This window comes from Toxorhynchites rutilus, chromosome 3, assembly GCF_029784135.1.
Source record: "Toxorhynchites rutilus septentrionalis strain SRP chromosome 3, ASM2978413v1, whole genome shotgun sequence".
Classification (NCBI taxonomy): Eukaryota; Metazoa; Arthropoda; class Insecta; order Diptera; family Culicidae; genus Toxorhynchites; species Toxorhynchites rutilus.
Window position 1 is genome coordinate 130,861,138 of NC_073746.1, and position 113,251 is coordinate 130,974,388.

A 113,251-nucleotide genomic window follows, 5' to 3' on the forward strand; every position below is an offset into this window, starting at 1 on the left:
CTGCGGGGACTGTTAAGGTAATATTATATTATCAGGCACGTAGCGTAACCGGCACGGCACGTTTCATGCAAGACAAATATTATTGCGTGTGTTTCAAATGTGTATGCGTATATATAGCGGAACGGCTCCGGGCATACACAGCACGCTTCAGACAAATGCATGAAGGAATTCTCGAAAAGAATATTTTGCCGGTGCCGGGCACGAACTACATGGGCGAGTAGCACCATACATACAAACCCAACGTCGAAGTTCGTGGTGTGGGTGCGTTCGTCGCTCTTCGGTACGACATCGATTCAATCACCAGTAGCATTTCTCCGCTCCGTCTACGCTGCCGGTCCGTACAGAGAAGTTGCTATGCCTGATGATATTTTTTTTTTTTTTTATATCTGTATTATAGTGATTTTCAACTCATTTGGCTGGTTCGTTACTTTTACTTCCATTTTTGGAAGAATGTCGGGAGTGAGAATTGAACTCGTGACCTTCAGCGTGAGAGGCATGGATGTTACCACTACGCCAGATCGCCTCCTGCCTGATGATATGAATACATCCTGTATTTGTCTGCCGGTGTCGGTACGTGCCGTTTACGCTACGTGCCTGATAATATAAAACGGCCTTTATTCCAATAATTTATTCAGCATAGAATGACAGCAAACTACTGAAAAAATATAAGATGTATCCGGAAGTGCTATAGGTCCTCGTACATAGGATAGACGCACAAGACATGCTCGACGTAGATGTGGATGCTGCAGTGGTCGCAGAGTTGATGGTAAGGTCCCCTGTTGAATCCGTGTGAAATAGAGCAGTATCCAGTGCTTAGTCTGGATAGTACTCGCTGCTCTCTCATTGTCTTGACATCTTCGAACCTGGTGATGAAACCTTTTACTTTCCGCAGAAATTGACTTTATGAAATAAAGTTAACGTTAATAACTATTTTTGCTGCGAAACGATTTAAACGATTTGCATACCAATTAAATCGGAAATTTTCCAAGATTTGTTTGATATGCTATACATTACAATCTCAAAGTCTGTATATGGTTTAAATTGATGAAAATTAGAAGCATTCTCATTTTCCCACACATTTGTTCTGTTCATTTGTGTGCTTTCCCGAACAGAGCTGTCAATAACGGGCAACTTATGCAGCCGCTAGAATAGAAACAACGAAAGGGGATAACGAAAAGAGAATATTTGCGAAGAAAACTCCATCCTTGCATTGTACGTAAGCTGTCGCTAGCGTATAAGTATTGCATCTCCTCTGAGGAAAATTCTCAGGATCTTTCTATTTCCGAAACAACAATGGTCGCTTAAGGTGGCCGTACACTGTTTGCCCGGAGGTCAAATATTTGATATATTTTGACAGATAAAGTTTGATTTGATATTTGTACAAACACTATTTTGTTTGCCACTCTTAAATATTCAACAGTGTTAAACAATGTCAAACACTGAACATGGATAAAATCGACTGAAATGTTCAAGGTAACCTAACCATGTACCGACAGGTTCGAAGAACAGACTAAAAAAGTATTCGAGGCATCCAAAAATTGAATATTTGCTTGTTGTGTTTTGTGTAGCATATATTTGATCAGTACACGTCGACCAAATTTTATCTGTCAAAAAGAGTCAAATATTTGGCTTCGGTCAAACAGTGTATGAGCACCATTATTCTGTTCGGTTTTGTTTTTCATGTTTCCCCACGAGCTGTGAACGCTAGCAAATATTTCACTTGAAGCGCATCTGGCATTGCAATTAACACAACCATCCGAGACAAGGCAAAGCAGGCGAAAAAAGAGAAGAGTGCAAATGATTATAGGTCGCCTCTAGCCAGTCTTCGAAATGCAACCCGGTTCTGATGTGTAATAAGATTTTTGTACCCAGTTGAGCTCCCGCTCCGAAACACAGATGAAATGTTTGGTTGTCAGCGCCGTTTTTGCGCCCAGTTTTACGCTGAATTTCTGGATTGCTCTCTCTGTTGAGATATTTTTCTTAACACAAGCGTAAACGGTTCGTATGGAGACGCGCTGTTGTTTTTATGCTTTGCTTATAACGAGTGAAGACAAAGCAGTCGCTATCATTCAGCTCGCGCAGTCCGAAGACATCGGTCGCAAATTTGTTCGCGTCTATTATAGAGTGGAGATTATACCGTTATCAGTTCGTGGCTGGTGAAGTTATTTCGCCCTAACGGGGTTCTCTTTATTGTGCGAGTGAGGAGAGCAGCAATCACTACCATCGTGAGGAAGAAGTCCTCCACGGCGGACGCGGTGCGTGTGCCGTATCATCGCTGTGTGTGCTTTAGCATCGTCATCGATTCCATCAACGTGTTGTGGTGCGATATACCGTTGCATCTGTGCCGAGCGATTGCCACGCGGTTCGATTGGGACACCGTTTCATTTCATTCGCATTGGTGTGCGATTTAGGTATAATATATATTAGGTTTAGAAATACAAAAAAAAATTAAAATTATATTATTTTATATCTGCCGTAATGGCAGAAGGTCATGTTGACATGGAGATTGAAACTACTGTTTCCTCCTCACTAGCTACAACGGGGGCTGGGAAGTCGCTTAAATGCGTTCCCCCCTCAGAAGATGTCTCTTCAGAGAAAGAGATAAAATCTACCTTAACAAGCCCCCCTCAAGAAAATTGGCAAACTTTTCCTCTTCGCCCCCTCAATCTCCCGCTCCCGCTTCCGCTCTACTACCGAACTTGCCTCCCAGCCCTACTGATCCCGCTCCCGTTCAACAATCGACCTCGTCCTCCCCCTCAGTTGTTTCCTCTCCTCGTGTCAAGGTCTATCCAGACGATGCACTTGGAGCTGGTCCATGGGTTGTTTTTTTCCGGCCTAAACCAAAAGGAAAGTCAATTAATGTCATTCAGGTTTCGAAAGATCTGGCAAGATTATATTCCTCCGTGGTCGAAATCTCTAAGGTTAGACCGAACAAACTGCGTGTTGTCGTGAGTGATCGGAAACACGCGAATGCAATTGTGAACGACGAGAGATTCTCCCTAGAGTATCGCGTCTACATGCCCTCCCATGACGTAGAAATCTCGGGGGTGGTAACTGAAACTGGTCTGACGTGCGAAATGATAAAAGAAGGAGTTGGTAAATTTAAAAGACTCCCGTTGGTGGGTGTTAAAATTTTGGACAGCCGCCAACTAGGAAAAGTATCCCAAGAAGAGGGAAAAACTAAATTCACGCCGTCAGACTCGTTTCGAGTAACTTTTGCTGGTTCCGCTCTCCCTGACTACGTCATGGTGGGCAAATTAAGACTGCCTGTGCGACTCTTCGTGCCAAAGCCCATGACTTGCCAAAAATGCAAGTCAGTTGGTCACACTTCAGATTATTGTGCCAACAAGGAGCGCTGTGCCACTTGCGGAGAGCAACATGAGGGGAAATCCTGCAGTGCGACTGTGCATAAATGTCCATATTGCGGGGGATCCCCACACGAGCTCTCAGTTTGTGAAAATTACAAGAGTCGCTGGGAGAAACAGAAGCGCTCTTTGAAGGAACGCTCGAAACGCACTTTTGCGGATATTTTAAAGGGCGCTTCTCCACTGGCCCAACAACAACAATCAATCAACACACAAAATGTCTTCGCCACGTTGCCCGTTGACGAAATAGAAGCGGACACAGCTAACGGGGGCACACCGTTCATTTTCAAAGGGAATCCCCGGCGCAAAAATGTGACCACTCCCAAAGTTCAAGGACAAGCCCCTCCGGTGATACCCCCTGTTAGCATGCCTAAAAAATCGAGTGCAGCGGACAAGCAAAATCAGGTTCCTCCTGGTTTCCGTGGGAATAATTCACCTTCGAATGGCCCAGCACTCGAGGGGACATCAAAAACCCCAACTGTCCCTGTTTTTCCGTCCAGTTCAACTTCCCAATCGGGATTTATAAAGTTGTTTGACCTTTTGGACCAAATCTTCAAGTGTTTTAATGTTTCCGACTCCATCAGAACCATTGTCATTTCAATGCTTCCAGTATTAACAATTTTGCAACAATTGATGCAAACATGGCCCCTCCTTGCAATGATTATCTCTCTTGATGTCTAATTTAAATAGAGAGGTCGGACATATCACTGTTTTACAGTGGAATTGTCGTAGTCTTATCCCTAAATTGGATACATTCAAATTTTTAATTCATAAGTTCAATTGTGATGTTTTTGCTCTGTCCGAAACTTGGCTTTCTTCGCGAGATGATCTCTCTTTCCACGATTTTAATATCATACGCTTGGACCGTGATGACAGATACGGAGGGTTGCTATTGGGTATCAATAAGTGCCACTCATTTTTTCGAATTGACCTTCCACCTATTGGAGGGATCGAAGCTGTTGCTTGTCATGCAAACATCAGAGGCAAAGACCTCTGTATTGTCAGCTTGTATTGGCCTCCGAGAGCTGCGGTTAGCCGCAAACAACTTGATTACATGTGCTCACTCCTTCCTGAGCCACGATTGATCTTGGGAGACTTCAACTCTCACGGAACTGCCTGGGGGAACAGTACGACGACAATCGTTCATTGTTGATATATGACCTTTGTAACAGCTTCAATATGACCGTTTTGAACACTGGGGAAACAACACGTGTACCTAAACCTCCTGCTAACCCAAGTGCTCATGACCTCTCGCTTTGCTCGAATTCTCTATCGTTAGATTGCAAGTGGAATGTAATCCTGGACCCCAACGGCAGTGACCACTTGCCAATCAAAATTTCCATCACCAGTTCGAATTCTTCTGAATCTATAAACATGGCATATGACCTCACAAGACACATTGACTGGAAAAAATATGCGGACGCAATTGCTCTAGCCATCAATTCCAGAGATGGTTTGCCTCCATTGGAGGAGTATAACTTCCTTTCTCGTTTCATATATGACAGCGCGGTTCGCGCTCAAACGAAACCCATCCCAGGTTCCACTTTTCGTCAAAGGCCTCCCAATCCATGGTGGGATAGCCAATGTTCCAAGCTTTATCAGGATAAATCGAACGCGTTTAAAGCTTTTCGGAAACGTGGAACCATTGAGAATTTTCAAACGTATTTGGACCTTGAAAATCAATTTAAAAACTTGATCAAAGGGAAAAAAACGTGCTTATTGGCGAAATTTCGTGGGAGGTTTGTCACGAGAAACGTCAATGAAAAAATTATGGAAAGTGGCTCGAAACATGATAAATCGCTCTTCATCGAATGAAAGCGAAGAATATTCACATCGATGGATTTTTAATTTTGCACGGAAGGTTTGTCCCGATTCCGCTCCTGTGCAAAAAATTGTTCGAGATATACCACAAGATAGGTGCGATCTTGATTCCGAGTTTTCGATGGTAGAATTCTCTCTTGCTCTCCTTTCTTGTAACAATTCGGCTCCAGGAACGGATAGAATTAAGTTCAACTTGTTAAAAAACCTCCCTGATGTGGCGAAACATCGCTTGTTGAATTTTTTCAATCGGTTTCTGGAGCATAATATTGTTCCAGATGATTGGAGACAAGTGCGAATTATAGCTATTCAAAAACCCGGAAAACCCGCGTCCGACTTCAATTCGTACCGCCCAATAGCAATGCTGTCTTGTATACGGAAATTGTTGGAGAAAATGATCTTGTTTCGCCTTGATCGTTGGGTTGAAACGAATGGCTTACTCTCAGATACACAATATGGGTTCCGCAGGGGCAAGGGGACGAATGATTGTCTTGCGTTGCTTTCTTCAGAAATTCAAATGGCTTACGCCGAAAAAAAACAAATGGCTTCAGTATTCTTGGACATAAAGGGGGCCTTTGATTCTATTTCAATAGAGGTTTTGTCAGACAAATTACACTCTCGGGGTCTGCCGCCTCTTTTGAATAATATGTTATATAACTTGCTTTGTGAGAAACAGTTGAATTTTTCTCACGGGGATTCGACAGTAAATCGGGTCTCCTACATGGGCCTCCCTCAGGGCTCATGTTTAAGCCCCCTTTTGTACAACTTCTATGTAAGCGACATCGACAATTGTCTTACACAAAATTGCAGCCTAAGACAACTTGCAGATGACGGAGTGGTGTCTGTCGTAGGATCAAACGAATCCGACCTGCAAGGACCCTTACAAGATACTTTGAACAATTTTTCAACCTGGGCCATTGGGCTAGGGATCGAATTCTCCACGGAGAAAACAGAGATGGTGGTTTTTTCTAGGAAGCATAGACCAGCAAAACCAAAGCTTCAACTTTTGGGTAAACCGATCACTCATGCTATGTCATTCAAGTATCTTGGGGTCTGGTTCGACTCCAAATGTACTTGGGGGGCCAATATTAGGTATCTGAGTAAAAAATGCCAACAAAGAATAAACTTTCTCCGTACAATTACCGGCACCTGGTGGGGAGCCCATCCCGAAGATCTTATAATGTTTTATCGAACAACTATTCTCTCAGTGATGGAGTATGGCAGTTTCTGTTTTCAATCAGCTGCCAAAACACATCTCATTTTTTTATCCCTTTTGTTCATTTTAGGCTCATAAGCATTTTAGCTGTAACAGAGCCGAATTTTAATCGTGTACATGTCACATATTTATCATATCTATAATTAGCACATTACACAGTTGCCATTTTTCGGCTTTAGAGTATTCCCTTCTATACCATTGCAAATGGTACACATTTACACAGTAGCCATTTAGGCGTAAGAGTTTTCTATCTGTTCTTCCATTATCCAGTTAAGACTGGACAGCGGAGACAGTCGTTGATCCATTGTTGAATTATTTATAGAACAGCAGCCCGATGTTTCTTGCAGAGTTGTATGGATGAATCGATCTTATTTCGACCATGGATCGATCTCCATCGCTGATGATTGTTGCGTGGACGTAGTTATTCTGTAACAACACAAAGATGGTCAATGGGGGCCCTGAGTTTTGAACTCACGATCGATCGCTTACTAAACGAACGCGCAACCAATGTGGCTACAGAGACCCCCAAAACACATCTCATTAAACTCGAGCGAATTCAGTATCTTTGTCTCCGTATTGCGTTGGGATGTATGCCCTCAACGCATACCATGAGTCTCGAGGTTTTGGCAGGCGTACTCCCACTAAAAGATCGCTTCAATTTATTATCTCTTCGGTTCCTCATCCGGTGTAAGGTTATGAACCCATTGGTGATCGGAAATTTTGAGCAGCTTATCGAGCTAAATTTTCATTCAGGATTCATGAGCTCATATCATGAATTCATCTCCATGCAGGTTGATCCTTCTTCGTATACTCCCAACCGTGTTTGTTTTCCTGACTACATCAATTCCTCTGTACATTTTGATCTGTTCATGAAGGAGAAAATCCATGGAATTCCAGATTATCATCGATCGGGGATCGTTCCTACGATCTTCAATGCAAAGTATGGGCGTGTCAATTGTGATAATATGTACTTTACTGATGGGTCCTCTATGAATGAGTCCACAGGATTTGGAGTGTTCAACGAAATTTTTAGCACCTCCCACAGTCTTCAGAATCCTTGCTCTGTGTATATTGCTGAATTGGCAGCAATACATTGGGCGCTGGACAGCGTCGCCTCACGACCTGTTGACCACTATTACATTGTAACGGATAGTCTTAGCTCTGTCGAAGCTATCCGTTCAGTGAGGCCGGAAAAGCACTCGCCGTACTTCCTTGAGAGAATACGAGAAATTTTGAGTGCTTTAACCAGACGCTGTTATGTCATTACCTTTGTCTGGGTCCCTTCACATTGCTCAATTCCGGGTAACGAGAGAGCTGACTCATTGGCAAAGGTAGGTGCAATTGAAGGCGATATTTATCAGCGTCAAATCGCTTTCAATGAATTTTATTCTTCAGTCCGTAAAAATACCATCGCTAACTGGCAACGTAAGTGGAACGAAGATGAATTGGGTCGGTGGCTTCACTCGATTATCCCTAAGGTTAGCCTCAAACCATGGTTCAAAAGTCTGGACTTAAGTCGGGACTTTATTCGCACCTTCTCTCGACTCATGTCCAATCACTGTTCGTTAGACGCGCTACTCTTTCGTTTTAATCTTGCCGATGGCAATATCTGTGCTTGTGGCCAAGGTTACCACGACATCAAACACGTTGTTTGGTCGTGCGAGGAGTATCTTGTTGCCAGATCGAATTTAGAAAACTCTCTTCGGGCTAGAGGAAGGCAGCCCAATGTGCCGGTGAGAGATGTGTTGGCTCGGTTAGACCTTGATTACATGTCCCAAATATATGTCTTCCTAAAAGCTATCAGTCTTCGTGTGTGATTGTCCTTATATCCTTATATTCTCCTTTTCCTTTTCCTTCGCGAGAAATCAAATCCCTTCTTACTAACAATAGAATAAGGTGAAATGTAAATATATGCTAGATATAAGATAGGCTTAAGAATTGAGTATGATGAATGTGAGTGCGAATGTGAGTGTGAACATTGTCAACATATCCTTATATCCCATCCTTTTCCTGAAACAAAATGTCACCCTTCTAAACTCGAGCAAGCCGCGAGTAATCGGTTCTCTACTTCATTAACATTAGAATTAATAAAAAATGTTTATATATACTTATAACTATACAGATAGGAGTTTGGCTCCTTTAAACTTATGTAACTGAGCCTGTAAAAATAAACGATTTAAAAAAAAAAGCAGTCGCTAGAACTTGATGTGTATGTGTGTGTGTATAAAATGGGGCGCGCATCACATAAGTGAGAAGAGAAGTTTAGTATCTGAATTCTGCGCCGGGTACATTTTGCGCTGTCGTGTTTGTAAAGAGAGAGAATACGTGTTTGTTTTGAACTCGCGCTGATGAAAATTAAACTCAAGCGCAGAGCTGCGTATGTTTTCTGAAGACTGCTTCTAGCCATCAGTGTTTGGCTTGGTGTGTGTTGCTTGCTTCCGTTGCACGAAACTTAGAGCTTGTTCATTTCCTGTACATGTGAATAGCACACCTTCGATACTTTCAGTTACCATTCGTATTTGCTCTCGTGCGCATCGGCTTGGTTCTGATGCAACAAGCTCCTAGCTTTGTTGACGGTTTTGACCGAGAGTCGAGAAACGATTTTTCATAAACGGTCATTCTCGCGATGTTTCATTTTTATCGCTGCTGTGTTTGATGCTTGTTGAATGGCAATGCTCGGAAGATGCCTCTCGTAAAATACTCAGTACAATGCGTGCATTGATATAAAGAAGCACATTGCGACATATGGCCAATTAGTATATTGTTCTGGCAAAGGCAAGAAAGGATTGTTGCTTCTCGAAATGATTCTACAAAACCACGCAAGCCATTAAACATTTTCAGGGTCCCCGGAATTTTTTACTAAAGAGTTATTTATGAAATTTAGACTTAGTCCTACGTCCTAAGCGGTCGTGTCTCGGATACAACCCCTCGAATTTTTTGCGTTTTTTTAAAGTTGAGTCTTACTTACACTTACACTTTTTTATCATGAACTTTGTGTGAAATTTTTGGTCAAAACATAATTTTACTAAAACACATCTGTCTATCGAGTCGAAATACCGTTGCAGGGAAAGGCTTTTACCAATACAGATAATAAAAAATCTACCAATGTAAAGCTATTAAATCGAATGACTTGAGAGCGCGCCCAATGGTGATGAATTTTGCGAATACCATTAACAATAAGGCGGAAAAGGCCATCATATCCTTGGGGAGATTGGAATACCATGATTGCTCAAAGCACCCTTGAATTCGATATTCGAATTTTATCTTTTGTTTATTTGAACTAAAAACATTCAACTGAGGCATCTTGATCATAATACGCAAGTCATGAATACACTAGTTAGTATCAGAACTCGGAATCTCCGAAAATGAAAAATGAAAATCTACTCTCCTCTTAATAGCTTTGCTTCGATTAGGACTACTCCGGCATTCGCCGTCAACATAATCCGAATTGACTAGAAAATGAATTGACGAGCGTTGAGAGCGAGGATGACTGATGAACTATTCTAGTCAATGGTTATTCTAATTGACGTGACAAGCCGGGTGTTTTGATTGGTGCTAAGATCGTTAGGAAAATCTCAAGCAGAGCAGTCAGTGGAGAACCCGATTCAGGACAAAAAAAAGGAAAAAATTCAGAGGGGAACTCCATATGTTGACTTCTGTCAGTTCAATAGGGGTTCTATTAGGACGTCACCAACGTGGACGTGACTAATGAATACAAACCTACCTCTTCATTCAACCTGACTTCAATCCACACTTTACTCTCCCTGACATGAATCTTCTTTCCCGCGTACACAATCTTATTTTTATGTCCATGTAAAGTGATACGAAAACTTGATTTCTGATGCAAAAACAGGAAGTGTGTTATATCTATGGTATAACCGCAAGGGTGACGTAGGACTATCGTTGATTTAGAGATCATTTGTTTGAAGTTGAATCTAAATCCATTCTGAATGAATGAATAAATGAATATTTGGGAGACTTCGAAAACGAGAGCGTTACGTTGGAGGCACAAGGTTTTATGCATCCAATATAGGATACGAAAAACCTTGTTCTGAAGAATAATCTTCAGAAGCTAACCTGCTAACTGTACTTGATTGACAAATCACAAACCCAAATGTATTATATGGATATTTTATGGATAGAAAACATTAAAATAAACTCTTTCACGTGAATGTAAATTTAAATTCCCAGAGTAACTGGCAGATTATTTTCACTAACGATTAGATATTTCCACATTTTCCTCGATACTGGAAGCCCACCAGTGGTTAATACTAACTCGATAACCACCTGTTAATAGTACTTGATTGAAAAATATTTGGTCACAGTGTTACATGAATAGAAAACATTCAAATAAACTCTTTCACATGAATGTATTTTTAAATTCCCAGAGGAACTGGCTGATTATTTCCCAGCAATGATTAGATCTTTCCGGAACTTTCTCGATGCTGAATGGCATCCAAACGGAAAGAATTCTGCGCGTGTATGTGTCGATCCTTCGCCGTCCACCTCCTCTAGCACGTTAGGCAACGATGTTGTCTTGTCGATGTCCTCACGGAAAATGAATGTGTCTCACCACCAGAATATCGCTTAAGTATGCTTTTTGTGTGTGGTTGAATCGAGAGAAGGTGTGGTTTACGATGGCAATTTGGAAGGCAAACTAGAGGGGAATGAACTCTCTGAGCTCGGAACTTTCGGCGACTGAGCAATAATCGATTGCGGGCGCATACAATATTGGATACGGAAATATCCTACTGATGGGGAAGAATAATCTTCTGAAGCTATCCTGTTAATTGCGATTGATTGAAAAACCACAAAACCAAATGTATTTGATCACAGTGTTACATGGAAAGAAAACATTCAAATAAACTCTTTAACATGAATATATTTTGAAAATTCCCAAAGGAACTGGCAGATTATTTTCAGTAACGATTAGATATTTCCACATTTTCCTCGATACTGGAAGCCCACCAGTGGTTAATGCCAACTCGATAACCACCTGTTAATAGCCGCGCGTGTATGTGTGTAGCGATGTCTTCCCAGGGAACCGTTTGTGGCATCACTCTCCTCCTGATAGATTCCCTTCTGGCCTAGGGTGCACAAACAGGCTCTTGGTGACACCGTTCATTCGCGCTTTCATGATAAATAAAGAGCTTCACCGCAACAGCGACAACATGCTCCAATCGCTGTTCAATTAGAACTGAGTGGATTTCCGAGCGCCGCTCGCTTATATACCGATTGGTGATTTCAATAGCCTGTTTTGAAAGCAATTTTAAGACTATTGAAACAAGTTTTTGGAACAAAAAGTAACAAGTATATAACGCGTAGACATTTTATCTTTCGAATGAAGTGTTTATCATACCATTTCGTTCAGTTGTTTAGGAGCTATTAACGCTCAAAATCTCGGTCTCCGGCGTAACGCTTTCGTTTTCGAAACTTTGATTTTACACCCCGGTATAGAAATGAAAGACGTAGTCCTACGTCAAAAAGTAGTTACACCATTGATGGACAGTTATTGGAACTTAGTTCCAATCAGTTATCAGTTATCAGATATGCTATAAAGGTCCTCGCGTTAGTATCAATAAACAGCGTGCGTGCAGGGAGGTATTCTAAACAAAATTTTAGTTCACTTTGTATCCGAGTTCAATTTTGTGAAAAAAAAACATACAGAAAAACGAGTTTATATCAACAAAATTCTCAAATTTGTTAGTGTTCCTGAACACAACACTGCACGCTATTTTATATGTGTGAGTAATGTTCATGTACGATACAAAAAAAAATATAGTTCACCTGTGGTATATGTCAAACCACGTTGAAGCTCATTTCCAAATCGATACGAAGGCTGACTGATGACTGATGATGAATTAAAGAGGTTTCAAACTTTTCAGTTCATTCGCCTCTGAATACGAAGGCGAATTTCTTCATATTCCACTGACTATCCTCAGGTCAATATGCCTTTGTTAGCATGAACCACCGGAAATTAGTGCTAGAAAAACATTGTAATCGTTATTGCTTTGTTATTTCATTTAATGTTGTTACAATTTAAAAATGGAGGGCATTTTCGGATTCAAAATATCGGTGTATCCCGAGTACCTCTAGTTAGAATGGATGTATTTTATTTTGTCGTAAAAAGTTACATATTCTATATGCGCATAAAAGTAAATATGAAATTGTTGCACTGAAATAAATGCCTAGATATGTGAAAGTCATGGAACCGAAATTTCATGCTGCCATAAAGTTTGCGCGCTCATTTCGTTCCTCACAAAAAAAGTTTGAAAATGAAGTAATACTACAATGAATCGAATAATCTTGACAGTATTTTGCTTCCGCAATACATCATTTGATAATCTTGGCCATATATTGATTTTGTAATTAGAAAAATATAGCATATATGGGCTTGGAACCCGCGGGCTGACGGAATATTTAAATAACATGTAATCTGTAACCATTTTCCTAATGCTAATGAAACTTATGTTTAATTGCTTAACATGTTTGTCTTCCGAGAAATATCGGTAAAATTTCAAATATTCCAATGTTCGTTCTCATCGCTTCTTCCTTTTTATATAGGGATTCATCACCTTCATTTTGTAATCTTTTCACGATTCACCATTAAGACGCTAATAATTCATTTGTTACTTTTTGTATTCATCTTTTTAATGCATTTGTTTTTAAGATATAACATTCAATGTGTCCTGAAAACTCATTGTTAATTTTATCGCATGTTGATTTAGACATTTTATGTATCATCTGATAAAAAGGGGGAAGATTCGCTAAGGAAGTATCGACGGGGAAAATGGGATATAAGTATTACTCCTCTTTGTTTCATATACTTGTTTCTCAGTAAATTCATGTTTCTTCAAATGCTGAACTTTTTCGCTACGAATACAAATCCAATGATATTAGATAAGCGAATATGATACATTCAACTAGTATTCTTTTGTTATTGACAATCCTAGCAATGCTAACAGTAAAGTTGGAACCTACGACATTAATTTGGTGGTTATTATTAGCGATTGTTTTGTATATAGTGCTTAAAACTGTGCTGTAAAGTCGGTGGCGCTTCTCTTGGTGGTACCGGTTATACTGAGAGACTTCTACACCAAGTTGTCGTTTGTAGAAGAGAAACAGATCTAGCGAGAAAGCTTTCCACCTAGTGTTGTTGTGAATTATTCTTCTTTTTCCACCAATAATAAAATCCTCTTCAAAATTCGCCGCATTGCTGCAAAACACCTCGCAGCGTGTATTGTAGAACGTAAAAGATGATGGTAAAATTTTTGTGCACACATCGCATACTATCACTGCAAATACTATAATGACAACCACTAGTACTTGACCAATGATTTGCCGATACATATCGAAGCAAATACTACCACAGTAGCGATGGAGGATATCGTCACTAGAAGCTTCGCCCCGCAATGGGGCGGAGCGGGAATGCTTGTTGTTGATCGGTAATGTGTTATTATCAAAATAATAACTGGGACAATGTGAATCAAAAGAGGCATCAGAACAAAAGCGAACAAATAAACCGATCGCTCGTCGTTCGTTTGCCACGTGGTAGTCAATTTCAGGAGATTTTGTTGCGCCACCAGGAAAACAGAACTAGCGGTGAGCACTCTTCAATATTCAGCACCAGCACAAAGGAAATCATCTGCAGCAGAATGATGGCGAACAACACAGCCGGAAGATCGAACAACTGCTTTAATTGGCCGCCGAAATTGTCGTTATTTTTGCTCTCACCAACTTGTTGAAAATAGCCCTTGATTCCGGATTTATCGGGATCTATAGTCATCTTACCAATGTCGTTTTTGTTTTTGTTGTTGTTGTTATTGTTGCATTCATTATCATCGACTTCGCAGTATAAGAAGCTCTTGGCAAAATTGAACGAGATTAACAGCGGAAAAATGTTGAGAAACAAACGGAACAAAGCGATTGGTGAAATTACAAAAGAGAATGGGGAAGGACGTACGATAAAAACGGGAGATTTAGCGGAGGAGGAGGAATTGAAGGACTGGGAAGGAATTTGGGAAGCGAAAAAAGCCCTTTCGAGGACTAGGCACGGTAAACCTCAGCTTGGGTATTTGCAGTATTGAGCGTAAGTCAAATCGTAGGTGGCGAAACGCGAGAACTGAATATCATGACGCTTCCATTGATCGATCGTTGCCAGGTGCTCGAGCTCGCGAGATGCATTCGCTGCTGAAGATGTCTGCAATGAGAAAAAAAAATGAGGTTGGTTTAAAAATATTGAGCGAATGTTTTTGCAAAACAATTCAATTTGTCTTGAACAATCTATAAACTTACCTTATTTGCAAAAATAGTAACAATAAATTTTCCAGGCTGGAAGGTTTGAATCACACGTTCGATCAAATCGCCATAGCTGGAAGAGGCGACGTTGCTTTCGAAGCTGACATATGAAAAATCTGGTTCAGGAGTAATGTGGATCGTCATGTAGCATCCCTGTAGGTGAAAGTATTTTTAATGTAGGAGTGTATTTAAAATCAATCTAGGGATACATGCATGTCAGTCAACGAGTAATATTTCTAACAAAAAAGGAACAACTTCACACTTCGAACTTTTCCTAAATTTTTAATGTCTAGTGAACTTGTTGATTTTGTAATTTATTTTATAAACAATTTTTTTCGTTTCCGTTTTTTTTTGAAATTTATTATCCGGTCAATGTAAAGGGAGCAAGCAAACCATTTATCATGACAATGTCATGCGAAAATGCGAAAACAGAATAGAATCTGAGAGAGGTTGGCGTCGACATCATGCCTCATACCGTATGAGTCATACGGTATGAGGCATGATGTCGACGCCAACCTCTCTCAGATTCTATTCTGTTTTCGCATTTTCGCATGACATTGTCATGATAAATGGTTTGCTTGAAAGGGAGCCAAGTATCCATGTAACGAGGATAGGGTATCGAGGCGGCCCACCAAGATAACGCGATTGGAGTCGACCGATCCGCCGATCCGCCGTCAGAAGTGTCCGGTTAGTTTGAAACACGGTATCACAGAGCGTCTTATACCTATGATGTTTTTCCACATCAGAATATTTCTAGCTCACTTGTGATCTAACAATTTTCGGAGCGATTGTTTCTGTAGCAGTTGTTTTCTGGAGCGATTTTTTCCGGGAACCGAATTGTACGGTACTCAGTATAAACAAAAGTTGTCATCCATGCTTGAGGAAAGGCTTAATGTAAAGTTCCATGTATTCCGGGAGACACTAGTTCCAAGTTACAATTCGAAACCGGGAGACACTGCATATGTGCATAAAGCGAATAAAGGATTACGTTTTAGGAACAAATAAATACATCTTTACATAAAAATAACTACCTATGAATAAATTTTCCGTTTCGAATGGATGTCGTTTAATAGAGTTTAATAGAGTACCATGTTTCAGGAATTTTCAACAGATCCTTTTCTGATAAGAATTGAACAACTACTTAGGAAAAGACCCAAATTACCTAATTGCAACCTTTTTAGACATGAGCTTCAAATCACTATTAAGACTATTAAGGAGTTCCTGAAACGAAAACAGCCGAAACGAAATACACTAAACTCACGACACCTTTTGGGACTGTTTCAACGAAATGGCAATTAAAAATAATAGTTAGAGTCGCGTTCAGAAAAAAATACCATTTCTAAGAAAATCGACCGCTATGTGAAAACATTCCGAATCGATCGCAATCACGATCCTTACATTTGGTGCTCATTAAAATCTGAGCAGTCAATTGGGGACAAGGATTGCTAGAGTTTAAATTTCAGCTCCTCGCAGTGGTATTACAGCGAAGAATATTCTCTGAAGTTGGCCTTGTGTACGAAGCAAAGCGTAATCGGTTGTCATCATCAACTTCGGAAAATTTGTTATTTATTCATCATAATTTACCGCTGGTTAATTTTGAGTACTATTCATAAATTAATGTCATGAATAATATTAATTTCATTTTGAAAAGAAAACTGGCATTTCAGTAATAAAACCTTATTTTTAATTATGTATAAATGATTTTACTGATATACTAGCTAACTAATGAGCTATTTTGTTATGATCTATGTTGTGTTTATGAGAAATTAATGATTTTTCTAATATCCGGTATTCAGCCGGATAGTAGATCACAACCCGGTATCCGGCTGGATAGTAAATATTGGCCCGATACCGGATAGGTACCGGATATCCTATCCGTTTCTCTCTAGTAAATACTTATCTAAAGTTTACACAAAAAAATCTTGTTCATCTTTCATAGTCTCGTATCATTATCATTAAAATTATTTCTTTATAATAATTATCATTAAAAATTATTCCTATTCCTATGTCACTCGACAATGCTATATGTAATAATTTGATTAACGCAATTTTTCATGTTTTCTGTTGGGACTCAACCTAGGTTCCATCGAAGATGATGATGATGATGGTCCCGCCACCTTCCTCTACAGAGGTTTGAGCTTTGAAATCAGTTTACACTGAAATATTTTTACGCGACTGTTGCGTGCACGCTAACAGTAAATAAATAAAAATCGCTTTAAAAAATCGCGTAATTTCGAGCAAAACGCTTAAATAAAAATCGCATAATTTCGAGAGAATCATGTATAAAAAGATTCCCCCCATCACAAGCGCGCGTTCGTCACAACCACACTCGCAAACGCTATCGCGCAAAATAAAATCACGAAAAAAAATCGTTTAAAAAAAGAATCCAGAGTAACCAAAAAATTAGAAGTGGGTTATACCTGTGATATAACCGCAAGGTGGACGTAGGACTAACATTGGTTTAGCAATCAATAAGTAACAAGCATATAACTCTTAGACATTTCCCCTTTCGAATAAAGTGATTATCATACCACTTCGTTTAGCCAGGAAATAATTACGAACGCTCAAAGGAGGAATCAATTCCTCCTCTGAAAGCATTCAATAATAGAACTGCTGCGTTCGTCAAATAATGCGACTCCGTTCAGTCCGACTGCAGAATTTTTGAATTGAGAGAGAAGAACATAATGCATAGGCGCGTGAGCGTGACCATGCTTATCTCACATCGCCACTAAATGGATTTCTGGTTCGATTCGATTCTATGTTTTTAAGAGGCTTTATTGGATTTTCGAGCGGGTGCCAGCTTAAATACGGATTTGTGTATTGTTTTCAAAGTCAAAATTTGTTCAAAGTCTGTTTTCAAAGCTTAAAAGCTTAAAAATCTATTGAAACAATTTTTAACTCTTAGACATTTAGTCTTGGACATTTTGTCTTTTGTATGGAATGATTATCATACTATTTCGTTGCTCCAGAGCAGAATTATTATGCGCTTGAAGAAGAAATGGATTCCTTCTCAGAATAACAGAGCAAAAATAATATCCTTTTTCCGACAACGACAACGACGCTGCTTCCATCGATGTAATTTCTTCGATATGGTGAAATATTCACTACATCATCTTAAACATTTCGTATTCTTCACTATCAAATATATAGTCAATGGCACTCATCAGTATTGAATTATCATCGATACCTCGATTTTCGCTATATGTTCGGCTGCAGAAACGAAACGGAATTGGGAGAGAAAAGCATAATGCATAGGCATGTGGGCGTGACCTTCTCCGGCTCACATCGTAATTACAATTAAATGAATTTCCGAGCGGCGCTAGCTTATATACGGATATGTGTGATTTCAATAACCTGTTTTCAATGCTATTTTTAAGCTAGTGAAACAAGGTTTTGGATCAATAATTAACAATCATATAACTCTTGAACATTTTTTTTTTCGAATGAAGTGGTTACGTACCACACCGTTCAACCGGCAAAGAGTTATGACGCTCAAAACCTTACACTCAAAGCGCCACTCTCTCGTTTTCGAAACATTGAACTTACACCCCGGTACAGAAATGAAAGACGTAGTCCTACTTCAAAAAACGAATTGATTACAGATATAAATTCACAAAATTGTAATTTTATTTCATTATCAAAAGACAAGCCAATATTCAGTCATGTCCGCCACAGAGCCAATACAGTGCCTCTTAAATTCTGTAAGTTTCGTTGCGCATTTAATATGTCTTGGAATCGAGTTGAAAACATTTATTCGTTTGAAGTACAATGAATTTTGTGAAGCACATGACAAGAAATTAGGTGTTCTTGTTTCATTCGCGTTTAAACTCGATCACGTAAATGTAGAGGTAGCAAACTGTGAACTACTTTGAAAATAAACACCATGGTTAAATAAACAATTATTTACTTCATGGATAACTATTTTAGAGTGTCTAGCATCGAAGATGACAGTGTTTGCCAAATGATCCATTCACTGAAAAAATCGCTTTCGTTCGTTCAAATATGATCATACACAAATCATTTCCCCCAGCGGCATCCTATTGTTGTTACGTGCTGCAAATCACGACACAAAAGAGAATGAGACAACTCCGCATCGATTCGCACTTTAGGATACACCGACACGCAAGCAGAACCATCATATACGCTTTCGGTGCAGAAAGTTTATTTTCTTCTTTGCCTCTAACATATGCATATCGACCTCTCCATGCATCATGAAACAGCAGGATCGTACGGACTACGCAAAGCGAATGATTCATATTCAGCTAATATAGCAAATCCTGATTGTTAAGTCTCAGAGAGTGCAAACTATATGATTATTTAGCTCGATAGAGGCTAAGGGAAAGGTAGACAGATCATATTTTCCATTTTTAACGCCGCTATCCCTTGAAATATGTATATTCATATAGACCGCATGGTTTTACTAGCAACACCGCTCTCTTTTCCCATTCCTTGTTCTCCGCAAATGGTGACCGAAAGATGACGTAATTTTACTTGTATCATTTATTGCTTTGCACTTGCCTGTGCAGTGGGTTTCGCTATAGTAGAGCGGGACGATAAATTCGGTTCAAACTTGTATGCAGGCTTCGAAAATGGTTAGCGATGTTCGATACAGCTCGAATATGCAAACAACAGTCTTCGTTCCTCTCTTGGTTTAATCATGTAACACAAGTGATTACTGTCATTCATACAAGTATCTGAATGATCCTCTCATATTTGGTTATATGTTCGTGAGAGGTTACTTGCATGACGCATTGTGTATCATTCGATTTTAATCGAAATCCTGGAAACACTGGAAGATGGAGAAGTAAACCTATTAAATATTAGAACTTATTTGTGTGAAAACTTCCAAATCTACAACTACTATTAGCAGGATGTTTTATTTCGTCCAATTCAATGGATTGATTAATCAGTGAAACACTGTTGACGAAATAAACGTTATACTTGGAAACTATAGCAAGTTCAGACTATTCAGGTGTGTTCTAGTTATGGACCGCGGTTTGCTATCACTAGGTTTCAGTAAAGATTTCAAAATTTTCCATAACTTTTTGCTGTTGTTTTGATGCTGATCAATCTTCCTCTGAATTTTCTTAATCAATTGTGAATATCTATTGCGTGTACATGTTCCAATGATTACCACTATTTGTTCTACAAAAGCTTTTGTACCATTTGTCCCTCTCACGTTTGAGGCCCAAAAGATCCAAATTGTACCAACTGTTCGAGTTTTTCAGAGATACGTAACTAGCTGATTTATACACATTTTCAAGACATTAATTAGAACAGCGGCTGGTTCATCTAAGGCTATAACATCATATTTAATAATAGTTCAATCAGAGAACATTTTTTGAATTTGCTTTTTCCCACCAGAAGATTATTTGTTTTTCCAATTCATGAATTGAATTGGAAAAATGCATTGGATTGAAAACTTTCAGCTTTGCCGAAAACCAAACATATTCATGCCATGTTCCTAAGTTTCTGATAATTAGAATCTGTCACCCTCGATACACCACTTACATTGTACTATCAAGAATCAAACTTGATTGGCAACTGGCAACTTTTTTCTATTAGATTTTAAGAGGCGTAGCACTTAAGGCTTTTGCCTCAGCAATACCTGGCTACTATTTTGTGAATGGTTGCAAAATCAGTTTGTGTCGGAAGTTCGTCAGTTTCTAGCCAAAAATAAAATCTCAACCTGAATCCGCTGTATTGACTGGAATGCGCATCGGTAATTGGTGCTATTTATAAACATAACAATTGAAGCCTCATATCAACAGTCCCGCTGTGTCCAACTGTGAACATTCGAACAATAGGAATATTCTGACGCCGAAAAATGGGACATGTGTTGAATTGCTAGATGAGCCTTATAATAAAAATAAATAGATGGGATAAAAAAAATCATAATGTTATCGAACATTTGGATTTCATGTAATTATTTTTTTGTAAAAAAGGTCAATGTCTCCTTGATGCGCGCCAAATGGAAAGCGCAGCAAGAACAATGTGAGGCTCAACGTGTTAAAATTGGTCATCTGAAAACTGTCACTTTATGCACAAAGTTTCAAAAAAATCGAAGTAGGTCGGGACTTTTGTTGTGTTGTTTAACGTGTCCATGTAATAAATATAGTGATAAATGTTCTTGTATAACCGTTGCAAGTTGCACTAAAAATAGTGTTGAAATTGTAGTGTACCATAAAAATATTTATGGTCGGTAAAATGCGGGTTCACCCTTTCTTTATACGGACTATCGATGAAAAAGACTTTTGAAATTGAAACGAATAAACGGAACATATATTTCAAATATATCACATTTTCATTATATCACCCGAAAGTAATAAATAATCGAGACATTACGTTTTGCCTAATATGAAATTGAAATTGAGACCTTAATTTTTCGTTACATTTTTTCGTAGAGGGATCCCCCTATAAGACGTAGTCCTACGTCAAAACAACATAACAAAATTTCTCCACGAGCATTCCGTGCTCTTCGGAGTGGAAAGTTCCTTCTGAATGAAATAAAAATGCTATACACTCCACGGCCCACAGGAAACTATGGAGAACGAAAGTGCTTTACCGCTAGCGCTCAAAGGAATCATAAAAGAAACAAAAACATGGCTTTTATGGCAACATGCAACATCAAAACGGACAAACACGTTGAAGTTCAGCAGGGAAAAAGCACACTTCAGTGCATACCAATTGGATAAGACAGAACAAAGGACACTCGTAGAGAAAAGAACCCAATCATAGAAGAAGGAATAAAGGCTGGTTAAATTAGACGGAAAACAGCAAAAAAAACATCGAAACACACACACACACAGTTATCTAAATGGAACCAGAAAAACTCAACCCAGCCGCTGTTAATAGCATTTGCTCTCACACTTGATTGTTTTCATATGATAGTGGAACATTAGCCTACCTCCTTGTGCTTTTTTCCGCACTATATGATTTCCCCAGGATGATGTGACGGGTGCATTGGAGGGAACAACGGATTGGGTAAAAAGAACCGACAGAGAGTAAAATAAGAAGATAATTAGCAAAGTTTCATCCAACTGGCGCTCTAGTTTTCATGGGTATTTTAGGGGGACTTTTGAGCGTAATGTTTCGAATTCAAATGATACTTACACACTTGGCAACTCCGTTCATGGAATAACCGCACGGATCGAAAAGATAATCATCGATAACCATTCCTGGAATGAGCTTATGAATACCCGATTTCTGGAAAAGGAAGCAATCATTCAGCTTTATACTGTGACCAGTGAAAATACAGAAATTGACAAATTACCTGAGTTGCATCCATAGCCGTGTCACAGACATCTTTGGTAAAGAGTGCCATAACTTTAGGGTCGAGATCAGTCATAAGAATTTCAATGGTCTGATCCGGATCAGGTAACTGTTGAGATTCGAACAGACTATCCGAGCCAATGTTTGTTGTTTGATTACCGCTGTTGTTGTTGTTATTGTTATTAAACATTCTTATTTTATCGGAGCCCCCTCCCCCGCGGCTCAGCGTGTAGAGATGCCAGCAATCACGATTAAGCGCGCCCAGGCTATAGGCACGTCCATCCTCAAAAAATGAATCCAGGAAGGCAACTTCTTCCTCGAAGCCACGGTGGGGAGAAATCTGCAGTTCCGGCCGTTTGTAGTTCTTGCGCGAGTAGAACAAATCTTCTATCTCGCTGTAACCGGCGATTTCCGATGCAAGACGGAGCAACGGTTCGAAGCACTGTAGCGGTGTCGTTGTACCGCACGTCTTCAAAATCCAGCGACGTTTCGACACGAACATGCTGCTTTCGCTATATGGGTTGCGATGAAATTTTGCCAACGACGCGAAAGGAACATGAAAATAAAGAGAAATAAAAATAGACGAAAATTAATGATTGTCGGAGTGTCGAATATTTGGCTCGCTTAAATTGGAAGACTACCATAAACAGTACCCCGGAAATTTGCCAATAATCAAATAAGCACACAAAACTTCAATCGGCGTGTTTTCCAACATGAGTTATATTTGTATCTGCTTGCCGATGACCTCCAGCAAAAAAAAGAAACGCGTGAAGATTTTTTTTAATCCCTGGCTCGTTACCCTTTGAAATCCTTTAAGTGAATTTATAATAAACACGCCAATTGTGCCCATTCATTCACTACACGTGCAATGCGGTATACAACAAACATGATTTGTCACATTTCACGAAAACTTAACCGCAAACAATTCTTATTACGCTGGTTCTAAGAGAGTCTATCTGTATCGAAAAGCCTGACAGCAATCTTATTCAAAGATGAGTGTTAATATTACAACATATAGGAAATGTGGTCAAATCACCATCACTATAAATTTCAGATTTGAAACACGTTCACCTAGGAAATAATTCATCATTTATCTACTGGTGAGCTCGAAGATCGTGTTGTTTGATGGTGTGTCAAAACGTGTTTGTACTAACATTCCAATTTCTTCTTATCAGCTGTGACTCTCGAGCTGATTATAATTTCCGCATGCTAATTCAATTAGAGCAACATTATTTCGAAGTGAATGGAATCACAAATAATAAAGTAATATGTTGCCTAAATCGATCAAAAATAATCTCTACAGAATTCTGATTTGTTATACGGTTTTGGAAATTTCATTAATTTTTTAACCCATGTATTGCAATAACAACAGCGCATATCAGAAGGCAAAGTGTTGCTTGCGCTAAATCACAGACAAATGAGACAACAGAAATAAACGACCAACATACAAAGCGCGACAGCTTTTTTACAAAGAAAAATAATATAAACTGTAATAAAAAACGACGCACGTGTTTTTGCGCATGGGTTGCATTCCTAGAGCGTGTTCATTTGAAATGAGAGTTCAGCGTTTTCCTAAAAGTCGAAACAACATGTTATAGCTGTCGTGGATAAGCATGGTAACCTCGACAAACGTATAACAATAAGGGGTAGGTGTCTAGCTGTGAGAAATTCACATGATTATGTTGATTTTTAATTATCACACGACCGTTCACACTTTTACGTAGCCGACTGGTTGGCATCACATATTATAATGCCGGGGGTTCAGGTTCAATTCTCGTTCTGGTCAAGAAATTATCTTCCGATTTGCACTATGTTCACGTGTATTCTAGAGCTTGTCACACAAAATATCAGTTTTTTTGCTTTGTATGTTTGTTCTTGTTATTGGTCTTAAGCATTCGTATTTATTATTTCTGTGTTTCTCGTCAGAATTGTACTACAAGCAGATTTGTCTAGATAAGAGTTCAGAGGGGTATGCTAGTCCAGAAATTAAAAAAAAAATCGAAATTCTTCTTATTTCTGAATTTTAGACATTCAAGAATATACCATAGAAAGGATTTTTCGAAAATCCCATTATTTACCGAATTATAGTCTTTTTGATGATGCGGTATCTAATCTAGAACGACCTTGACACAAAACTTAAAACGCGTTTTTCTCGAATCTCCTTCTTCATAAATGGCTCTCGGTCACAGGAGCACTTTTTCTCGAATCTATTTTTTTTTTTTCAAACTGGCGTATATGATATCTCAAGTTTTGCTGAACAGATTTACTCCAAATTCAATGTGAATAAATCTTTATACATCTCTCTATCGCATGATCCAATAAAAATAATAATTTTTCAGTTCTACTATTTAAAAAATTGAAAAAAAACGTCAAAAACGTGCAAAAAAGTAATTTCTTTTTTAAAAAGATTTTTATAAGCAGGGAACAACGCGGCGATTTTTATTCGATCAGTTGTTTTGAATGTCCCCTACTAATTCATAAAATTTATCAGGTGTAATACATATTTCAGATTAATGTGGGTTAATTGTATATGCGATAAAATATGTCAAGTTTTGTAAATGCCTGTGGCACAGTAGTTTGTTTTCGAAGAATAGAAACATTAAAGGAAATTAGAAACCCGTCAGCAGGTAACTTTCAACGACAAAAAAATAAAGACTACACGGCTAACGTAAAGAAGAAAACATCGAATAAAAAAGTCTGGTGCATGCGACTATACACAGAAGTGACATGAATTGATAGCAAGAATTTTTCTGTTATCCGGATAGTCAACATGAATCAGTTTTCGCGTTGAGTATAGCGTTTCATCAACCGATGGAAAATGAATACGATACAGTAATCTTCCAAATATATCTATTTCAGTCTTTGCGGAATGTTCCTATTTTAAAATACAGTTATCCAAGAAAAGAAATGAGGTTCTAATGTAAATCCGAAGAAACATTTGTCACAATGAAAAAACGTTACGTTCCAGCATTGTATCCACTACTTTTCCCTCATAGTACACGAGAATTGCTGGACAGAGTCGTTGGCTTAGTTTTACAGTTTAGCTTTGTCTTGATTTGCGAACTTCATCAGATCAAACATCAAAGATGATGAGATATTCCTAAAAGTCGTCCAACATCAATTTCGTGTTTTGGGGGAAGAAATATCAATAACTTTGAGTACGGTTTTGATATAGACAAGTTCTACATCGCAAAATGTTTGTCTTAGTAAGTAAGCTCTGAAAGTCTTCTGAAGATAGTTTGCATGTAGAATTTGAAATATAAAAGGTAGAACAGAAAAACCGTTTTTTCATGGTGACCGTAACGCACCTTAGAAAAAAAGCGCTATATCGGTTATTTCAAGGGATAGAAAAAAAAACTTGTTCTAATAAGTTGATTAAGATAACTGGGACTACAACATTGTCGAACTATGTTTACCTCTATCTATAAAGATAACAAAGTTGGATTTTTTAATTTCATCGATAATTTTGGTCACCCTATTCTTGACAACATGAAAATGAGCGCTCTATCATATGTAACAACTTTGTCGAAGACAATTTTTGTCTAGAGAATAACTGTCGAGCTCCGTCAAGTGCTAATGCGCTCCCTGGATCATTATGCAATGGCGGAAAATTTTAAGGTAAGAAGTGTTTTGCGTTATTTTCATCTAATTTATACAATTTTTCAGAATAACGAATATGATATTTGAAATAAACAGAAAATCCGAAACTACTGGGTCAAGAATTTCTTCATTCCGTAGTAGTTTCTAAGGCTTATTCGTTTCTGAGAAAAACTTAGAGAAAGAGTTTTTTGTAGAAATCGGATTTGTTGAAGAACTGCTTGGGGGCGAATGTTCGTAGTGTTTTGCCAATAAAGGAATCTAGAATGTAAATATTTTCAACTAAAATGTGTTCATACAGGACTTACAAGAGGAAATACATCTGGAAGAAATGCACTCCAGAAATGTTCGGAATGGCCCGAAAGACGCTTCGGGAGGGAGATTGAAAGCGTCGGATTGTGGCAAACCTCAGTATTTCTGAAGCAGCTCTGAGGAAGAGGTTCATGTTAGTAAGTAATTCTACACCCAAACTAGCGTTGGCAGAAAACATGTCATCTTTGGCAGAAAAGATGCCATTTCCTGTGCATGAGAGTCAAATGCGCAAATAATGAGCTATTTTATAAGCTTAAAAATGGTTTGTATGTATGCGAGCAGACATCTCTTTCTGTTTTCTTTTCTCTTTTCATTTGGGATTGTGCAAAAAAAAAGTCCATAGACGTCAATGGGGATCTAGAACCAAGGCCGGCTGGAATGCGAAGTTACTTTACACGACCATGCTATCCATATAGCTGCCAGCGCTATTATAAAGGAGCGTGATAATATTACACCTCATCATAAAATGAAGTTGGGAGGTGTTTTCTAAGCCGATAAAGAAGAACATGAACGAGAATATATCTTTCTCTGTCTGGGCCGAGTATTTGGCAAACTATACGAAAAGCTTTCATATGCTTTCATTTAAATGTGTCTCCTGTATCGCTCCCTCATATTGGCTCTCGCATATATATTATACAAATAATATACATGTTTTGAGGAGTAGAACATTTTATGTTATCTTTCAGCTCATTTTATGTAATAAATCGGGATGCCACAACATGTGCTAAAAATTAACTTTGGGTGTATGATTTAAATCTTTCTTTTACGGACATTCCAACTTCTGTAATGATATGTCAACGAGCACATTGGCCGGTTCGGACCAGTAGTAGAGAGTGAGCAGTCTGAGAAACTGATCATCCATTGCATACCATTGGACAAAACGATTTCTGATATAGCCTTAAAAGATTTGGGGTTTTTGCGAAAGCCATCAATGTATTACAACAAATATTATCCGCGGATAATCGAGGTTCCACTGTATTTGGTAGGCAAACTGAACCCTTTTTTTCACAACTGTTAGGTGCGACCTGCGAGCTTCACCCCTTTTTTAGCCTACTAGATGAGGTACAATGAAGTAACGGTACGGTACATTCGAACATCCGAAACGACCCTGAATCCGTTAGCTAGACTCTATAGATAGATTAACAATAGAATCAGGATCAGTAGGCAAAACTTCCGCTGATAATACGTTTTCGAATTACAGGAATGTCGTTGTTTTCTGTTGGTATCATCAAGTTGACGTGGACAAATTCGTCGACATCTCGCACTGTTTATTACAGTACTGAAACCAAAAGGGATTCCGTTACATTCAATACTTTTTTACTCTTTGCCAAAATCTTTTAGCGCCAGTTTGAACGTCGAACAGGGAATCCATCGATTGTCGAAGTTCCGCAAACTGCCACGCACGCCTTCATCATCTCGGGCCAATATTGCAAAAACATGTCAATACGGAAACAAAATGATTCTCCCAATCCAGTTTTTGATGAGCCTTAGTAACGACGAAAGTATGCGCTGTTACATATAGCTTGGAGATAATACTGTGTGCTGCGTCGTGATTCATTCTTTAATTGAGAGTGAAATTTCTACAGCCATGACATTCCCGATAACCTCAGCGTATGCAAAACACGTGCGTTGTAAAAATGTCTGTACGAACTACGGGACAGCCGGGACAGCACACTTTCTGATTAAGTTCACTGTTCCGGCTAATTAGCAAGAAAAAAAGCTGTGCCATGTGCTGCTGCACAGCACATGATGTGTGTGTTTAATGATAACCGCAACTGACCCCACCTTTCTGGCGAGAACTGGGGAAGGAATTTCTAGAACGAAATCCGAAATTTCTGACTATCTGATTTAAGTTTTTTTTATTTCAAACAAAGTATGCATTGATCAAAAAGCTCCCGGAAATAGTTACTTGAACTTTCACAATTTCGGAAAGATTTTGATCACGCTGATTTTGGTCATAAATGGGAAATTTTACACGTTCATACAATTATACGGAATGGGTGATTGCAAGATTATCATGATACTCTCGGTTCGATCCATGCCGACACCGAACGTTTGTGAAGCTGTTTGACCCAACTCATGGTTGGTGCTCTGATAATAAAGAATCCAGTTGGAATCATCTTCCTGGCTTCAGACCTCTTCAGACCATCAACAAAATGATGGATAACGAGCTACCCGAAAAATAAACAAGACTAATTTCTGCATTTTTTTTTCAAAAACAAACACAACTCAGTGTCATATTAACTCAAAATTCCGCGAATTGAGTGGCTTCTGTCCATACTGCGGAAAAAGTGCTTTATGTATTATTTATGTATTATTTATGTTATAATGGAATTTATAGTGATCCACGAGCGAGCCGATATTTCAAACGACCCTACAACAACAATAATGATGGTAAAGTCGATTTTGTTGATACTGCGTTCATCACTCGAAACCCCATGCCGAGAACTACGCGTCGGAAAATATTCCACTGAGAACATTCCTGTCTATAAACATGTGAACGCTGTCGGAGCCACATAATTATATATTTACATCGTCGCCCCAACCATGGAAATCCTTGCGATGCTGTTTGTTTGGCGAAACGAGAAAATTTGTAGCTGCACCACGCGCCTTCAAACCGTCTGCCCAAAACCGCACATTGAGAAATTCTGCTCCAAATCACAGCATCAAGAAAGTGCTGAGGCGCATTATATCGCTAAAGCCTTGCCCGGAGGTGGCTTAGTGAAAAAATGTAAACGGGGAAAAACTTATCCTTGTAAGTATTTGATTGATGGTGTTTACAATAGGTTCCATCCCAAATGTCGAGGATCAAGGGCAGTGTTATTTCCTTTTATTATGGTTGATTACACGCAAACTTGGATAGAATGTTTGCTCTGTGTTGATTCAATATATAGCAAATCTGGATGGGAACTTTCCGATGTTAACAGCTTCGAAGAAAGATGTTTGTGCGAATTGATTCATTTCACTCGACACCTGCCGTGCATCCATTATGCAATAATGTATTTTCAAGGTAAGAAAAATTATCGGAGGTTGTGTCCAAGATACGACCCCATTGTTGACGTAGAACTACGCTGTTATTTTATATAAGTCGCTTGTTCATACCTTCGGATATTATTCTATAATGCTGTGAAATTTTAGAAACAACTGCTTAGTAGAATAATCTCTGAAATGTTTTTTTCATTGTAGAATCAGTTGACGATAATTGATTGATGATTCATTCTTGCCCTCGCAAAACAATACACTTGCTGATTGTTGTCGCAATTTATTTCATGTCAATGCATTGAAAATTTACCTCGAACGCTATTCCGGTGGCCTTTTTCGTAATTGACATAGACTCGGCTACAGTCGATTATATACATGTTGCACCAGCACCATTATTCCACATCTCATAACTACATCAATATATCTTTGGCACCCCATGGAAACAACAACAATGACAACACTTGCAAATAACAAATATCATGCTACATGTTATCTAGTATTGCCTCAAAGGAATCGCACTTCTAGGCATTGTTCGTACAACGTAAACCAAGCGCCAAACAAGTGTTCGCCATAGCATGCATACAGAGCCATACATTGGTGGCTTGAAACTACTAGGAATATAAACATTTCTCATCATTTTGCGCTATTCTCAAAAGAAACGCTCCTCTAATATTACTGGCCTCGAAAAAAGTTGCATTACTCTCTCATGCTCGAGAGAAGCGCAGCTGTAACCCTTAGTGGAGGAAGTTTTGCTACTGGCAAGCGGAACCTAATCACATACAAAACTCCAGAACGAAATTTGCTTCCTTGGTGACTAAACAAGCGAAATAAACTCTTTTTGTTAATAACAACCTCGAAAACAGTAGCAATACTTCATTATGATCAATATTAGTGCATGGACTAAGCATGGTATGCCCTAGACTATGTGAGGTACAGAAATGATGGCCCAGCGCATTAGTTTTCTCTGCGGGGGTAATAAGGAGATCAGGACCAGGAGAACTGGGAATTAAGGGTGGGATTGGTTTGGGTTTGGTCTTGAGTGTTTTGGATAATTTCCAGAAGGGACGGGAATAGGATGGGAGTTGACTCAATTTTTGTGAAAAATTTTGATTTTTGAGGTCCAAGATTCTGGCCTGGATCACTCTGAAAAGCCGATTCGCCATCAACTTCTTTTCCCGGAGGCAAGTTCGCTGGAACCGCCTCCGGAAAATATTCCTTAGTCTAATAAGATATTTAGTAATATCGTCAATTTCGAGAAGACTACTTACTCTCGGAACAAGTGGGATGTGCTGCTCTCGTGCTTTGCGTAATCCCTCTACCACAATACCCAGCGAATTATCTATGTCTTCTGGGCACTGCAAAGGATGGTTGAATTGCACTTCAGTGTCGACCGTTCACTGAAAGCCTGACCAGTTGGCACGATGGTAGTTCCTACGCTGCAGACTCCTAGGAATCACCTGTTCACCTAGAATAAGCACCACCGGATAATGGTCGCTGCTCAGGTCGTGCACCACCATCGGCTGCTGAATATTCATCATGTTGGTGACGAAGATGTCAAGGATGGATGGAGCTCCGGCGGGGGAAACGTACGTTGCTTCCTCGGGGCTCAGGATGTTGTAGTGCCCACAAGGAAGATCGTTGAATATGATTCTACCGTTTATATTTCGCCGGAGGTTCCCCCAGGCTTCATGTTTGGCGTTCAAATCACCAGCCAAGACGAATTTTCCTCTGTTCCGGGTAAGCGCGATGAAATCTCTTCTAAACTGCAGGCTAGAACCATCTCTTTCATTCACTTGGCGGGGACAGTACGCTGAAATGATGTTAATTGGCCCAGTTGTTGTTGTTATTTCGATGCCGATGGCCTCAATAATTTTGAGGTTGAAACTCTTCATTGTGAGGAACCTTAAGCCTCGCCTCACTGCTATAGCGACACCGCCCTCACGTGAACTAGTGCGATCCAGCCGAATAACGGAATAATTAGAAAGGTTGAAGTTTTTATTCGGCGATATCAATTTTATTGTTTCGAAGAAACTCTGCAAGCTCCAACTGTTTTGCTGCAAGGGAGCAGGCATTCCAGGTGATGATCCTAAGGTGATGGCTGTCCATATTTGTAAGCAAAGTCCATCATCATTGTGACTTGGTCCTGTTTTGTTTTACAGGCACGTAACAGTCGTGTGAACTCGTCGAGGAGGGCACTCATTTGTTCCGGGGTGTACAGATCATCGGACTCTGTCTTTGTTGTTTGGTTTTTGCCTGCTACTACTTGGGCAAAGCTTAGCACTCCAGGGGGGCTTTCAATCGTTCGCGATGTTGACTGTTGAACACCTTTAAATTACACTCAACTAAGCCGTCCTACACTTCTTTTATTTCCATGTCCGGTAATCCCCTTAGCACAATTTTAAACGGCTTGTTTGCCGCAATATCGTGAGTGAAATACACTTTTTTCCTCTTGAGGTATTCCTGAACGGCATTGTAATATTTCACTCCCGGTACCATAATTTTATAACCGTCGGTGCACAAACTATACTTTGACCCTTGGAAATGAGCAGCTTCATTTCTTCTCGGAATTCATCCGGGAAGCCTTTAGTGTAAAATGAAGACATTTTCTCCTTTTTCGTAGTACTCCCGCTATCTTCCACTGGAAGCGCTGCAAACTTGTTGTTTGAAAGCAATTTTTGCACTCCTTCAGCCGGCTCATCGCCCAATTCCGCTTGAAAACGGACCCGCTTCGCAGCATTTGGTTGCTCTTTACTAGAGCGTGGTTTCCCCATATCGTGGGTAAATGCACTTGCCGGAAGCAACGTGCGAAAAAGAACACGACGAAGTACGAACTAACGGTAATAAGTTTGTAAAAATCACGAGCTCTCCCAAATGCAACCGATCAGCACGAGAGAAGATCAACGAATGAAATGAATGAAAGTTTGCCTCAGCGAGATCCACTGTTTATACTCTAGGCAAGTATTCTCCTTCATTCTTCTACTATTCCTTTGTTCACGGAGACGATTTCCCCTCCGTTGGTCGTCGATAAGTTGCTCGTTATTGACAGCTCTGTTCGGGAAAGCACACAAATGTATAGAAAAATGGAAACGCTTGAAGTTTTCATTAATTTTAACCATTTACAAACCAGGGGATTCTAATGTATAGCATATTAAACAAATCTTACGGAATTTCTGATTTGTTTAGTATGTAAATCGCCAAAATCCGTTCGCGGCTAAAATAGTTATTGACGTTAACTTTATTTCATAAAAACGTGACCTGTTTTCTGATTTGGCACCCTTAATGAAAGACGTAGTTCTACGTCAAAAATATAATAAAGCTACTTGAATTTCGTCATGCAGTGTCATGCGTGTGTAATTTCGGTGCATTTCCGTGGCAATAAAATTTAGCGATTTCCATTATAGCATGAGTTTTAAAACGATAAATGGATAACGTTCACTAGAGCTATAGGATGTTTTCCTCGCACACGGTATAATAATGGAAAACGGGGGAAGTACAAAATATTTGGAATCGATAGTGAGCTTAATCCAACAATTGATTAATCATACGATCTTCGTCTTATCGCTGGACCATGCCTCTTGAGTTCCCAACACGGAAAGCAAACCTCGGAAAAATCTCTACTGCAATGAGACGAAATGCAGAGGTCAACGAAATATTATCTCATAGCAAACAGGACAGATTGTGCTGCGGAAAGCGAATCGTGGTTTGTTTTTACACAGCCGCCGCTGAAATGTGTTTATTTTTGGACACTAATAAAAACCATGATCGCCAACCAACTAGGTCCCCATTGTATTCTTTCCCCATGTTTCCATTCCGATGCGCTCTGTTTATGTTTAGAGACAAATAATGCTAAGTTATTTATTTTTAACCAAAAACGCTTCCCTCTAGCTCGGTTTGCCATTCCCCGAACAGCTGATTGTTTAGGCTTGCTTTTCTGACAATCGAGGATCTGCTACTACTCCCGAGACATTAAGTGTAAATATTCATATCATCATCGTGGGCTCTGCGTGTTGGTTCTTGATAATTCCGAAATACATGTTGAATTTTTCAGATAGCAATCGTTCGAGTACACTTTGGGCTGATATTGGATGAATTCATTTCCTTGGAATATGTTTTTAAACTCGTGAATGAACGCAAATTTTGATAGCGCCGGTGCATATTCGGATGCCGAACAAAGTAAAACAACTGAGAAGAAGTCCGAATAACCTGGAGACAAAGCAATAATCTTTTCTATTTGTCGTTCTTATAATATTAACGGTGCCCGAAACTATTTGCAAATTTAAATGTGATTTCCAGCTTTGAATATCTTTGAGTATCATTGTCCCAGCAATTGCATGTGAGGTCAAGCTTGTATAAATTTGTATTCCTGGTATGAAGTACAGGTCGGACTCGATTATATATAGTCGACCATTTTTTTCAACAATTATTTTCAAATCCTATACATAATCGAATCTCAAGAAAACAATTTTTTCATTAATGTATGAATGTCAAAGAATAATAGAACAAAGCTTTTTTGTGATTCTATTATGTATTGGATTCGAAAATTAACGTTGAAAGTGAAATTGCGATTATATATCATCGAGTCCGACCTGTATTAAACAATACCTTCGTCCCATGTCTGAAATTGCTTTGGAGAAACATCTAATTTCCATCAGGGAATCAATTCTCTGTAGTCATGTTTTCGTTAGATATACATTTGCAGTCTCTGAATAATTAACCCATAAAAAATTCAAACCACCATTATATCCACTAGCTGTTATCGGTATTACGTGCTATTGTTACGGTTGTCAGAATGTTGCTGTCGACAAGTTTTGTTCCAGATTTTATCCAAATTTTAGATGACGGGGAAAATGTCATGCGATTTTGGCAAAACGATAGCTCAGTTGTATAGGAGCCGACACATTCCTAAACGTAAATTATGTTGAATAATTCGATTGTCACATCGTGATATTTCGATGCAATGACTAGTGTGGCGTGCGTCAATGCCACAAGCTACATGTTGTCTAAAAGTTAACTCAGTATAATTCCAGCTTATGATTTTTCCCATCGACCGATCAGCCAGTTAAGCCATTTCATGTATCGCAAGCAACGCTTATCATTTTTCGAAACTGATTATTTTACTTGTTCCCTTCACTTGAGCCAAAGACATTTCATTGATTGATTCATATTTTAGTCTGTCAGGAGCAGGGCTTGGCAAAGTCATATTCAACTGAAGATAGCTAGAGGACTATGGAGAAATTCGCCTTCATTTTCAATTGGAAATGAGTTTTGGCTTCTTCCATAAGTTGCTATCTCACTCTACGGCTCGACTATCACATTTCACTTTTCCCCGTCAAATGGACTTCATATTGAAGTGACTTCCCCCAAATGAATTCGTTTTCTTTCTCATGCATGCATGTATGTATGTATGCATGGATCGATGTTTGAGTTCAACGTGGTTTGACATATACTACAGATGAGCTAGATTTTTTTTTGTATCGTTCACGAAAATTACTCACACATATAATAAAAATAGCGTGCAGTGTTGTGTCCAGTGTTCCTAATCTCGCCGTTTTCACTCGTTTCAGTGAGTAAGTTTCGAAACGAAATCTTCATTTGAATATTAGCTGCTAGAATAAATAAACGTTTCGATTCGCTCTGAAACTAGAAATTTCGCTTCAGTGTGAAGACTGCAATGAATGAACGTGAAGCGGAAGGAACATGCACGAAGGAGAAGGATATTTTATCTATTGAGCGTGCAAATAGAGCAGCAATAAATTGAACTAGTGTGAATAGGTGTGAATAAGCTGCATCTTGAAAAGCAGTATTCATTTTTGAGTGACGGTTTGAGATTGAATTTGGGAGGCCCTAATCGCAAGTGATTGAAATCAACCTTGAATGTCAGCTTGGAATTGTATAAAAAAAAACCCAAATGATGCCAAGCAGGTATTGGACCAATTATAAAATGAAATTGGTTCTTATTAGTATACACGGTTTGGTGCACCCGTGGCCGAGTGGTTAGCGTCTCACATTGTCAAGGCGTGTTAATTGGCATAAGAAATCTCAACTAAGCATTAATAAATGACGCTACTTAATGCATACGTTGAGACGGCAAAAGTTCCACAGGGAACGTTAACGCCATTCAAGAGAAGGGAACTCCAATGAATTGTTTGATTCGCGTTGATCATGAAATTGGATAAACGAAAGGATTCCAATGGAAGTTTTGCATTGAGTGCGACAACAGGTATGAAATATAATTTTTCTGTAACTTAATCAATGTTTCAAATTACATTCGAATACCCCTCACAGCAAATCTTCCAATTGAATATAGCGTCGATTGTTTACGAAATTCTGCTTTTTAACTGGTCCAAGGATGGTCCAAAGTTCGCTCAGTTAGAATCAGACCAGTTTAACCAGGACCAATTTGTCAAGTTATATATATTCTGCTGTAATAACGCATGTAAAAAATGTGTTTACCTAAAATTTATGTATTTTTTTTCCTAATGGAAACACACCCTGAAACTGCTCAGCGTATACAAAAAACACACAGTAAACTCACCTCAACACGTAAGCATCAATTTGTTCGTTTTTAGTGACGCTGATGATTTCACATCGAACTGTTTTCAGCAGTGCATCCCACATGGGTCTGGAAAAAAAATGAATGGTAGTATTAGCAGGATTGAAAATTTCTAGATATCTAGAATTACGACAGTTATTCATCTGTGATTGAACTGAAGATCGTTAGTAAGCAGAAGGATATGTAACCATTTGTCCGCTTGTTTGAATCAATGAATATATCGATGAAGCGTAGGAGCTGAAATCAGAGAACCATTGTAGCACTTCCGACTACGAATCATATTTCCAATATTTCTCTCAAGCTTGAAAGCATGAAGCGATTTTCTGGAAAACTTTTTCTAGTTTATTTTCTCTCACATGCTTCGAGAACCTTTCCAGCAGCTTCAACATGTGCGCATATGCAAGTTATACGCCATCAAAAGCGGTAGTACACATTGGAAGCAGTAGTAGGTTTGTTGATCCCAAGCCAAAACTCATAGAAATTGGCAAACGGCGTCAAAACACAACTTTGTTCCAAAATCGTCTCGCCGGAAAGATGAATCCTATTTTTGCTATTGATCGATATTCATCTACAAGCTGCAAACAAAACTGTACTGAAGCACGTCAGCAAAGTGTGTAGCGGCGAATTTGAAACGTAAATAAATCTGATCTGAGTTTCGATATATTTTTGATTGACGTTCTGTCAGAATTCATAAACACGAGTAGAAGTCTAGCTGTGGCTTCGTAAGTGATAGTGGGTTTGTCGGCACAAGCCAATATTAAAGAACAAATTAAGTTGGTATCTTGACATCTTGGTAACATGATACAACTTTCACCGAAAGACTTTGTTCCATAACAGTTAACAAGAGATATGCCCAGACTTCGAAATTCAGTCCATCAAAGCTAGTTATCTATATATATAAAAATGGGGTGATGTCTGTATGTCTGTCTGATTCTTATAGACTCGGAAACTACTGAACCGATCGACATGAAAATTGGTATGTAGGGGTTTTTGGGGCCGGGGAAGGTTTTCGTGATATTTTGAGACCCCTCCCCCCTCTCTAATCAGTTCATTGCACATGTGAACCTGTTATTTTTTTTTCTTCTATATTATAGTGACTTTCAACACATTTCGGCTGGTGAACCTGTAAAAAATTAGTTCATTCATCAATTAACACTGGCTCCCTTGCATAAATTAACGTGGGCTCTCAAGCTGGGTATCGAATTCTCTACGGAGAAAACCGAAATGGTCGTATTTTCTAAAAAGCACGAACACGCCCAATTCCAGCTTCATCTATCCGGCAAAACGATCAGGCACTCTATGTTTTTCAAATACCTGGGTGTATACTTCGATTCTAAATGTACCTGGGGAAGACACATTGCGTGTCTGAAACAGAAATGCCAGCAAAGAATCAATTTTCTCCAAACAATAACCGGAACATGGTGGGGTGCCCATACAGGAGACCTCATTAAGTTGTACAAAACAACGATATTATCAGTGTTAGAATATGGCAGTTTTTGCTCCCGATCATCTGCCAGGATTCATATTCTCAAGCTGGGGAGGATACAATATCGTGCTTGCGTATGGCCATGGGGTGTTTGCATTCAACACATACGATGAATCTCGAAGTCTTGGCAGTCTTGGAAGTATTAGCAGGAGTATCCCCGCTTACTCTTCGATTCACAGAATTATCTTACAGATTTCCCTTACTCATTTCTCGTTGCAAGATCATGAATCCATTGGTGATTGATATCTTCGAAAATCTATTCCAACTGACTCCTCAGTCAAGTTTTATGTCTTTATACCATGAGTACCTTACCCACGACGTGCACCCTTCACCCGGCATCTTCAACCATGTTTGCTTCCCATACTTTTGAAATTCCTCTGTCATTTTTGATCTGTCCATGCGACAAAAAATCCGTGGAATCCAAGATCATCTACGATCCAATGTTATTCCATCGATATTTTCGGAAAAATATGGGAAAGTTAGATCTGATAAAATGTTCTTTACCGGCGGTTCATTCATAAACGGGTCCACTGGCTTCGACATTTTCAATGAATTTCAGTGCCTCTTCCAAACTCAAAGATCCTTGTTCCGTGTATCTCGCTGAAATGGGTGCGCTATACTATGCTCTAGGGATCATTGAAACACTGCCCATTTTATTTTTCAAACAGTCTCAGCTCAATAGAGGAAATCCGCTCAATCAAAGTTGATGAACGCCCATCTTATTTGCTAACAAGAATAACACAACTATGAGTGTTTTGGTAGAAAAATTATTCAAGATAACCTTAGCATGGGTTCCCTCTCATTGCTCGATTCCGGGGACTGAGAAAGCGGACTTGCTAGCTAACGTGGGCGCTTCAGAAGGCACGCTTTTTGAAAGGCAAATTGCTTATAACAATTTTTTTCACATTCCTCGTCAGCACACGCTCGTAAGTTGGCAGCGCATGTGGAGTGAAGATGAGTTCGGTCGTTGGTTACACACGATTATCCCTAAGGTTTCGACGAAAGCTTGGTTTAAGGGATTGAATGTAGGTCGTGATTTCATTCGCGTGATATCTCGGCTTATGTCCAATCACTACAACCTAAACGCGCATCTCTATCGCTTTGGGCTCGCAGCAAACAATCTATGTGATTGTGGCGATGGCTACCATGGCTATAAGGCAAACATTGTCGAAATATTGACAACATTGACGTCAGGTTGACGCCATATGAGCCTTAATAAAAATATATATTTTGGATAAAAAAATCTCGAACGGAGAGGTTGGGGTTGCGCTTGAAAGCGCTAGCCACTCTTCTGTTCGACACTGCGGCTCCCGGCTTTCGATTTCCCCCAGATCCAGGCTTTCTAGTTGTCGACAAACGTTCCCCGAACACTTTTATTACTTTGGTGACGGTTGATTTGGCCACATTCAACGATTTTGCTATTTCTGCGTGAGTCTAGTTTTGATTTTCACGACGCATGTACAAAATTTTGATTCGTCGCTCCTCTTGTTTTGACGCCATTTTGATTAGAGATGTGCCATCCGCTCATGAGCTGTTCCGAAGAATCGACTCTTTGAAGTGAGTTGACGCGGAACAGCTCGCAAAAAAAATCAAACAGCTCTTCAGCTCACTTTGATGATGATGAAGGAGAGAAAAGAGCTGTAGAATTGAAGAGAGTGTGTGAGCTGTAAGATTCAAATGAACTGACCGTCTCTCGCTCTTCGTGTTAAGACATCAGTTTAGTTTCATTTGTCCCTCGTCTTTTCAACTGTTATATTCGCGTTGACGGCATTGAGCTTTGTTTACCAGTTTAGGGGGCGCCAAAAATAATAATTGGCTCTCAGGCAGAATGAACACGTTTTTAAAATTCAAATTATTAATGAAAATTAACTTCTGTGTATCAAATGAGTATTCTATTTCAATGAAAAACACTTTGTTTGCAGGCGGTGCAAAAATCTCATAAGATTTTTTTTTTTGAAGAAAACTTTTTATTGTAATGTAAAGCCTCAGTAAAAATGTCGGAAATGTTGTACTCGCCGAGTCTGTTGTAAATAATAGTCTGGAATACGTGTTTCAAGTAATTAATAATATGGTGTGAAAAATTTCATTTGAATTTTAACATTTTCAAACTGGCTTCGTGGCTATCGAGTTTGGGACCCAAATTGAAAGTCGGCACTGACAACTGAGCTGAAGAGCTGTTCATAAAGAACAGCTCATTTAGATGAGCTGATATGATCAGAGCTGTTCATCATGATGAGCTGATTTGCACACCTCTAATTTTGATGACTAAGGATCTAATATCAAAACCAAGGCGCGTAGAAGTATATCCTAAGGTGGGCCAACTTGCTAAAACCACTCTTCAGCCATATTGGAAGTCTACTGTGTTTTGTTTGTAAACAAAACACAATACGCTTGTGCCCAAGCTCGCTCGTGATCAGTCTGTCTCTTTCACACTTCAAGGAAAAAATTCCCCTTCTGCTTTCTTCCGTACTGTTTTCATATACCGCTCCCCTAACCAACTTAGTGACGAAATGGCCTCACCTAGTACCATAGACCCGTCTTGATCAAAACCAAATAGAGGCATCATTCTACACACACACACACACCTACAAAATTAGGGGTGATCAGGTTTTTTATATGAATGATTAGAAAAAATACGACGAATTTAAGTTGACCACTTTTTGATCCGAACACCCTTTAGAATAAAAATGTAAAAATTGAGCATGTAACATGTTGAAACAAACTATTGAATAATTGGAAAATATCAACCATTATTTAAACTAAAATCCCACGTTCTAATTGGGATTTCCAACATCCAACTGTCCGACCAAAGCTAGAAATTAAAGTAGCGGCGAGACACAATTTTAATTTATCAATATCGCAATAGACTTTATAGATTAAAATTGCGGCTAAAATAAAAAGCAGCACAATAAATTCTGCTTTCGCTACTACTAACCGTCAGTATCTGTTCTTTGACCGTGTGAAAATATTAACTCCACTCTTGCTTTCTTTGAAGTAGGGTTTTGAGGTCACCCTATTTTTGACAACAAAAATGAGCGCACTATCATATGTAACAACTTTGTCGAAGACAGTTTTTGTCTAGAGAATAATTGTCGAGCTCTTAATGCAAATTTCCACTTGAATGCACCTCCTGGTCCATTGTGCATTGGAATTGGATGACGTGATATCGAGCAGGATGCAGATGGTCTTAAACCTTACACAATCATGGTGTATTACAAAAGGTCTGAGCATAAATTCCTCAAAAGCTATGTATGAAGCGATCACTACTACTAGTGCGCTGTCTTGCGTAAAAATGATATTTGAGGTTCAATGTTTCTGTCATCTTCGAAACATAGGTTTCGTACAAGATGATATTTGTCGCTTTTGTAATGCCGAGGGTTAAACCTCGGAACATTTGTTCTGCAGCTGCGGAGCTCTAATAAGGCACAGACTTCAACATCTTTATAGGGATACTGTGGAGCCCAAGAAGGTTCGATTTGGCTACAGTTAAAGGCCGTTGTACAATAGATCAAGCGTGACAAGTGTGGGAGAGGTTATTTTCTTTGGATTACCTACATCCAGCTTAGTGGGTAACCCTTGTGGAATTATCACAATTATAAATTATTATGTGACATCTGAAAAAAAAAAGTCAAATTTATAACAAGTGCGCCTTAAGGGAATTCCGAAATGTCAACAATTCACCAACACGCACGTGAACGCACTTATCAAATGGAGCCGATCTGGCGTAGTGGTAACATCCATACCTCTCACGCTGAAGATCACGAGTTCAATTCTCACTCCCAACATTCTTCCAAAATTGGAAGTAAAAAGTGACGAACCAGCCAAAAGTGTTGAAAGTCACTATAATACAGATATAAAAAAAAAAACTTATCAAATGAAATCGTTTATGGCAAATCACATCTCTAATAATAGTGACCGTATTACCCCCGGAAAAAAGTAAAGCAAACGTGCTCCAATAATTCCATGAATTGCTACATAATTGAGGGTAATGCAATACACTAAAATGATGTATTATAATCTTTATATATAAAAGAAGGATTTTTCCACGTACGTGTAACTCATCATCACGAGAGAACGCCTGATCAGATCTGCATGGTCTATATATTTTGTAAGTTTGTCTTCACCCAAGTTAGAACGATAGAATACTTTGGAAAACATTTAAGATTTGAGAAATTCGAAAGAAATGACTATGCATATCTTTATATCTAAAAGAGAGATTTTCCCACGTACGTATAACTCATCATCACAGGGGAACGGCTGATCAGATCTACATGGTCTATATATTTTGTGAGTTCGTCTTCACCCAAATTAGAATGATGGAAAGGATTGGAAAATATTTGAGATGATAAGAAAAATTCAAAAAAAAACTATGCATATCTTTATATATAAAACAAGGCTATTTTAAAGAAAAAGAGAGTATGAGAAAATAAGAGGTACTTTTATGTATTTTCGCAGTGAAAATTTAGATCAATTTTACAGATCAGAACGATAACATACAAACTCTCTTGAAATACATTCGTTATTTTTACCAACCAAAATATTCTCTAGAAATAAATTATATGGCAGAACATCCTTTGCCGGGTCAGCTAGTCGTCCTATAGTTGATTGTTTCAATAATCTAGAGAGTGGCAGTCTTTCCCTATTTTACTACAAAGCATTGAATTGACCTAACATGTGTATCACTCTACTTCTTCACATATATGGTAGTCAAAAAAAGTTAAATTCAATCGAACTAGAAGAGTTCTTCATTCAATCACTATCGCTAATGTACGAAGTGAGGGAAACATCAATGTTCAAAATTATTGAAATCAAAATTTTCAGAGGGACGGTGCTCGCAGATATGTTAGTAATTTTTACAAACTGTGCTTCAGTAATCATATCCAACTACACTGAAATTCGCGATGATTGCAAGTAGAGAAGTAAATGTTTTAGTCACAATAAAAATAACTAAATTCATTAATATACTGATGGTATGTACCAAACAAGTACAAACAAAATTATGTGCCCTTTTCTCTTGATGGGTGTATAGAATACAATTTTTACCAACAATATCACTTCCAAACACACTGTGATACTCGTGACAGACGTGTACTCACGAACACAAGCAGCAAAAAACAGCTGCGAATAGCAAATAATCTCACGCAGCCAACTAATCGTGCATGGACAATTTTCGTCTTTTGCTGTCTCCGTTTTCCTCTCTTGATAGGCAGTCACATGCGTAGTTCTTCCTTGTTCTCAAAGTTCTCTCAGCTCAAGCCGGTATTTTCAAGGTAAAGCAAAAGTTTGCACCCTTGGGTACAGAACAGTTCCTCTCCGTCAGCGGCTATTACATAAATACGCATGAAACACGTAAACAGAATATGGAAAAGAGTATGTTCGAGCTGCGTTATGTAAAACTGACCTTTGACTTTCGCCAAACTTTTTTTTATTTCCTCGTATATTATCCTTTAACTGTATGCAACATTCCATTGCAGAAACATGACAAAAATCATACATGTTGCAATAATCAAATGCATGTTCAAATCGTGATGTATGTCCAGTGCCATGACAAGAACAAACTGAGAAACACTAACCTTGAGTGAACTCCAAACCACTTAATACGCATGCCATTGTGTAAAAGGAATTTCGGCTCCACATAGCATAGCTCAGACATGTTCGCCTTGATAAGCAAACCACAAAGCACTATTTCACAGGTGACAGCGCATAAGTACAGAGGAAACCCCGTTAAATCTTTTGACTAACTTAATATTAGTAATCATTGATATTCGAAATATGAAAATTTGCTAGGAACTGGTAAAGTTCATTTAATTTCATTGAATGCAATATCGAAGCGATACATAAATTTTAACCACTTATTTCCAGAATCCCATTGTGGAGTCTCTACCTTGCGAAAAGCAGGTGCTGACAATACAATAAAGTTATACCTGTTACCATGCAAGCTAAAACGCTTCAATCGAATTATGGACGACTCATCAACCTATGTGCAGCATTACTTGGTGGGGGCAGAAATGTTCCATGCGAAAAACGCGGAGGATAGATTCAACTCCATGACTACTTTGGACACATGACAACACGTCTTGTATGCTAATCTATAATGCCCAAAATCTGCTTCGTGATACCACACGCGAACTTACCTCGGTATCTTCCTAAGATCGGCATTTTTATTTGATGGATTCGGCTCAAACCAGATCTCCAACAGCTTCTCGACTCCTTCAAAGAAGTGTATATCCTCCCTGCTACTACTACTACTACTATTATTGCTTAAATCTTCGTTCTCCGCCATACTTCCGGTGCGCTTTTCTCCTTTTTTCCACTCAAAGTTACACTCGTTAAAAAAAACTCCAAAAAATTAAAATGAAATTTTCACTCAGGCGTCGCACACTATTCAATTAGGTAGCAAAATTTTGCCACTTCATTTAAGGGGTTGCTGGCGTAGGATATATTTGTATAGAATATTGAACGAAGCACGGACGTAAAAATTCGAACGAAAATAAAATAAATACAGCTCACAGGGATTCAGCAATATTATAATACTCTTTTGCACTATTTATGTACCACTTCTTTTTTTTCTAAAATCGATTGGCCGCGAGAGAGAGGACTTTCCAGAGAAACTCAGAAAAGTCTTATCACAACAACAGTCAGTTGAAGACTGATTGAGCACGCCTGTGCGCTGCAAATCGCCGGGTAGTGTTTCTACTAGAAAGATCCCGGCTGAAGCAGGTGAAGTCCGAAATGGCTGCGTTCGAAGTAAAATGACAGCCCAGAGGTTAATGAAAGGTGGGATGATTCGTTCAATTTAACTGTTTTTTCCAAGGGACTGGAATTGACAGGTGGCCTGTTTTTGACAGTATGAGGATAATGCATGGAAGATGCGAGAGGAGATGACAAATTATAGCGACTGTTTGTGTTTAGGCGTCGTGCACAAATTACGTAACGCTAAAAATCCGGATTTCGGACCACCTCCCCCCCCTACGTAACGCAATTTCCTATCTCTAATACACGAAAGTAATGCAACCTCGACCCCCCCTCCCCTCCCTTATCGCGTTACGTAATTTGTACACGACGCCTTATAAACATTGATATCGGGATATTTCAGCGTGGGAAACCCTTTTGTATAAAATAGAGTATGAAAACAACAGTGTGACATTTGAAACTAATACTCATTAGGTCGTATGAATAAAAGCAAAACTCAGCTTTACTTTACTTGAATCACGCATTCGAGCAGTGACATTAAGTATTTACTACGTTTGGTATGAATAAAACTGGCAACTGAGTATGAACTTTTCGAAAATGGAAGTTTACTTGATTTCGTATGAATAAAACAGCATTTATCAAGTATTTACTTTGTTATTATCAAGTATGCTCATGAGCGTACTTTGCTTCTGAAAACTCTTTTGTTTATCTTATGCGATTAATATTAAGTGCTGCTATCTTACATTTAAACAAGTGAAAAATGTATTATGATGCGCCAAATATTCCTTTTCCCCTCGTTCGTGACATCGGTCCTTCATTTGAGAAAAATCGGGCTACCAAAACATACAAAATACGCAGAGAGGGAGATGACGACAATTTCAAGCAGTTGTACTGGTTTAGTCGCGAAAATGTAGGTTTCTAAGCAAGAACCTTTCTACCCAACTATGAGGAAACCAGAGGGGGAGCGTTGCAAAACATGCAAAAAATGAAATATTTCCTGCGTTATGTGGGCGATCCCGGATTCCAGGTATGCTCTTCATTACTTACTCTGGCATTGCAAAAAAAAAACAGATATACGATTTTCTAGGTGGGAGTTTGAAAAACTGTCTGACAAACGTGTCGAGCGATCGTTGAAAAATCCCACGAGTAGATTAAATTCCCATCAACGCAGGAAGATTTTGAACACAAAAAGAAATTATGGATCAAAAAGTACAAGTTCCCTTACTGCATAGGGGCTCTTGACTACACTCATGTGCTCATAAAACGGCCACACCATTTTGCCGATGAATTCGTCAATCGTAAAGGATTGACGTCATTTAACGTTTAGGCAACGAGCAATGGACGAGAAATGTTCACGAGTGTGGAGGGTCGGTGGCCTGGTTCTGTCCACGATGCCAGAATATGGAGAAATTCCGCCATTCGTGAAATACTCTCCGACAACAACAGCGATGCCGTTATGCTAGCAGATGAAGCATACCCTATAGCGCCTTGGCTAATGACGCCATTTAAGAACCGGTCATCTGCAGAACAGAGGTGCTACAACATTATGCATACTAGGGAAAGGGTGATAATCGAACGGGTATTCGGACAAGCTAAACAACGATTTCCCATTTTGCAATCAAAAGTCCGCATATCAACGGAAAGAGTCCCACAGATGGTCGTTGCGAGCTTCGTGCTCCATAATGTGGCGAAGATAATGAATGATGAATATTTCACGTTGCCGGAAGAGTTACTTCAGCCAAACTATGTACAGTTCAATGGGGGAGTCGATGATGGCAACTCTATTCGCCATAGAGGACAACGTCGTCGAGATGCAATTGCGATGCACATTAAAAATCAGTTATAATATAAAAAATATTCTGCCTTTAAAACTTTATTAATATAAGTTTAATTTAAAAAATATATACAAAAAAATATATACACTTTAAGATGATCATGTTCTCTTTGAGTTTTTTGATTTTCAGGACAGCGATTTCCTTTTTCAGAACCAACAGCTCCATTTCTTTTTGGTGTCGCTCTTCTTGGTTGGTTTACAATACATACGTATAATCTTGTTGCTTTTTCAGGAACATAAGTTGCTCCTCACACACTGTTTGTTGTGTTCTGCCACGTGTCTGGAATATGAAAAAAAAATTAAAAAACTATAAAAGTTCTTTGAAGAACAATTTTAGGAGAGAAATGGGAATAAAAATACCATTTTAACTGAGAGCGCATGCAAAGTTAAAGTAGAATTAAAATAAAACACATACCGATTTTTGATTTGTTTTTAGTGTTTGACACGCTTGACTGGGCGCCAGAAACTCGTTCTGCAAGCTGTTATAATCATAATCATCAGAAGAATCATGCTCCTCCTTCGGTGGATCCTTCCCCATTGCAATATTTTTGCTTCCTACTGCCAGACCATCTGTAAAAGTTATGATAAATGATAACATTTCATAAGTTTCAATATAATTGAAATAATTGAATAATTTTCACTTACACGGAACGCTGATGATGCTGGGATTGTCAACACCCCCCAGCAGTCCATAAAACTTTTCTTGCGGTTGGTTGAGCACAATTTTAACGTTCCCTGTTTTTTTGGTATCCGTTTTTTCTTTAACAGCGGTCTTCATGTTATTGATTTTCTTCAATATTTGGTCGCCAGAGAACTCCAATCCACATCGGATGAACAACTGCTGTCGCATCGCCGTCAACGCTATTTTTTTCTTTTCCCGCACAGGTGGTGTTTGCGATTTGGAAAGTAAAATTTTTCCTACTTCCTCCAGTACATCCACAAACACAGCATACATTTGTTCCTGATTAGATTGATTCTTCCTCTTTCTTCCGCTACCGCTGCTGATTGATTTTTCGGCAGATCCTTTGACTGTAAATTTATGATTGGAAACTAGTATTTTTAAGCAACAATTAAAAAACTCAACTTACCATCATCTACCAGAACAATCTCTTCGAGTACCTCGATGTTTTCGTGGCCAAAAATTATTGTTATAGATTTTTTTTTCAATGAAAGGATCACAACACGGGCGAGAAAAGTGACGTTTTGAAACCAAACAAAAACAATCAGTTGACAGATGTTTGACAAAGTAAGAACTATGTTCGAATTCGAACATACGTTAAAATGAAATTAGTAAAGTAAACTTTTAATCATACGGATTCAAGTAAATACTAGGAAAGTTTAGGAAAGTACTTTACTTGGAAACGGGCAGAATAAGTAAATACTTTTTTTTATTCATACGGCCTATTATCTACATCCAAAAATATCATTAATGCAATGAACGCACATTCTTTCCAAACACAGTGGTATGCACTTCCCTCTGTCCATACAAACGACAGACAGTCATCAATCTCCAAATCACATTAACCATAACGGTGCCCATCAGCAGCAAGGTGACTTTGATGGCTGAAATCAGCAGCATTCAAAATCGGTCCATCTTTTCAACCAATCCGATCGGGTGAACTGAAAATTGCGAAAAACTATTATCGTGAATAAAAACGATCTGATGGACGTGATCGATGGTGGTCTTCAGTCAACTGATTAACACATATGATCCATATTTAAGCTAATATAATATTGTAAAGTATTCATTCATGATTATACTTGGATCCAGAGGTGATGAACTAAAACCTGATCAATGCATTGCGCATCGCTCTCAATGAAAGTCACCTGAAAAAATTGCTATTTTTCAAATATACATAACACATATATTTACTTCCAAAAATATAACTTTAATTTCAAAAAAATGGTTCAAAATTTTAAATGGTTCAAAATTGATTCACAATCGAACACAATACCACACAATCGAAAATTTTTGGGCTACACTCGACAACAATGTGCAAAAAAACGGGTGTGTCAAATAATTAAGTAGCTGTGCAAAAGGCTTGAGACAATTTGAGCCCATACCATTTCCGAAACCTCGTCGAAAGCATGCCACAATATCTGTAAGTGAGGTCACATTGTTTTCGTTGAAAACACGAAACGTGTCATACAGAACTTTGTATCAGGTAAAACGTTACTTTGATGTATTTAATAAAAAATCAACGATGTTTCCATGGAGGTTGAAATCAACGATATACTTCAGAGTTCTACTTTCCAAAACTGCAACAAGAAATCAAGAATAGTTGAAAAAAAATGAAAATGAAATGATTTATATTGGGGTTAGGTTTTTCTTTGCAATAGTAACTGTAATTTTTATTGTAATTTTGAGCTATATTAATAAAATGTATTGCTAATCTTTTAGGTTTTTTCTCAGTTAAGCTTAAAACCAGCAGATTTCATTAATTGAAAGACAATATCGACATTTATCAAATATCGACAAATAACGATTATAAAATTTTATTTTTCTAGCTCGAAATTCCGAAGCATTTACATATATTTTCCAGTTTTTCACATCTGAAATGTTTGTGGAAACAAACACGAAGCAGAATTTTGCCTTAGAAATATTATCTTACTGCAGAAATCTTTGTGGCGTTAGAATCCTGCTACACGCAGCTGAGAAACAATTTTTTATCGAAAATTCAGGAAGCGTTCATTCAAAATATGAAAACGGTTTGCCGTTTTTAATATTTAAACCTATCTGCCACGACTTGAAAAGTTTCTGCATTGAATCGTTGATTCAGTATAGATTGAACACGAAAAAACTTTGGAAGATGGGAAAAACAAAACACGATTTGAATTGAATGAAACTGGAATGAAATAAATGTTGTAGTTTGTGTAATTTGTATTTTTAATGAGAGAAATAAGTTCAAATAATGTAATTCAGGGGTTCATAACCATTAAAACTTAACATTTGGCGAGAAATAAAAATTGAATTATGATTAGGTTCAGAGAAGTTTGGAAGGCAATAATACTGAAATTTCGAATCCTGCCAAAAATTACGTTTGGCCCTTATGATTTGAAACGCTAGCAACAATTGATGAAAAAATTTAGTTCATTTATTTTTATTAGTTCGATTATTTTTGCCTTCAGTAACTACATTTTCTCTATGTAGTGGATTAAAAAGTGACTCTTTTTCCCTTATTGATTATCGAAACTCTTTTGACATTGGATTATTTTTGACATGCTATTTAAATCTATCCGCATGACTTAAGCTAAAATATACGTTCGCCACTCGTGAAGTTCATTACTTGATGATTCATCTTGTTTACCTTATGATCCATGAATCTTATTTTATAACGTGATTCGTGTTCGACCTCAAGACGGGTCTACTAAGTTGGTTGGGGGAGCGGTATATGAAAACAATACGGAAGAAAGCAGTAGGGGAATTTTTTGCTTGTAGCGTGAAAGAGACAGACTGATCACGAGCGAGCTTCGGCAATAGCGTATTGTGTTTTGTTTACAAACAAAACTCAGTAGACTTCCAAGATGGCTGAAGAGTGGTTTTAGCAAGTTGACCCAACTTAGGATATACTTTTAGGGGCCTTGTTCGACCTTTCTCTACCGCAGCCAATATCGAATGCAGCAGAAGCATTTTAATCAGTGTATTTGCTGAACGCTCATTAAATGTCAAAGAAACCTTATAAACAAAATGTGTATGCAGCTGAACCAAAACAAATTTTTCATTTCTTCTATACTTGATCTGAGTACTTGATGTGAGAAATTGAAAATGTACATATTTTTCGTGTGAAAAGATTTAAACAGTATTTCTGCTCGGCCGGAATTGCGTCATTACGTCATTACGTCTCTAGTGGTTAGGAACAGGATTCTACCTTCTACCACTGATTATCATGTCCGTTGACAGTGCTAGAAATCCTTTCATCGATCTTCCGCTCGATGCTGGTGCACCGAGCAATGTTCAAGATGATGCTACTCCGGAAGCTCCCGGTCCTGATGGCGATGAACTCGAAGATATTCCGGCTACGATGACTGAATCGTATAGCGAGATCGCTTACACACAAAACTTCTTCGGATCATCTAATGTGGACGAGCAGTACGGGGGTAGCTCTAACAATCCAGGCTCTGGATCATCCTCGTCGTCGTCTTCGCAAACTCGGAAACGACCGGATTCGCTGATTTGCGATAAAATAAAAGGTATGGTTGTGTACATAACGAATTCAGTACATCCGATGATTTCTTTTTCAGACGTCAGTTTTCCGTATAATTTGGAAGGAACAGTTCGAGTAGACGGCAATATGACACATTTTGTTGCTGAAAACTTAGAGTATAAAATAAAGCTAGCAAGTCCGGTCACCGTAACCCGTAAAGATTCGTGTAACATCTCCGGATCCCGTCAGAGTACCCCGTCGGCTGCTAACGGTGGCTTGGGTGTCCCTAGCAGTTATGGTATTATGCCCAAAGCTCCCCATTTCAATAGGATCGATCCGAACGTATTGAATGAAATCGAGCGGGAGGCACAATCGTTGGCTGCTTCCGTGGATAATCTCACCGAAAGTCTCTGTTCGGTGCTGCACTCGATCTCTTCCATCACGGCAGATAATGTGGAAATTTACAAAAATGCTGTAACGAAATTAACCGACTGCATGGATGCCAACATCAAGTGCATGTACACCATCATGGCCAAGGCAGAAGAGATATCGAAAGCGATTAAACCTGCGGAAGCACTGGCTGCGAGGATGTAAGTAATCTTGGAAGTACCTATTTTAACGTGTTCACATTCACATTATTGATACGATTTTTAGACGAGAGATAAAACGGCTGGTAGACATGTTTGAGAGTAATATATGAAGTGACGTAGTTCGTAATCCACATCAGCTTTCGCATTCCATCTCTCTTAATAATTAATTAGTTCCTCCTATGGCGATGGATAGCAACTGGTGTTTGCTTCCACATGTGTTTGTTTTGTTCGTGATAGATATAATTTAATTTAACTTATTTTAGCTAAGATTGCTTTACAGCCTAACCCAAGAGATTAGATTCGTGTTTTATTACATCCGCTATGTTGTCAGTAACGAAGCCTATTGGGGTTTTAATAATTCAAAGAAAATTCCCTTTTCATCTAATTATGTTTTGATATAAAACTAACAAATTTGAAGCAAATCCATAGCGATTAATATTTTCATCAATATACAATCGAACAGTGATGGAAATAAATATGAAGACATGTGTTTGCATAGCGCTCACTGGGTCACCCGTCTGCTGAAGATTGTGTTACCCTGTGAAATACAGTCAGGTGGTATGCGTGCATTCTACAGGGGGCTTGCAGCGTGCATATGTATTAGTAATCTGTTGGGCAGGCAAAAGAAATCGCTGCATAGGATTTATATGGATCGACAAGAATGAGCTTTGTTTAAATAATTATTTTGGCGAGATAGTTATAAAAATTACGCGCTATACTATATTAATAACATGCGAATATATGTATCTTTACATAAAAATATTTACATTTAGCGTCAAAGCCATATACACGGAGAAAAATAGAAATTTCTGTTATGGTTATGATCCATATCAATGGAATTGATTATTCAAAAAGTTTAACAGAAACAATGCAAATTGCACATTGCGATTGTATAGTCGGATTAGGTGAAGTGTGCTCCCATTTAGGCTTTGTGCTTTTTGACCTGAAATGCTGGTCTCGTGATGAAGTAAACTATAATGAATATTCGTGTGCAGATATCCTTAATCGGTGGTTAGTTTCGCCAAAAAAGCAGATGATTATGTTGTAATTAAGAACATATTCAGCCAGAGAGATCAACCAACCCTCAGATATGAATTCCGGGTACTTGAATGTTCTGCGGAGAAGTGAAATATGGTTATAAGAAAATTGATCGGAAACGAAGAAAGACCATCAATTGGCTAATTCATGGAATATACAAGGAAGCATTCGAACGTGAGCTCGAGCCGCTGTGTCTTGAATCTAGGTCCGAACAGGCTGATAATCCTTTCCTGTTACTTTTTCGATTCAAATCGAGTGGGAAAGTCGCTCAAGGAACATCGCGAAATAGGTGCTAGTAAGTTAAGCAATATGCGTCACACAAAAGCTCTTGTTCGGTAAATAGCTTGCCTAACTGTTCCACAAAGTTCATGTTAGTTCTAAGGAATATTTCGCGCTAATAGAAAGATCACAACTATATTTAAATCATCTACAAGAACATTGATTGATAATGAATCCGCTTCTGCTGCATAGAAGCTACGAATGTAAACAAATGATGTTTGCCCAACAGATGCTCTGTATGTATGTGTAGTTGCACATACACGATCTATGCACTGACCAGTTTAGGAAACAACCGATTTGTTATTGCTTTTGTGTCGGTCTTATAGTGGTAAAGCGTAATTTTCGGCTGGAAATAATTATAAAAGCAGAAAAGATATTTCAACGAGAAACGTCGTTATTGCAAGAAATCGGAAGAAAGGTAATGTTATATTATAATGGACGGATACCAGTTTCTATTTCACGTAAGTTATAGCGAATTCGTTTTTGTTCAGTTTCAACCCCAGTGCCGCACTAACTGCTGTCAAAACGTTTTTTATTCACTCAGTTTCGCACTCAGTGTCGCACTAGTTCGCCTCGAAAGCTGCTAGTTTCGCACTGAGATGTTTCACGGGTTGGCACTCGGGTTCACCAATACAACTATACTGAACTGTCAAGTTCCGAGTATTATTTTGGAAAATCTAAAAATAAACAAGATGCTGAACTATAGGTGTTTCGTTCTTGACACTTTCAGGACATGACGTGAGACGAGTAGCGAGACGTAACTTTCAGAATTATTTACTTTTTGTTTGGGTTTGTGGTTATGATTTCAATGTCAACTCGCTAAGGAAAATAATTAAAGGAAAAAATAAACAAATATATATTCGTGGGATATAGTGCACAACCTCCTTTTGCTCTAGCCAATTACTTGTAACGGCCCTTTCCGGATCTCCTTCCCGGTATATGCACAGCATTCTCCTCCTCCCTGAGCGAAATCAGTGGAGCCACAATCAGCGTTATTTTTGTCACCATCGCCGTAAGCTGATAGTACTCTTTTCCCCGCCGATGGGAGCCAAACAGAAGTACATTTTGCTTGGAAAGAAAGGCGAAAAGAAATACTAAAACATCCTTCTGCTCTGTTATGATTCGACAATAAAGCGCGAGCAGCTATTTTGCCAACGAATGCATTTGTCACCAAAAGATACGACTTGTTTTGTAAACAAATTTGTTTTGACGTAGGACTACGTCTAACCGGAAGATATAGGGGGTGAAATGGAAATCTAGGCACTGAACAAGTAGGCAAAGATGCAAGATTTGGAACGCTTATAACTCGAGCATTTCTCAATAGATCGCAAAGGTTTTTGCATCAATTGATCGGAAATATATCTACGCATCTATCATAACGAATGACATTTCATTTTTCTTGAGATAAATAATTGAATAATTGTGAAATATCAAGCATTGTCAAAGTGCACTATGTGCCCATTTTTGATTGGTCTATTTTGTGCTCCTCAAATCGTACCGACCAAAACGGGCAACCAGAGCAGCAGCGAAATAGAATGAAGCACGATTGGAAAGGAAAAAGAAAAAAATGAACGAAACATTGGTCGCAGTCTCACACATGCGTAATTCTCGAGCCAGCCAGACAGCTTAAAAATCCCCGCTCCGCTGCCGTAACGATCATTCTCATTCAAACCGTACACCACATCGGTTCGCATCACAACACATCAACAAACCAACCCAAGCAGCCATGTCTGGACATGGTAAAGGAGGAAAAGTGACGGGAAAGGCAAAATCCCGCTCAAACCGTGTTGATCTAGAGTTCCCCGCAAGGGTAGCTAGGCCGAGCGCGTTAGTACCAGTGCACCAGTCCACCTAGCCGGCGTTATATAGTTTCGGCCGCCGAAGTGATCGAGTTGGCTGGTAACGCTGCTCGCGACGATAAGAAAAACCGCATTCAGAACAGAACACATCAAGACAACAACAGGCAGTTGCAGCGAGTGGCGAGTGGCAAACGCAATCGAAAAACGGCATCAGGTAGCAGAAGAAAAAAGTTTGTTCTTTATACAAACTGCTTTGGTGGCAAATCCAGAACAAGGCGGCATCGAGGGCGTTCGAAATGGTTTTTTGACGTAGGACTACGTCTAACCGGAAGATATAGGGGGTGAAATGGAAATCTAGACACTGAACAAGTAGGAAAAAATGCAAGATTTGGAACGCTTATAACTCGAGCATTTCTCAATAGATCGCAAAGATTTTTGCATCAATTGATAGGGAATATATCTACGCATCTATCATAACGAATAACATTTCATTTTTCTTGAGATAAATAATTGAATAATTGTGAAATATCAAGCATTGTCAAAATGCACTGTGTGCCCATTTTTGATTGGTCCATTTTGTGCTCCTCAAATCGAACCGACCAAAACGGGCAACCAGAGCAGCAGCGATATAGAATGAACCACGATTGGAAAGGAAAAAGAAAAAAATTAACGAAACATTGGTCGCAGTCTCACACATGCGTAATTCTCGAGCCAGCCAGTCAGCTTAAAAATCCCCGCTCCGCTGCCGTAACGATCATTCTCATTCAAACCGTACACCACATCGGTTCGCATCACAACACATCAACAAACCAACCCAAGCAGCCATGTCTGGACATGGTAAAGGAGGAAAAGTGAAGGGAAAGGCAAAATCCCGCTCGAACCGTTAGCTGGTAAAGCTGCTCGCGACGATAAGAAAACCCGCATTCGGAACAGAACACATCAAGACAACAACAGGAAGTTGCAGCAAGAGGCAAAACGCAAAACGGCATCAGGTAGCAGAAGAAAAAAGTTTGTTCTTTATACAAACTGCTTTGGTGGCAAATCCAGAACAAGGCGGCATCGAGGGCGTTCGAAATTGTTTTTTTCAAAACCACGAGTAGTGAGTTTTCTAAATTGGAACCATTCCATAAAACAAAGCGCTTTTCAGGGCCATTAAACCTTCCAAAAAAGACGGGTGGGTAATGTCGGGGACATAACCGGAGTGACGTAGGACTATACAAAGGGGACAGCTTTTGTTAAATATATATTTTAAATATATTGTTTTATTTTCTTCTCATACGTGAATACCTACCTATCTACCTTAAAAATGGATTAGTTTACTGTTTACTCTTCATGAATATGTTGATGGTTTGGTGTTGTGTTTTTGTTATCACTCGATATTCCCATCTTGTTCGGTTAAACCTTCCTGTTTAGCTATTGCGTTTGCTATTTTGCCATTTTGTATTCCTGGCAAAAAAAAAGGTAAGCCAGAGGTAAAACTGGAAAATCGATAAAATTGGCAAAAAAACAAGGTGAGCCATTTTGTGTTCCTGCAGAAGAATTGAGGTAAGCGGGTTGCATTAGCGGCTAGACAGTGCGAATATCCGGAAGGAAAGCAGTTTGAGGAGATTTTGAGTACGGTGGCAGAACAAGCAAGACATAAGGAGGCACAACAAGAAATAAGTCACGCGTTGGGCGTGAGAGAGGCGATTCTTTGGAAGTAGCATCAGTAGGAGCCAAACTGGAGACGAAACCGGAAGAACCGATTCAGAAAGAGTCTGTAAGTGAAGCTAAAAATTAATATGGAAGTGCACCGTTGGGCTGAAAAATGTAAATTTTTGTTTGAAATGTTAATTAATCGAATGCTTAATATTTCTCGTATTCTTTGTTATTTATTCAAGACAAATTTCAAAAAAGCCCATGAAGGTGATACTCACCACCACCACTAGATCGATGAATAAGTAATTCCTCTTTCAGGTTAGTGAACTGGTTCCGAATCCAATATTGGCCTCAGTGTGCGAGCGAACAGATTTTGGTCTCTTAAAAGCAACATTAGCGGAAATGCCATGCGAGTTCTTGATCGATTCGGGTGCCCAAGTCAACACGGTGACAGAGTTAGTGTTCGAGAAATTAATCGCAAATGATAAGTACAACAAAGGGGTTTACAACATTCAACTAGGAACCGATCGTCCGTTGAAGGCCTATGCGGCATCAGACGGCATAGAAGTTTTGTGTACCTTTGAAGCGTTTCTTTATGTTTCGGAAGATCGTCCAATGCTGCTCGAGAAGTTTTATGTCGTAAGGGAATTGCGTTCATTACTAGGCAGGGCCACGGCGATAAGATACAGTTTATTACTTCTTGGATTGAAGGTTCCCGTTATCGATAGTGCTTCAGAAGGCAATAAGGACAATAGATGGCGGAACATAGCTTTCATCTGCTCGGGAGCAATTTTTCCTAAATTCAACATTCGATTCGAGTAAACCTCCATGTCGTAACATATATATGAACGTACCCATTGCGATGAAAGAGGTAGTTTGACATAGACTCGATGAACTAATAACAGCGGGTATAATTGAGCTCGTCACAGATGAGATGAATATGTCATTTTGCTCATCAATGCTAGCATCAACTAGCGCATTTTTTTCATATCGAGCTTCATGAGAATTCACATTTAACCAATTTCATGACGGAATTCGGCATGTTCCGGTACATTCGACTACCCTTTGATTTATGCAATTCACCGGACATATTCCAGAAGGTAATGGAACGAACGATTCTGGGAGGATGTGAAGGCGTTGTTAACTACCTCGACGATATTTTGATTTACGGTGGTACAAAGAAGGAGCACGATAGAAATCTATCCGAGGGTCGAGCAAGGCTTAAGGATCATAACGTGCAAGTGAATTCTTCCAAATGTGTTTTCGGAAGTCAAAGGATAAAATTCGTAGGTTTTGAATTGACAGATGGCGGATGGCGAATTGAACAGGAGAAAATCAATGCGATCAAACTTTTAAAAGACCTACATCGTGTTCGGAGGTTAAGAGCTTTCTCGGATTAATAACTTTCGTTGATAGGTTCCTTATTGATCGAGCAACAAAAACAGAACATCTAAGAATGTTTGCCAATGGTACCAGATTTTATTGGTCTGACGCTGAGGAGGCTGAATTCACGACTTTGCAGACTGATACAATAGAAAAACGCTAGGGTACTTTAGCAATACAGATAAAACCGAACCTTTTGTTGATGCTTCCCCTATAGGTTTAGGATCCGTATTAGTTCAGTACGCAACACATGGTACACCTAGAATAATTGCATGTGACTCGAAGGCACTCACTATTACCGAGCAAAATTACCCCCAATCTCACAGAGAAGCGTTAGCCGTAGTATGGGGCGTTGAGCGTTTTACATTCTATCTTACCGGTAGAACATTTGTGGTGCGTACAGACGCAACGGCAAACGAATTCATCTTCCACTCCAACTACCGTATTGGGAAGCGAGCGTTCGCAAGAGCCGAGGGATATGCATTGAGACTCCAGCCATATGACTTCACAATAGAGAGAATTGAAGAACAAGAAAACGTAGCGGATGCATTATCACGATTGATTCGCGATACCCAGGATCCTGAATCTTTTGGAGATGACGATGAGTCACCTGTATTGTGTACTCTAGACGCAATACAGGTTGTATGGAAATCACCTTAAGTGAGATAGAGTGTTCTTCAGAACAGGATGAGGAGTTGAATAACTTACGAGATGCTTTGAGTCACAACATTTGGCCTGAGGAACTTCGTAAATACTAAGCACATCGGAAAAATATACATATTCTTGGAGCATTATTTTGTAAAGGCGACCGGATCATTTTACCTTAAGCATTGAGGAAAAAAGCGATGATTTCTTCTCATAGTGGACACATTGGTGAAGTTGCCATGAAGCGTATCATGCGCGAATTTTTCTGGTGGCCGAAAATGAGCACCGAGATCGAAGCTTTTTTCAAAAATGTGAAACATGTGTACTACTGTCAAGAAAAAACTCTCCAGTACCTTTGGCTTCACGCGAACTTCCGAATGGACCGTGGGAAATAATTCAAATCGACTTTCTCTCGGTATCAGGATTCGGGTCGGGAGAATTCCTCATGATTGTGGATACGTATTCGCGGTTTTTAGCCGTAATTGAAATGTATCGCATTAACGCTGATGCTGTAAATTCGGCCTTATCGGATATCTTTAAACGTTGGGGATTGCCTCTCATAATCCAGAGTGATAATGGACCTCCATTTCAAAGCTCAGCTTTCTGTGATTTCTGGGAAGATAAAGGAGTTAAAGTACATAAATCGATTCCGTTGTGCCCACAGTCAAACGGTTTAGTTGAAAGACAGAATCAGTCAAGCAATAAAACATTATCGGCAGCTAAGATCGATGGCAAAAATTGGCGAAAATCTCTAGATGTATTTGTACATAACCACAATACGTTGATTCCGCATTCAAAGTTGAACTCGAACTACTCGTTGGGTGGAAGTTTGGAGGCACGTTCCCAAGCCTCTGGAACGAAATGTATGAAAAAGAAATAGACCGTATGAATGTTCAAGAGACAGATGCAGACGCCAAGCTGATAAGTACGAAATACGCAAACCGGAGACGAGGAGCAAAATGTTCCGACATACACGTCGGAGATACCATATTTTTGAAACAACAAAAAAACAGGAAGTGGGTTATATCTATGGTATAACCGCAAGGGTGACGTAGGACTATCGTTGATTTAATGATCATTTGTTTGAAGTTGAATCTAAATCCATTCTGAATGAATGAATAAATGAATATTTGGGGGACTTCGAAAACGAGAGCGTTACGTTGGAGGCACAAGGTTTTATGCATCCAATATAGGATACGAAAAACCTTGTTCTGAAGAATAATCTTCAGAAGCTAACCTGCTAACTGTACTTGATTGACAAAACACAAACCCAAATGTATTATATGGATATTTTATGGATAGAAAACATTAAAATAAACTCTTTCGCTTGAATGTAATTTTCAATTCCAAGGGGAACTGGCAGATTATTTTCCAGCAACTATTAGATATTTCCACATTTTCCTCGATACTGGAAGCCCACCAGTGGTTAATACTAACTCGATAACCACCTGTTAATAGTACTTGATTGAAAAATATTTGGTCACAGTGTTACATGGATAGAAAACATTAAAATAAACTCTTTCACATGAATGTATTTTTAAATTCCAAGAGGAACTGGCAGATTATTTTCCAGCGTTACGGAACCGTTTGGTACATCACGCCACTCGGGTCCGCCAACCTACGGTCGACAACGTGGAGCGTGCAGCGTCAGCAGTATGCAGTCATAAGAGGGCCGCGAGCGCATGGCTCGCCCTCTTTTTCGCTGTGCAGTTCTTGTGGAGCACCGGTGGTGCCGTGTGATTAGTGATAAGTGAATAAATTGTTGAAAGTAGTTAGTTTTTAAAAGTGTTTGCATATCACGATTCCCATAAGTGGTGTCAGAAGTGGGATCGTGAGGTGTTAAAATAGTGGAAGATCCCGCCGCACGAGTAACCAGCCGTCGAAGGATCACCCGGATGCTGCAAACACAACCGTAAGTGAATTACTACATCACGCCACTCGGGTCCGCCAACCTACGGTCGACAACGTGGAGCGTGCAGCGTCAGCAGTATGCAGTCATAAGAGGGCCGCGAGCGCATGGCTCGCCCTCTTTTTCGCTGTGCAGTTCTTGTGGAGCACCGGTGGTGCCGTGTGATTAGTGATAAGTGAATAAATTGTTGAAAGTAGTTAGTTTTTAAAAGTGTTTGCATATCACGATTCCCATAAGTGGTGTCAGAAGTGGGATCGTGAGGTGTTAAAATAGTGGAAGATCCCGCCGCACGAGTAACCAGCCGTCGAAGGATCACCCGGATGCTGCAAACACAACCGTAAGTGAATTACTTCTCAACATCTAAAACTCTATTATCAATCATGCCGGAAACAAGAGCCAGTGAACTTGAAGCACTCAAAACAGAGCTTGAACAGCTCCGAGCATTGGTAGTGGCCAGGGAGGGCAACAAATATGCCATCCCCGACCCTATTAAAAATATGTCGGAATTTTCCGGAAATAAAAAGGAATTGGCAAGTTGGCTCAAGGAAGTCAACGAGCTTTACGAAATGTTTAAAATAAAAGGCGAGAACGGGCAACCCGACTCGCTTAGCTCGATATATTTGCGGGCAATAAAAAATAAAATCAAAGGGGACGCTCGCGTGATATTATGCGCAAATGGTGATCCCGATACCATTCACGGTATCAAATCGGTTCTCATCGAACAATATGGGGACCAGAAGGACTTCGCCACTAATTTGTCGGCGATGTTCCATTTGAAGAAAGGAGATAAGAATCATTTGAGATTCTTTAATGAAATCAAAGAAATTAACACTAGGCTAAAAGCCAATCTATCCTCGAACCCGTTATCGGCTCGAGAGGTAGTTGATGTGATAACAATCACACGATATTTGGACAACATCGGAGAGCCCCTGGCCTCCATTATCAGGCAATCGAAACCAAAATCTTTAGAAGAGGCATACCAGGCTGTATGCACTAATCAAAACGCGGAAAGTAGAACGAAACCCGCAAAACAAATTTTCAAACAGCACAGTAACCCTAGTAGCAGTGGTTCTGGTGGCTATAATAATAACAACAACAGCAACAGCTCTTACAGAGCATATGCCAAAGAAACGAACGCAAAAACTGCATTCAAACGACCGATTCAGCAATTTAAACCGCGCGTGGAACATAACACCAACGAGGTTGACGTGGATAGTGATGATGATGATGACGATGATGACAATAACGCGACCGAGTGCGAAGTGCAAAATACACGCGAAGTAAATTTTCACAGAGGAGAGGAAGACCAGACAATAACTTGAACAATTTCATTCCTTACATTCGCTACCGATCTAACAAGGGAATCTTAAAATTCTTGATAGACACAGGTGCGAACAAATCGTATATGAATCCAGAACATGTGGCAAACGCAAAAGTGACTGATCAGCCAGCCATCGTCACGAACAAAAATGGAAAATTTATTTTGGATAAAGTGGTGCACGCGAATCTTTTTCCGAAAGATGTCAACAGAGCACTACCATTTCATGTGTTTAAATTTCATAAATTTTTTGACGGGCTCATAGGGTACGAAAACTTAGCAGCCTTGAAAGCCGTGATCAATACAGATAAACACGAGTTGATTATTGGGAAATCTACGTACCAATTTTACCGGTATTTCCCTTCTTCCATGAATTTTCACGAAAATTTCGAAACTTTCATGAAAATTCCAACTTTACAAGATGGAACGTTTCTAATCGAAGATGAGCTTAACATTACTGCAAATGTTTCAGTCCAACCGGGACTTTACTTGGCAAAGAATAATAGTGCGATGGTTCATGTACATTCAAAAGGCCTACCGAAGCCTATATTGTCGAAACCATTCGAAAATAAAGACTTTCTTATAAAAACCGATAATCCAAAAGAGAATTTGAATTTCCCTGCGGATCATCTAAATAAAGAGGAGGTCAAATTTCTTGCAAAGACCTTACAGCCATTCAAAAGCATCTTCTTCCAGGAAGGTCAAAAACTTGCCTTTACACATCAAGTAAAGCATAGAATAGAGACCACCGATAACAAGCCAATACACCAAAAGACATATAAATATCCGTACCATCTAAGAGAAATAGTGAGTGAACAAATCCAAAAGATGTTGGATACAGGCATTATTAGAGAGTCTTCATCTGCCTGGACTTCTCCTATTTGGGTCGTACCTAAGAAGGTCGACAACTCAGGTGCGAAAAAGTACCGCATAGTGGTAGATTACAGAAAATTAAATAAAATCACACCGTCTGATCGGTATCCAATACCGGAAATCAGCGAAATTTTGGATCGTCTAGGAAATGCGCAGTATTTCTCTGTGCTCGACCTGGCCAGCGGGTTCCACCAAATAGAGGTAGACCCAGCTGACATCCCAAAAACGGCGTTTAACGTCGATCATGGGAAATACGAATTTGTGCGGATGCCGTTCGGATTGAAGAATGCGCCCGCAACATTCCAACGCCTGATGGATTCGGTATTACGGAAACATTTAGGTATTAGATGTTTCGTCTATATGGACGACATCATAATTTTTTCCAGCTCTTTGGAAGAGCACATGAAAGACATTCAAAAGGTTTTAAAAACTCTAAAGGAAGCAAACCTTAGAGTTCAGTGTGACAAGTCGGAATTCCTTCGTAAAGAAGTTGAATTCCTCGGTCACGTGGTTACTACGGAAGGGGTTAAACCTAATCTCAAGAAGGTTGAAGCAGTGAAAAACTGGCCTCTTCCGAAAACCCCGAAGGAACTAAAATCCTTCCTTGGAACAATTTCATACTATAGAAGATTCATTCCCGACTTTGCTAAAATCGCAAAGCCGATGACAAGTGTGCTTCGTGGAAAAACCAAATCCATAGAAATTACTCCGGAATATGAAAAAGCCTTTACTGAATTGAAAAATATAATGAGTTCGGATCTCTTATTGCACTACCCCAATTTTGACGAGCCGTTCGTTTTGACTACGGACGCGTCAAACTTTGCGATCGGGGCGGTCCTCACACAGATAGTGAATGGAGGTGAAAAACCCATTGCCTATCTATCAAGAACATTGACAAAGGCGGAAGAGAAATATTCTGCCACCGCCAAGGAACTGTTAGCTATCTATTTTGCAGCTAAAAAGTTCCGGCCATATCTGTATGGTAGGCAGTTTACCATATACACAGATCATGAGCCTCTTACTAAGGAAATCAAGTTAACAGATGCTACAGGACGAGTGACTCGCCAACGGCTATACCTGGAGCAATTCGATTTCCAGTTGGTTTACAAAAAAGGAAAACAAAATGTAGTGGCCGATGGTTTATCCCGGATACCACGAGCTGACGAATCTGAACTAAATATTCAAACCGTTTTGCAAAACGAGCTTTATGAAAATGACCCGATATATGGACCAGAAATAATTAACAAGTTTAGGAATCAGCTGATAATTAATGTGTCAAACGATCCTAGAAAATCGGCTCACATATTTTATTCTATATTTTCAGGTTACAGCAGGCATACTTTCAACCGTGGAGAATATTCCGAAGATGAAATCCGAAACATTCTTAAAAGTTATCTTTCCCCGACCATATCCAATGGTATATTCGCTCCCCTAGAGATTGCACAATTGTGTTCTAAAATAATGAAAGATCAATTCAAAGGCATGAAAGTACAATTTTGCAATCTAAAACTCCCTGATCTTATTTCTAAAACTGATCAAGAGGAATTTATTCGTAAGAGCCATAATTTTAACCACAGAAGTTGGAAGCTCACATACGAGGAGATTCGTCAGTCAGTTTTCTTCCCCGATATGATTACGAAGATCAAATCATTCGCAAAAAATTGTGAGGACTGCAAGTTCGCGAAATACGAACGACGTCCCTTCAAAATTCCAATAACTCGAAGAGCATACGACAAACCATTAGAGAACATTTTCATTGACGTATACGTCAAGGAGGGTGAAAAATTCCTTACCCTTGTTGACGCATTTTCCAAATTTGCCCAAATTTTCAAAATCCAGAATGAAACGGCGGATGAGCTGATCGAAGTAATTACAAAATACTTTAAAATTTTCGGCCTACCAAAAACTATAACATGTGATCAAGCCACATCTTTCAGAAGCTCAAAATTCAAAACCTTTCTCCAAAATCAAAATATTGATATACACTTTGCCAGTACTAGTAACAGCAATGGCATTGTCGAGAGATACCACAACACGCTTTTAGAAATGTACATGTCAAACAGGAGAAAACTTGAAGAACTAACCTTATACGAAGGGCTCTCCATAGTAACTGCCCTATATAACGATACCAAACATTCAACTACGAAATTAAGACCTAGGGATATAATTTTTGGAAATTCTCATTCATTGAACCCGGAGGATATAAATACACAGAAAGCAAAAATAATACTAACTGCCAGGGAAAATATTGCGTTAGAAGCTAGGACACACAATCAGAAAAATGAAAGTCAAAACAATAAAGAATATGAAAACCTCACCATCAGTGAAGCTTTAGTTAAAGGGAAAGGAAAGCCGACCCCTTACACCAATAGATTTAGGCCAATTAAAATCCAAAGTCAAACCAGCAAAACTGTAACAGACGAAAAGGCTATCAAAATTCACAAATTAGATATGAAAAGAGCTAACTAAAACAACACTTTATATTTTCTTGCAGAATACTGTGGCTCCTTACGCTGGTAGGGATGGCCACTTCAGACTTGAGAATTCATACCCTGGATCAGAGTCCGATCATTATAGTTCCGTTAGGACCCGCTAAAATAAGCACTAGTTCTCTGCGAATTGTGCACCCCATAAACTTGACCTCAATTGGAACAATTGTAGAAAACTTTAACGCCGTTTCTATGGAGAGATTGTCGAATCAAACGCCTTTTAAGTCAATAGTTAAAGCAAAATTAGACAAAATAAACTTGAGTTACAACCGAATAAAACCACTACGTAGGAGAAAACGATGGGAATCTCTCGGAAAGGCCTGGAAATACGTATCGGGAAGCCCAGACGACCTTAAGATTATAAATTCGTCATTAAATTCATTAATTAGCGAGAATAACAAGCAAATAAGAATCAATAGTGCTTTCGATTCACGAATGAGCAACATTACAAAAGCAATTAACGTCATACTGAAAAATGAGGAAAATGTAATACATTCCTTAGAGGGCTTTGATGTATTAGAATTAATATTCAAAATTGATGAGCTATTATACTACTTAGACATAATCGAAGAGGCGATCACACTAGCGAGACGGAGTATCCCAAGCAGCCGCATCATTCACCTCGACGAATTGGAAACCATTCATCATTCCCTCATTAATGACGGTTTCGGGCTTAACTCGGTCGATAGCATACTTAGTACTGCCAATGCCTACGCAGTATTAAACAACGAAATTTTCATGTACATACTGAAGATACCCAGGATCAAAAATGTACAGTACACCCTCAACTTCATTGAACCAGTCATTGTAGATCACCACAGAGTCCACCTACAAACACAGTTTTATTTGAAAGGACAGAAATCATTCATGTTAAAAAGCGCTTGTTCCAAAGCCAACGCCATGTTTATATGTTCCTCAACGGATCTAGAACCTTTGACGGGTTGTATGCAACAATTGGTCTCCGGAAATACAGCAGAGTGTCCCATAGAACGCACCTACGGAAACAAAACTATTCGGAAAATCAATGATGGCAATATAGTCGTCAATGCAATCAATGTAACACTTTCGTCAAACTGTTCAGTCACCCAACGCACTCTACAGGGGTCGTTCCTAATCCAATACTCAAACTGTACACTGAAATTGGATGACGAGGAATATGTCAACACAAACATGGAGATACAGCCGTTCATACCTACCACGGGATTGAAGGTAAATCCAACCAAACTGTTTAACCACATTCCGTTGGAACATTTACAGGAGTTACATATGGAACAGCGTAACCATATCACACACCTTAACCTGACAGCCGAAAACCTCCATTGGAAACTTCATTTCCTGGGATGGATAGCATCCGTAATCTCATCAACTTTACTAATCTGCATACTGGGTTCATCCATAATCATCGTTTTGAAATTCGCCGCCTGGAAGACACTCCTTACCAACAGCAAACCAGAAGTCATCGAACAGGATACCATCGCATCAACCGAGGCCCATCCCGAGTCCAGAGAGGTACCGCTGATACTTCAGCAGTAGACGAAAGCCGAGGACGTCTTTCAGCTAAGGGGGAAGCCGTTACGGAACCGTTTGGTACATCACGCCACTCGGGTCCGCCAACCTACGGTCGACAACGTGGAGCGTGCAGCGTCAGCAGTATGCAGTCATAAGAGGGCCGCGAGCGCATGGCTCGCCCTCTTTTTCGCTGTGCAGTTCTTGTGGAGCACCGGTGGTGCCGTGTGATTAGTGATAAGTGAATAAATTGTTGAAAGTAGTTAGTTTTTAAAAGTGTTTGCATATCACGATTCCCATAAGTCAGCAATGATTAGATCTTTCCGGAACTTTCTCGATGCTGAATGGCATCCAAACGGAAAGAATTCTGCGCGTGTATGTGTCGATCCTTCGCCGTCCACCTCCTCCAGCACGTTAGGCAACGATGTTGTCTTGTCGATGTCCTCACGAAAAATGAATGTGTCTCACCACCAGAATATCGCTCAAGTATGCTTTTTGTGTGTGATTGAATCGAGAGAAGGTGTGGTTTACGATGGCAATTTGGAAGACAAACTAGAGGGGAATGAACTCTCTGAGCTCGGATCTTTCGGCGACTGAGCAATAATCGATTGCGGGCGCATACAATATTGGATACGGAAATATCCTACTGATGGGGAAAAATAATCTTCTGAAGCTATCCTGTTAATTGCGATTGATTGAAAAATCACAAAACCAAATGTATTTGGTCACAGTGTTACATGGATAGAAAAGATTCAAATAAACTCTTTCACATGAATGTATTTTTAAATTCCCAGAGGAACTGGCAGATTATTTTCAGTAACGATTAGATATTTCCACATTTTCCTCGATACTGGAAGCCCACCAGTGGTTAATACTAACTCGATAACCACCTGTTAATAGTACTTGATTGAAAAATATTTGGTCACAGTGTTACATGGATAGAAAACATTCAAATAAACTCTTTCACATGAATGTATTTTGACGTGGGACTACGTCTAACCGGAATATATGGAGGGTGAAATGAAAACCTAAACACAGAACATGCAGGAAAAAATGAAAGATTTCGAATGCTTATAGCTCGAACATTTCGTACTGGATAGGAGAGATGTTTGCATCACTTGATAGGGAATATTTCTACGCATCTATCGCAACTAACAAAATGTTGTTTTTCATTAGATAAACAATTGAATAACTGTAAAATATTAGGCGTTATCTAAACGCCCTAACTGCATCGTTTTGATTGGCCCGATTTACGGTTTCCCTAACATAGCCATCAAAACCAAGCAGCCTTGGGGAAATCGGCATTGCAAATACATGAAAGTAGGGGGACTTTTGTGCTCATCGAAAAATGTTCCCTAACACAGACTTTAAAACCAAGCAGCGAAATCGGCATTGCAAACACACGAACGAGCCTAGAGGCGAGTGAACTGAAAAGTTTAAACCCTCTTAAAACCAAAAAGAAGAAGAAAAACACACGAAAGTAGGAGGAGCTTTTATTCCCACCGAAATGTGTTCCCTAATAGAGATTTCTAAACCAAGGTGCCTGGAGAAATCGGTATTTCAAATTCATGCAAGTCGGGGGTATTTTTGTTCCGACTGGAATGTGTTTTCCTAACACAGACTTCAAAACCGAGGTTTCTGGGGAAATCGGCTCTGCAAATAAATGCAAACTGCGAGTACTTTTGTCCTCGTTTGCCTTTGTGCAGATTGGAATATGTCTGTCCTAACATGATCTTCTAAACTTAGGAACCTGGGAAAATCGTGCAGACACTAGAAGCGAATGAACTTCCCAGTTTCAAGCAAATTCGAGATTTGAGAAGTATGTACACTTTTGGGATGTAAACATCAGAGGGAAATGTAAAATAAAATAATCGTTTGATAATTTTTTTTTGTCTTTATTGGAAAGATTTTCAGCCTTAGGCTGGTTCATCAAACGTTTGATAATTCTTCCGTACATATGTTTTGTTCTAGTCATCATACCAAACGTAAAAGGTCCGTCATTAAATTTACTTGTAACGAAGAACAATCAATCACAATAAATTAATTGACTTTACACGGCATTTGTTCATTTTTTTCACTCACAGAGCAAATATATTGAACTCAATTGAATTTGGAAACTGTTTCATTCAATCAAGAATTTAATCAATACAAACGAATGATTGCTAAGCTAAGGTAGTTCCACGTCAACCTTGTGGTTATATCATAGATATAACCCACTCATTTTTAAATTTCCAGAGGAACTGGCAGATTATTTTCCAGAAATGATTAGATCTTTCCGGAACTTTCTCGATGTTGAATGACATCCAAACGGAGAGAATTCCGCGCGTGTATGTGTGTGTAGCGATGTCTTCCCGGGGAGCCGTTTGTGGTATCACTCTCCTCCTGCTGGATTCCCTTCTGGCCTAGGGTGCACAAACAGGCTCTTGGTGACACCGTTCATCCGCGCTTTCATGATAAACGAAGAGCTTCACCACAACAGCGACAACATGCTCCAATCGCTGTTCAATTAGAACTGAGCGGATTTCCGAGCGGCGCTCGCTTATATACCGATTGGTGATTTCAATAGCCTGTTTTGAAAGCAATTTTAAGACTATTGAAACAAGTTTTTGGATCAAAAAGTAACAAGTATAGAACGCGTAGACATTTTATCTTTCGAATGAAGTGTTTATCATACCATTTCGTTCAGTTGTTTAGGAGCTATTAACGCTCAAAATCTCGGTCTCCGGCGTAACGCTTTCGTTTTCGAAACTTTGATTTTACACCCCGGTATAAAAATGAAAGACGTAGTCCTACGTCGAAAAATCTAAGGCAGATCCAACCTTCTCATCCGAGCGTTATACTGTTATAGCTAAAGATGGACCAAAAATGGTAATTGCGAGTGGCAATGGAGTGCAATATACCAGAAGTATAAATGACTTAAAAAAAGTACCCGATCCTACACCACTTAGTGAAACTGAATTGGAGTCAGATTATGAGGATAGACTAGATGAAGATACTGAGGCAGTTAAGGAGCAAGATAAAAAAATTCATCAAAATCGGTCAGCCTTAAGCAAAAGGGGAACAGTGAATACACCCACAAGATACAACGACGATTTTATTTACAGAATATATCAATGAATTTATAGAAAATAAATGTTAAACGAACATCGAGTATTTGATATTCATTAAATGAAACAATAAATTTATATTTTATATTGACTGGTCAATATACACGTTGAAATTGATGAAAATATTGATGAAAAAATAAATTAAAATTGGAACAGAACGTTATGTAATAAATAGAAATGCGATTTGCGAAAAAACCATTGCTAAAAGTTTTTGTGCTGATACAGTAATAGGCTGATTGTGTTGAACAAATAATACCAACATATTTTTTTATGTCCAATGAGAATGATTGTTTATATCATTCATGCGATTTCATTACAATTTAACAATTTAGAGTAGAGAAGGGAAATATTGTGGGAAATGTGATGAGTCGGTTTAAATTCTATCAAATTTGAAGAATTATGTTCGACACTATTATTTGAAACACCTTTTGGATTTCAGTTCGGAGGATTGAAAGTGTGGATGAAATAACACACAAATATATATATATTTAAATTACAGTGTAAGGAAACGCAAAATTGTATGCGATTGACGAACGCAAGTTGTTGCGCAAGGAGCTGGAATTGACAGGTGGTTCGTTTTCGACAGTATGAGGATAAGGCATGGATGATGCGAGAGGGGATGAAAAATGACAGCGGCTTTTTTTGTTTATAAACAAAGTAGATCAAATCTTTATGCTACATAGCGGTCCCCACCAACATATACCTACGCTGGGCTGGTTTCAATCGAACTAGCTGTTGTGTCTCACAACCCGAACGATCAGGCGAGTCTTCAGCTAAAGCAATACGGCACAAGCCCACCGGTTATTAAGAGCCACCTCTTTTATATACCCACTAGCAAAGCTCCCACAATCGCTGAGTTTCCAATCCCAGCAGCAACGGCAACAACCCTCACGTCCCGTAGAACAGCAATGCAGACAATAACTTGCAGCAGTCACCGAAACACTACAATGATGCCAACAGCGTAAACAAAACCAACATTTATGCGCAGCAAACACATAGCGGCATGCACTCCTCATTGCATGCCATTTGTTATCCTCTTTCTCGGAAAACTCTAGCCGTTCGTTTGGCCGCTGTCAATTCGAACTCAAGTAATGGCTGAACAGCAGTTCTGACATAACGTTCCACCTTATTATACCGCCTTGTTGTTGCGTGGTATGCAAGAAAATAAAAGAATCAAGTTATTAAATCATACAGGTGCGAAAGAGAAAAAGAATCCGACAGGGCTTTGCAACAAAAAGAGAAAGCGAATTTTAATGCATTGCGTGATTGAGGTTGGTTTCTCGCGTCATTCAGTATACGATATTTGGTGCGGTAACACGCGTTGTAAAGACGGAGGAATTAAAAAAAATGGAGATTGGAAACAAACACGACAGTCGTCACTGTACATTTGTCGTCAAAAATATAAACAAATCAGACTATATAACGCACACCAACAAACCACCGCATTCGTGATTAAGGTTGATACGAATGAGCCCTACGATCAATTGTATATGAGTCGGAAAGCGTGAAAAAAGTCTCCACTAGCGATTGTTAACCGGCTTCACCGTTACCGGTTTTACCGGTAATACCGGATCATTTTTCATTACCGAATTACCGGTAATTTTCCAATCAATAACTGGTAATTCCGATAATTTTCATTTTTACAACTTAAATAATATTTGCCTTTATGCCGCTTCGAAATATTGCTAAGATCGCAAAAATCCAACTGGCAGTGTTGCGCCGATTCTACAATCTCTGAACATCAGTTCAAAAATCGCTGCCCGATTTGAAAATGAAGCACAGGATAAGCTTCAGCGATGAAGAATTGATAGCGATACTGCTATGCCGGAAAAACAGGAAGTGGGTTATATCTATGGTATAACCGCAAGGGTGACGTAGGACTATCGTTGATTTAGAGATCATTTGTTTGAAGTTGAATCTAAATCCATCCTGAATGAATGAATAAATAAATATTTGGGTGACTTCAAAAACGAGAGTGTTACGTTGGAGACTCAAGGTTTTATACATCCAATATTGGATACAAAAAACCTTGTTCTGAAGAATAATCTTCAGAAGCTTTCCTGCTAACTGCACTTGATTGCCAAATCACAAAACCAAATGTATGTGGTCGCAGTATTATATGGATAGAAAACATTAAAATAAACTCGCTTGAATGTAATTTTCAATTCCAAGGGGAACTGGCAGATTATTTTTCAGCAACGATCATTTCTTTCCAGGTTTCCTCTCGATAACCAGCAAACGAAAAGAGTTGCGCGCGTGTATGTGTGTGTGTGGCGGCTGCTTCTATGTCTTCCCGAGGAACCGTATTTCGATGCTGATACTCTCTTGGTCACGAGAGTATCAGCATCGGCTTTTCTGCGCTCCCTCACAGTTAAAACAAACTGATTGCATTTCAGGTCAGGTCAGGCCAGGTAATGAATCCCTCGATCCCTCGCCGTTCAGCTCGTTCAGTAACGATGTTGTCTTGTCGATGTCCTCAGGCGTCGTGCACAAATTACGTAACGCTAAAAATCCGTATTTTGAACCACCTCTCCCCCCCCCCTTTCGTAACGCAATTTCCTATCTCTAATAAACAGAAAGTAACGCAACATCTACCCCCTCCCCCCTTATCGCGTTACGTAATTTGTGCACAACGCCTCACGAAAAATGAATCGGTTTCACCACCAGAATATCATTTCAGTATGCTTTTCGTGCGTGATTGAATCGAGAGAAGGTGTGGTTTACGATGGCAATTTGGAAGGCAAACTAGAGGAGAATGAACTCTCTGAGTATGAAAATTTCGGCGACTGAGCAATAATCGATTGAAAATTATATAATTTTCGCGATACGAAACATTTTCCGTTTTTCATGTTATGCATCCAATATTGGATACGAAAATATCCTACTGATGGGAAAGAATAATCTTCAGAAGCTTTCCAGCTAATTACACTTGATTGAAAAATTACGAAATCAAATGTATTTGGTCGCTGTGTTCGCCATATAATTAGAAAACATTAAAATAAACTCTTTCGCATGGATGTATTCTTCAATTCCCAGGGAACTGGCAGATTATTTTTCAGCAACGATTAGATCTTTCCGGAATTTTCTCAATGCTGTATGGCATCCAAACGAAAATTCTCGTTTCAGTTTGGCCTGCAAAAAACTTTTCTAAACTCTAATCCATCAAATTGGGAGCCCTGAAAAGGGCTGATGATTATATGCTAAGCTAATATAGCACCCTCTCCTTGGATTCGATGGGCCAGCTGAATGTCCTTGAGCATGATGTGACGCGTTTTGCGTGGATAGCACACAAATTTGTATCTTCGAATAAGCCTCCTGCAGCGTCATAACCGCGGAACTTTGGAAGCGCAAGTCGGTTTTGAAGTCCTGAGCAATTCCACGATCCAAAAGCTGCAAAGGTAGCTTGCGGATCAGCAATTCGGTCGACTTCCGATAGCGATGAATTTCACGCAAAGTTCCCGGTCGATAGCGATGTGGCTTCTTCACCTATCCTGCGGCTGGTGCGCTTATCCGAGCTGCTTTCGTGTGCCTTACCACTGAAAGACTAACTAGCTATCTGCTTGGTCCCAAACAAACGAGTCGTCACGGTGCGAGAGTAGAGTAAGAAATGAACGAAAGCAAAGGAAGCGTCATTTTATAAACCATAAAAGTATAGAATCTAAACCCCACCCTTATTATATTCGTTGCTTACCCTGAGAGAGAAACGAATAACATCGAAGTAAGTATACAGTAATGTATTTGAATCCGGACACTTTGCGTTACATTTAATATCATACCGCAGCCACAACATTTTCTGCATGTTGAATTAATGCGATTGATAAGTAACTATCAAGAAACTATCAGTAACTATATTAGCAGCTATTAATCGCATAAATTCAACATGAAAAAAATGTTATGGCTGTGGTATGATATTGAATGTAATGCAAAGTGTCCGGATTCAAAAGCATTACTGTAAAAAAGAGTTAACTCGACTGAAATTTTTTCGGTTCGGCCTGCAAAAACGAAATTAAGAGCCCCCGCCGACTGCAGACTGACTTGTCGACCGATAGTTCGGTCTGCTTCTTAATCAGTACGGAGAAAAAAAGTCTGTAGTGTACAGCATAATGCATAGACGTAAGTATGAGCTTCCCCATCTCACATTCCAATAAGATTAATGGGTTTCCAAGTGGGCGCGCTACATACGGATACGAATGATTTCAATCACCTGTTTTCGAAGCTATCATTAAGCTATTGAAACAATTTTTCGACTCAATAAATAGCAATCATATAACTCTTGGACATTTTATCTTTTGTATGAAATGATTATCATACTGTTCCGTTGATCCGAAGCAGAATGAATCACGCTTAAAGAAGGAATGGATTTTTTCTTGGAATTTAGTCAGCAGAAATAATGCCCTTTCCCAACAATTAAAAACGACAAACGGCACCACGAAAGCAGCTCGGATAAGCGCATCAGCCACAGGAAGCGTGAAGAAGCCACATCGCTATCGACCGGGAACTTCGCATGAAATTCGTCGCTATCAGAAGTCGACCGAATTGCTGATCCGCAAGCTACCTTTGCAGCATTTGGTTCGTGGAATTGCTAAGGACTTCAAAACCGACTTGCGCTTCCAAAGTTCCGCGGTTATGACGCTGCAGGAGGCTTATTCGAAGATACCAATTTGTGTGCTATCCATGCAAAACGCGTCACATCATGCCCAAGGACATCCAGCTGACCCATCGTATCATCCGAGGAGAGCGTGCTATATTAGCTTAGCATATAATACATGACATGATGTAGTGAATATATCCGAAGAAATCACATAAAATTATTTGTGTACGAATGCCGCAATCGATAGTCGACTCTAATTTGCGCTGGGTAATTTCCTCGGAGGACTCGATTCCTCCTTTGAGCATTAATAATCTCTTTCTGGCAAAACGATGTGGTATGAATCACATTATTTGAATGATAGAATGAAGAAGTTTTCTGCCAATTTCCTTCAACCTCCAAACGTATCTTTCTCCCGTTTGTCGTTTTCGCGTTCGCTAATCCTTTCTCACAACACCCATTTCTAGTTTGAGAAATTGTTGAGTAAACATTGTTTGCCAGTGCGCGTAGAGCGGGAATTCCTAAAGATTCATTGCACCTCTAATAAATTGCCGAAAGACGTGGTCTTACGTTGATCGCACTTGATTGAAAAAATCCAAAACGAAATGTATTTGGTCGCAGCATTATATGAGTAGAAAGCAAATAATCGCTCGAAAATGACTTGATTTTCGCGATGTGAAACATTTTCCGTTTTTCATGTTATGCATCCAATATTGGATACGAAAATTTCCACTGATGGGGAAAAAAAATATTCAGAAGCTTTCCTGTTAATTGCGATTGATTGAAAAAATCCAAAACGAAATGTATTTGGTCGAAGCATTATATGAGTAGAAAGCAAATAATCGCTCGAAAATGACTTGATTTTCGCGATGTGAAACATTTTCCGTTTTTCATGTTATGCATCCAATATTGGATACGAAAATTTCCACTGATGGGGAAAAAAATATTCAGAAGCTTTCCTGTTAATTGCGATTGATTGAAAAATAACAAAACCAAATGTATTTGGTTGCAGTGTTATATGGATAGAAAACATTAAAATGAACTATTTCGCATGAATGTATTTTTCAATTCCCAGGGGAACTGGCAGATTATTTTTCAGCAACGATGATAGCAACGAGAATTCCGCGCGTGTATGTGTGTGTGTGTGTGTGGCGGCTGCTCCGATGTTTCAAGCGGAACCGTGGCATCACTCTCCTCCTGATGAATTCCCTTTTGGCCTTAGGTGCACAAACAGGCTCTTGGTGACACCGTTCATCAGCGCTTTCATGATAAACGAAATTAGCTTCACAACATCAGCGACAACATGCTCCAATCGCTGTTCAATCATAACTGAGTGGGTTTATGAGCGGCGCTCGCTTATATACCGATTTTTGATTTCAATAGCCTGTTTTGAAAGCAATTTTAAGACTATTGAAACAAGTTTTTGGATGAAAAAGTAAAAAGTATATGACGCGTAGACATTTTATCTTTCAAATGAAGTGTTTATCATACCATTTCGTTCAGTTGTTTAAGAGCTATTAACGCTCAAAATCTCGGTCTCCAGCGTAACGCTTTCGTTCTCGAAACTTTGGTTTTACACCCCGGTATAGAAATGAAAGACGTAGTCCTACGTCAAAACTGCACCCTTTTTTAGCTGACGTCAGATTGCAATTTATGCTAGAACAGCTATCGGAGCAACCATCAGAAATTCTGGTTTCTTTTCCCACCTTCGTATCAGCATTTGTATTTGCCTAAAGCTCTTGAGCGAAATTATCGCTTGTTTATTTTTACCCGCGCTGCCGGGTCCTGCCTGGAACACAGCAAACAAATCTATGCATCATTACTGCATTCTGCATTCTTTTGATGATTCTTCTTGGTCCGATAACATCCAGAATGCTTTATTTAACATGATTGGCATCCAGTGGCTGAATAGGACGTGAGAAACTCGAAATCTTGGGAATAAATGAAGCTTGCTGGTTGAATTTTTGAAGGCCGTCTAGACCAATGGTACTCATCATTTTTTCAGAGGGGCCACAAACTCGTGTTATGGCGGGTTTACATTAGGGAGATCTATAGCTATAGATGGATTTATTCACGTGAAAATAGGTGTAAACGGGTGAGAATAAACATGATACACTTATTCGAGGTATATATAACATGAATAAATTCAGCATATGTAAACGCTTGTGAATTTCTCACTGGTGAGAAATCACTAAAATTGGATGCAGTTCTACTTCAGGTGAATAAATTCACCGAAAATATGAATATATTCATTATAGAAGTTCACGCTAGTGTAAACGGTTGATGCGATTTCTATAAATCTCATCATATTTCTTCACACGAATATATCACTAGTATATCTAAACCCACCCTTAGTCATGGTGTGATGGGCCGCAATAAATAATAAACAAGCGTGGTACCCAGGACACGACCACATTGTTAACGTGAGAGTATGAAATTATAAATTCGAGAATGGAACTCTTTAATACAAACAAACAAGGGGCGATGAATAAATGAATAGGGGCGCGAACGTTTCACGAAGCAATACAAATTAACTCTCAGAGTTAACATGTACTGTTGAATGCTCGCTGTCTAGAGCGATACTGAAACATTGAACTTACTGAATATCCAAGTAATTTTTCGGTGTCTCTTAGCAAAATTACATTTCCATAACAATAAGGACACATATCTCGTGTATTGTCTTCATAAGAACATTACATAATTTTCTATCAATTTCTATTTTCAGTTGCTTTTACAAAGCCAACCATCGATCCTTTTCAGGACCACCACAGTCAGTTCAAAAGAGTCGAAATTTATGTATTTAAGTGTTACAATGCAATTTTTATACTTATCCACTCACAACTTACAAGAAGAACGTTCAGCGAATTCTCAAAATATCCATTCATTCATGTAACGCCACAACAATAAATCAGGAAATAACGCTCAAATTGAGCTTGAGCTTGGGTAGACTGTACACTACGTAGTTGCTCTCCGTGATTGACCTGAACCAGCGAAATTGTACAAAGAACACACTGAATGACGCCTGGGAGTAGCAAATCATTCTCATTGTGCAAGTTTCGGTGAATCGAACTTTGAATAGTCAATAACGACGCCAACCACATCCTTACAGTCATCAGGGGAAGGGAAGGAATGTTAGTATGATATTCGCCTCCCGAAGGCCAGAAGGGTCGCCTCTATAGCGTGGTTCCTCAGCGTTTATCAAGGAAGGGATAGTTGTTAGTGAGGAGGGGATAAGAATCAGGATACACTGTGATGAGTGATGTGATTAGGAGTTTATCCATTTCTTTCATTCCATAATAACCATGGATGATAGCTATTATAACCATCCTCCTTAGGGGCTCTGGACTCTCTGCTCTGGTTCTCAATAGTTTCAGGTTCTTTTTCGGACTTGCTTCTATAGAGTTCTATGGAGTTCAGGAAATAAATTGAATTGCATAACTCAAAATAGAGCAGCCGTTCCATGCCAAACCGATATAGTGGTTCTCAGATTTTGGTTGAAAAAGTGATAGTTTTCTTCCTTATCGCAAAATATTAGACCCGTACTTTTTTATTTTTCTCTTCTGCGATATCTCACGAAGTTTGAGTGGAGCAAGATGTACATGAATTGGTGCATGAATTGAACTCTCACGAATGTCATCTGAGTATTTTTGATTTATCATGAGGCAATATTCGTGTTCAGCTTTATTTATTAATTTATTTATTTATTCATTCTTATCCCCAATATATGTGGAGGAAACTTGTAAATGTGTTATCAAAATATTAGCTATTAGTTTTACTCAAAAGAGGTTTCGTCGATCGACTAGTTCTGTTTGAGCTAGAGATGAAGTGATTAAAACATCCGTTCTCTATATTACCTATACCATGAAATACGTGCTAAATCGCAGACTTTTATAAATTGTACGAAATCTCTTCCTCTCAAAATCTCAATCGATTATAAATGGTGGAATATTAGCATTGAACACACGCTCAATTTCCTCAGCTACTGCGAGGCAGTGGCGATCCCGGTTGCGACTTGCCACTACCTGTATGCCCAAGGGTAAACCGTCAGGATCCAACCCCAGTGGAACTTGAGTGGCTGGCACGTGCAAAACGTTGAACAGACACCAATAGCCAAAGTTGTACACATTAACGAATGCTGAATAATGATAGGGGGCCACATGGGTTGTGCTGTGGTAGAATAGCACACCGTCGTCTCCGAGCAGTTCGGTGAGCTCTTGATCGCACTGCCGTGTGATTTCTTTGATTTTATCGGCGTTCTCCGGGGGCAGAATACTGTCGATTAACGAGTAAATAGAAGCTAGTGTATATTCACTGTTACCAGTCAGTTTCTTCGCCAATTCGACCAGAGGCGAAAGCTGCTTCCCATTGCCCAGCAGGTTGTTGAAACTGGCCGGTTCTTGCGTCATCCAATAGCGCCACATGTTGCTAGTTTTCTCCGTGCCGGAGAGAGTGACTTTCTGGACGCCGTCGGGGGCAATATGTTGAAAATGTTCCGTCACACGGCCCATTGCCTTCTGGAGCAAGGGATGCACCGGGCTGCACTTGATATCACCTGAACTAGTTATGTAAAAGTAACGTAATTTCTTCAAATCAGTCTTCTCGTCTAACTTCAGTGTCACCGAAGTACTGGGACCTACGAGCGTCTAAAGCGGGAGTGAATTGAGCTTTTTTAGTCACTTAACGTTATATTTCGAGCATTACCTTCAAGAGTGGGCGCAAATCTGATGCGAAGCGGGTCATCGGTCCAGCCACGACCATAGTGGAGGCTTCTTTGCCAGTACGAAGCGAGCAGCCTCGCGTATTGACAATCCCAGAGGTAGGCTTATGCCCGTAAATTCCGCAATAGAAGGCAGGCATCCGGATCGAACCTCCAATATCAGTGCCTATGATACGTGTATAATATAATTGTATTATGTAAATTTCTGCTAGCATGAATATGAAGGCATGGGATGAAGTCTGCTATAAATATTGGTATGGGATGACATCAACTTTCTGAGCAAAAAATAAAGGGCGAACACGAAATTATTGCGACACATTCAACAGGGCATAACTTTTTTACCATTGGGTAAAAATCAACCAAATTTTGCACACTTCCTCATTGATGTGTATTGTCTACATGCTGTCAAACTCGAAGTCGTGTTTTTCGATGCAACGAAAATGGAGGTGAACCAACGCGAGTCGAGAGAACAAATTCTTTCCAAACACCTGGAATTTCCTGACCTGTCGCACCGGCAGTTGGGAAAAATGTTCCATTCACCATTCAACCGTCTCCAGAGTGTTGAAGCGGTTCCAGGAGCGGTTGACGTTGGACCACGGCAAAGGAGCTGGAAGAAAACCGGGACCGGAGAACGAAAGACGGAGGGAAAGGTGAAGCGGATGATTAAAGCAAATCCCAACGTGTCAAGCCGTGATTTGGCTAAAAAGATCGGCATGTCGCAGAGCAACGTCCAGAATGCAAAGAAGAGAGCTGGACTACATACATACAAGGTACAGCAACGGCAACAATCGATGGCTAAAACTCGGGCACGGAAGCTCTACGAGAAGATGCTGACAAAATATGGCTGCTGTGTGATGGACGACGAAACGTATATAAAAGCCGATTTTAAGCAAATTCCGGGGTTGGAGTTTTTCACCGGCAAGAGCATGTGGACAACAAATTTAAGAAGAAGAAAATGTCGAAGTTCGCCTCCAAATATCTCGTTTGGCAGGCCATCTGCTCTCGCGGACTGAGGCGTGAGCCTTTCGTGACAAAGGGCACAGTAAATGGCGAGATCTACAAATCTGAGTGCCTCGAGAAGCGCCTTTTGCCGTTCTTGCAGCAGGACGACGAAGCTCCGCTATTTTGGCCAGATTTGGCATCATGCCACTATTCTAAAAGTGTCCTGGAGTGGTATGAGGCCAATTCTGTCCATTTTGTTCCAAAGGACATGAACCCGCCAAACAGTTCGGAGCTGCGCCCGGTGGAGCAGTACTGGGCAATAATGAAGCGGGAACTTCGGAAGAGCAAGAAGACAGACGAGAAGGACATGTTAAGAAAATGGAAAAAAACTGAGAAACTGGTACCGGATGACACTGTAAAGACTTTGATGGAGGGCGTCAAGCGAAAATGCGTTCAATTTTACACTCAAGGCTCCATCGATTAACTTTTCTTTGGATTTATGAAGTAAATATATGTATAAAACTACTTTAAAATTTTGGTTTGATTCTAAACATTATAAGAAAATTGACATGACATTTTCGGTGTCGCAATAATTTCGTGTTCGCCCTTTATATGGCATATTCATGAATGGAGTGTCAGACAATTTCAGTTAAATGATACAAAATCACAATCCTTGTTTGATGTTCTATGGTTTCCAACAATATCGATGAAATTAGTTGATAAAAATAAACTTCAAGTACCGTCGATGGAGGTAAAAATGGGTCAAAAAAGGTAGTTTTAGATATTTTTGTTGAATAACTATCGTAAATTAGAGTAAAACACAATTCTGGTTACGTAGAAATGTTCACTAATGATATTTAAGGAGTTATTGAATAATATTAATTTTTCACTGAACTATGATTAACCCTTGTGCTCCCGTGGCCGAGTGGTTAGCGTCAAAACCTAACATGCCGGGGGTTCGGGTTCGATTCCCGTTCTGGTCGGGGGAATTTTTCGTAAAAGAACTTTCCTTCGACTTGCACTGTGGTCACGCGTATTCTAGAGCTTGCCACTCAGAATGCATTCAAGGCGTGTTATTTGGCATAGAAATCTCAACTAAGTACTAGTAAAAATGACGCAAGTAATATTACGTTGAGATGGCGAAGTTCCTCTAGGAACGTTGGTGCCATTTAAGAAGAAGAAGATGATTAACCCTTTAACGGGTACCGGCATCTATATTGCCACCAACGATTTAATTTTGACGTAGGACTACGTCTTTCATTTCTATACCGGGGTGTAAAACCAAACTTTCGAGAACGAAAGCGGTACGCCGGAGACCGAGATTTTGAGCGTTAATAGCTCTTAAACAACTGAACGAAATGGTATGATAAACACTTCATTTGAAAGATAAAATGTCTACGCGTCATATACTTGTTACTTTTTCATCCAAAAACTTGTTTCAATAGTCTTAAAATTGCTTTCAAAACAGGCTATTGAAATCAAAAATCGGTATATAAGCGAGCGCCGCTCGTAAACCCACTCAGTTATGATTGAACAGCGATTGGAGCATGTTGTCGCTGTTGTTGTGAAGCTAATTTCGTTTATCATGAAAGCGCTGATGAACGGTGTCACCAAGAGCCTGTTTGTGCACCTAAGGCCAAAATGGAATCCATCAGGAGGAGAGTGATGCCACGGTTCCGCTTGAAACATCGGAGCAGCCACCACACACACACACATACACGCGCGGAATCCTCGTTGCTATCATCGTTGCTGAAAAATAATCTGCCAGTTCCCCTGGGAATTGAAAAATACATTCATGCGAAATAGTTTATTTTAATGTTTTCTATCCATATAACACTGCAACCAAATACATTTGGTTTTGTTATTTTTCAATCAATCGCAATTAACAGGAAAGCTTCTGAATATTTTTTTCCCCATCAGTGGAAATTTTCATATCCAATATTGGATGCATAACATGAAAAACGGAAAATGTTTCACATCGCGAAAATCAAGTCATTTTCGAGCGATTATTTGCTTTCTACTCATATAATGCTGCGACCAAATACATTTCGTTTTTGATTTTTTCAATCAAGTGCGATCAACGTAAGACCACGTCTTTCGGCAATTTATTAGAGGTGCAATGAATCTTTAGGAATTCCCGCTCTACGCGCACTGACAAACAATGTTTACTCAACAATTTCTCAAACTAGAAATGGGTGTTGTGAGAAAGGATTAGCGAACGCGAAAACGACAAACGGGAGAAAGATACGTTTGGAGGTTGAAGGAAATTGGCAGAAAACTTCTTCATTCTATCATTCAAATAATGTGATTAATACCACATCGTTTTGCCAGAAAGAGATTATTAATGCTCAAAGGAGGAATCGAGTCCTCCGAGGAAATTACCCAGCGCAAATTAGAGTCGACTATCAATTGCGGCATTCGTACACAAATAATTTTATAATGCAGTTTCACCAAAGTGATTTCTTCGGATATATTCACTACATCATGTCATGTATTTCATATTCTTCATTAAGAAATCCATATCCATGGCTCCTACCAGTAACGAATTATTATCGAAACCACGATTTTCGCTAAATGCTCCTTTCAGTTCGGCCTGTAAAAAACTTTTCTGTACTCTAATCCATCAAATTTGGAGCCCTGAAAAGGGCCGTTGATTATATGCTAAGCTAATATAGCACGCTCTCCTCGGATACAATAGGCCAGCTGGATATCCTTGGGCATGATGTGACGCGTTTTGCATGGATAGCACACAAATTGGTATCTTCGAATAAGCCTCCTGCAGCGTCATAGCCGCGGAACTTTGGAAGCGCAAGTCGGTTTTGAAGTCCTGAGCAATTCCACGAACCAAATGCTGCAAAGGTAGCTTGCGGATCAGCAATTCGGTCGACTTCCGATAGCGATGAATTTCACGCAAAGTTCCCGGTCAATAGCGATGTGGCTTCTCCACCTATCCTGCTACTGGTACGCTTATCCGAGCTGACTTCGTGTGCCTTACCACCGAATGACTAACGAGCTCGAGTCCTCACGGTGCGAGAGTAGAGTAAGAAATGAACGAAAGCAAAGGAAGCGTTATTTTATAAACCATAAAAGTATAGAATCTAAATCCCACCCTTATTATATTCGTGAGTATACAGTAAGCTTATACAATAAAGAGGGTGGGGTTTACATTCGATTCTTTTATGCTTTATAAAATGACACTTCCCTTGCTTTCGTTCATTTCTTACTCTACTCTCGCACCGTGAGGACTCGTTTCATCGGGACTAAGCAGACAGCTCGTTAGTCTTTCGGTGGCAAGGCACCACGAAAGCAGCTCGGATAAGCGCATCAGCCGCAGGAAGCGTGAAGAAGCCACATCGCTATCGACCGGGAACTTTGCGTGAAATTCATCGCTATCGGAAGTCGACCGAATTGCTGATCCGCAAGCTACCTTTGCAGCTTTTGGATCGTGGAATTGCTCAGGACTTCAAAACCGACTTGCGCTTCCAAAGTTCCGCGGTTATGACGCTGCAGGAGGCTTATTCGAAGATACAAATTTGTGTGCTATCCACGCAAAACGCGTCACATCATGCCCAAGGACATCCAGCTGGCCCATCGTATCCGAGGAGAGCGTGCTATATTAGCTTAGCATATAATCAACGGCCCTTTTCAGGGCTCCAAATTTGATGGATTAGAGTACAGAAAAGTTTTTTACAGGCCGAACTGAAAGGAGCATTTAGCGAAAATCGTGGTTTCGATAATAATTCGTTACCGGTAGGTGCCATGGATATGGATTTGATAATGAAGAATATGAAATATATGACATGTTGTAGTGAATATATCCCCATATCGAAGAAATCACTTTGATGAAACTGTTTACCGTTTGTCGTTTTTAATTGTTGGGAAAGGGCATTATTTCTGCTGACTAAATTCCAAGAAAAAATCCATTCCTTCTTTAAGCGTGATTCATTCTGCCTCGGATCAACGGAACAGTATGATAATCATTTCATACAAAAGATGAAATGTCCAAGAGTTATATGATTGATATTTATCGAGTCGAAAAATTGTTTCAATAGCTTAATGATAGCTTCGAAAACAGGTTATTGAAATCATTCGTATCCGTATGTAGCGCGTCCACTTGGAAACCCATTAATCTTATTGGAATGCGAGATGGGGAAGCTCATACTTACGTCTATGCATTATGCTGTACACTACAGACTTTTTTTCTCCGTACTGATTAAGAAGCCGACCGAACTATCGGTCGTCAAGTCAGTCTGCAGTCGGCGGGGGCTCTTAATTTCGTTTTTGCAGGCCGAACCGAAAAAATGTCAGTCGAGTTAACTCTTTTTTACAGTAATGCTTTTGAATCCGGATACTTTGCATTACATTCAATATCATACCACAGCCATAACATTTTTTTCATGTTGAATTTATGCGATTAATAGTTGCTAATATAGTTACTGATAGTTTCTTGATAGTTACTATTCAATCGCATTAATTCAACATGCAGAAAATGTTGTGGCTGCGGTATGGTATTAAATGTAACGCAAAGTGTCCGGATTCAAATACATTACTGTATACTTACTTCGATGTTATTCGTTTCTCTCTCAGGGTAAGCAACGAATATAATAAGGGTGGGGTTTAGATTCTATACTTTTATGGTTTATAAAATGACGCTTCCTTTGCTTTCGTTCATTTCTTACTCTACTCTCGCACCGTGACGACTCGTTTGTTTGGGACCAAGCAGATAGCAAGTTAGTCTTTCAGTGGTAAGGCACACGAAAGCAGCTCGGATAAACGCATCAGCCGCAGGATAGGTGAAGAAGCCACATCGCTATCGACCGGGAACTTTGCGTGAAATTCATCGCTATCGGAAGTCGACCGTATTGCTAATCCGCAAGCTACCTTTGCAGCTTTTGGATCGTGGAATTGCTCAGGACTTCAAAACCGACTTGCGCTTCAAAAGTTCCGCTGTTATGACGCTGCAGGAGGCTTATTCGAAGATACCAATTTGTGTGCTATCCATGCAAAACGCGTCACATCATGCCCAAGGACATTCAGCTGGCCCATCGAATACAAGGAGAGGGTGCTATATTAGCTTAGCATATAATCAACGGCCCTTTTCAGGGCTCCAAATTTCATGGATTAGAGTTTAGAAAAGTTTTTACAGGCCAAACTGAAACGAGAATTTTCGTGTGGATGCCATACAGCATCGAGAAAATTCCGGAAAGATCTAATCGTTGCTGAAAAATAATCTGTCAGTTCCCTGGGAATTGAAGAATACATCCATGCGAAAGAGTTTATTTTAATGTTTTCTAATTATATGGCGAACACAGCGACCAAATACATTTGATTTCGTAATTTTTCAATCAAGTGTAATTAGCTGGAAAGCTTCTGAAGATTATTCTTTCCCATCAGTAGGATATTTTCGTATCCAATATTGGATGCATAACATGAAAAACGGAAATTGTTTCGTATCGCGAAAATTATATAATTTTCAATCGATTATTGCTCAGTCGCCGAAATTTTCATACTCAGAGAGTTCATTCTCCTCTAGTTTGCCTTCCAAATTGCCATCGTAAACCACACCTTCTCTCGATTCAATCACGCACGAAAAGCATACTGAAATGATATTGTGGTGGTGGGTAGATATTGCGTTACTTTCTGTTTATTAGAGATAGGAAATTGCGTTACGAAAGGGGGGGGGGGAGAGGTGGTTCAGAATTCGGATTTTTAGCGTTACGTAATTTGTGCACGACGCCTGAGGACATCGACAAGACAACATCGTTACTGAACGAGCTGAACGGCGAGGGATCGAGGGATTCATTACCTGGCCTGACCTGACCTGAAATGCAATCAGTTTGTATTAACTGTGAGGGAGCGCAGAAAAGCCGATGCTGATACTCTCGTGACCAAGAGAGTATCAGCATCGAAATACGGTTCCTCGGGAAGACATAGAAGCAGCCGCCACACACACACATACACGTGCGCAACTCTTTTCGTTTGCTGGTTATCGAGAGGAAACCTGGAAAGAAATGATCGTTGCTGAAAAATAATCTGCCAGTTCCCCTTGGAATTGAAAATTACATTCAAGCGAGTTTATTTTAATGTTTTCTATCCATATAATACTGCGACCACATACATTTGGTTTTGTGATTTGTCAATCAAGTGCAGTTAGCAGGAAAGCTTCTGAAGATTATTCTTCAGAACATGGTTTTTTTGATGGTATGACACCCCTCCCTCCTCTTGGAATGGAGAGGATGTCCCATAAAAATATTACACATATTTCAACCAAAAATATTCCAACCAAACAAAATTGAAAATTTTCGGAAAACTTTGAAAGAAAAAGGGAAAATTCGGAAAATTAAATTCCCATATGTTCTACAATTACATAGTGACAAGGGCTATTAGTCCATTTGATGTTTGCGCTAGCGAAATTGATCTTTGTTCGAAACTGGAAATGGCGCACTCCTATATCTTCTCCTATCTATACAAAAAAAAGGATCGCTGGATGCGTTGATAAGAGCAGAACTCGAGGAAGGAATTTAACGATTTAGAGCTGTCTTTATTCTATCATATTTTCTGTATGAAACATTTATTTCATGTAACGGAGAACCATGTTATTTGCAAGTGGTTGAAAAATCTTGAACGAGAATTGTGTCTGAAAATAATCTGATATTATAATGATGAGTTTTGTTACAAATACTAGGAATTTTATAGTAGAAGGTAAACTCAACAGGGTCAATCAATGAACAATTCTGCGATTGGACCCATGAACTTGCTCATAGTAAGAAAACGTGGATGTTTGAAAGTATTGATAACAAAACACAAATTTTGGGCGGGACGAAGTTTGCCGGGTCAGCTAGTGTTTTACATATTTTAGCATATAAACATGTCGTTGTAATGGAGTTTGGCAATTATATTATCACCAACATTTTGCCCTAGCCGAGCAGGTGCATCTATATTGCCACCAATTTTTTCAATGTTTTTGATTGTTTCACGTATTGAAAAAAAAATATTGTTTGTATTTTAGCATCTAAACATGTCGTTGTATTGGAGTTTGCGTTGATTACATGCCTAGTTCTCACGGCCCGTTAAAGGGTTAAATGAAAGTTGACCCAATCTCACCCCTTAGAGGGGGTGACAATGGGTCAAAGTAGTGAATATTACTTTCTATTAAGAATTGTGTTGAGAAATTAATTTTTCAATAATTTCAAGATAATTTAACAACATGTAAATGTCTTGAATTATTATTTGAGCTACGAAAATAGTGCCAATTCACCTAGAAGTGCGATGGAAATTTACAGCCATTCCATGTGAAACCGATACAGTGGTTCTCAGATTTTCATGAAAAGTGGTAGTTTTGTTCTTTATCGCAAAACGTTAGAACCATATTTTTTATCATTAGGGTGAACATTTCCATTTTAGGGTTACCCAAAAAAAATTTTTTTTTTCCAAAAATGACTTTTTTTAAAAACTCATAACTTTTGAACTACTGCGCCGATTCAGATGATCGACCTATAGCCAAGTGGCTAGTCTCTTTTCGAAAAATATTATACTTGCAGAAATTTTGGATTTCGGTCTTGTAATTATTGATTGTATTTTTTTTTTATAGTTACATACATTGTCTAGGGACCAAGGGCGCTATATTTTTTATATTTTTTCTTGAAAGCTAAGTTTGTTTTAGATAACATATCCAAAATTCAGAGTTGCGTTATTTTGTGTTATTGAGTTATGATTTTTCAAAATTAACCAAAAAATAATTTTTCCTCATCCACTACCGGGCCGATTCAGATGATCGATATACCAGGTTTCTTGTCGCATAGATGTTGTCTAGTCGTATAGGAATATTGAACGAAACTGAAAACATGTTAACTTAGCAAAATCACTCGAAAACGAAAAAAAACACCTATGTGATATTCGGATATGTTATGTAAAAAAACCTCAGCTTCCAAGAAAAATATAAAAAAATGTGGTGACCTTAGTTCCGAAATCATGTAAGCTATGAAAAAACAATTACAATGAATAATTACGGAAAAAAAATCTTTTTTTTTTCAAGTGTAATGTTTTCCCAACAAAACTAGCTCATTGGCTTCAATTTGACATATCGATCATTTAAATCTGTCCAGTAGTTCAAAAGTCATAAATTATTAAAAAAGGTAATTTTTGGAAAAAAACGGGAAAAGTTGATTTTTCGGACCACCATAAAAAAATAAAAAATACGGGTCTAATATTTCACGTTGAGTAATAAAACTACCAATTTTCATGAAAATTTGACAATCACTATATCGGTTTGGCATGGAATTCAATTTTGTGCTTGACTCATTCTCACCCCACCCCAGTGTAAATATGGGATTATTTCAAAAATATGGAAATTTGAATGGAAAAAAAAATTTATGTTCAAAATCGGTAATTACTCATCTGGCAAGACTTAAAAGAATAATTATATCTAATATTTACAATTTTAGTACTAGTACAATGCTGCTCAGTCGCTACCACGGTAATATTTTAGAGGTATGCTTGCTGACCAGAGGCGCAATCAAATAGTTGTGAAACAAGTGAGAAAAATCAAATTTATAAAAAAGCACCATGAAAGCAATTTTCCCTTAATCAAACAACCTGAATTTCAATCAAAGTAACCCTGTATCCTAAAACTACTGGGCCTTATTCCCGAATACACTACACGTGAAATCAATGTGGAGTGAGTACAACCCTATTCCGGATTACACACAACTGTAAACATCTGGTAGAATTCATTATGAATACACCGAGTTCATCCATCGATGTTATTCTGGTTTACACTTCATGCTCTCGTTTGTGTAAACAGAGCGATTCCTCGTGTTCATCGTAATCTCCGATCATATTCTCTTTTCGACACAGCTCTACTACTCGAGGATGAACAAACAAAATACAACTGACGTTTCTCGCAGAAACGACATTGGAAATGAACACCGGGTCATTCTGGCTTCCACTTCACCTTCTACACGGAGTTCATTTCTCCACTTCACAATCGGTGGGAACGGGAATAGGTGCAAAAAAATTTAAGTGAGATGCAAGCGTAGTGGGAACGTATGTGTAGGTGGGTACGGGAATAAGGCTCACTGTTTTGTTTGCTTTTCCACGCTGCATTTGGGAATTATTTGAGTGTTGTAGAAATCATTTTTCGGTTTCGTTTATCCTCGCTTTATTGCTCCGAGGGTTACCCAAAAAAAAATTTTTTTTTCCAAAAATGACTTTTTTTAAAAACTCATAACTTTTGAACTACTGCGCCGATTCAGATGATCGACCTATAGCCAAGTGGCTAGTCTCTTTTCGAAAAATATTATACTTGCAGAAATTTTGGATTTCGGTCTTGTAATTATTGATTGTATTTTTTTTATAGTTACATACATTGACTCGGGACCAAGGGCGCTATATTTTTTATATTTTTTCTTGAAAGCTAAGTTTGTTTTAGATAACATATCCAAAATTCAGAGTTGCGTTATTTTGTGTTATTGAGTTATGATTTTTCAAAATTAACCGATGGTCCAAAAAATAATTTTTCCTCATCCACTACCGGGCCGATTCAGATGATCGATATACCAGGTTTCTTGTCGCATAGATGTTGTCTAGTCGTATAGGAATATTGAACGAAACTGAAAACATGTTAACTTAGCAAAATCACTCGAAAACGAAATAAAACACCTATGTGATATTCGGATATGTTATGTAAAAAAACCTCAGCTTCCAAGAAAAATATAAAAAAATGTGGTGACCTTAGTTCCGAAATCATGTAAGCTATGAAAAAACAATTACAATGAATAATTACGGAAAAAAAATCTTTTTTTTTTTCAAGTGTAATGTTTTCCCAACAAAACTAGCTCATTGGCTTCAATTTGACATATCGATCATTTAAATCTGTCCAGTAGTTCAAAAGTCATAAATTATTAAAAAAGGTAATTTTTGGAAAAAACGGGAAAAGTTGATTTTTCGGACCACCATAAAAAAATAAAAAATACGGGTCTAATATTTCACGTTGAGTAATAAAACTACCAATTTTCATGAAAATTTGACAATCACTATATCGGTTTGGCATGGAATTCAATTTTGTGCTTTACTCATTCTCACCCCACCCCAGTGTAAATATGGGATTATTTCAAAAATATGGAAATTTGAATGGAAAAAAAAAAATTTATGTTCAAAATCGGTAATTACTCATCTGGCAAGACTTAAAAGAATAATTATATCTAATATTTACAATTTTAGTACTAGTACAATGCTGCTCAGTCGCTACCACGGTAATATTTTAGAGGTATGCTTGCTGACAAGAGGCGCAATCAAATAGTTGTGAAACAAGTGAGAAAAATCAAATTTATAAAAAAGCACCATGAAAGCAATTTTCCCTTAATCAAACAACCTGAATTTCAATCAAAGTAACCCTGTATCCTAAAACTACTGGGCCTTATTCCCGAATACACTACACGTGAAATCAATGTGGAGTGAGTACAACCCTATTCCGGATTACACACAACTGTAAACATCTGGTAGAATTCATTATGAATACACCGAGTTCATCCATCGATGTTATTCTGGTTTACACTTCATGCTCTCGTTTGTGTAAACAGAGCGATTCCTCGTGTTCATCGTAATCTCCGATCATATTCTCTTTTCGACACAGCTCTACTACTCGAGGATGAACAAACAAAATACAACTGACGTTTCTCGCAAAAACGACATTGGAAATGAACACCGGGTCATTCTGGCTTCCACTTCACCTTCTACACGGAGTTCATTTTTCCACTTCACAATCGGTGGGAACGGGAATAGGTGCAAAAAAATTTAAGTGAGATGCAAGCGTAGTGGGAACGTATGTGTAGGTGGGTACGGGAATAAGGCTCACTGTTTTGTTTGCTTTTCCACGCTGCATTTGGGAATTATTTGAGTGTTGTAGAAATCATTTTTCGGTTTCGTTTATCCTCGCTTAATTGCTCCGAGAACAATTCAGTAGTGTTTTCGTTAACAAAAAACTCCACAATTAGGAAATTTATAAAGGCGCTAGTAGTGTACCTTGCCTGCCTGCTATTACCCAGCAAACATTAAATCGTATAATCTTATATATATATATCTTTTCTAATCCTGCCATGAGTTCCAGCAGAGTACAACTTACTTGTTTGGATCTCAACACCAGGCTTAAGAACGTTTCTTATATACCTATCTCTACGAACATGCGTCAATTTGACGTAACACACTTATACAGCCATTCCATGCCAAACCGTTATAGTATTTCTCTGAATTTCGTCGCGGAAAGTGATAGTTTTGATTCTTATCGCAAAACATTAGACCCATATTTTTTATTTTTTCGTTAGGGTGACCATTTCGGTTTTAGGGTGGTCTGAAAAATCAGTTTTTTATCCATTTTTTTTCCAATCAATTAGTTTCTAGTAATCAGCTTTTTAGTTGCCGGGGAAATTAACACCTAACTATATTTTTAGTAGTATATATATTCCATGCCAAAATGACATAGTGTTTCTCAGATTTTCGTGTAAATTGGTATTTTTGTTCCTTATCGTTAAATATTAGATCCCATTTCATTTTTGGGTGGTTCGAAAATTCATATCTTTTGAACTACTAAACCGATTCAGATGAAAAAATAGTATACTGACAAAAAAAAATTTTTTTTGTTCTTTATAGTTTCATTCAAGAACGCTATATTTTTTTATATTTTTTCTCGAAAGCTGAGGATTTTTTATATAACATATCCAAAAATGTGTTCTTCTTCGTTTTTAAATTATGATTTTTCAAATTTACCCGATGGTTCAAAAAATCATTTTCTCCTTTTTTCCAAAAATAACGTTTTTCAAAATTTCATAACTTTTGATCTACTGAACCGATTCAGATAATCGACATACTTAATTTAAGTCAATAATTTCACACTTGCAAAAAAATATTTTTTTATTTATAAAAAACATACAATTATTAATCACGAAAACAAAATTATTTTTTTCCAAAAAATTCTAGGCTTTAATTTGATAAAACCATCATCTGTATCGCTCTAACACTAGGTAGTGCGGACTGAATCAAAACGGCTGTCAAAAAAGATCCAATTGAAATGTCAAAAGAGATCCAACGATCAGGAGTGTTATTTTTCTTATGATAATCAACACTATAAAAGAGGTATTGTTGTCAGGGGCAAAAAAAAAATAAAATAACAAAATGAACGAACTACATTTTTCCGTCAATTGTTTGATTAACCATTGTATCTCTGAAAGAGCATCTCAGCCTTTCACTGAGCTACGCCTTTTTAATGTCCCCTCTCTTTGACATAACGTTTTTCCGAACGAAATAAAAACAAACGAAGTCAGAGTCACGTAAATGTTTACTCCTGCGATTTGAAAATATTCGATAAAAAGTGGAAGGAAGAGATGCCAGATCATTTTTAAAAAAAGTCTGTAAAAACATGTGAATGTCTGTTAAAAATGTGGAAAAGTCTGTAAAAGTGTGCAGATCTATAGAAATGTCTTTTAACGTTAATTTTCACATATTCATGAATACTTTGTACATCGTGATGCACGTAAGATTGTATTTTGTTCTCAGATCTTCGTCAAAAGTGGTAATATTATTCTTTATCGCAAAACATTAGACTCGTATTTTTTTATTTTTTCATTGGGGTGCCCATTTCCATTTTAGGGTGATCCAAAAAATCATTATTTTTTTCCACTTTTTCCTAAAATGACTTTTTTCTAAAATTTATAACTTTCGAACCACTTAACCGATTTAGATGATCGACATATCAAATTGAAGCCAATGAGCTTTAATTGAGAAATATTGAACTTGCAGATAATATGGATCCTATTTTCGTAATTATTGATTGTAGTCGTTTTTTAATGTTTTCATGGCTTTGGACTAGGGGCGCTATATTTTTTTATATTTTTTCTTGGAAGCTGAGAATTTTTTACATAAAATATCTCGATATCAGAGATGCTATTTTTTTCGTTTTTGAAATATGATTTTTCAAAACTAATCGATGTTTCGAAAAACAAATTTTCCCCATTTTTCCCACTACAAAAACATAACTCTTGAACTATTGGACCGACTCATATCATCGACATATCAAATTGAAGCTTACGAGCTATTTTTCTTTGGAAAAATGTTACTTTTGCGAAAAAAATTAATTCTTGTTTTTGTAATTATTGATTGATTTATTTTTTCATAGTTTTCTCGTTTAAAGATAGGAGCGCTATATTTTTTTTATATTTTTTATGGAAAGCTGAGGATTATTTACCTAACATATCTCGATATCAGAGATGTTATAATTATCGTTTTTAAGTTATAAATTTGTAAATTTAACATGTTTAAGTCTTCGATCAATATTCATATGTGACTAAACTAGAACTATGCTACTAGAATCCTTCCCGCAAGTGTGATATTTTTTCAAATTTTGCTTATTGGCTTCAATTTAATACATCGATCATCAAAACCGGTTCAGTAGTTCAAATGTTATGATTTTTTGCAGAAAGTAATTGGACAAAGGGGGAAAAATGATTTTTCGAACCACCATTACTTTGAAACATCATATCTAAAAAACATAAAAATAGCATCTCTGATATCGAGATATGTTATGCAAAAATCCTCAGCTTTCAAGAAAAAATATAAAAATATAGCGCCCTCTAGTCCAAAGTCATAAAAAAAATAAAAAACGACTACGATCAATAATTAATAAAATATAATTATTTTTTTCGCATGTTAAATATTTTTTAATAAAAGGCTAAGTCAATAGTTTCAATTTTATATGTCGATCATCTAAATCGATTCAGTGATTCAAAAGTTATTAATTTTCATTTGTCAATTTTGGGAAAAAGTGGAAAAAATTGATATTTCGGACCACTTAATAACTTATGTGTCGTAAGTGTGTTTAAATGTTTCAACGATCTACACATACATACGCGTTGTTAATTTTTATAAAAATCAGTATTTCTTCGTTGATATATTGGACATCCACCAAGGCTTGCGGTCTTGTCGTTGATGAAATTTATAAGAAAATACAGTGTATATTTTCCATCCGCCATGCAAGGCTATACAAGTTTTAGATCCCCACACGGCCATGAACCATGTCTGTGGTAACAATAACGAACAGTAACCCATATTTCGTCATAAGCAGACCCGAAAGCGAATGTAAATTGTTGAGAATAGAATGAAAATTTTTATTCGATTTTGTTTTAATACTTAGAAGACAAAGTCCTGACCCTAGCTTAACTATTTTTCAATAAATCTCCTTGCATTTCAGCAAAACAATCTTATCTAGAACAAAAAATAATTATCAGAGACAATTTTCGTTCAAGGTTTTTCGTTACCTGCAGAGAATGCAATTTTTCATTAATTGTGAATAACCGTATCCTCTCTTTCGTCTGCAATGATGTCAGGGCAAAAGTACTTATGTGTATGAGTTCCAAACTTCATACACACCAGATGGGCCAACCAGAAAGACTGCCGGGCCGCAGGTTGAGTATCGCTGGTCTAACGTCATGTGTATTGATATAAACTAAATATAATAATTTTCTGTATTAAAACTATGGAAAAATGGCATATGGTGAGTCAAATATCTTTGATGTGATGAATAGAGCCCTTTTATTTTTCAAAAACCTGTGAAATATTATTATATCCAAAGTCTACAACAAAAATAAAAAGTGTTTTTCAGATATGTCTGTAAATTCACAAACATATTTGTAAATCTGGCATCTCTGGTGGTCTAAGAATTTATTGCAAGAAATCGCTTGAAAACATGCATGAATTTGCTTGAAAATGAAGTGGATTGAGTCCGCACCACTTAGCTCTAACAGTTCAAATGTTATGAATTTTTGAGAATAGGAACAAGGGGAAAAATTAATATTCCGAACTATCGGTTAACTTAAAAAAATTATAACTCAAAAAAGAAAAAAAGAACATATCTAATTTTGAGTTAAAAATCCTCAGTTTTCAAGAAAAAATATAGAAAAATATAGCGCCGTTGGCCCCAAACCATGTAAACTGTAAAAACGGATACAATCAAGAATTACAAGAAAAAAATTCAAATTTCTTGCAAGTTTGACATTTTTTCCAAAAAAGACTAGCTCATTAACTTCAATTTGATGTATCGATAATCTGAATCGGCTTACTTAGTGAGTTTTTGATAAGTCATTTTTCGGAAAAAGTGAAAAAAATCGAATCACCCCAGCAAACATTAAATCGTATAACTTTGTATATGATAAGTTACATAAATTCGTATCAAATCACAATCGCATAAAATATCAATCAAAATATCGATCATGTATATCTAAACTCGCATAAAATGCAAAAACACGATTTTCCATGTCATCGATGGATTGAGTGGTAATATTGTCGGATCAAATCGCATATCAGTCCAAAAAGCATCGCATATCGTTATATACGGCTTTATTTGCGTACACAATATGGCATATACGTATATAGCCTCCACTTTTGCGTGTATATGCTAGTTATATGCATCATATATCATACAAATGTGTCTTGGTTGTATGTATATCGCCCCCAATTATAGCTATTCATACGACTTAATGTTTGCTGGGACCCAACAAAAAAATAATACAGGTTCAATATTTTACCATAAAGAAAACAAGCTACCAATTTTCACGAAAATCTGAAAACCACTATATCAGTTTGGCATGGAATGGCTGCAATAATACTGCAGTAATACTGCAATAGTTCACAAATTTCAAAGTTCGCGTTTTTCTTGTTGTTTTTCATGTGTTTTAGTGCGGCCATAATAATAATTAAGATTACTGCATTTGGATTGATGGTAGAAAATATCATTAACTTCCTTGAATAGTGGATGTGATATAATCCACTTTATATATGTATATATATTAATAAATATTTTCAAACGAATACATTTGTCAAATAAACTGCAAATCTAAATACTTTTATACTGTGCCTTAATTTTTTGATTTTAACGTTCAAAGACTCTTCAATAAAAATGGCATTGAAAAACTGAGTAAAACTGACATACAATTATGACGGATGATTGCTTCTTGATTGACGCGTGCTCCAACTGGCGAACTGCCAATTAAAAGGCACTCCAACTAAAAAAGCGCTATAAAACTACTATAAAACTGTGAAAAATATATAAAAAATATACGAAGACTCGTTTTGTCGTTTATGAGTTTGTTTTTTTAAGTTACTACTAGGCATGTTTGCGGATTAATGGAAAGATATGATATGTTGATCCTTGATATGAGAATGAAAGTTAACAATTGGAAAAAAAAAATCATGTGAATGGAGACGATTTTTGTGTACAGCACATGCCACGTGGGCCTTTTGCTGATTAAATAAGTAAGATTTCTTCCAAAACGTCATAATTTTACAACCATTGAGTCGATTTCAAAAATCGTAATATCAAATGAAATCTTATTCTTCTATGAATCAACTTCAATCTGTCATTCAAACAAACTCAAAAATTGAATACTACATAAAAACTTTAATTATAAAGTTTAGAGAATTTGCGACTTAATTTTCTACAATTCGCTCTTTCACACCAAATTTCTATCTTGTCGCAATTTCAAACCTCTCAAAATGATAGGTCAAAGAACGAAAAGCAGGAAAAATTAACAAATAATGGGGGGTAAATAATAAAGCAAAGGTAATCATGGATTTTTAATAGATTAATCTCATAAAAATATTGAAAAAAAACATTCCTTTTTTAATTTCTTTTCAAATTTTGATAAGATTGCACTGAATAGTTAAATAAGGGCAATATTAATATTTGAATAAACTTATGTAATTATAAACATGTTTATATAAACCTTCCCATCTTCTCATTTTTCATTAAAGACCTTGCGTCAAGACAGCTAGAAATCCATACACTCTCAAATCAAGTGTGCCTGAAAAAATTATATTCTTCACGTAAACAAGCGATGAAAATGTGGACACTTTTTAGTCAGTGAATTGTATGGAGTTCCACTGCTGTGCTTTGATTGTACATTGTACCATATGTCAAACTGACAATCAGAATTTTTCCAATTTTCAACACATATTTCAATGAAAAAGGTTTTTATTCAGCGTCTAAACTATCAAACACAACCAGCAAATTTCCAGTCTGAGTTGTTAACTCAAGAGAAAGTCAGTGAAGAGAATGTTTGCCAAGTGTTTTGATTCGATTTGTTCATGCTACCCACCACAAACCGTATATGGCGCTGCGCACAGTACAATTGTAGCCATGTACAGCGGTAAAATAGGTCGGTACAGGTACAGCGATTGTACCGAGTTGCTTGCATGGTTCTAGCGCTGTAAATGGTGACAGACACAACTTTCGAAGTACAACGCTAGTACAGTTGTATGTCTGTCATAAGTATAACATATCAGGAATGTGTCATGTGTGACACTTTTTGAGTTATGATTAGATCTATGCGAGTCAATAATTAAATCAAATATAATCAATAAAAAGGATAATCAAATTATTTTGCAAGTGTAGAGTTTTTTAAAAGAAGACTGACTCATTCACTTCAATTCAATATGTAGATTATCTGAATCGGTTTAGCTGTTCAAACGTTATGGTTTTTGACCATTTCTTTTCGTTTTTTTTTTGATCTTTGATTTTCGGATATGTTGTGTAAAATATCCTCAAGAGTCCTTTCAAGAAAAAGTGTAAAAAAAATAGAACGTAAAAATTATATCGTCTGCAACAATTAAGCAGGAATCATTTTTTTTTTATTTTCGTCTTTTCATATACGAACTGAACTAACTGAAGCGAATTAGATGTGACATGTTTCATTTGAAAGAAACCTTTCAAGTTTAATCAGAATTGGTCCACGGGTTCCGGAGATATGGTCGGAACAAATTCCAGCGCCATAGATTCGACAACCTAAAAATCTGAGTATTTACCCTCCATTTGGGGGATCAAACTAGCTCATTCATGACCATTTAATGGTTTTTGCCTAACCCGAATGATCTTCGAATGACCTGTAGATCAAAATTTACAGCTCCATTCTGTATTCCGACGGATTTTCACTTCGAAAGTATTATTTCGTTCGAGTTATTATTTCGCATTCCGTATTTCGAACGTTTTGCCCATTTAATGTTCGAAGAGAAACAGATCGAACGAAATGCAAAAACAACTCGAACGGAATACAGAATGGAATTTTATCAAGTCGTTCGAAATATTTCGAATCGGTCGAAATACTGAATAGGCGTGTTAGATCGAGATATGGAAAAGGCACGACTATACTAAATTACGTTTTTGTGTCTTTGAACCCTTGAATTATCATTTAAATGAGCGTAGGTAAAGAAATCGATCAATTTCTATATTGTTGTGCATATTACACTAGAAAATCATGGAAAAAAAGATTGATCAATTTCACCCCAAAGCTGTTTTAAAAGTTTTCAAACTAAAGCTTATGGAAATTTTTCAACAAAAATTTTCAAAACTTTTTGAACCCTTAACACCAGTACTGGTTTTAAAATTAATTGGGTATAAATTGAGCAAAAATTTTTGGGAAATATTCACATTTTTCTGAAAATCGTGATCAATTCGTTCCCAGTTTACGGTACCTTTCGTTTCAATCCTGTGTTAAGAAATGTGGCATAAAATGATGCGAGATTCTATAATGACTATGACCAGATAAGCGGAAGGAATAAGAGTATTTAGTTAGTGAGATAAAATATTTTATGACCTAGTCCGAAAGCGCTAGCACATGCTGAAATGAGAGCCGCCTCTCCACCACTTGAGCCGCCTACCGTGCGTCGATCGTCATACGGATTGTTGGTTTGTCCAATCAGATTGTTTCTCGTTTCCTGCCTGCAGATACACAGAGAAAGATCAATAAACAAGTAAATAAATATTGATAAGTGAATTTTTACCATCGGTTGATCTCTGGAATGTTAGTGGTGGCAATGATAATGGCACCGGCATCCTTCATCAGTTTCACACATTCAGCGTCTTCTTTCGCTTTCACATGACGTCTTGCAATAATTCCAAGAGTTTGAAGCTTGCCTTTCACAGCTGTACTGTCCTTCGTAGTGAAAGGCACCCCTAGGAAAGGCTTATTAGCGAATTCATTTTCTGAAATTATTCCTCGCAGGATTTTATCATCGATAGACTTTGCTTCCTCCAGTGCTTCAACGAAGGGACCATCAATGACCGCATTCACAATAGGATTTACTTCATTCAAGCGATCGATATAGGCACTGATCACTTCATAGCAGGTAATTTCTTTATTGCGGATCATCTTAGCCAATTCCTGTACGCTGTAGGTCACTATAATGAGCTTTCGTTGTAACGATGGACATCGCTTGCGGTTTGGTCCCCAATACCATTTCAGAACCAATGCAATTAATTTATCAACCAGCATATGAATTATCACAAAAGCGTTGAATAAAAGACTGTACGCCATATCTTTCACAATCTGGTTCGGTTTATTACGTCTCTATGAATATGAGATGATATTCGTTTATGAAAGTCTAGTTGAATTCACAAGTGCATACAATAAAGCCATCTTTTTGCGATGTCATCATGGATCGATCGATTGATTCCAAAATAACTTAGTTGCAATTATTTGGTCTACAGACACTCACCTCACGTCTCGTTTCAGCACACATTTTACCAGTGATTGGACTTTAGAGAATATATGTGAATGTTCGATAAATCAGTATCTGGTGGAGTCAGAAGAAACTAAACTAGTGATCTTCCAAATGCATAAAACACCGTATGCAATCGTGCTCGCTTTCTCCGTAACTGAAGAGAGCACCACGGTGCTCTACAACTTAGCCAGCCGTAATAACAGTTAACGCAAGCATATAGACCGCATATATACATAGAGATATACAACTACAGGTGATGTAGCAACGCGGCTGATTTATTTATCGTTCATTGTGTATGTTCATTCAAAATTCATTCGCCCCATCGTATCAGCTGAGAAGTCTTGGCGGTTCTGAAAAACGTGGGAGAGCTGGGAGAGCATTTTGAGCTGAGATTATGCGTGATACGCCTCAGAGTGAAACCAAGGCGCCTAGAAGTATATCCTAAGGTGGGCCAACTTGCTAAAACCACACTTCAGCCATCTTGGAAGTCTACTGTGTTTTGTTTGTAAACAAAACACAATACGCTTGTACCCAAGCTCGCTCGTGATCAGTCTGTCTCTTTCACACTTCAAACGAATAATTCCCCTTCTGCTTTCTTCCGTACTGTTTTCATATACCGCTTCCCTAACCAACATAGTGACGAAACGGTCTCACCTTAGGATCAAGACGGGTCTATGGTACTAGGTGAGGCCGTTTCGTCACTAAGTTGGTTAGGGGAGCGGTATATCAAAACAGTACGGAAGAAAGCAGAAGGGGAATTATTTCCTTGAAGCGTGAAAGAGACAGACTGATCACGAGCGAGCTCCGGCACAAGCGTATTGTGTTTTGTTTACAAACAAAACACAGTAGATTTCCAAGATGGCTGAAGAGTGGTTTTAGCAAGTTGGCCCACCTTAGGATATACTTCTACGCGCCTTGCTTAGGATATACCTCTAGGCGCCTTGAGTGAAACTACAGGTAAAGGCTGGTTTAGAGTTCCCGTGAACGTGAACGTGAACAAACTTTTTTTTTGTTAATAATTCATCAGTCATATAAAACGCGAGGAAAACATCATAAAACGATAGAAAGAAACATTTTCTAGTTGAAAAACATATTTAAGCACAATTCATATTGATAAAAGTGGATAATTTCAATATTTCACAACGATTCTGAATTTCCACCGTGGAATCGAGATGTTCGTGAACTGACCATAGTTCGCCGACTTCGGTGAACGTGAACGTGAAAACAGTGGTGAATATAGACATCAAAATATTTCCCCGTTCATGTTCACGTTCGAATGTCCCAAAGCATTTTGAAAATTATTTCGCCGTGAACTGTAAAAGGATATGTTTAGCAACTTTCGAGTTTTCAATGAAAATTTCGATATGGATGCAATTTCATTCCATCGGATCTCTGCACATGTTGAAAAACTTCGTTGCTTCGGATTGATTCGTGAACAACTGTATATTTTATCCGAATTACTTTATCGAAGCTCGATGTTTATTCACTTCACGTTTACTGGCGAACTTTCAATATGAACGTGAACGTAAACAAAAACATTCTATTCACAACGATTTTTTGAGTTGTTTGTTTGCAATGCGGTTCACCGTGAAATGCTCGTACTATTCCACCACCTGTTCCTGTTCACGGCAACTGTAAACCGGCCATAACATATTAGGGTTGGTATTTTCTGACCAAATATCATTTACACCGTAGGTGTGCTGTTAACACTCCTATATTCGCGCATTGGTCTGTCAGACCGAGAAATCAATAATTCGTTCATTTCTCAGAAAATATCAACACTACGACTTTGCGATTCTCGCTTCGTTATTCGTCGTTCGTCATCGTTTAGCGTATCGCATGTGTTGGTACAAAGGGGACGTGTGCCACTTTTTTAACACTTTCGGTCTGACACACCGACGCGAGTATAGGGGTAACTTTTTTGGATAAGTGCCTTTTTTCATATTCTAGAATATTGTTTAATGAAATGTATAAATTAATGTTAGTAGCGTGAAATATTTATTGAATGCATAAGACCGGACTATTCTTATTTGATTTCAGTCCCTTTTGTAACTGCATTGAACGGATCCATATATGAACTATTCGTCGATATATTTGTCGTTAGATTCATGCGTTGAAAAGCAAAAAATAAATGTTTGACTTTCGTATAGTATATTCGATAAATATAACGGTCATACATACACACTTGTGATAGAATTTCACTTGTGGAAGAATTGTAAACAGTAAACTATATACAAATCGGTGGCTTATGGTAATTTTTAACAGTTACAGTTTCGGGGTTATTTTTTTTTTTTGATGTACAATATCGACAAGAAAACAAGAAAAAAAAGGAAGTTCCTAGAATTTTTTTATGTCATCTTTTTATGCCCATCTAAAAAAAAGACATTAATTATTAGTTTACCAGGAATACAGAGACAATGAATAATAGAAATATGCAAACTTTATATTCCAGAACCTCTATCATCTGGTAATTATCTAGAAGGTCCTTATACTTTCTCTCTTCGATAAAAGACCCGAAAAACACGCAACAATGTAAAAAAATATGTTTGTTTCGAGCATGCAGTTATGTTATGTTCTGATTCTTACTCCAATGAAACCATAATCGATTAATACGTTTTATGTTATTTTATAGCTCTTTATACTTCCATGAATTATTTTCAGTTGCTTACTTTTAATTAATAACAGTGAAAAGTTTGAAATTCGTTATTTGTGTTGGATTATCAAAAATTACTCTGTTTTGAGGAGACTGAATTAGATGACTATTAAAACTTAATAAAGACGAAAAAACATATTTTTTTGAGTTTTTTTCATTCAATCACACCCCCTTCTTCAAATAAATGCCAATAAAGCCTGAAAAATAAATAATGGCAACATTACAGAGAAGTTCAATTTTCGGTCTGTGACACCGTGTGCGAGTATACGTGTTATGATTTTGCACTCGAGTACAGGAGGGTTGAACATTGTCTGGTAAATCGAAATTCAGATCAGCTACATAGGAAGATGGGAGAAAAAAATGTGCGAATGAAGTAAAATGGGAGAAAAGAGTCACATTAGGGTTGTGTCCGACACACTATCGCATGATTGACGTAGGATTACTACCCGTTTTCGATCGATACGAAATATTTCAAACGATTTGATAAAATTCCATTCGAGTTGTTTTTTCATTTCGTTCGATCTGTTTCTCCTTAAATGGGCAAATAATTCGAAAAAAGGGATGCGAAATTATCACTCGAACGAAATAACGGGTTTGAACGAAATGGAAATCCGTCGGAATTCAGAATAGGGCTGTACGTTAGGCTATCTGTTGCATACTGATTTCGGACATGTTTGAAAAACTACAGTAATAAACTCTTTTATAATAAATTGGTGGTCCTGAAAAGGGCCGTTTTGTTTGATTGTTAGGTATTGTTTGTTCATTCCACTAGTGTTACAATCGAGCGATGCTGGCAGAAGGATGGTGATTAGTAGTGGGATGTAAGCGCCAGCCGCTTGCTAGCGATGCAAATGTTTGGCTTGCCGATGAACGAGGTGTACACAGAATGTGCCGCATATGCACTCGATGCATGTACCGATGATGTTGTTCCGGAACGATCGAATCGGGCGCGAACAAGTGCACATTCACTAAGAGCACACATTGCCTCCCACAGCTTGCTTGGAAAAACAATTGAACTCGGTTTTCAGAAACATGTGACATATGCAACGTATATCAGCAGAAAATCAAAGATCAAACTCATATTTCATTACACAGTCAAGATTTCAAGATTGTTTCTGCGAATGGACCAATCAAAACCCGAATTTCCGCTCGGATAATGGTTGAGATATTTCAATTGTTTGATAGTTTCATAAAATATATTATTTTGTTCATTGTAATGAATTGTTATGAATTACTCTAATCGATTGACGCAAAAATGTTGCAAATCCATTAGGAAATGGAATTCAGAGCGCGAGATTCCCGTTTGGATAGTGTTTTTTTTATCCCATTTATTTATTTATTAGGCTCATCAGCATTTTAGCTGTAACAGAGTCGGCTTTAATCGTGTATTTGTACATATGTTTATGTTTCTATAAATTTTAAATTACACAGTAGTTAGTAGTAGCCATTTAGGCGTAAGGTTATTCTTTCTGTTCTTCCATTATTCAGCAGACCGGACTGCGGAGACAGTTGATATTGATCATTGTTGGGTTATTTATAGAACAGCAGCCCGATGTTTCTTGCAGAGCAGAGCAGTTGTATGGATGAATCGATCTTTGTTCCACCGTGGATCGATTTCCATCACTGATGATGATTGCGTGGACGTAGTTATTCTATAACAACACAAAGATGGTCAATTGAGGGCCTTGAGTTTGAACTCACGATCGATCGCTTGGTAAGCGAACGCGTAACCAAGTGGCTACGAAGACCCCCCCTGGATAGTGGTTGTTATTTGACAATTCTCGCGTAACTTTTGAAAAGGTCCTATGTAACAAATGTAAACAAATCGAGTTAATGGATGCACGCTATTAGTTTTCAATCATTGAATGTATTACAAAAACAATCGTTCACGTATCTATCTTCTTCATCTTTTTATCGCCGATACAAAAAATATCCAATGTACAGATTCGGATTTAATGCGCCCGGCTGTTACTTCGGACGCCTCTTTTCTCCGACGCTCGGAACGTCCAAAGTAACAAAGCAGTCAAAACGAAGTCGTACTTCGGTCGTTTTGAGTTTTTGTTTCTTACAGGTGTTGTTACCGATTTTAGTGCAATTCGACGAGTGATAACAATAATAATCTGCCTTTAGAATGAAATCCTGTTATTTGGATTGTTGTTTAGTAATTAGTTTCAAATTCTTATCGTGCAACGTAATATGTCCAATGTACAAATGCGGGCAGTCAAAAGGTCCAATGTAACATTTTTCGCTCCTAGTCTTCAACTTTAATCTCAAATCACGGAACAACAGTTACGATTGGTTTTTCAGAGTTATTCTTGACTGCTAGTGGTGAAAGTAGCGATAAAGATCGAAAGCTTTTAAGACAATTCGCGGGATAATGTTTGGGTCTTCAACTTCGTTTTTCTCGCGTTGACGAAAATGTTACATTGGACCTTTTCAAAAGTTACGCGAGAATTGTTCGATAGTTAGTTCTTCTTCCTCTTCTCATCTTAAATGGCACCAACCTTCATAGAGAAACTTCGCCGTCTCAACGTAGTATTTACTTGCTCATTTTCATTAGTACTTAGTTGAGATTTCTATGCCAAATAACATGTTTTAAATCCATTCTTAGTGGCAAGCTCTAGAATACGCGTGAGCACGGTGCAAGACGGAGGAAATTTCTTTGACGAAAGTTACATGATATATTATGTTCTTCAATGTTATAAATTGTTATGGAGTGCCCGATTCGTTTGACGCAAAAATCTCATAAATCCATCATGAAATGAGTGAGTAATAACCGACACTGTTTGTCCGGAGGTCAAATATTTGACACTTTTTGAGAGATAAAGTTTGTTCTGAAATTTGCACAAATACTATTTTGTTTGCCACTCTTCAATTATCAACATATGAAACATCGAACATGGAAAAAAATCGACAGAAACAGGTTTGACGAACTTAAGGCATCCAGTAACTGAATATTTACTTGTCGTGTTTTGTGCCGAATATATTTGATCAGTACACGTTGATCAAACTATATTTCACTACGATGCTTATTTTCTACCAATCGAGATGTTGGTGAATTCACCATAGTTCGCCAGCATCGGTGAACGTGAACGCGAAAACAATGGTGAATATCGACGTCAAAATATTTCCCGGTTCATGTTCACGTTCGAATGTCCGAAGGCATTCTCAAAATTATTTCACCGTAAACTGTAAAAGGACGCGTTATGTAAAGATAGGTTTAGAGTTCCCGTGAACGTGAACATGAACAGGTGGTGAAAAAGTACGATTATTTCACGGTGAACAACATTGCCAACAAACATCTCAGAAAATCATGGTGAATAGAATGTTTTTGTTCACGTTCACTTTCGCGTTCACATTAAAGTGCGCTACACATACAGCGTCACCGTTATCGTCCCGTCAACTATTCTCTAGGACTTCTTTTGCCGACGTCAAAGTTGCCAGTATGGTGTATGTGAATGCTACCATATGATTTCCATGGGAGAATATTTGACATTTCATTCCTTTACGTTTACTTCACGATGACGGGACGGTATATGTGTAGCGCACTTAAATGTTCGCCAGTGAACGTGAAGTAAACAAACATCGCCTTCAATAAACTAATTCGGATAAAATATACAGTTGGATACGTAAATATTGATGATTTGAGTGATGTACTTATTCTTCGTAGCGTTTTCGTTGTTTTGCTATCCTTATTGAACTCACGAAGAAGGCGAAAACGACGTATTTATCGGGTACATCCATATTTACTAAAAAGAAATGAATGCGGACGATTTAGAACTGCCATCGAGGACATGTCGAGCAGCTCTATATTTTTCTGTGAAAACTTCCATATGGATGTAATCCCATTCAATCGGATCTTTACACGGGTCGAAAAACACTTGGAGTGCTTAGTGAACACTCGACCGAATGATAGAATTCCTTCGAAAATGCGATTGGCGATTGTTTTGGAATTTTTGGCATCTGGTACGATATGTCGTCATATTTCATCAGTATACCGCATAAGCGAGTCGTCATTTTGTTATATTATTGATCAGGTGTGAGATGCTATTGTACTAGAGTTTCGAAGCGAGTTTCTGTCATTCACAAAACAAAATTAGTTGGATGTTGCAAATGAATTCAACTATCGATGGAACTTTCCAAATTGTGTTGGAGCAATCGATGGTAAACATGTTCCAATAGTATGCCCACCCAACTCTAAAAGCTTGTTTTACAACTAAAACATTTTTTTTTCATTATTATGATGGCTATAAGTGATGCAAAATACGATTTTTTGTACGTCAACGTGAAGTGAAGGAGATAGTGGAGTATTTGCTGCAGATCCTATTGGGTAAAAGATCTGCAATGATCAATTGCCATTACCTGAAGAAAGCACAACGGACACAAACTACCTTTCTTCTTTATTGGAGATGATGCGTTCCCGTCCCGAATAATGAAGCCTTATGTGCCATCAAAAGGGAAGTCACTCACACCGGAAGAAAGAAGTTTCAATTATAGGGTGAATCAAAGGTTATTTTAACCTGCTGCGTTCTCCATAATTTGCTTATTGACAACAAGAGATACTGGGGGTCTCCGTAGTCACATTGGTTGCGTGTTCGCTTAGTAAGCGATCGGTCGTGAGTTCAAAAGTCAGGGCCCTCATTGACCATCTTTGTGTTGTTACAGAATAACTACGTCCACGCAACAATCATCAGCGATGGAGATCGATCCATGGTCGAAATAAGATCGATTCATCCATACAACTGCTCTGCTCTGCAAGAAACATCGGGCTGCTATTCTATTAATAACTCAACAATGATCATGTCAACTGTCTCCGCTGTCGGGTCTAACTGGATAATGGAAGAACAGAACGAATACTCTTACGCCTAAATGGCTACTGTGAAATATAATGTACCATATGCAATGCTATAGAAGGAATACTATTACGCCGAAATGTGGAAACTGTGTAACGTGCTAATTATAGATATGATAAACATGTGACATATACGCGATTGAAATTTGGCTCTGTTATAGCTAAAATGCTAATGAGCCTGCAATAAACAAATGGGGTAAAAAAAACAAGAGATACTGTCCAGCAGGATTTGCTGACTACTATGATGCGAATGGCAATTTAATGGAAGGAGGATGGAGAACAACGGGACACAATATGACACTATTGCAAATAACCGGAGGACGAAGTTCAAACAGCCCAGCAAACATTAAATCGTATAATTTTGCACGTGTCAAGTCTTACAAGAAATCCGAATAAATCATAATCGCATATAATATCAATCAAAGTATGTGTCGTGTATATTTGAAATCGCATAAAATGTAAAAACTCGATTTAATATACCATTATCAAATTAAGTCGCAATTCGGTATAATAAACATCAATTTTATGATGTACATTGTCGTAAAATATACTTAATCCGCATCATATGCGTATATTACGCTGATGCAGTTTGTGTGTCGTATAAGCATATAATTTAAATCGATTCAGTACTGTAGTAAATCGTGTTGCATGCTGAAGAAAATCATGAAACAGTAAATCATATTGGATCCTAATAAAGAACATATTACATCATATTGAAATGTCAATGAAATGCTGATGCACTCGAAAGTTTTAACCGTTTAACTAAATTTCAGATAGCCACGCGAGATAGCTGGTGGATGATAATCCAGACGACCGGAGTTCGAACCCACATCGGAGCAGTTGTCACCAAACATCAATCTGTGCCATTTTAAACATTCATATTCCACGCCCAACACAAGTCAAACAAACAATTAATATTTTTACAAACATAAATACTCATATATAAAAATGGCGATTCATGAGGCTATAATAATCATTTCACGAAAATATTTTGCGCCATTTGTTTTTTTCTATGTCTGTAACAAATCGTATATGAGTTTGGCAAAAGTCGTATTTGGTGCTTTGACAATTCATGAATATATTCATATTAGATCGCAATTCAATTCAACATAATCGCTATTATAGCCGGTCAAAGTTGCATATTCATCCAAACAAATTCGGTAAGCATTTGCCATGTATGTATATGGCCTCCACTTTTGCATGCATATGCCAGTTAGGCGCATTATATGCCAACCAAATTTTAGGGCATATGATGTTATATATACGCTTGTTATGCGATTTAATGTTTGCTGGGAGAGCAAAGGAGATACGCAATGTGTCAAAAAATTATGTGAATTCTTCTGCTGGCTGCATTTTCTGGCAAACGGCATCCATGTAAAAATTGTCGTTTCATTCAAATTAGAATAAAAATAAAGAAAAGTATCAGACATATATTTCACATATATTTCATTTCATCAGTTTTATTTAATAATTTTTCTTATTCATTCACCATTTCTTTCTTTCTCACACTTTTTCAAAATAGCATTCATTGATATGAATTGAACAATCAAATCCGTGATTACGTCTTCGTCAAGTTCAAAAAGTTTTTCCATTTGAAGCCAAATGTGTTGATGCTTCAATTCCTGGGTTGTTTCACCGCATTTTTCGATGAACGAACTAATGGATCGGCTAACTAAAAGAGCGGTTTCCATCGATGGGTCGTCACGATCACGTTTCTCTTTTTTGTCATGTATGAGTAACCACTACTGGTAGACGCAGCGTCATTATTGTGCAGATCCGGCACTGCAGATGAGCTCAGACGAGGAGTTATATGATCGTCACCTTCCAATGACACAGTTTGGCGTAGAGTGGAAGCAACGTTTTATTCCAAAAACGCCATTGCTTCACGCAACTCTCCCACTTCTTGTGATTCCTCTAGTTCGTCGCCAACTCCTTCTGGGGCCGCATCATCTCTTTCAGTCTTCGATGAATTATTAGCTTTCTGTAGAAAATAACGATGCGTATCTTTAGCTTTTTTCCAAACATTTTTTGCATCAGCAACTGAAAATTACGAGTTTCAGTGTCAGCAGAATGCAAATGTTTGATATTATTATAAGAAAACTCACTTGATATATTCATCGCTTTGGCGATATTTTCCCAAGCAGCATTTCGTTTTGATACATTTCTGTACAATTTATCTTTTTTATCCCACAGGCAGGAATACTTTTTGACTTGTTTAGCAAATCGTGGTGAATAAAATGTTTTGTTCACGTTCACGTTCATATTAAAAGTTCGCCAGTAAACGTGAACTAAATAAACATCAAGCTTCAATAAAGTAATTTGTATAAAATATACAGTTGTTCACGGATCGACTCGAAGCAACGAAGTTTTTCAACCCGTGCAGAGATCCGATTGAATGAAATGCAATGCATCCATATCATTTTCATTGAAAACTTGAGAATCGCTAAACATATCCTTTTACGTGAACATGAACGGGGAAACATTTTGATGTCTATATTCACCACTGTTTTCACGTTCACGTTCACCGAAGTCGGTGAACTATGGTGAGTTCACTAACATATCTATTCCACGGTGGAAATTCAGAATCGCTGTGGAATATTCAATTAATCCACTTTATCAAAATGGACTGTGTTTAAATATATTTTTCAACTAGAAAATGTTTCTTCCTATCGTTCCAAGATGTTTTCTTCGTGTTTTATATATGGACTGATGAATTATTATCTACTATTCGTACGAACACTCCTCATAATTTCTTGATATGGTTTTGATCTGGCAAACAAGCTGACCAGTCCAGAATCTGAAGCCCGTATTCAATAATCCATGACTTGACTTTCCGGATTTTATGAAAATTTATGTCAAAAAGAGCCAAATATTTGGCTTCGGTCAAACAGTGTATGAGCACCCTTACTAAGAACAAAAGTAAACAAGTGACACTGATAATAAAGTGAGCGAATGACGCTGAGACGAAAGACCTACTTCTTTTGGCGATATTTTCGGCCACTAGAAAAGTATCTATCAAAACAGATACGTCCTTTCCAAAAGTTACGCAAGTATTGTCCTTTTCCAAACCGAGAGCTATTAAGTGCGCTACACATACAACGACCGTTCCGTCAACTATTCTCTTGGACTTATTTTACCAACGTCGAAGTTGCCATTGCTGGTGTATGTGAATGCGGCCAAATGATTTCTATAGGAGAATATTTCACATTTCTTTCATTTACGTTGACTTTACGGTAACGGAACGTTGTATGTGTAGCCGCGTTACGCGTCCGCGTTGACGGCATTGAGCTTCGTTTACTAGTTTAGGGCAACGTCAAAGAATAAACGTTTTTCAGGCGAAATGAAATGTTTTTAAAATTAAAATTATGAATGAAAATAAATTTTCCCGTACCAAATTAGTATTCTATTTTAATGAAAAACACTTTTTTTTATGTAATGGATGAATCTCGAACGAAAATTGTTTTTGAAGACAATTTTATATTATAATGAAAAGTTTCAGTAACAATGTTGGAAAAGTATAGACAAATGGTTAAATAAATGACAGAAACGCGTGTTTCAAGCAATTAAATAACATGATGTAAAAAAATTCATTCAAATTTTAACATTTGAAAACTGGCTTCGGTCTTCTAATCTGATAGGGGTCACACTAACGAGTTTGGGACCCAAGTTATGGTCCCTAATTGAAAGTCGCCACCAGACGTCGACACTATTCCACTGTCATTGTGAACAAGGCGCCTAGAAGTATATCCTAAGGTGGGCCAACTTGCTAAAACCACTCTTCAGCCATCTTGGAAGTCTACTGTGTTTTATTTTTAAATAAAACACAATACGCTTGTGCCCAAGCTCGCTCGTGATCAGTCTGTCTTTTTCACGCTTCAAGGATATAATTCCCCTTCTGCTTTATTCCGTATTGTTTTCATATACCCCTCCCCTAACCAACTTAGTGACGAAACGGCTTCACCTTAGGATATACCAAGACGGGTTTATGGTACTAGGTGAGGCCGTTTCGTCACTACCAAGGCGCCTAGAAGTATATCCTAAGGTGGGACAACTTGCTAAAAGCACTCTTCAGTCATCTTGGAAGTCTACTGTGTTTTGTTTGTAAACAAAACACAATACGCTAGTGCCGAAGCTCGCTCTCGATCAGTCTGTCTCTTTCACGCTTCAAGCAAATAATTCCCCTTCTGTTTTCTTCCGTACTGTTTTCATATACCGCTCCCCTAACCAACTTAGTGACGAAACGGCCTCACCTTAGGATATACTTCCAGGCGCCTTGGGATATACTTCTACGCGCCTTGGGATATACTTCTAGGCGCCTTGGTTGTGAATGAGAAGGTGCCGCAAAGCTCTTTTTGCAAATTGGTAAAATATCGTGCCAACAGTGGCAGTTTTTCGGGCACGCATCGACACATATTTCAATCGGGGATACCCCGCTGCAAAGATAATGACACAGCTGTCATCATATCAAAAGACCCAACCATCATCGCTTTCCATGAGAGATTGCAACATTTGTGCGTATGTAAAAGAGTCCTTTTTGTTCTTAAGCTGAAAAATATATAGATTACCGGACAAAAACTGGTTCCCGCTTAGGGTACATTGATAGTTGCTTTTCCTAAATGTGAAACATCGCGAATGCGGTGCGTGCGTGCGTGGCTAAAAACAAACAAGCAAAGTTGTGCAAAGCAAAGCAGTGAACAGAACCTATACGACTGGTGATGGCTGAACAGAGTGAACTGCGTATGAATTTAGTGGCTATTCAACGTACGGATCCGTATGCTAAGGACATTGTCAACTCATCGCCCCACGTAGCATTCTACACTTTCAACACAGCTGAAAACGAATGGGAAAAAACCGACGTTGAGGGAGCGTTGTTTATCTACAGTCGAACCGCTGAGCCTTATCACAGCATTTTCATCAACAATCGGCTCAACAGGAACTCGCTAGTCGAACCAATCAACAGTCTGATCGAGCTGCAATCGCAGCCGCCGTTTCTGCTCTACCGCAACGAACGGTCCCGCATCCGGGGTATCTGGTTCTACAAGGATCAGGAGTGTGATCGGATCCGTGAGATTATTTCCTCGCTTGTGGCGGATTGTGACAACGAAAACATAAGGCCTATCGAGATGGGAAAAGTTCAGGCAAACGGAAACGCCAGAGGTAACAGCTTTTGCTTCTTTTGGGTTTTTTTTTATCAAGAGTGGATCATTTTCGCTGCAGCCCTGTGCATGTGAAGATATAGTTGTTGCATTCATTTTAATTTGGGTTTTTTGTATATTCAATAATAGGCTCTACGTTCTAATTCAAATGTACTACATTTTTGTTATTTTTAAATCAAATTAAATGGAATCCATCATTTCAGGTAATAATGTGGATATATTCACAATGTTGACCAAGGCGCAGGAAAACTTCAACAACAGTGGCGGAATGCCACAGTCAGCTCAATCTCAAGAGCAAGTACCGAACAGTAGAAATTTGCCGGCTGTCATTAACGTTGTACCAGACCAGAGCACACCTCAGAGTGTGGTTAACTTTTTCAACGCTGCCGCAAAGCAACCAGCCGCTTCCGAGGTTCCTCTGTTCCAAACGCTAATGTCCAACCCAGTGCATACGCTGGAACAAATCGAAAAACAACATCGTGCCACAACGCCTCAAAAAGAGGCACTTCCTTCCGGAAAGCTAACTCCCGAAGTAAGCGAACTAGAAAACAGTTTCAAATTTATGGGTATTCCTATAAACACCGGACCGGTTCCAGTGCAGGAGTCAGGAACATCGCCATTGGCAACGTTCCTCAGTTCAACCAATTTAGCGGCAGTTCGGAACAACAACCAGCAAATCCTGAAGGCAAAACCAATCGAAATTAGCGAGCTAGAATCACGCCAACAGCAGCAGCAGCAACAGCAACAACAGCAGCATCCGCATCCGCAACCACTGCATGAACTCTTGAAAAAGTCTGATAGTATGAACAATCATGTTTCTAGGCTAAACCCTACTCCGACTACTGGCAGCGCAAGTAAACCCGCCCTTATGCCACCAACTATGTTTACTCCGAGTGGCTCTACCACTGCAGCAAAGGGGCTTTCCGATTTGTTCGCTAACGTAGCGAGCAAGAAGCAGCAGGAACAAGCCAACGGGAATAGTCCCTCCGTTACAGATTTGCTGACAAAGAGCAACCACAACCACCAACCGGCACCGCCGGGATTCTACCCGATGGCCGGGAGTGTCGAACCACTCACTCAAGCGCAGCTTATCCAAGCCGTTAGCTATCTTATCAAGCATGATCCGGATTTCATACGGAAGCTTCACGAAGCATACCTGAAATCGTTCCAGGAAATGATGGCTCTTTAAACAGCGCACGAGTGACATAACGAATAGCCGATGGAAGAGCAGAAAAGTGGAAGCAAAAGACTTGAAGATTTGTCGTCAACATGTTGCAGGGTGAAATTTGAATAGAAAAACACGTCGCAAAAGGACCTTTTAAGCAGGAAATGACGAAATACGGTTAGATTCTTTTTTTTGATTTTTGAACACTCATATATATTATTATTTTGTTCCGTTGTTACTGAAGCGTACTCCCTCCTTTCACAATACAATAATACATGTTGCTCTAAGTAAAGCAAGTACATGATGAATATCTCTGTGTTTTATTTGTTTTGCGAGCATACGACTTAGAATACGATACGATACACTTGTTGTGCTTGTTGGTGGTGATGCGAATTGTTAACTACACACCCAGTGAACGCAATTTGCAGGGCAATATTGCATCCCGTAAATATCAAAATTGAATGTAATAGTAGACCTTACGTAAAAATCTCCTCAGTAATAACTGTAGGTTCATGCACGTTTATGCTAAATAAATGGTCAGCACAATTTAAATACTTACTTTGAACTGCTGCGGTTTAATTATTGGTGATTCATCCCTGGTTTTCAGTTCACTTCCAAGAGCGGGAAACAATGTTTAGCGAGAAACATCGATTTGCAGGTTCAGGACCAACTTTTCTCCTTCCATGGTTACTAGTCTCACCATTGCAAACTAATCGCACTCGTTCAACATTGGCGATTTACTGACTGTTGGGTTCGCCGTACAGTTGTGTCAGTTTGTGGTTCATCCTCCTTCCCTTTACTCCGTTTTTCTGTACACCGCCGCATAGCCAAGTGCTTGCGAGTTCTGTTCGAGCATCGTCCAAGCTTCGTGCCCGTAGAGGACTATCGGTCGTCTCAGTGATTTGCACATGATCAGTGGCGTCGAGTGGAGCTCTCGTACCCGGGGGCGGAAATGTCTGGTGGACCAACTCCGCTTCCCCTCCCTCTTCGCTATCTGTATATGGTGTAAAGGGTGTACCGTTCAAAATCCGCACACACTCGAGTCGATCTAACTTTTGATCCTTCCGTTAGCGCTCAACTTATGAGTCGATCAGTCGATGTTCTTTAGACGAGAAGATTTTGGAAGTCGACCTCGGACTATTTTATACGGTTTTTGACGTAGAAATACGACTTTCATTAAGAATGCCAAATCAGAAAACAGGTCACGTTTTTATGAAATAAAGTTAACGTTAATAACTATTTTTGCCGCGAACGGATTTTGGCGATTTACCTACCAAACGAATTGGAAATTCCCTAAGATTTTTTTTGATATGCTATACATTACAATCCCATAGTCTATATATGGTTTAAATTGATGAAAATTGGAGGCATTCCCATTTCCTCATACATTTGTTCTGTCCATTTGTGTGCTTTCCCGAACAGAGCTGTCAATAACGAGCAACTTTTCGACGAGCAACGAAGGGGAAATCGCAAGATATAAAGTCTCGAGTA

General features: G+C 38.5%; 6 protein-coding genes and 1 pseudogene across 8 annotated transcripts; 4 read left to right on the forward strand and 3 right to left on the reverse strand.

Annotated features, from left to right (window-relative positions):
* Positions 1–12,490: 12,490 nt before the first annotated feature.
* LOC129777059 (S-adenosylmethionine decarboxylase proenzyme) lies at positions 12,491–43,557 on the reverse strand. Of its 2 annotated transcripts, XM_055783115.1 has the most exons (7): positions 43,034–43,556; positions 35,396–35,482; positions 21,971–22,481; positions 21,811–21,903; positions 21,605–21,625; positions 14,695–14,850; positions 12,491–14,599 (listed from the first exon to the last, which is right to left on the reverse strand). In XM_055783115.1, exons 1-7 carry the CDS (start codon positions 43,180–43,182, stop codon positions 14,462–14,464), a joined length of 1,155 nt encoding a protein of 384 aa, XP_055639090.1. In that variant the 5' UTR covers positions 43,183–43,556; the 3' UTR covers positions 12,491–14,461. The 2 variants fall into 2 exon arrangements, with proteins under 2 accessions (XP_055639090.1, XP_055639091.1); XM_055783116.1 differs by lacking the exon at positions 21,605–21,625 and having other exon boundaries at positions 43,034–43,557.
* Positions 43,558–44,352: 795 nt separating this feature from the next.
* LOC129773491 (putative nuclease HARBI1) lies at positions 44,353–45,438 on the forward strand (annotated as a pseudogene).
* Positions 45,439–45,622: 184 nt separating this feature from the next.
* On the reverse strand, positions 45,623–46,381 carry LOC129773492 (uncharacterized). The gene is made up of 3 exons (XM_055777102.1): positions 46,072–46,381; positions 45,842–45,996; positions 45,623–45,706 (listed from the first exon to the last, which is right to left on the reverse strand). The coding sequence occupies exons 1-3, from the start codon at positions 46,379–46,381 to the stop codon at positions 45,623–45,625; spliced, it is 549 nt and encodes a 182-aa protein (XP_055633077.1).
* A 2,748-nt stretch (positions 46,382–49,129) lies between these two features.
* Positions 49,130–50,499, forward strand: LOC129777429 (BLOC-1-related complex subunit 6). Its single transcript, XM_055783684.1, has 3 exons — positions 49,130–49,617; positions 49,669–50,161; positions 50,226–50,499. Exons 1-3 carry the CDS (start codon positions 49,314–49,316, stop codon positions 50,269–50,271), a joined length of 843 nt encoding a protein of 280 aa, XP_055639659.1. The 5' UTR covers positions 49,130–49,313; the 3' UTR covers positions 50,272–50,499.
* A 4,289-nt stretch (positions 50,500–54,788) lies between these two features.
* On the forward strand, positions 54,789–65,308 carry LOC129778099 (uncharacterized). Of its 2 annotated transcripts, XM_055784775.1 has the most exons (4): positions 54,789–55,036; positions 55,234–59,189; positions 63,538–64,741; positions 64,839–65,013. In XM_055784775.1, exons 2-4 carry the CDS (start codon positions 59,173–59,175, stop codon positions 64,878–64,880), a joined length of 1,263 nt encoding a protein of 420 aa, XP_055640750.1. In that variant the 5' UTR covers positions 54,789–55,036; positions 55,234–59,172; the 3' UTR covers positions 64,881–65,013. The 2 variants fall into 2 exon arrangements, with proteins under 2 accessions (XP_055640750.1, XP_055640749.1); XM_055784774.1 differs by having other exon boundaries at positions 54,821–55,036; positions 63,538–65,308.
* An 11,093-nt stretch (positions 65,309–76,401) lies between these two features.
* LOC129776286 (fatty-acid amide hydrolase 2) lies at positions 76,402–98,125 on the reverse strand. Its single transcript, XM_055781834.1, has 5 exons — positions 97,929–98,125; positions 97,215–97,780; positions 97,028–97,152; positions 77,435–77,616; positions 76,402–77,376 (listed from the first exon to the last, which is right to left on the reverse strand). Exons 1-5 carry the CDS (start codon positions 97,950–97,952, stop codon positions 76,657–76,659), a joined length of 1,617 nt encoding a protein of 538 aa, XP_055637809.1. The 5' UTR covers positions 97,953–98,125; the 3' UTR covers positions 76,402–76,656.
* An 11,764-nt stretch (positions 98,126–109,889) lies between these two features.
* On the forward strand, positions 109,890–112,068 carry LOC129776225 (mRNA-decapping enzyme 1A-like). The gene is made up of 2 exons (XM_055781745.1): positions 109,890–110,596; positions 110,799–112,068. The coding sequence occupies exons 1-2, from the start codon at positions 110,155–110,157 to the stop codon at positions 111,782–111,784; spliced, it is 1,428 nt and encodes a 475-aa protein (XP_055637720.1). The 5' UTR covers positions 109,890–110,154; the 3' UTR covers positions 111,785–112,068.
* The last annotated feature ends 1,183 nt before the right edge of the window (positions 112,069–113,251 follow it).

Bases quoted from the DNA above. Each gene is read 5' to 3' on its own strand.
- LOC129776286 (XM_055781834.1), bottom strand. From the start codon at position 97,952: ATGTGTGCTGAAACGAGACGTGAG. The intron at 97,781-97,928 runs GTGAGTGTCTGT...TCATATTCATAG, and splicing joins GTGCTGAAACGAGACGTGAG to AGACGTAATAAACCGAACCA. The intron at 77,617-97,027 runs GTCATAAAATAT...CACGTATCATAG, and splicing joins TGCTAGCGCTTTCGGACTAG to GCACTGATATTGGAGGTTCG.
- LOC129777429 (XM_055783684.1), top strand. From the start codon at position 49,314: ATGTCCGTTGACAGTGCTAGAAATCCTTTCATCGATCTTCCGCTCGAT. The intron at 49,618-49,668 runs GTATGGTTGTGT...TTTCTTTTTCAG, and splicing joins GATTTGCGATAAAATAAAAG to ACGTCAGTTTTCCGTATAAT. The intron at 50,162-50,225 runs GTAAGTAATCTT...TACGATTTTTAG, and splicing joins GAAGCACTGGCTGCGAGGAT to ACGAGAGATAAAACGGCTGG.
- LOC129773492 (XM_055777102.1), bottom strand. From the start codon at position 46,381: ATGTATGCTGTGTTTGTGGATGTACTGGAGGAAGTAGGAAAAATTTTA. The intron at 45,997-46,071 runs GTAAGTGAAAAT...TAACTTTTACAG, and splicing joins CAGCATCATCAGCGTTCCGT to ATGGTCTGGCAGTAGGAAGC. The intron at 45,707-45,841 runs GTATGTGTTTTA...TTCATATTCCAG, and splicing joins TAAAAACAAATCAAAAATCG to ACACGTGGCAGAACACAACA.
- LOC129777059 (XM_055783115.1), bottom strand. From the start codon at position 43,182: ATGGCGGAGAACGAAGATTTAAGCAATAATAGTAGTAGTAGTAGTAGC. The intron at 21,904-21,970 runs GTAATTTGTCAA...TTCCTTTTCCAG, and splicing joins CGGCTATGGATGCAACTCAG to AAATCGGGTATTCATAAGCT. The intron at 21,626-21,810 runs GTAAGTATCATT...GAAATCATATAG, and splicing joins TGAACGGAGTTGCCAAGTGT to TGCGGAAAAAAGCACAAGGA.
- LOC129776225 (XM_055781745.1), top strand. From the start codon at position 110,155: ATGGCTGAACAGAGTGAACTGCGTATGAATTTAGTGGCTATTCAACGT. The intron at 110,597-110,798 runs GTAACAGCTTTT...CCATCATTTCAG, and splicing joins GGCAAACGGAAACGCCAGAG to GTAATAATGTGGATATATTC.